The 121,896-nt window shown below is 40.2% G+C and overlaps 3 protein-coding genes across 8 annotated transcripts; 2 read left to right on the top strand and 1 right to left on the bottom strand.

Annotated features, from left to right (window-relative positions):
* LOC110390755 (putative N-acetylated-alpha-linked acidic dipeptidase) lies at nucleotides 5,807–29,931 on the top strand. Of its 3 annotated transcripts, XM_021382225.1 has the most exons (19): nucleotides 5,807–6,001; nucleotides 7,700–7,808; nucleotides 10,147–10,333; nucleotides 11,127–11,228; nucleotides 13,841–13,966; nucleotides 14,947–15,133; nucleotides 15,960–16,053; nucleotides 16,714–16,812; nucleotides 17,546–17,631; nucleotides 19,093–19,212; nucleotides 20,576–20,658; nucleotides 20,930–20,993; nucleotides 21,540–21,607; nucleotides 22,864–22,955; nucleotides 23,748–23,838; nucleotides 24,622–24,886; nucleotides 25,001–25,082; nucleotides 27,062–27,154; nucleotides 28,167–29,931. In XM_021382225.1, exons 1-19 carry the CDS (start codon nucleotides 5,884–5,886, stop codon nucleotides 28,354–28,356), a joined length of 2,256 nt encoding a protein of 751 aa, XP_021237900.1. In that variant the 5' UTR covers nucleotides 5,807–5,883; the 3' UTR covers nucleotides 28,357–29,931. The 3 variants fall into 3 exon arrangements, 2 of the variants coding, with proteins under 2 accessions (XP_021237900.1, XP_021237912.1); XR_002433836.1 differs by lacking the exon at nucleotides 28,167–29,931 and having other exon boundaries at nucleotides 24,792–24,886; nucleotides 27,062–27,120; XM_021382237.1 differs by lacking the exons at nucleotides 5,807–6,001; nucleotides 7,700–7,808; nucleotides 10,147–10,333; nucleotides 11,127–11,228 and adding an exon at nucleotides 11,240–12,167.
* LOC110390764 (N-acetylated-alpha-linked acidic dipeptidase 2-like) lies at nucleotides 28,400–73,694 on the top strand. Of its 4 annotated transcripts, XM_021382261.1 has the most exons (20): nucleotides 28,400–28,524; nucleotides 33,676–33,845; nucleotides 35,478–35,589; nucleotides 38,009–38,195; nucleotides 39,601–39,702; nucleotides 40,458–40,583; nucleotides 42,215–42,401; nucleotides 43,741–43,834; nucleotides 44,114–44,209; nucleotides 46,279–46,364; nucleotides 47,877–47,996; nucleotides 48,433–48,515; nucleotides 52,010–52,073; nucleotides 54,787–54,854; nucleotides 58,420–58,511; nucleotides 59,935–60,025; nucleotides 60,689–60,953; nucleotides 63,554–63,635; nucleotides 64,683–64,775; nucleotides 65,925–69,538. In XM_021382261.1, exons 2-20 carry the CDS (start codon nucleotides 33,776–33,778, stop codon nucleotides 66,112–66,114), a joined length of 2,208 nt encoding a protein of 735 aa, XP_021237936.1. In that variant the 5' UTR covers nucleotides 28,400–28,524; nucleotides 33,676–33,775; the 3' UTR covers nucleotides 66,115–69,538. The 4 variants fall into 4 exon arrangements, with proteins under 4 accessions (XP_021237936.1, XP_021237942.1, XP_021237929.1 ...); XM_021382267.1 differs by lacking the exons at nucleotides 28,400–28,524; nucleotides 33,676–33,845; nucleotides 65,925–69,538 and adding exons at nucleotides 33,865–34,570; nucleotides 73,521–73,694; XM_021382254.1 differs by lacking the exons at nucleotides 28,400–28,524; nucleotides 33,676–33,845 and adding an exon at nucleotides 33,867–34,570.
* On the bottom strand, nucleotides 77,071–90,151 carry CHORDC1 (cysteine and histidine rich domain containing 1). The gene is made up of 11 exons (XM_021382283.1): nucleotides 89,937–90,151; nucleotides 85,313–85,362; nucleotides 83,497–83,553; nucleotides 82,832–82,992; nucleotides 82,196–82,296; nucleotides 81,294–81,352; nucleotides 80,324–80,394; nucleotides 79,998–80,103; nucleotides 78,923–79,042; nucleotides 78,328–78,390; nucleotides 77,071–77,804 (listed from the first exon to the last, which is right to left on the bottom strand). The coding sequence occupies exons 1-11, from the start codon at nucleotides 89,998–90,000 to the stop codon at nucleotides 77,661–77,663; spliced, it is 996 nt and encodes a 331-aa protein (XP_021237958.1). The 5' UTR covers nucleotides 90,001–90,151; the 3' UTR covers nucleotides 77,071–77,660.

Raw genomic sequence — 121,896 nt, 5'->3', positions numbered from 1 at the left:
ATTATTAGCTCCTTATTTCTGAGATGAAATTCAGAACAGGAAACTATTAAAAAAATAAGCTTCATACTTTGCATTACGATGCAATTACACTTCAAACAAAAATGTCCGTAACAGTGGTGCCTATTTTTAACTTGTTTTTAAAATTTTAAGTTACTGTGTCTTGTCCACCAACAGAATTGAAACGGTTTCCTGCTTCTGACTACAAACACCAAATCTCTTCCAGCTGCAATAGGAGATCAGAAAGAGTAAACAGCTAGGAGCAGACAAAATTGCCAAAGCACATGTAACAGTGATAATCAAAGCAACACCACTATTCGTAACATTCAAAGAGAATGTTTTGGCTAACTATAAGTCACAATGAAAGGGAAATTTAAAAGGCAGAACAATGTCAGTCTGTTTAGGAAATCACAGAAAAAAAAAAATACATCCTCACTCCTCTAGCATGCAAAAGCTAGGGTATCAGCAGGCTCTGGAGCACTCCTGTACAGCTATAAGGAAAGCATAAACTGTCAGGATACTCATCCTGAAGCAGTTGTAACACAACTAAATTAGAATTTATTGATTTCTCTGTCCAGAAGGGCACGTATTTTGATATCAGCTATACCCTAGAAACAGAGAAATTTTCCATGGGTACCTCATTAACTCACTCCATTGTCTGTGTTTTCCACACTGGCCTCTTATTCTTTGTCAGTGAGGTCAGAAGAGCCACCAGAAGAACCCATGCTTTCTGTATGTGAAAGACTAATGCCCCAAGAAGTAAAATAGCTGAAAATATCCACAGAAGAAACTGTCTTCCTATTAAAAAACATTCTCAATCAATAACAAGATTCCACTTCAGACATGGTAGAGTTAATTCTGCATTACTTACAAGACATTTCTGTTCTCATGGCAACATCAACATTGGAAAGCTAGAGATGATTTAACATTTTGCTGCCCAGCTTCTTCATGGGCCAATCCCTTTGCATGTCGAGGGAGGTGATTCTCCCTATCTACTCTGATCTCATGAGACGAAGCTCCAGCAAGACATGGACCTGTTGGAGTGAGTTCACAGGAGGACCATGAAGATGATGAAAGGGATGGAGCACCTCTCCTATGGAGATGGGCTGAGAGAGCTTGAGTTGATCATCCTGAAGAAGAAAAGCTCCAGAGAGACTTCATTGCAGACTTCCAGTACCTAAGGTGGGCCTGCAGGAAAGCTGGAGAGGGTTTATTTAGCAGGATATGTAGTAACAGCACAAGGGGTAATGGCTTTAAATTAAAAGAGAATAGATTAAGATTAGATATAGGAAGAAATTCCTCACTGTGCGGCTGGTGAGGCACTGGGACAAGTTGCCTAGAGAACCTGTGGATGCTGCATCCATTCAGCTAGGTTGGATGGCAACCTTGTGTACTGAGCGTTACTCCTGCCCACAGAAGTGGGGCTGGAAGTAGATGGTTTTTAAGGTCCCTTCCAACTCAAACCATTGTATCAGAAATCAGGGAAGTAATCGTCCCAATGCATTCTGCACTGGTAAGGCCACACCTCGAGTACTGTGTCCAGTTTTGGGCCCCTCACTGCAAGAAAGACACTGAGGCCCTGAATCGTGTCCAGAGAAGGGCAGCGAAGCTGTGAGGGGTCTGGAGCACAGGCCTTATGAGGAGCAGCTGAGGGAGCTGGGATTGTTCAGTCTGGACGTTAGGAAATACTACTTTTCTGAAAGAGTGGTCAGGCTCTGGAATGGACTGCCCTGGGAGCTGGTAGAGTCACCGTCCCTGGAGGTGCTCAAGAAATGTTTAGATGTTATACTAAGGGACATGGTTTAGTGGGGAGATATTGGTGGTAGGTGGATGGTTGGACTAGATGATCTTGGAATGTTTTCCAACCTTGGTGATTCTGTGACTCTAATCCAGCAGCAAACTGAATGCTGATGAAACCTAATTACATATACGCACCACCCTGAGTACCGCAACTGGGAGAAAACTGACCTGTGAAGCCAAGAGCAAGAGTGAGCAACAAAAGCTCCTTCATTTGGTATGGCAAACTTCCTTTCTGTACATTGCAACACTAGAACAAGGACAGTCTGGTACAATTCAGAATTACCTCACGTCTTTACGTGCATGGCACTGATCCTCAGAGGCCTTTGCACTAGTTCACAGTATCTTTCTTCTTTCACAAGGTACTACCCCAAAATGCTTTACTATTTGAATAACTGGACTGAAGATAGATGGATATTCATTCCTGTGAGGTCTGCAGAAGCTAAAGCGTTCCAGCACTTCGTTAGCAAGCCTCAGAAGGTGGGAACATAGTTATCTCTGACAGTTATAAATGTCATAATTCAGGACTGAGGGGGGCTAAAGAACACACCTGAGAATGTAGTTACCATAGCCAATTCATTTCCATTTTCACTAGGGCAGAAGAACTGATCCCCCTAGAGTTTTAATAGATGTGAGAGGAAATCCCTAAGAGGGAAAGGAGTAGCAAAAGGAACTCAGATGTGAGTAGGAATAAAAAATGATTGAGCACTTACCACAGGAAAGCAAAATCCCAGCCTTGTCACTGCTTCTTTTTTTAAACAATCACGAGAGCCTCAGCAGAAGGAATGTTATCACAGCAGTGCAAATACTACAGAAATCTCTAAGCACATAGTGTAGGGACAAAGCACAAACTCAACAAAGAAAGTTAAAAAACTTGACTACCAAAAATTAAAATCGGGGAGATGCTGTTTACATTTCTATCATTGCTTAGTGCCTTATCTAGGCACAGACACAGCACTCTTCTTTATACAGAGATCTATAGGGATAAAAATACTAAAAAAGCACAAGTTTTATTTTAATACAGAGGCAGATGTGCCATCGTGTAGAATGGGATATTTGAGAAGCCCTGTAGTACCTTGTGAAAATCAAAAGCAGCATGGTTCCTAGACACCTGTGAAAGATTATATCCATACAAATGTCCATACAAACCAGAAGAGTATACAGAAGGTGAAAAGAAAGCATAAGTTATAAATCTACTTATTATTTCTATGCCGTATATGAGTAAAAAGTGGGAAGCTGGTATTTTGTACAGTTTGAAAATAAGAAAGTAGAATAAATTGTAATAAAAGTTTTCTAGGTGAAAGAATCTAGGTTTCACTTCCTTCTATTCTACTGACACTTTACAACAATACACCTCATTCAGTTCTCTCATGAAACATTCAACAATAACTTCTATCAGAAACACTTCAGATTTAATTAGTGAGTGGTTCCATTGCATAATAGAGACTTGGAACTTATGAATTTCTTCACTTTTTCAAAATAAATGATTTAATCCTACAGAACCCTTGAGAGCTAGGCAATACTTTCTATTTCACTATCTGTATGGCAAATATGTAACAGAGAAGCGGGGATATTTAATATTTACAAAGCAGACAGCATACTAATCCACAAGTAACTCTCCATTAAAATCACAGAAAAAAAAATGTTAAAAGGGATCCCAGGAGGTTAATCTGCACCAAACTCCTGCTCAAAGCTGAGCTAACTTCAAAGTTTGATCAGGTTGTGCAGGGCTTTGTGCAGCGTTTTGAAATACTCCAAGAATTTATATACTCCATCTTTGGGAAGCCTGTTCCACTGCTTACCCATTCCCATGATGAAGGTGCTGCAGTGATGAGATTTCTTCCAGTTGTTTACAAAAGGTTTCTTCCCCTTTCTTGTCTTGAGATAGCAGTCAGTTGCAGACAGACAACACAAAGGCCCCCTTGCTGGCCTCCTTCCTAATCCTGACACATAACTCTGTCATCATTTCCAAAGCAGAATGCCATGTACTTGAGCGTCTGCTTTGCATCCTCTGTCTGACAATTAAAACTGTAAAAAGACCAGCAACCTTTTTCTCTAGATAACTCATCTTTGTTTGAAAACCTACAAAAGTTGATCTCAGACGTTACAGAATAACTTGAATCTCCACTCTAGAATAGCTGTTCCTCCAGTGGGTTGTAAGTGGAATAACTGGTTTCACCTTCTTAGCCTAATGCTCTAATCAAAACATTGGAAATTGTCTTAATCACCTATCAAACTAGCTATGTGACTCATAGGAATGAAAATATATGGTAAAAACTGCCACTGAGACACCTTCTTCCCACCTTCTCCCAAATCACAAAACCTGAGTAAATTCACAGCATGCTCACTCCTATTAGTAGGAACATTACTGGCCCTGCCCACAAGTATGCATAAATTGTATTTGTTGTAAATGAATGTGACTGCATTTTAACATGCTGAAGGGTTTACCAAGAATAAGCAAGTAATCCTGCAGGTATGTTAAAAAAAAAAAAAAAAAAAAAAAAAAAAGCAGTAAAGCTATCTTACTGTATTTGTATTTGAACATACAGTGAGTTTCTTCATCACCTTGCAGGTACAGATCCTACATAAAATACTCATATGAAAATGGTTTTAGTTGGACCTAAGGAAAGTTGCATTATACTAAGTGATTTATAAAAGGGGCAGTCCTATCCAAAACATCATCTGATATGCATCTCAAAAAAGGGTGAGTTTGTTTCCTCAGTAGGACGAATTGAAAAAAATATTTAAACAGATTCCTCAGAGAGAAGAAAAATAACTTTTATCTTTAGCAACAGATTTTACAGTAGGGCATAGGGAAAGGAGAAGTATTAACTTTTCCTACTTTCTGATTTATTTAATATTTTCGTTTTAGTGAAATGTTTTGGCCACAAATGATCTACACAATTCTGCAGAGGAAAAAACATAGCACTTCATGTATTTATCACAGCTATAATTTGCTCTTGCGCAAAGCTTGTCTATGCTCCTTGGAGTTGTAATGTCCTGTCCAAGCTGAAGTACGCTGAAGGCTATATATAAAATAGCTGAATTCAGAGATTCTAAGGGGTGCAGGCTGGCCAATTAGCTAAAGAGTACTGAATAGCACCAAACTTTTGACAGCATTCCCACCACAGTTTTCTCACTGTTACTTTTCATCTTGAATTGTACTTGAGTAAGTGTGGCCATAACCCACTGGGATTAAATCCCCCCAGAATATTAGTCTAGAAATAAAACATGTTTTTGTTCACTGCCTAGTCCCACAGCGCTTCATTAACTCAAGTTCCAAATGCCTCCAGCAGAAATTAACTGATCAAGGATTCCAAATTTCTAGGCCTAAAGGTACCCGAGCCATGTTAGTCTTCTTAGGAACGCTAGATGTGTCTATTCTTCACTCCACTTAAACACAGCATTGACTTCACTTTACGCTAATGAGTAATGGGAGAATAGTGAACAGGGGCACATAATGGTAGACGGCTTGATGGTTGGACTAGATGATCTCAGTGGTCTTTTCCAACCTTAATGACTCTGTGATTATGACACTCCAGGTACAGCATGCGACACAAATTGCTGGGTAGGGATACAAACTTCCACTGTGGTCACTTCCAGACTGATGTTCTACACAGGACAGCTAAACATTCCAGAATGCTATCTACAGCAACCGAGGGTAATTTGGCAGACACCTGGGATTGACGTACTTGACAGAGAGCCAGAGCACTCTACTTAGACTGTTAGCTCAATCATTAAAATCATAGAATAATAGAATCGTAGAATTGTTTGAGTTGGAAGGGACCTTTAAAGGTCATCTCATCCAGCTCCCTTGCAAGGAACACGGTCACGTACAGGTTGCTCGGGGTGTTCATTTGCACTTTTTTCGTGTTTTACAACATTTCATTTCCAATCAAGGTACTGCTATGCCCCTGGCACTGGGCCCTGCGGGTGAGATCAGCCGAAGTCCGATCCCTGCGTGAAGCGCCCTGACGGGCGGCCCCGGCTGAGGCGGGAACCAACAGCCACGCCCTCCCGCCCGCCCCCACGGCGGCGGCACTTCGGCCAGCGGGCCGGGAGCGGTGCTGCTCGGAGCGGCCGGCGGCGATGTGGACGTCGCTCGGCGCCGTTACGGAGCCCACCGGCTCTAGGGCAGCGAGCGGCCGCTTCTGGGCCGTCAGCCTGGGGGCAGCGGTTGGGCTCTTCCTCCTCGGGTTCCTCATCGGTACAGTGCGGACTTCACCCCTCCACGGAGCGGAGCCGGGCTGAGCGGCGGCCGGGTGTGGGGGAGGGGAGCGGGCAGGAGTTGGGGGGAAATGCTCTGTAACTGAATGCCCCATCGCTCACTCTGCCCAATCAGGTGGGCCTGCAGGTTGCTGGCAGAAAGCTTTTCCCCTCCCTTACTGCCTTTTCGTCCGCCGATGGATCAGGATCGGGGATAGGGGGAGGAGGGGGAAGAAAACGAAAGAAAACAAAAGAGCGACTTGTACTTTGAAATGGCTTTTGGTATATACTCGAGGATCCTGAATGGGCATCGACTGAGTTACCCTGATGTAGAAAAAGCCTTGTGCAGTGCAGCCTGTGGCCCGCTCTCTGCTCCCCACCCTTCCTCTGATTTGCCTCTATCTGTGTAACTGCTGCTGCACTGCACTCTGCATGTGGAGTCCTCAGTGCAGGAAGGACATGGACCATCAGTGCCTCCAGGGAAGGGCCACAAAAATCATCCGAGGGATGGAACACCTCCCCTGTGAGGACAGGCTGAGAGAGCTGGGGCTGTTCGGCTTGGAGTCCAAGAGGAAGCTGCGTGGTGACCTGAGAGCGGCCTTTCAGTATCTAAAGGGGAGCTGTGAGAAAGAAGGAGACAGACTCTGCAGCAAAGTCTGTGCTGATAGGACAAGGGGAAATGGTTTCAAACTAAAAGCTATGAGATATAAATTGGAAATAAGAAAGGTTTTTTACCGTAGGGGTAGTGAAGCCCTGGGACAGGTTGCCCAGAGAGATGGTGGATGCTCCATCCCTGGAAACACTCAAGGTCAGGCTGGACGGGGCTCTGAGCACCTGATCTAGCTGTGGGTGTCCCTGTTTACTGCAGGGGAGTTGGGCTAGATTGCGTTTAAAAGTCCCTTCCAACTCAGATTCTATGATTCTATGTTCTGTCTCTGACTTAAAAATAAAAACAGATGTCAGAAACTCTAGCCAGGTGTTCCTCTCATCACTTATTCTGATAATGCCTGTATTGTAAGGGAAGGTTTCCAGAATAAGAACCAGAGAGAGAGAAAATAGTTACATCTGTTCCTTACAAAGGGTCTGTTTCTTTAGCTGCTATCTTTCTGAAATGACTGATGTTCTGATGCTCAGAGAAGATTGGAGTCCTCAACATCTCTTCATTTGGAGAAGGTTCAGGGGAGACCTTGTCGCTCTCTACAACTCTCTGAATGGAGGTTGTAGCGAAGTGGGGGTCAGCCTCTTCTCCCAGGTGACAATGGTAGGATGAGAGGGAATGGCCTTAAGTTGTGGCAAGGGAGGTTCACGTTGGATATCAGGAATAGTTTCTTCTCAGAAAGACTGGTGAGCTGTTAGAACAGGCTGTCCTGGGAAGTGATGGAGTCATCATCCCTGGAGGTGTTCAAGAACCGTGGAGATGTGACACTGAGGGTCATGGTCAGTGGCCATGGTGGGGATAGGTCGATGGTTAGACTAAATGACCTTAGTGGTCTTTTCCAACCTTGATGATTCTGTGATGTAATGATCTAGAGTAAAATGACTGCAATTAATATAGTATTGTATTCCCCTCAATATCTGCCAAGCTAACATGTTCTCATGTGGCTGTTTGACTGTGCTATGATAAAAAATAGTGATAAAATAACATAGTGAAAATCTTGTGGTGATACTGAAGAAAAACATGTTTTGGTGTGTTATATAGGCTGGTTTGCAAAACCTGTAGAAGAGAAGACACCTTTGAGACCTCATGTGGAGATGAAGGCAGCATTTATGGCTGAAATGAAAGCGGAAAACATCAAGCATTTTCTTTTGTAAGCAATGTATAGGGTTATATGTCAAACAAAAAAAAAAAAAATGAGGAATCAGCCCAAGGATGCCACTAAGCAGGTCATAGTGTGTAGGTTCTTGGCCATAGGTTTTAACTAATGTTTCCCAGTAAGCTGAGAGAGATAGAACAGTCCGTCTTGACTCCTCTCATTCTTGTTTGTGTTGAAAACACTCGGAGTCATTGTCAGTAAACTCAATACTTAAAAGTAATTAAGAGCTGGCCAAATTCTTGCTCAGCAGTTGGTGAATACTTGTACAATCACAGAAGTTCACTCCTTCTCTTATAAGGCCTATTTAGTCAACAGCAATGTTGACCTTATACTGGTTTTTTTAATGGAAAAAGCGTTTATTTGAAATTAGGTTGTATGAATGGACCAGGTCAGGACAGATTCAGTAGAAAATAGTGGAGTACTTAAACATAAAAGAGAAAAAAATCATACCAGTATTTGAGCTTGCATTTCTTCCCATAGCTTAGACCTTTATATTTTTTTTGCTTTTCTCCCAAGTTTATGACCACATTTGTGTTATTTGGCAGCATTCTGTCATGTTCTCACTTTCTTGAAGAAAGACAGATTCCCAAGCTCTCCCTCTCCGCACAGTGAACAGCTAGAACAGTTATCTTTAAAGCTATAAAGACATTTTTTAGCCCATGTTTTTTTCCCACAAGAATTTATACATCTCATCTACTTTCTAGTAATTAAATTATGTGGTTTCAGCATTATTCTGGTTCTTTTCTACTCCTACAAGCAAAGCTGCTAACTTTTGTACCTGAAAATTCCAATGATAAAAGATGGCACTACAGATCTTTAACATCTATTGTAGTTGAATTACTGTGGTTAATTTCTTAATTTCTTAAAGCTTAGAAGCTTTGCTACTAGGAAGCTGATGCATTATTAATCATGTGTTTTAGGGACCTTGTAAACAGATTGTATACTAGGAAGGTGTGATATTTGTTAAAATAATATATGTATTCAAGCCAGGAGTCATAGTTTATTGCTAGAAATTGACTTTCTATGTAAAGAAAATATTAACATACCAGTGCTTTTAGAAGGAGACAGTAGTTTTGGATTTGCCTTTAACTCCCAGCCTGATTAAATAGCAGGAAGTTATACCTTAGTACAAAACCTAATTACTAAAAAAAAAAAACAACATTGTACCACGTTTACTGACATGCCCCCAGTTCTGTGGTGGAATACAAGTACTTAATCACTACTCAGAACTACCAGTACAGACAGTCAACAGGTTAGAACAGGAAACAAAGGAAAACAAAGTACTGTTAAATAGGAATCTAATACAGGAGAATGTTATTGCATAACTTAAAATGTAATCAAATCCAAAAAATGGTGCCTTGGGTGTACGAGGAACGTCTAGTGCAGTGTTGATAGAAGCTGCTGACGTTATCAGAAGAACATGGCTCTCTACAAAAATCAGAAGTATATAGCTCGTTCAAAGTACTTTGCTGTTTTTGGTAATACTCACTGGAACTTAAGAAGTAAAATTTTCACCAACCTTGTACCTCATTCTTATCCAAGGTCTCATTTCCTTCACTAACACCACTTGGTGTGACATCTGTTCATGTGGCATGCTGATGGCATGGTCATATGACAGAATGAGGACATAATGATGGTAATCTCATTCAGTGGAAACTTCTTTAGATCGTTTCACCACTGGGTTTTCTGAATGAGCTGGCCAAATTTAATTTTCAGCCAGTGAGTTACTCACCATTCCTGCAGTCATATGCTGTTTGTTGTTCAGTGTTCATGTCTCTTAAGTCACAAGCTGCTGAGTTTTACTGTTTGTAAGCTGCTGTGAACTCACGCTCTTATTTGCCAGCAAAACATGCTCAGAGTCAACTTTTAGATAAATCAGTATTTGTGCTAAAATTGATTAAAACAGTGGGATCTGAGAAGACTACCCAGCTAATTAAATGTAGGAATCACAGTAATTATGCACATTTCTAAACTGAATACGTAGAAGTAATTATACTCAATTATTTTACTGCTTTACAAGGAAGGCCAGTCTCATTATGCAGAGAAATGCCTGGCCCTAGGTTGCCCAGAAGACAAGGAATAAAGCAAGAACAAGACCGCACGGCTGATTTTGTGCCATTCTTGCTAGGCCACACTGCTAACAAGATGTTAACACCTATGACAAACTGAAACCCTTTGCCTCAAGTTATATGTAAGGCAGACAAAAGTATAAACGCAGAAGAATCTTGGCCTTGATTGTACATCTAGTCATATCTAAGGGATTTATGTTCAGCTAGGTTAAGATTATGTGCTGCGATGCCTGATCCTGACCAATTGCTTCTGTTTCTTCTAGCAATTTTACACAGCGTCCTCACCTAGCAGGAACAAAGGAGAATCTCCGTCTGGCACAGCAGGTTCAAGCTGAGTGGAAGGAGTTTGGTTTGGATTCTGTTCAGTTGGTTCATTATGATGTCTTGCTCTCTTACCCTGATGAAAATAAACCCAACTACATCTCAATTATTGATGAGCATGGAAATGAGGTACTGAAAACACCTGTTTTTGCAAACAGGGCAAAAAACCAGCATTAAACACTGGGAGGGAAAGCTATCTTCTGATCTGTTCACAATGTGGCACCTGATCCAAAGCTTGTGGAAATCACTGGTTCCCATTTGCTTTATTTCTTTCTTAATTTAGATATTTGTTTCTTCATTTTTATGCTAGGAGTACTAATAACTACCCTGTTTCGCTCAGTGTACTTACAGACATGGATGAAAGGAAAATTATGTAGTAGAGATGCTTTATGTAATTCAGTTGCTTTAAAATGGTTTTGTTACTTAGGAAGAGGAAATCAACCGTGGTCAGCATCATTACTGGTATTGAGACATTTTACGGCATTGGTGATTGTGCTAAATTCAGTTCCTTGAAGATTACAGAGATTTTGCCTCAAGATATACTGACATAAATAAAATCAGTTCATTACAGAGTAGTTCTACTGCTCATAGAAGATCCAGGGATGGGCAGAATGCAAACATTTTTTTTTTATTATTGTGATCTAGCCTTCTCTTACTTGCTGTATTGAGAGCTCTTTAAAGGCGCCTATGTTCACATAAACAGGATTCTGTGCAAAGAGTGTCAGTGAGACTTCCAAGATCACACACTGAACTTGCATACAAGAAGTGATGCCCACTGCTTATTGAGGTGTTGATCACATCTCATTTTGAGTTATAAAACTAGAGTTCTTTAAATGTAAACGTGTGTGAAATGTGCTTGCACAAACAGTATTTATTTTTTGTATTTCCTGGTTTACCTGTTTTGTTTCTTCTTTCCCACTAGATATTCAACACTTCGTTGTCAGAGCCGCCTCCTCCAGGCTATGAGGCAGTGAGAGATGTGGTGCCACCCTACAGTGCATTTTCAGCCCAAGGAATGCCTGAGGTAAAATAGTAGAATAGTAAAAGAGACAGAGACAGAGATAGAAACAGAAATAAAGGAAGATAAGGACACTGTAGCATAGTGTAGCATAAAGTAGAATGGAATAGTATGGAATTGAGTAATGTGAAATTCCTGGGTCTTAGGCTGTTTGTTCAGAACCTAACATGCTACCAGTAGGAAAGATGAGCTAGCCCTGATGTTTTTGGGAGTTTTACAATGGAGCAATGTTGAAACTGAACTGTCATACATACCTGTTGATTTTTTTTCTCTAGTTTGACTTAAAATTGAATTGTTCTGCATTTTCCTAAACATGTGAAAATCTTAAATTTTATCCACTTCTTTAACTTCTCCAGGTATTCTGTGAATATTCACCATTCTTTTCCATCTTGGTGAACAAATAAGACTTATATAAGTAGTGAAATAAACAGCCTAATTTTCAAAACACTGTTTTCCATAGACTCTCACACAGGTGTAGCTGTGCCATGTACCATAGCTATTGCACATGGCTAGTACTAGCATGTATCTTTTCTCTCTCACACAGATGCCACCAGCTGACAAACTGTCTGCTATAAAGCTGGCATGTGTAACATTCTATGATCATTAATTGTTTCGATAAATAATTTGTAAGAACAGGAAATACTTTTTTGCTTGCAGTATCTTTCCTGTCTGTACATAGAATAACGTAGGTGGGGAGGGCCCTCTGGAGGTCATCTCATCCAAGCCACGCTGTAAAGTTGGAGCTGACTTTGGAATCTGCTAGCAGTATTAAATTCATATACTTTGTGAAGTTTGTTAATAAGCTGTGCAAGTCCAGGAAGCAGAAGATATCCTGTATTCATACTCAGAGGAAGCTGGAGAGCCAGGCAGATAGCCTGTCTCCTAGGATATGAGAGCTACGAGTGTTTCAAGAATTGCAGTGGGAAGTTTGGAACGTAATGTAAGGTAAAATTCATAGATTCTGACTTCCTATTTTAATATCCCCAAAGAAAGACAGATTCTAACTTCACTGTTTTATTTGCTTTCGAGGGAGCTACAGTAAGTGATAGGATATAGGAAATAACAATAAAAACAACTTTTAAAAGATGTAGCTGCCTTCTTTAGAAAATGATTTTATTTGAATTAAATAGGAGAACATTGTTTCTGAAAGAAACAATACCTAAAGGACAGATTGTCTTTTCAAAATACATTGCTTATGTTTCCCTTAATGCATAATACTTTGACAAAAGCTCCAGATACCTAGCTGGTGCCGTTAGCCGCAGGATTCTTCAGTGAGCAGTTGTCTGCAGCTCTGCTGCAAATAGCATAGGAGGGAGCATGTATGTAGCTCAGCAGTGGGAATGTTCCCTGGGTTCTCGGCTCATCTGAGTTTTCCCAGATCTTTATACATTCCTTATGTTAAAAGCCATTTTATTAAAAACAGAACTAAGCTGTGGAAAGAGAGGTTTGGAACCTGCCAGGTGGATTCGTCAGTCTTAGGCTCATGAATTTGGCAAACAATTCCTGCATAAAGCTCTAAGTTCAGTGAAGGGAGAAGGCTGTCAAGAACCTGCATGCCAGGGTAACTGTAGTCTCAAGAGTAGGATGCCTTCCTGGGAAGTGGGAGAAATGGATCAAAGTTCTTCGTGTTGAGAGAGGCCAGGAACTCAGCTTTCATATTTTAGGGGTGAGAGCTCTAATCAGGGAGTTGTGGAGGTACAGTTATGCACTGCTAGCACCATTACTGTTTCCTGCTGCTGCTCCTTAAAAATTAGTGGTAGTGACTGTATTTTGAAGGTTATATACTGCCAGAGTGGGATGATAGCTTCTTGTCTGTTAGAGTGAAACCTTGCAGAGATTTAGAAATAGCTGCCACTCATTTCTGGTTCTCAGTAGATCTATAGACCTTGGCCTGAGATACAATATATTTTTCTTCTTTGTGGTGTATTTAAACTAGATCCCAATAAACAGAAGGAAGAAGTTAAGTTTTGAGCAGAAGCTTCTTTTCATAGAAATATTTAGTAGAAAACCTACGCAGTGGTGATGTGAAGTCACATTCTTGCATACAGTAATGTTGGTTTGGAACATTAGCATCATAAATAGCAGGAAAAGCTTATTCATTTTTGAAGTTAAATTGAAGATCTATCTGGAAGTGTGTGGTCATACAGAGACATGCACTTTGAGAGGAGTTATCTGTCACTTAAGCTTAGCTGTCTGAAATGGCAAGTATCTACCTTAAACTTGTCTTTGAGTCTCATTATATGCATTTATTCTAAAGAGGCATCTCCAGAGGGCAACATGTTTCTTCCTAAGATTGGTTTGAGATACTTCCACCTGTCCAAGACTGGCTGTCTACAGCTTAAGCAGACTATGAAGAGGAGAAAAGGCAGTGCTCTGACCGTTTACTCTCAGTTTCTAAATCATCTTACGTTCTCTACAGAGGCTGAGGTCAGGCAGCTTTTTATGATATCAGTTGAAATTCATGAGAAATCACTTACAAACCTAATTGTCTCATTATCAGAGAAGAATTCATACAAGAGCCAGTCCTGAAGCTTATTGTCCTCAGCCTATTGTCTTGCTAGATCCCATCCTCCTTCCGTTATGCTCTTTGACATTCAAATTCTACTTCCTTCTATCAGGGTGAGTTAGTGTATGTCAATTATGGCCGTACCGAGGACTTCTTTAAGCTAGAACGTGAAATGGGAATTAACTGTACAGGAAAGATTGTTATTGCCAGATATGGGAAGATCTTCAGAGGAAATAAGGTAATGACTTTGGATAAAAATGTTATTTATGCCATCCTTTAATTGATTTAAAGAGACTGAAACTCTTATCTAAAGTCTCCTCAAGCTTGTAGTTAATTGAGTTTTTTATAGAGGTGCGTTCAAAGAAGATTATTTAATAGATCTAAAATATGTACTTGATATGTATATAATACATCTAAAGCATAGAAGTAAGTTGAAAAATGTTACATATTTTAAAATGTATCTGCTTCCTATAAATTGTTCCAAAATGTAACTAACAAGCTCCAGTAATATACTCCAACTGTGAAGTAGTCTCTTCTTCCCGAATTGTTCAGCTGTGCCTTAACATAATTTGAGAAGGGCTGTTTTTTGAATTTCTCAGTTACCTCAGAGTGTCAAATGCTGAATATCCTCATTGGAATGCCAGGACTTATTATACAGCCTTGAGTAATCTTCTGCAAGCTTTAAGTGGATAACTCACTGGTTTACATGTATGCTCTTTTCACCAGTGAGAAGTGACATGTGGCTCTTAACTCTAGGTCAGATAATACTGTCACTGAATTTTCATAGGCTACCACTCTTAAAGATACTATCTGAGTGGAAAAGACTTAAATATTAAAGAAGGTTTTGCTCTCTGTAAATCATTTATTAAAATGAAATACACATCGATATTAGACATAACCAGAGGGAGGGGCAATTGCCCTTTAGTTTGGAAGTGACATGCCCTCATTGACACAAAGGGATGATATGTTCACTCTTAAGGTAGTGTTTCTAACTACTGTTTATATTGGTGTGCTAGTCTCCTATTTAATACAAAACCCACTATCTGTGTATCTATATGATCTTTATGATACGAGACAAGTATGGGACCTTTATTTAGCTAAAGCAGTGTGAAAGGTTCCAAGTTATAATCACTGTAATTTATAATACTTACTTTTGCCCCTTGAATGCTTATGTCAAACTATAAAGGTCTGGATAGGAACCAGAGATGTGCTTTTCAGGTGAAGAATGCTGAACTGGCAGGTGCCATGGGAATTATTCTCTACTCAGACCCTGCTGACTACTGTGCTCCAGGAGTAGATCCTTATCCAAATGGCTGGAACCTTCCAGGTGGGGGAGCTCAGCGTGGAAATGTATTAAACCTGAATGGTGCGGGAGACCCTCTGACACCGGGCTACCCTGCAAAAGGTGAGGTGTCTGTTCAGTGGACCATCACACGCTTCCTAAAATAATGCTGAAAGTTACCATGGAACTAGACCTTTGTATGTTTTCAGTACAGTTACAAAAAAGAAAGCTAGAGTCAGTGATCTTACACATTTTGTCAGACTGTCCCTCTGCTGCCATCTGTCACTGGGTAACAAAATGTAATAGGTTATTGGTGGGAAGGTTCAGCCTCTACTGCCATCCCACCAACATCTGCTTCTGACATCATGGGCCAACGTAAGAAAGTAGGAGGCATTGCTTTCGGAGCAGCCATTGTAGATGACTCCCTGTCTGCCTCCCTCAATAAGGGTCACTGTGAATGCTGCATTAAGGACAAAATTCCATTCTATTCCATACCTACTGAAAAAAATGGCTTCCAAATGTTTATGTTTGTCCACACTGTGAAAATTTAGATTCTGGTTTGTAGAAAAAACTGTAATTTGTATTTGAATTGTGTCTTGTCTTGAGCAAAACCTAGACCTCACTTTTTTTGTGAAAACAGCAAAACAGAATATTCATTAGTCTAGTGTGTAAGACTGTATCTGAATCTCTGGCAAATGCCCAGCTCAGTGTTCCAAACATTAGGCTATGGGCTCACACATAACTGTAGATGCTGTGGGAGAATACTTTTTAGTGTTGTTTTGAAAATGTGCTGATGGAGCATAAATAGAGAAGTCACCAAGGAAGTGTCAGCCCAACTTATAGAGAAGTGAAGTGATTTTCTTTGAGTCCTATGTTAAGACTGTGCTGTGAAATGTACAGGTTCCTTCTGAGACGTGTAAATACAGAAATACTTGTCTTTTCCTTTCAGAATACACCTACCGACTAGACAAAGCCAGTGGTGTAGGTCTCCCAAAAATCCCAGTTCATCCCATTGGCTATCATGATGCTGAGTCATTACTGCGGTAAGTATTTAGGAGACATGAGGAATGTGACAGGCTCCAAGCTGTCTAGGTGATGGTATTAAAATTCATAATTATGTTAACAAAACATACACATTGAAAAAACTAAGATGCAATAGAGTTGGCAGATGCAGCATTGCCCTTGCATATTCAACTTGGAACAAGAAAAGATGACTTGGACGTATCATATTTGTTCAGTTTTAGACATCTTAAAAGCAGTATGTCTATGCCACCATATTAAATGGTGCCCAGAGACAGGCACTGAAAGACAATTGCCTGCACTGTTAAACTGTTAGAATGGTCCAAATAACACTCTCCTGAATGAACTGCAAATGGAGTTCAAGACAGTAGAAAGTTCCAAGGACCATTTACAAGAAACAGTTTACATGCAAAACTCTTGGAAGCAAAGACTTTTCCATCCCGAACTGTCACCAATGCTAGGGAACAATTCTTCGTGTTAATATACCAGTATTAATGTAGCAAAAAATGTAGTTAGTCACCTGTGAAACCTGATGGTACAAAATGTTTAAGATAGTGACCATCTCTGCGGTCTCTGTTTATATGATACAGAGCACAATGTGGTTTCTGGTTCCTTGTTTGTGTTCGGTGCTATTGCAATATGATTCTAATAATGATGATACTACATATTTCTTTTCATAATAGTAACATGGGAGGATCTGCACCACCGCATAGTAGCTGGAAGGGAAATTTGAATGTGTCTTACAATGTTGGTCCTGGTTTCACAACAAGTTATTCTACAAGGTAAGTTCTGTTTCATAAGGAAAATGTATTTGAGATTGGGGAAAAAAGAGGTAGAGCAATAAAATTTGAGTAAAGGTACAGTAGTTGGGGTTATATGCATTGTTCCTTTGATTCTGACCATTTCCTGGGCTGAATGGCTCTCTGTGCAAAGCTTCAGTAGACTGACATCTATTGGCTGGATATGACTGAATTGTTTTAGTTTCAAGCTGATCTTGAACCAAGTTCATTTGACAATCATCTAGGCACCTTTGAGAATGAGCTGTTGCACCTCCATCTGTGTTGTGGATAAGTAGAGTCTCTGTGACACAGCTCAGTTCATCGAGCTTTTTGATGTCTGAGGTGGCACATCAGTGCAAACACACTGACTGTGCTGAAGTCTGCTCTAAATTACACCGACTTCTACATGATTAGAACTATTTACTTTTTTAATATTAGATGGTTTCCATTTTTTTTTTCACTCTCCCAAACTTAAAAATTAGCTGTTGGAGAAAAAAAAAACTTTGTTTTTGGAGCTCTGAGACTATCCATATAAATCCTACTGAAATCATTAACACAAGTGTAAGTAAAAAAAACCCCTACCTTGAAGTATTTTAAGATTTACTTTGATTTATTGGGGTAAATTCAGCCCTGACCCTTTCATTACAGTTTATTCTGTATACTTGTTAAAAGTGTTGATGCTTTGTTATCTAATCTGGCTGATTTTTTTCTTTGGATTTTCTTCCCAATACACCAGAAAGGTAAAAATGCACATTCATAGCAACAACAAAGTAACAAGAATTTACAATGTGATTGGTACCATCAGAGGCACAGTGGAACCAGGTAAAGTCATTTGTCTTCAGTGGACTAGTTAGAAAGGGGAAATGAGGAAGATAGTTCTCTCTGGAATACTGCCCTATGTGACACTTGGTGCTGAAATATTTACTGCATCAGATTTCATACAGTTAAGAGTATAAGTGCTGAGTTCCGAAGGGGAAGTCATACACTGGACAGAAATATTTGTATCAAGCAAGTAGTTTTGCAATGGAAGGAATACTCTTAAGTGGATATTTTTCCCTACTGATGAGGGAACAGTATTGTCAGTTGTATGAGTTCAAAACCAAATGGACATGGTTCAAAAAAAAAATGGAATGGATTTTCTATTCCATCTGAAGACATCGTTTCCTCCACTGTTACCTTATTGTCTGTTTTATAGTTTCCTGTAGCCGGTGTGATCTTTACACTATGAAAAAGCAGATGTAGAGACATTCCTAGAATGATACAATCATTTAATCTGTAACTGCAGCACTTCCCTGTTGTCTGAAACACAACTGCTAACCATATTATAGTATCACAGGTATCTAGTCTGACTTTGATCGTATTAATCACATTTGTATCACTTTGAACACCTTTTTATGATTGCCTATATATATATATACTCACAGAGATACATACTTCAATGCTGGGAGTCAGCACGCTGTACGAAAATAAACACGCTGTTGTAAAATGTGGAAAGATGCATCTATTTACAGAGGCAAACCACAGTATTTCTAGTAGTAGAAGTAATGCTATGAAATTTAGGAGATTTTATGTCTTATGGGATTGAATTGTTTGACAAAATTTTTAGTGCTGGCTGAAAATGCAGAAAAATGCCTAGATATTAAAAATATCTTTTACCCTTACATTAAGTATGATATAAACTAGTAAGCTTTGTTGCCTGACATATACTTGCGAAACTAGAAATAAGTTCCACTTATGCTGTGTCCAATTCCAGGTTCCTCAGCTCAAAAATGACAGGGATCTTCTAGAAAGGGTCCAGTGGAGGGCCACAAAGATGATTAGGGATCTGGAACATCTCCCTGCGACTGTTCAGTCTGGAGAAGAGAAGGCTGAGGGTGGATCTCATCACTGTTCATAAATATCTAAAGCATTGGAGTCAAGTTGATGGGGGCAGGCTCTTTTTGTTGGCATGCAGCAATAGAAGAAGGGGCAATGGGCAGAAACTGAAACACAGGAAGTTCCGTATAAACACAAGGAAGAACTTTATTGCGAGAATGATGGAGCACTGGAACAGGCTACTCAGAAAAGTTGTGAAGTCTCCTTCTATGGAGATATTCAATACCTATCTGGATGCAACTTGTGCAACCTGTACTGTAGGAAACCTGCTTTAGCAGGGGAGTTGTACTCTATGATCTCTAAAGGTCCCTTCCAACCACTACAACTCCGTGATTCTGTGTGTAATTAACAAAAATGTGGCAGGAAAAAAAAAAGTTTTTTTCTAAGTAAACCTCCATATTTCTCTAGATAGATACGTCATCCTGGGAGGCCACCGTGACTCATGGGTATTTGGTGGCATTGATCCTCAGAGTGGTGCAGCTGTGGTTCATGAGATTGTGAGGAGCTTTGGAAAACTGAAAAAGGAAGGTAATTGTCATGAAAAAATAAAGCACACTAAAACCGCTGTTTTCAGCAGTGTCCATTGATATCTCTGGGATTTAAGCATGTGCTTAAACTTAGATATCTATCTCTCTGATCTCTCAAAGAAGGACATTGCTCTGCAGCTGTTAGTTAATCACACTTTCAATCTTGATATCTCTGTATTGCATCTATTCAAGAGAAAACATACCTGAAGAAAAAAGTCAAAGCAGAAGTTATGAGAAGGGTAATAAAATAAATAAGACATTCAGATAAAGTTGATTGCTGTTTATTTGATGTTGATCATATTGGATGTTTGAGTGATCCTATAAAATTCACACTGTGGTGAACTGACCAATACTTCAGCAGGGCAACATTGAAAGTCTTCTGATCGCTTGACTGGCTTGGAGTCAGACCCAAATATGACTAAAATCTGTGTAATGCAAAGAATGGGCTGTGCAAACATAGTAGAAGGTAATTATTTTAAAAATACCTCTTGCCTAGTTACATTATAATAGGAGAACAATATTAAATGTACCAAATTTCCGTTGTTGTCAGAGGAAGTGCTGTCACCCTCCTTGATATCCCATGGAAAGAAGCTCTCATAACTCAAGTAGTGTGCTATAGGATCTTTCTTTGCCTAGCCACAGCATTATAAACCTATTAGCATTCCATTTTCTCCTCATTCCCTTGCAGTTATTGAATATGAGGGGACACTCTCTTTGCCATGCAAGTTTAAAATTAAAAAAAAGACTAGTTGTAAGGGAGCAAAAGATTGAAAGATTCCAGCATCCTCAAACTTTGTGCAAAGATACAAAGGCAAGGCAATAGAGCCTGCTGCATTCAGCCTGGGTTTGAGTGAACTGCAGAACTTCAAGTGAAATGTCTTTGTTTTGAAGATTATCTAGGTATTGAAATCTGATGAGTCAAAGAAATTCAGTAATAGATATGATAGCTTTCCATTCTAGGTATTGAAATCTGATCAGTCAAAGAAATTCAGTAATAGATATGATAGCTTTCCAAGCACAACTTTCTGTTAAAGTAGAATCGATTTATAATGGGCACTAAGTTGAAATTAACAGAAAAAAAAGCTGTCTTTCAAGAATTTTTGCACAGACACATTCTTTCTTCTTGTTCAGTTTTAAATTTCAGAAAATTTTGTTGAGAGGAGAAAAAGTATACATTTTTGGCATGATATTAAAGTGGAAATGAGATTGCTAAAAATTAATAAAACATTATTAGATTAGATTAGTAAGGAAGTTGTGTTGAAAGTTCCTCTTTATCCACAAATCAGGATAAAAGATGAACACTTCAAAAATGACATGAGCAGTTTTTATTTTGGTAATACACTTGTTATGGTCTTTTATTGCAGGATGGAGGCCACGGAGAACAGTGATATTTGCAAGCTGGGATGCAGAGGAATTTGGCTTGTTAGGATCGACGGAGTGGGCTGAGGTAAACTGATCTTGCTACGAGACAAATTTTCACAATGGCAGATCTTCAAGAAATCCATATAAGAAAGCAACACTTCCTCTCTCCATTGCTCTCTCTCTGTGTTGCATACACACACAAACGTGAACGCTCAGTTTTCCTCACAGAGAACCCAAGAATACGTGACTCAGTGCAGCAGATTATATGACTTACCTGAAACAGCTGTTACTTCTGCCGTCGAAAGAATTTGTTCTGAGGAAAAAAGTTTATCAACCTTTTCTTTCTCTTCTCTTAGGAAAATGCCAAACTATTGCAAGCACGAGGAGTGGCTTATATCAATGCAGACTCCTCCATTGAAGGTATATTGTTTTGACTTGCATTTTATAGGAATAGTGATGGTATATATGGGTAACTGGGAGGCAGTTTGACTTGGAGATCTATGAAAACCTCAAAATGATAATGTTGAGTTAATTCTAACAGTGGGTGTGGAAGGAAATACTGACCCAGAATTGTCAAATATCCTTGAGATATTCCATTCCTGTTGCTTCAGGGAAGAAGTGCCTTACACCAGCTACATTATTTGGGGAGTCATGGTGAGCAACGAGTGCTGAGCTTCTGTCAGCAGTTCTATAGCAACTCAGTGGGGTCAACATCTCCTCTCATAATGTTTGTAGTCAACATAAGGGTATAAGAAAAGCTCTTATGGTTATTCAAAAGTTAGTCTATAATTCATCCTAACAAATGCATTGACTAGGTCAGTGGAGGAGAACCCTTCTACAGGAAGAATCAGCTTGTTCCTTGTAGAGTGTGTAATTTTCTAGTCTTTCTTATTAACTAATAGTGGCACCAGGCTTCAGTTGAGTAGAACTTGCTTCTTCATGCAAATATTTTTTTCTGTTTTTCAGGAAACTACACGCTAAGAGTGGATTGCACACCACTGATGTACAGACTGGTGTACAATGTGACCAAAGAGGTAACATTGCTTTAAATTTTTAGCCACAGCATTCACTGCTCATTTATTGGATGCAGCTTAGTGTATAAAATATGGTGTCATGTTGCTTTCTTTTGTACCAAAGTAAAGGAAGTATAGCAACTCACTGTAGTTGTTTTCTGGCAATTGAAATAGAAAATTTAACTCTGTTAAAATTAGGTGCCCAGTTAAAGATATTTCTGTCTGGAAGTGTGGAAGAGCTGACCACCTGCAGTTCCCATGGTAACTTGTGCTGAATGTGAGTGTTCAGAACTGCCAGAAAATCAGGTCATTAGAACCTCACTTTGGACATTAGAGCCATCATTAAAATGTTGACCTAAATACCAGTAAGCATAGTTGCATAACCCATCCTTGATCTGGAAAGCAGCAACAAAGGCTGATTAATGCACATTACTACACCCTGTTGGTAGCTGGTGTCTGAAAAGAACAGTGATCAGGAAAGAGGTTCTGTAACCCTATCCAAAATTAATCTGTGGCAAAAAATGTTAACGCATTTCTTTAGTTAGCTCCATGGCCATATAGCCAAGCATATTTTATTTTGATTGCTATCATTGAATAATTCTTAGAAATATAGTAAAACAAGAATAGATAGTAAAAATATTTAATAGAGTAAAAGCAGTGAAACCTCAGCTGCCCATCAATAAAAAGAAAGATGAAAAACATTCAGTGTTTGTTGCGCTCAGTAGTCTGGGAAGTAGTCTGAAAATAGTAATAGGAGCGAACCAATAATGACTTGTATTCCTCTGTAACAGTAATGATGGAAGCACTCAGTGCTGTGCTCTTTGTCCTTCTAAGGTCACAACTGCTTCCATGGAAATCCTTTTTTTGAACTAAAACAAGGAAAAAACAATTTTAAATTAAACCAAGACAGAATTGTTTGAAATTTCCTGCCAAACTGAAACAAGTTTTTTTCCAATATTTCTTTTGTGTTTAATATTTAAATTATATGACTGAACATCTCATTAAAAATATCAGAAAGTAAATATTGACATGAAATGTTTTGCTTTCCTTGTATTTTCTTCCATCTAACGTCACTTATTTTTAGCAAATAAAATATTCCTTTGAAATATGTGCATTTAAAAGGTTGAACTGGAAATGCAGAAAGGGTGATGGATTAATACTTCTGTTTATTCATTGTCCTAAGCCATAGGCTTTAAGTGATGGCAAGTTTTAATTTTGTTGATTGGTAATATTTAAAACTGTACCTTTTGTCTTTTTTTACAATATATATTTTCTAGATACCAAGTCCTGATGAAGGGTTTGAAGGAAAATCTCTTTATGAGAGCTGGTATAAAAAAAATCCATCAACAGAATACAAAGAGGTCCCCAGGTTAGTGACAAAAGAAAATGAAGACTATGCCAGAACTTACTGCAGCTTGTTGATGTGGGTTTTAAAGAAATACCCACTTGAAAAACTGAGCACTTGAATGAAACAATGTGATTTTCAGCAGATACAGATTTCAGAGTTTGATTGCAGCTGATATTGTACAACACTTATATGAACTTGGCCTTGTAGCATCAGCAGAAGGTTCTGTGTGTTAGAAGTAAAGTGTTGGTGTAGTTGATAGAGATGCAGACATATAAAGTTAGTATGGAAAAGCCAGTGGCAGGAGTGCTAAAGGGTAGCACAATGGCATTCCCTTGCGCTTGCTTCCAGTCTCCTGGCAGGCCTCTGAATTTCAGTGGCTATGGAGCACACCAAGCAGGAATTTGCAACGCTGTCCTTCAAAATTTACTGAATTAAGAAACTGATTCTCTTATGTGAAGCCATGCTAGTACTGTGTTTTCTCTCAGTTGAGAGAATGGAAATAATGAAAGTTCAGCAGGAAGAGCATATTTGGGTCTTCTCAGTTATTAAAGACAGTGAGTTAAATTTTCGCCTTGAATGTTTGATTTCTCTGCAGTGGCTCTGTCCTCCTGAGAATACAGTTATTGGAAAGAGGTGAATACAGTGCAGGGCTTTCAGGGAATTCGTGGTGTATTGACAGAAAGAGCATGCTAGGGAAAGACTGTGTAGTAACTGTAGCTGGAGAATAAATAGCTATCTCAGTACTTGGAAACAAGCTAGAAAATGTATTTTGAGTATTGTCACTCAAGGCATTTTCTTCTTTCTTGTTAAAAGAATAAATAAACTGGGTTCTGGCAATGACTTCGAGGTCTTTTTTCAACGTCTTGGCATCGCTTCAGGCAGAGCACGTTACAGTAAAAACTGGGTAAGTCTGCATCTTAGTAATTATATCTCCCTTGAAACTGCCTGAATGATAACTATAAGTGAGCCATTCACAGTGGCAGCTTTTTGGAGTAGTTCAGTTTAGTGAGTCAGAGTGGAGTCCCGGTTCATAACTAGAACTCTATATGCTACTCCACTACAAATATTTAATGAACAGGAATTGTCAACTTGGTGTCAATCAGACAAGAGAAGAGGACTTTTATTCAGAGTAAGTGGATGTACTCAAAATTACCTATGGATCAGGAAGGGTTCTGTGTTTATGATGTCTTTTAAATGAATTGTGATGGCTTACGAAGCTTTGATTTAAAAAAATGATTCATATTTTGTGAAGAATATAGGTTTGAGTCTGGCACATGGTATGAGACCAACTGAGAAGTGTTCAAGAAACAATCAATTAAATTTAGTCTTTTCCTGTGAAAAAGTACGGCCAAAGACGTAAGCAGAAATAACTATTGAGATTCAAAGAAAGTAAGGGCAACTTAACATTAATTTAGACAACTAGAAGTTGTGTCTGCTCTTGGCTGTCTTCTTTAGGCCTGATACCAGGTCAGTGGAGAGAGCATCTCCAAGTAACCATTTTGTCACAGGCTGATGTCTAAGAGCTCCACCACTGAGCAAGTCTTCCCATTTGACTGTCCATAGTGGCCACAGAGTAGTAGTGTGACGTGAACACTTGACTATGCCTTAAATCCCGCAGCCGAGGTTTTCTAACAAAGTATCCGTAGCTGACTTGAATAATTAATTTGTTTGATTTTGTTTGTTTCAGAATGTAGAAAAATATAGCAGCTATCCAGTTTACCACAGTGTGTATGAAACCTATGAAATTGTGGAAAGATTTTATGATCCCACTTTCAAGAATCATCTGACAGTAGCTCAGGTACGGGGAGGGCTGGTGTTTGAATTGGCCAACTCTGTTCTGCTTCCTTTTGACTGTAGAGATTATGCATCAGCAGTGAGCAACTATGCTCACATCATCTACAATATGTCAAGGAATCATGAGGAAGAACTGGCAACATACAATGTATCCTTTGGTAGGTACAATCCTTCATTTCTCTGTTGATACTAGTGTTGCCTTATTTTAATTTTTAAGCCTTCTGATTCCTTCAGAATTTGAAGTTAAAATGCTTCCTTTCTGCTCCCTCCAGATGCTCTCTTTTCAGCTGTGAAGAATTTTACAGAAGTTGCTGATAGCTTTCACAACAGACTGCAACAAATAGATATCAATGAGTAAGTTTAACTGTTTTTTCTTCCAGCCAAATCTTTGTCGTCCTCTGGGCTCAGAGGGCGTTGTCTTCGCTTGCATTTAGTCCCCTGAATAACCATGGTGACAAATGGCTGACAGTCATTTGAAGTCCTTATGGGCTCTTGTCTTTAAGGATCTGATTATTCTAAGAATCAAAATATAGAAGTGTTGAACTAGTGGACTTCAGAGACACTCACAGAGCCTGGGAGTCGAGCCATTTTAGCTTTGAAACATGTCCAAGCTAATGAGTGTCGGTTCTGCTCAGGGGCAATAGTTGGATGGTGCATGGTTGTAACTAGACTGTTGGGTAGGATGAGCAGAGCCAGCACAGGTGTGTCACTTCTTCTGAGTACAAATATCCTAGGATTTTGTTACTGGGTTATCGGTAAAGAACAAATGTTGTTTTTGCCAGCCACTATAGTTTTCAAGACACCAGTACCACTTAATGAAAAAAAAAAACTGTATCATGATTGTAGTTATGGCAAGCTCTTTGACAAGCTTTCCAAAAATGGTGTGGCACCTATGCCATTATTTACACTTGACGTGATTTTTAATTTTTTTTTGTAGGTCATTCTAACAAGAAACTATACTTTCTTTTATGTATATGTGGACTATGTTACATTTCATGGGAAGAATCTAGTTTAGCCAGAGGCTTGCCCTTAAGGAGTACTAAGAATAAAAGCCATATTTTTAATTGTGGCAACTTTCAAGAGAAATAAAGTTACAATTATTTATGATGTAAAATATTAGCTTTATGACATATATATGATATTTTTATGGGCTTCCTATCTCTAGAGTGTTTACATTGCATCATGTTATTGGAAAAAGGCTAATTTGCATAAGCAGAAAAATTGACTTTTAAGCTGGAATATAATTCGTTTTGTTTTATGCTCCATTTACAAATCATAACTTCCCTCCCTACTCTGTCAGATCTCTTCTGCCTTAGTTATTTTGATTTTGTAACTCCAGTCAGTGATCAAGATTACGTATTTGATCTAACATGTAAATTTCAATGTATTTGTTTTCCCGAATCACTAAAATGTGTTAGTAAATATAGTTGAAGTTTCAAAATAAATATAGAAGAAAACACTTTACCATTAATCTTTGTGACTCAATCACGTCTTGATGAATTCTTCAGCAGAGTTGCAAATGAGAAAGTTCAGTCCAAAATGATTTTACTGATGATTGACCTAAATCTAAACATTAATTTAGCCAACCAGATTCAGTTTACATCTATATCAGTGTAAACTTGAAACAATTTCATTGACAGTTGTAGAATTACTGCACGCTTGTAGTGATATAAATTTTACCACTTTTTCGTGGTGAGTGGTTTTGAAGCTTTACAGCAAGTTACTTTGGATGTGAACTATCAAACCCACATGTAGTCAGCATATTCTTCTTCACAGTTCTTCTATTTGTTAAGCATCAGTAGTACGCCCAGAGCTATTCAAAGTACACAGAAACAGATGGTCTCTGCTCCAGGGAATTTGCAGTCTGCTATCAGAAAAACAAAATTCTTGGATGACTCAAAAGACAGTTCTAATGTTCCTGTTTCTCAGATGTGATTTTACTGTAGCAATTTGGTGCTGGCTGGCTTTGTGGAAAATAGGGTCTTCCATAAAAGAAGATAATGGTCTATCTAAGCATCCTAAGGAAGAGGAAATATGGGAATAAAATACAACATGAAAGAAAATACCTGAAAGTCTGTCTTCTTTGACAGTATTCCTTGGCCTGTAGAACTGAAAAGACTTTCAGGTTATAAACCAGACTGTCTCACGGTGTAGAACAGCATAGTTTGCTTGTGCAGGTTAGTTGTTATGGTCTGTCTTCTGTGGGCTACGCTTGAAGTTCAACATCCTGGATCTACTGTCCTTCATATATCCAGAGCTGTATACATCATGGCATGGAATGAGAATAGGCAAAACACTGTAGCTGATATATTTTTTTGTTGATTTCTCTTTAGCCTGCTTGCTGTCAGATCATTAAATGATCAACTCATGCTTCTAGAAAGGGCTTTCATCGATCCGCTTGGATTACCTGGAAGGCCATTCTATAGGTAAGAAAGGGTTATTTTTCACTTTCTACCTGGAATACTATATGGTAATTTCTTCGTGATTTATGGATCTCTAAATGAAATTGTAATGACTTCACTGAACAAAGTAAAAGTAGATTAAATAGAACAAATAAGATTGAAAGGGAAAACTGTGCTAGGAAAAACTTCACTAAGAGACTGTACAGAGTGAGACTCTTGCTGTAAGCGTATTCAAATCAGTAAATCCGATTCCATTGATCTCATTGTGCTTCTAACCAGATCAAAAAGTTTGGCTCTGGTCCCAATACAAATTCTCTGATACAGGATCTTGAGGAAGCTGTGATTTGGATGTGACATAGGGTATACTTGAAACATCTAAATTTTGACCCATGGTAGCAGAAGAGGCATGCTAGCAAATACATTATAGAGGGCAGCACTCCAACCGCAGTGAATTCAGTAGTTCTCTCTTCCAGTTCAAGAAATAAATTTTATTTGAGAGGCAGAATAGTCAAATCAAGCTTAGTTTTTTTGTCCTTCTACTACTCTGTATTCCGAATAGTAATCTTTCCAATAAAAAGTAACTGTAGAAGCAGAATGAAAGATCTACAATCCTATCTCTCATGACTTCTGATTAAAAATGTCTCGAGAACAGCCTGTTGTTAGAACATCAACTTTCCTGCCTCAAAGCATGCCTGTATCTGTCAAAGATTGTGAGATTGTGTATATCTGTGAGAAAAGATGCTGGCTCTTTTTTTTTTTTAAATCTTTCCCTTTCTTCTGAAATCAGAGAAAGGTAAATGCTTCCGTCAATTTTATCTCAAGACTTCGTAGTTACAAAGTTGTTGAATTTGCATGGAATAATGTAGCTCATTTAATTTTCTTTCTTCATAGTCTGTAGGCATTGTTGCTGCAATGACAATATTTATTTACACCTTCAGTGTCAAGAATTTGACAAAGAATGTAGAAACATCAGATTTATTCAGAAGAAAAAGAAATATTTTCCTAATGCAAAATATTTTTTTTCCCTTAACTACAGACATGTTATCTTTGCTCCAAGCAGCCATAACAAGTATGCAGGAGAATCATTCCCAGGGATCTATGATGCCATGTTTGACATTAAAAACAAAGCTGATCAAGATGAAGCCTGGGAAGAAGTTAAGAGGCAGATTTCCATTGCAGCCTTCACTGTACAGGCAGCAGCAGGAACACTGAAAGAAGTAGCATAAATAACAACATTATCATCAACGAAGACTATGTATGACAGTGTGCAGAAGCCTCAAAACCAGAACATTTGAAAACACTAAGACAATTATTAGAAATGCCACAAAACGCAAACAACCTTGTTCTTTGCAATTAATATAACCAAGTGGAATGCATTTAGCAGTGATAACAAGGTAATAATGTATTTCATTTCACAAGCTCAGGCTTTAGATGGATTCTGAAGTGAGAGTCTACGTAAAAAAAAATATTTTCTCTGCTTCATGTTTTAAGAGTCTCTAACTTCTGGATTTATATTCAGAGCTCAGAATTCTGCTTTCTTGATTAATTTTTTAACTTTATATTTTTTATCTTTGAGTTGCATATTTGTACTCCATGATAGTCTTTTCACTTTCCTTTTGCATGAAGATTCACATATGAAGATGGGAAAACTGTCACATACAGTGTGAGGAATGTATTATGATCATAACAGATTTTGGGCTGCCATCCCAAAATACTCATCCATGATGTCCTTTTCTTCACATGCTAAGTCTGTCAGCTGTTTGCAAATAGATTTAATCAAGACGCTTTCTAGTCACAGGAGTGAAAATTAGGTGATATATCTTGTCAGAAAGAGAACGATCTGATTTTGGCATGCAGCTTACTCTTACACCAAACTGCTAGAAGGGACAACTGAAATCAGTTGGAGAAGACTCAGAAAACCCGGTCAATTCATCTGACAGTCTGCCACTCCAGAAATTAATAAGCTCTTTGATGGCAAATACTTCTGTGAAATTTGATTTGCCATTTCGTCTGAGATCTCCACCATTTCTTAGAAGATTCATCTGTCATCTAGTGGATTTCAGTGTCATGAAAGATTTTTTATTTTCCATAACAATTAATTTATTCATAAGAAATTCTACTTTTCACATTAAAACCCTTTAGGTAAGTTACTATTGTTAAGTCATTTTACTTGGCAGTTAGTCTCTCTCAAAATAATTCAGTTTATCAGGTAATGGGAAGTGCTCTTGCAAACACAGTTATTACCCAGTTATTTACACATTTTTGTGGAATTGATTAAAGCTGGAATAAGAGCATGGAGACATATGTTCTCCCAAATCTAGTTGTGTGGATGGGAGGCATTGCTGTCTTTGTTTTCTCACTGCTGTCTGCTCCACTGCTCCTTTTGTCAGTGAAGCAATGAATTGTGATGTTCTATGGTCCACTTCTGGCAAAATTAGTGAGGTTAGTTTAGATCATCAGTTAAGTTAACCTCTAGGATTTTGTATTTGAAGATCTCTTCCAACTGAACTTTTCGCTTCACTTCGCTTCTGTTTTATTCCATTCTATTCTGGATTATGTGTTACAACGAATGAGCAAAAAATGAAAGAACAGTTTTGTGTGCACTGAGAAATCGTGTTTTGCATTACTCATTTACTAGGAGGACACAAAGAAGCAAGGGTCACATGTGACATTTATGAATGAAGTCAAGACAACTGGCATGTGCCAGCAAATGAAAGCATTCAGTTCCTATCAGCCAAGTGGCAGAAGAGTGGTTAAATAAATAATAAATAAGCCTTCTAAGCCCTGTCTGTTAATATGTTCTTGCGGACTTCGTAACTTTACTGACAAACATTTCCAGTCCATTGATTCTTACAGCTCAAAAAACAGCCCAAACCAGCCACATGCACAAGGAGATGTGTGCTATGAACTGGTCTATTAAGACACACCATGCGACGCCAGATAGAGGAGCAGATACTTTTTAAGCATCTGTACTCTGTTTGATCTGTTGGTGTAGCTCAGGTGTACAGCTCTTAGCCAAGTCAAGCCCTAAGTGTGGAATCCATTCCTATACAAGAAGTCAGGGAGTGGTTGATGTGAAAATTCCCCTTCACTGATGGAGAACTTCAGGCTACGTTGAATCATAGAATGCTTTGGGTTGAAGTGGAACCCCAAAGGTCATCTAGTCCAACCCCACTGTTGTGGGCAGTGACACCTTCCACTAGATCGGGCTGCCCACGGCTCCCTTCCAGCTTGGCCTTCCAAGGATGGGGCATCCGTAGCCTCTCTGGGCAACCTGTTCTGGTGCCTCACCACCCTCATAGTAAAGGATTCCTTTCTTATATCTAATCTAAAAAGCATAAGTCTTTTTTGTTGGACTTCTACGGTGAGTTGAACTTTAAATGCTACCAACTGCTGTTGACCAGATTAACCATTTTGACTCAAGCTTTGATATTAATCCACAGTAACTGGCCAAGAAGGACTATTGAGTTAATTTTTAAAAGTTGGTTGTAAATAGGAATAAAAAAGAAAATTGACTGAACATGTTAAATTTACAGTTAGTATACTGATTGTGTAACATGGGCAAGTTGTTCATGTAAGTGCAGATGTTTTCAGCTAGAGATGACCAACAGAGGAATTGTTTACTATAACCAACCTTCAGAGCTTTTGTTCTCTTAATATGCTGTAATGACTACTTGGAAGAACTAACATTCTACTTCCAGGCAGCTCCTTGCCAACATTCAATTGGTTTTGATGGTTGCAGCGGACAAACTCATTACGTCATTGATTTATATACAGCAGCAGATGACTTAAATAGAAGACAAGAGTTTTTAAAGTGTTTAGTAAGCAGAGGGAGGAACCTAGCTGGCACTATTAAGAGAAACAAAAAAAAAATGGTATTTTTTTAAAGAAAGTGCATCTTATCACATGTCATAAAACTGAATGCTGCCAAGGTTTTCCAAAAAGCTCCATATGATCATACTGTGCTCTGTACATCAAATGAAATGAATGTTGGAAAAGTAGAACCTATACTTGTACTAAAATTAATCCTTGATGCCAATGTTGTTTTGGCTGCTAAGTCTGTTGACCTGGCAACATCATTTCTGAATTGGGGTGCTATCACCACAGATCTTACTTCAAGCGTTAGCTGGGCTGAGACAGAGCAGTCACTGGTAGTCAAGATCTTTGAGATGGGAGCTGTACTCATCTCTCTGTATGTAAGCTGCTTGAAGTTTGCAGCTGGACCGCAGACAATAGTGTGGTAAAGCAGAGTAGCCAACTGTAACAGCTGCAGTCAGAGTGTCTGTAATTCTTTCACGTGAATCACAGCGTGTCCTGAGGGAGGGGATTGCAATGCACAGAGGAATATCATTCAGTCAGAGGATCATAGGGTAATTCAGGCTGGAAGATAAATCAGAGTTCTGCAACCTGAAGTGCTATCCTAAGCAGAGTCTGCTCTGAGGGCAGATCAGGTTCCACAGGGCTTCGCTTAGTCTGGTCTTGAAGAACTCCAAGGATGGAGGCTGCATAACCAGTCTGTGCATCGTGTACCAGTGCTTCATTCTCTCATGAAGGAAAAGCTTTTTATTCAGTTGATGCCTACTGTTTCTCATGCTCTTTCTTGAGAGACTTTTTGTAGACACCACTAGGTATCTTTTGATTTATGCTTAATATGCAGTCCTTAACTCACTCTACCTCACAGGGTACATTCCCCCTGTAGAAGAAAGGGTCAAAGTCTGCAAGCTGAACATAGCTGCCAGTAATGTGAGCTTTATTTTATCTGGAATCTGATAAGGGACTTCTGAAGTTCAAGATAGCAGTCTCCAACTCAAGGCATCAAAATCTGCTGCCCTTTCAATCTAGCAGTCAGACAGATTGCAGAGGCCATGAGAGAGCTCTGGGGAGACTGTGAAACTGGCAGAGTCAGAAGGGAACTGCTGACTTGAAATTGCAGTTGAGCATTCCTTGACTGCTAAGTAAGATGCTCAGTGACATCTATGCATTTCTGTTTGGAGCAGCTTCTTCTACCTCCTCGCAGATGTGATTTTCCATTCCAGGCATGCTGCACTTCAGCTCTCACCATGTCAGGCTCATTTTTTCTCTGGCTTCAGTTATTCTTAGATGTTTTAGCATAGTTAAGACCTGCCCGTACAACTCTGGCTTTGTGATTTAGTAATATCTCTTGTGGGTTGCGCAGGGCAAAACGGGAAGCAGCAAACATGCTGGACACACACTACATTTCTTGTGCTGCATACTTTAGAATTGGTGGTATAAGCAAGGAAGAGAAAGTAAGGAATTGAAGAAACAGAAGATGATGGGGATGGGGGGGATAGGAAAATAAGCAGCAAAAAATACTGAAGAGAACCCCCTCTTCCAGCTTAGGCACTGAGGAATATGGAAATGGGTATAAGAGGCATCATTCCCTTTCTCTTCTCTTGGAAAACAGTCCTAGCTGCTCTCTCCTCTCCTGCTGTGTAAGAATCATCTGTGTTGCTGCACCCCATTCCTCCTTCCAAAAGAGAAGACAGCAGCAACTATAAATTCTGTTATCAAGCCCAAACTCCTGTTTCTCTTAGATGAATTTATTTAGCCTTTAAATGTTGTTTCTCTCATCTTCCTAATAAGTGTGCAGATGAGATAGCTCATGTACACTCTTGCAACATAGCAGCAAATGATTTCAATTCTGTATATAATAGATATGATCCAGGAGAGTCAGCAAAAAATGTTGGATAGTAATGCCACTCCTTGAACTGGCCTCTGCAGCATACCAAGATTATTTGAGGCATAGATTCATAACTATGTTATGCTTGCATTTAAATGAAACATAATGTACTCTGCCTGTGGCCAAACCATGGAGTCTAAGAACATGCCACAGGTGACAACTAATAGTATTAGAACTCTGTCTTAAGCAGTAGAAGCCACTTGGTTGCTGCTGTATTAAACATGAGATGCCTGGTTCAATCTCTGTGTTGCTGATACTGCTCTCACTTTAAAAAGGTGAAGATATAGAAATGCACCTCATACTGTCTCACTGTTACTATTCTTACCTTCTTCCTCCACTGATGTTACCATCATGTGAGGTCTAATTTAGGCATTGATCTCCAAAAGCCCTTGTCACTTCACTGTCTATTATGTGCCAATCCTACACCTGTGGTGCTATATAAATGCTAATAATACATCAATATGCTCATTTGTTATATTTTCTGTAGGTGGAATTCCATCTGGTTTGTGTATGTCAAGTGAGATGGTGTGAAAAGGCCTTGATGTTCAGGATTTGTGATGATTTATGAGCAGTTGGAAAATAAGAGAGAAAAAAATCAGAAAATTGGACTTGCTTATTGTTCTTGCTTATCATTTGAACAAAGACATCCAGCCATGTGGCCATGTGCCCAAGTTCATGGCTTTGACTGGAATAGAATCCTTAAGCCTTGTAACTCTTATCTCTGGCCTTCCCGAAAGGCCCTTCCTGCAGTGACTGGGACTCTAAGCAGCCTTTCCAGCTACTTCTGAATATTTTCCTCTCAGTATAGTCTGAGACACTTGAAACACTGCCATTTCTTTCACAGGATCTATCTCCTTTGGACTTTGGGGAGCGAGCAGTAAGAACAACGTGTGTGTCTGTGTTCCCAGAAAAGCTTTCCTGCCTTCATCCTGAGGAGCGGTCTCATGGGCAGGCCCTCAGTTCCAGAAAGATCCGCCTTGGCTTCAGTGGCGGGGAGAGGGATGCAGAGCCAGGGTAAGTTTCCACAAAAAGCCTTGGCTTTTCCCTGGGCTGAGGCTGCATCTTTTCCCATGAAATACTGATGGATTTGGTGGAATTAGACTGGCAAAACTAGATCCTAAGAACCTTGCAATCCAAAATGTAAAAAGCTGGAGGATGTAGGAAAGCCTTTGGCAACATTTCAAAGCCGGAAAGTGACATCTGGAAGTGTCCCCATTGGCTAATCTAAATCGTAGCCTGAGCTACTCGTAAGTATTTATCTCTTGCCAATGTAACCACAGATTACAAAGAGGAGCAATTCAGTGCTTCCTCGGTAAAGAGAAAGCAGTTTTCCCTTCCTCTGTTTCATCTTGTGGTCACTTCCACTGATTGTAGTTAAGCTTGAAACAGGAACTTTCAAAAGAAGAAGGTCCTGATAATTAGTAGAAAATAGTTCTTAAAATAATACTTAAGCACTTCTTGCTGCACAGCCTTTGTTCTGATATGCAGGCTGTCTCGTGGGGTGCTTTACTGCACTCAGAAAATCCTCAGGATGCGAGTTGAGAGTCACAGAAGCTTGGGGCAGCCCTGGTGCTGAAGGGGGGAGGAGGAGGAGGAGAAAAAGAAGGAGGAGGACAGCAGTGTGCCTGCCCTCTTCGTCTCCCACAGAGCTGCCCGTATGGCCAGGAGCAGGGCCACCCTCTGCACATGGCTGGGCTGTCCTGTGCTGCTGGGCTGCTTCGTGCTGGGTTTTCTCACAGGTGAGTACAGAGCCCTGGGACAGCCTGCAGCCCTTGCCCTCCACAGATGCTTCTGTGCCACCCGTGTCGTGATTAACTTCCCATCAGAGAGCTTGGGCTGCTGCATAGGGACTTCAGAGAACACTCACTTGCACCAAGAGCGCTGATCATCTCTGGTTTGGGTCTTTGGGGTGGGAGAGGAATACAGCAGTCACGCTTCAGCAAAAGAGGAGCCACAGTGAACTGACAGCTTCCCGTAACAGGCAGTCCAGAGAGGAGAGGTTAACAGAAGAGTTTGAGATTTACGTGAGTGCAAAACTTCCAGGACTTTTCTTTAATTTTCATTTTGTGATTTTTACTGAAGGTCTACTGAATGCTCCTATTCTGTTGAAGGAATGCAGACAAGGAGTTCTGACTAACAGCCAAGAGCAGTTGCTGAATTTTCCATCATGTACAATGCACTCCACTAGAACTTCAGATTCTTTTCTGCAGTCACTTGCAGATTTTGTCTAAAATTGCATGTCTGCTTCTGTCCTTTTTAAACTTGCGTTGCAGCAAAAGCATAAGGCTAAAGCATGAAAGAAGGCTATGACATATAAAAAACATTACTTTTATTTAGGAGATCCCTGAACAGCAAATTTCTGGTGGTTGTGCTATTCTGAACATTACCTTTTGTCTATGGTGCTATTTAACGATGTCACTTATTTGCAATTCAGTCAGTGAAATATTTTTTGCTTCTCGATTTCACTCCTCTACTTGAGTCAGCAGAAACTGGCAGAGGGCACTCTAAGCCCCAATCCACTTTGATGAGACTGCTCAGCTCTTTATGTTCCACGTGGGCTCAAATATGTGAGAACTGGGGCCCTTGTTAAGTAGGATCTTTTCAACAATGATATTTTCACAAATAACTTTCTAAAATGTGTTTCAGGATGGTTTACAAAGCCGACCGAAAAAAACCCCAACTCTTCAGATGTCTATCAAAACGTGAGACAGAAACTTGTGGATGAAATGAAAGCCGAAAGCATCAAGCGATTCCTTCGGTAAGCCCTGCTCATCTTGCTTTGTGAATAATTTCATCAGCCACAATAGCCAGGAAGTGATAACAGCAGCTCCAAGAGACAGTCCCTGAAAGCAGAGCTGTTAAGATGCATTGAAAATGCCTGGTTTGTGCAGGCTGTCTGGGGATTGGGGAAGGGAGAGACTCATAGCCCTTCTGCTTCTTTCCTCCCCATTTTTGAAGCTGCATCTTGAGCACGGTTGTATTTCCCTCAAGTTGTATTGCTTCCAGTGCTCATCATAAGTGCTATGAAGATTTTCTATAGTCTTCATGTAAAGTAGTATAACTGCTTTTTTCTTCATGACTCTCTAAAGCTCTAGCATCAGGGAAGAGAAGAATTTTGTTCTTTGTTCTTGGACAGAGATTATTTTACTTTATTTGGTAAAGACTGATCGCTATTAATTACTTTTGATTCATAATCTGTCCAATGTCTCTTTAAATGTTCAGTATAAACAACTAACCCAGTTAATCCAAGTAGAAAATCCATACATTCAGAATGTTACAAAGCTTGCATGCCGCTGAGTTACATATATAGTTACAACTTAGAACAAAAGATGATGAAGAGAGGAGGTTCAGGTTTGATATTAGGAAAAATTTTTCCTCAGAAAGAGTGGTGAGGCATTGGCACAGGCTGCCCAGGGAGGTGGTGGAGTCTTTGATTCAATGAACTGATAACTACTTCAGTTTGGAAAGACTGTAAAATGTCTTGTTAGCTGAGTGCTTGAGACTCTATCATACCTTCTTGTCTTTCTCAGGAGGTAAAGGTCCCTGTCTGAGCACAGTGCATGCTTGGTTAAGTCTTGCATGTTGCAAATTATTATTAAATATACTTATTTTCATCGTAGTGCATCAATGCACTCTTTCAAAACATCTAAAAATGCTAAGGAAATAGAAATAACCTCTTGCATTTCTATGTATTTCACTGGAAATTAAAAATAAAATTAAAAAAAAAAATTCCCGTGCATGTTTATATCTGCTACAGAGGAAGAAATAAATTCACACAAAAAGTCAACAAGTAGAACCTCAGGTTAGTAATGTGTTGGTGTTCAGCATGTAAATCTGCACCTGCATTATAAGCATCAAAAGATTATTGACACATTTGATTTCTGTACATTTATTCTAAAACCAAGAGGTTTAATTCTAATATCAATAAGCTTTTTAAGCCCGTAGGCCTTATTTATTTTGTATTTGTTGCTCTCCATAGATAGGAGAGTTCCTGAAGTTTATATCCCAGTGATAGTCTAGGCAACATGCAGACTAATGACAGCATGAAATAACTCTGCAATTATGTTGAAGTTTCTTGGCCATAGGGTATGGATGGTATCTGGTTTGTCTGCTTTCTTTGGTGATGGGCCAAATGCTTCATAGTTTGAGGAAATAATTTCCTCAAACCAAATAAAAGACAGGAACTGCAGAAAAAATTAACCCACTTTCCAAAAAGTTTGTTAGAAGCATAAAAGACTGCGAATGAGAGAATTTTGGCCCATGTTCTTAGTTTTTCAGGCTAGTAAATCAAGTGGCAAAACCAAACTGTGGCACTGAAAAATGCAGGCACCTTGTCTTTAGTACTGAATCATAGCTCTAGAAAGTATGAAACTGGAAGTGAAACACTGAAAAAAAAGTGATGCGTTGTTCAGTATATTTTTCCTGCTGTCATACAGAGTATTTAAACTACAGTACTTAAGGAATTGAAAGTACTTAAAATCTTCAATTAATTTAAGTTTGAGAAGATGATAGTTTTGGTAAATTTTTTTTCCAGATTTCTGTTTCAAGGATATGAAGATAGGAACAGTCAGCATTTACTTACTGTTTGTTTAAACGATCATCCCGATCAGCATGATTGCATTCTGTAAGGAAATGACTAACTGGTTATGTGGCTGATGGAGATGTTGCAGTGGATGTGACATCTTTGACTTTAAGAAAGCACTGGGCATCTTTTCCTGCAGTGTTCTCATGTGAAAGCTGAGGAGGAGCATACTGCAGAACAAGCTGTTGGGTGGGTGGAAAATTGTCTGAACTGACATGCTCAAGTGGTACTTATCAAAGGTATTTGGTACCATTTATAAATGGTGATTAATTGTATCTGACATCCATGGGTTAGCCATTAACATGTGGCTTGTTGGAAATCCATAGTGCTTGGCACCCCACTGGTGAATCTGTCTGCATTCCTCATAACTGATTTATCTTAAGGTCTCAGGAAAGATCCTGCATTCTGACTCCACGTTGTGCTTATCCTGATGCAGACTCTGATAAGCCATCACGCTATTCAGCCTACATTTTTACCATGAGAACTTGCTTTCTGTGCATGTGGATTGAAGATGAGATTTAGACACACTGGTCTGAGTTGGCTGTTGTGTTCTCCTGCTGTTAGTGTTCACTAGTGACTTTTTGTTTTATTCTAGCTCCTTTACCAAGTTGCCTCATCTTGCAGGAACTGAGCAGAATTTTGTTCTTGCCAAACAAATTCAAGGCCAGTGGAAGGAATTTGGATTGGATTCAGCAGAACTTGTTCATTATGATGTGCTACTTTCCTACCCTAATGAAACGCAGCCAAACTACATCTCAGTAATTGATGATCAAGGGAATGAGGTGATATTTTTAACGATTAAGCTATATTTATGTAAGATCTCTTTAAAGAAACAGTGTCTTCCTCTGTCTTCCCTCTCCGTCATCCCAGTATTGGGCTTGATAATCTGATACAAAATCGAGTGGAAAGAGAACTCAAATGTAGAAGTGATTTTCCAAACTGTGCAGCAGATCAGAGCAGAGTGGCTTAAATGCCAGTGCCTCATACAGAGAAGAGAAAGGATGCGAGGATAGGCAGGGACTCAACACGTGTAAGCTGTAATGTGTAAGAATGACCATGCTGGTTCATATTAGGGATGCATCTAGACCAATATCCTCCTTCTGCAAACAACTTTATGTGGACACTCCAGCAAGTTTTGGAAAAAGAAACGTGTCCAGCGTGCATAATTCTTCCAGTGTCCAGGTGTTTTCAGCTCGATGCAATCACATTCAGAGAACATCTTTAAGCATCTTCATTAGACCTCTCTTCCAAGTATTTAACTGGTTAGTAACCTCATTAGCTGTCTGTTTCAAGTGACTATTCAGAGTCTGCTTGAATGTCTGTACAACTGTTGTTTCCACACATTGCTGAGGTATGCCACACAGGTGCTGCCCACTGTATGAAGTACTGCCTCTTTTCAGTTGCTCTGAATGTGATCTTACTGGCTTCCTGGGGTGTTGGAATAACAAATAACTCATATGTAGTCACCTTCTCCATTTTTTACACCCAGGAAAATTAATAAGTAGAAGTAAAATCTGCCAAGGAGTGTAAGTGAAGAGGAAAGATGGAGCTGCTAGGGAAGCATGATAGCACATGGGCAGGAATGGAGACCCTTGGTAGGAACTGAGGAATATGTGCTCAGGAAAGAATGAGCTTAGAGGTAAAAGAATGGAGAGAGCCTTCCAGAAACTCCTTAACACAGTCTCTGAGAGAGACTCTCACAAGGTGACAAAGAGTAGAAGTAAACCTTGAGACAACGTGAGTGTCACAGATAGTGCTGAAAGGCCACGCGTTTAATGGTGAAAGGCCGCGTGTTTAATGGTGAAAGGCTGCGTGTTTAACTGGAGCATAACTGCTTCAGAAAGGTGAAGACGTGAGTAAAACATGGGTGGGAGTTATCACAAGAAATGCCTGTGGTGGCGTGGATGAACTAAATGCCTTTGTATTGTCACCACCTCTTAGCATTTTTCAGCTCCTTCTTTCCTTAAGAGACTGATGAGCATCTTCTGACAAGTAATCTGTATTCATAGCAGTGTTATGTTATAAAAATTCAGCTATGTATCCACAGCTGATTTTTCTTTGAAGTTACGCATGATGGTTAGCGTTTTAGTTTTTTGCTGACGGTTTATGGAAACTAGCATATCATTTGCATTAACTGGACTTATACCTTGAGGTACATTGTTTGACCAAAGACTTATTTATTGATAGGTTTTCGATACATCATCATTCGAACCTCCTCCTCAGGGATATGAAAATGTTACTGATATATTGCCGCCATATAATGCTTTTTCAGCACAGGGAACACCAGAGGTAAGAAAGAAAAGTAAGAGAATTGTTATCTGAATTCATGTTTTGAGAAACGCTTGGTAGAATAGATTGCTTCAACATTTCAAAATATTTCTTGTAGAAATTTTAATTAACCATTACTACAAGGGAAGAAAGAGACAGCTAGGCCACATATTGTGTGAAGGTTAGAAGTCTATTAAAGAGAAACCTTTCTGAAAGTGCTAGAAATCTGGTTCACGAAACAAATGAAGAGCTTTTATTTTTATGGAAAATGTTGGATACATCTCAGATTGCTTCACATTACTCAGTCACGTGGAAAGGATTTCCATGAGTCTTAAATGGAGATAACTATATAAATCAGTTTGAAAGACATTTTGGATTGAGACTCAGACTAATAATGCTTCATGACTGGGTCAGTCAGGGACAGCACTGTTTTATATATGTGTGAATAAAATTATGTATTAGCAAGTGTCTGTGTGTACAAGGAATAGCATCTATTCATGGCCACAGAACTTTGTCAGTTTAGCAGACTGTTGTTTTCGTTTGCAACCTTGGTTTGTATGGCTGCAGGGCTGCTGTTAAGTGCAGGGTAGTATAGGAAGGTCAGCTGTCTGAGACAAGGGTTCCTGTAGATACTATGGAAATATTTAGCTATTACTTCTATGGGGACTGGAACTCATTTATAGAAATGAAAAAATATATCAAGTGAAGAAATCTGAAGAGATATTTTGTTTGTTCAGTGACCAGTTGCCAACAAACTGATTTTCTTTACCGTGCAGGCAGATCTGGTATACGTGAATTATGGCCGCACTGAAGATTTTTTTAAGCTGGAGCGTGAAATGGGAATTAACTGTACAGGAAAGATTGTCATAGCCAGATATGGGAAGATCTTCAGAGGAAACAAAGTAAGTGCTGTGTTTTATTTTTATTTTTGTAGGTAGCTGTGTCTAATGCTGCTCATGGTAAAGCCAGCAGGAGTTAATGACAGATGTAAGTTGCAATGTATGAGCAGAATCATAGAATCATAGAATGGTTTGGGTTGGAAGGGACCCCAGAGATCATCAAGTTCCAACCTCACCAGCCACAGGCAGGGTTGCCAGCCTCTAGATCAAGATCTAGATCAGGTTACCAAGGTCCCCATCCAACCTGGCCTTGAACACCTCTAGGGATGGGGTATCCACAACCTCTCTGGGCAGCCTGTGCCAGCACCTCACTGGCATCTCAGTGAAAAACTTCCCCCCAGACATCTAATCTGAATCTTCCCTCCTTTACCTTAAAACCATTCCCTCCTGTGCTATCCCTACCTACCCATGTAAAAAATTTATTTCCCTTCTGTTTATGATCTCCCTTTCAATACTGGAAGATTGTAATGAGGTCTCCCAAAAGCCTTCTCTTCTCTGGACTGAACAAGCCCTACTCCTTCAGCCTGTCTTCAAAGGAGAGGTGCTCCTGCCCTATGATTGTTTTCGTGGCCCTCCTCTGAACCCCCTCCAAAAGCTCCACATCTTTCCTCTGTTGGAGGCCTCAGACATGGATGCAGTACTCCAGGTGGGGCCTGACAAGAGCACAGTAGAGGGGAACAATCACCTCCCTTGCACTGCTGGCCACCTGTCTTCTGATGCAGACGAGGATACTGTTGCCCTTCCAGGCTGTAAGAGCACACTGCTGGCTTGTGTTAAGTTTTCCATCTACCAGGACTCCTAAGTCCTTATCAGTAAGGCTATTCTCAAGTTCTTCTCCCAGTCTGTATACATACCTGGGATTACCCTGACCCAAGTGCTAAATCCTGCAATTTGCTTTGTTGAACCTCATTAGGTTCACATGGGCCCACCTTTTGAGTTTATCAAGGTCCCTCTGGATGGCATCCCTTCCTTCTGCTGCATCAACTGCATTGCTCAGCTTGGTATCATCAGCAAATTTGCTGAGGGTGCACTCAATCCAGTCATGTACGTCACCAATAAAGGTGTTGAAGAATAAAGAGTCTTGGTAATGCATCCAGCGTATCTGCCTTCTTTACAACAACTTGTAAAACAAGAAAAATAGATAAGTATACTAATCTCCTGAGAGTGATATGACTACAAACTCTTCAGGCAGTTCTTGCAAGAGATTAGTTTGGGGAGCAGAGTAGTTTGTAGAGCCAAGGTATTTACTAATTCTCATCAAGGGAGCTGCAGTATTTTGGAGGACTCAACAAGGATTCTGATGCACAGACATTGAGTAACTACTCCTCTGGCTTTGGACATCAACTCCAATAAAATTGAGGATAGTGGGAAATGGAGAATACTGGTTAGTTCTTTTCCCTCAGTGTTATGCCTAGTGCTTTATCTCATAGCTTTGAGATACGATTTAAAGGTGTGACACAAATAATGAACTTACTGTCTTTTGCTGTGGTTTGTTCTGCTGAGTCTGTGATCATTTTCACTTTTCCACATAAATATCTTCTAAAACTATGTCCCCATGGAAGTAAATCACAGCATTCAAAGTTATTGTTGCTCTTAAGAAACCATAAATTTCTTAATGCCAAATCATTTTACAGGTTAAAAACGCCATTTTAGCAGGAGCCCAAGGGATCATACTTTATTCAGACCCTGCTGACTACTGTGCTCCAGGAGTAGATCCTTACCCAGATGGCTGGAACCTGCCAGGCAGAGGAGTCCAGCGTGGGAATGTGCTCAACCTGAATGGAGCTGGGGACCCTCTAACACCTGGTTATCCTGCAAAAGGTGAGTGGCAGATTTGTTCCCTGGACCATCAAGTACTTTCTAAAATGATACTGAAAGTTACTGTAGCTCTAGAAATTCATCTGGTTTTGGTACAGATGCGAAGAGAAAAGCTACTTAGAATGACTTTAGTAGTTGCTCATTTTCTTGGTGTCCATTAGATTCTGCCTGTATGTCATTTCGACTGGTTGCTTTTGAGTTAGGTGGGGAAAGTAAGTTTTTCAGAAAATCTCTTTGCATTATCTCAGCCTTATAACTTTCAGATGAATTATTTCAGGTTTACAGACTGCAAAGCAGTAGAAAATGAGTGACAATTTACAGCTGTTTTTAAATCTCTGCGTTTTGCAAGAGGACAAGTTTAAACTACATTACAGTCTATCATCAAAGAGGAGTAATAGCTTTGCTTGGAGGTATATTTTCTTCCTCATCCTAAATTCCAAGTAGAAAAACAGTTTAAAATTCTCTATACAGGGTGTAAATTTCTGTAATAAAAATAACAGTAGCCTAGAGCCTTTTGAAGCTTGGCACCATATGCATGCCTTGTCCTTATAGGCATCTTGAATTAAGGTGCCTACCAGTCCAGCCTGCCAATGGGATGGCTACTCAAGGGTGCTTCTGGAAAGCTCACTGGTCTGTGTGGTCACTACTGGGGGCATAACACATCACCATATAGAAAAAAACCAAACCTAACAGGGCAGACTGTGTGCACCTGGCTCACCAGATTCAAAGAGACAGTAACTGTCTGCAATTTAGGTAATTGCATCCAGGGATGTCTTTTGAAGCCTGCAGAAGGCAAACACCAGATTGGTTATCCCACACTCAGCTTTGCAGAGGCACAGTAATGTAGGTAGACAGCAAATCTAGCCTTCAGTCAAATGTGCATTCAGACTAGGGATACATCTAGACCAATAATCTCTTTCTACAAACAACTTTATTCAAACAAGTGGATGCCCAGGCCAGTTTAGAAACAAAGAAATGTGGCTGATATGCATAATTCTTCCAGTGTCTAGATGTTTTCATCTCAAATGTTCTCTGAATGGGATGCAATCAGTCTCTTTAAGAATCCTCATTAGACCTCTTGTGGCGACTTAGACAGCTGTGCAGATGCACAATTGGATTTGTGACTCTTTTATTACATTTTGGTTTCCTAGAAGCAATATCTAAGAAATGATGTAAGAAATGATTAAGGAATTGATGTATGCTTGTGACTGCTGTGTGGCTGATAAAAATAATAATAAATAAAATAAAAATAAATAAATAATGAACTAAATCCCAATTTAGTTTGGTGGAAGCTGATAAGAATGCTATAAAATGGATATTTTGTTCTGGTTTTTTTTTTTAGAGTACACTTTCCGATATAAAGTTAATGAAGGTGTAGGGATTCCAAAAATCCCAGTTCATCCCATTGGATATCATGATGCAAAAGTGTTATTACAGTGAGTATATGTCAGTCCTCTTCACCAGAATTTAGTATTCACAAATGTACAGTGAGATTTTTTATTCTAAGATGGTAACATCTGTAGAGTTACTTGTATTTATTGCTATTTTGTAGTAGCATGTGCTTCAGAAATTTGAAAGATTCAGAGCAATCTATTTCTTGCATGATGCTTTTAAGAATTTTGTGAACCCACTTTGGTTTAGGTGCAGCACTATTAAAGGAATTTCTGGTTTTAGTACACAGCTCAACTATGTTTTTCTTGGTTTTCACTTAACAGTGCAATGGGAGGACCTGCAGCTCCAGACAGCAGCTGGAAAGGTGGTCTCAATGTGTCTTATAACGTAGGGCCAGGATTTGCAGACAACTCAACAAGGTCTGTTTTAACACTTACCTGTTTATAAAAACTGCAAAAATGTCCGCAAGAAAAAGACTGTGAAGCAGTACATCTAGAGATGTTCTAATGGAATCGTACGATCCTAGAATGGTTTTGGTTGAAAGGGACCTTAAAGTTAAATCTAGTTCCAACCATTCTGCCCTGGAAAAATTAACTTCATTTTTAGTAGACAACACTCAGTGATAACTATTAGAATTTGAAGGTAAATGGTCAAAACTACAGTTTTGCTTGGTGTTCTCCAATGTAAATGGATAGACAGATGCAAAGAGTGTATCTCCAGCCCATCCATCTATTACTTTTTCTTTCATGTTTCTAATGACCAATTTGTAGAGGTCCAAAAGGGAAGCACTGCCAATTCAGTAGTTCTCTTCTAGTTAGCTTTCCATTGTCCACTGGAAGCCTCCCAGTGTTTCCTTGAACTTAGAGCTGTGGAATGTGGAAATGGTTTGTGAGTCTATCAACTGTTTCCCAAAGCTGGTGGATCCCGTGGTTATAAGAACCTGAAGCACATATGTCTTGCTAATTTGTTTAGGTTGAATCAGACTTGGAATTGTTGGTTTAGCAATAGTATTTTGCTCTTTACATTTTTTCATTTCTAATGGAGAAATAAAACCAGTCAGCTTTCCAGCACTACGAATCACTTTCAAGCACACCGAGCCCTGTAACAGCTGTGGTTGGATGTCAGTGATTTGACTGGCTATCAGGGACTGTCATAGCATTCCTGATATCTGATATAACTTACAAGCTGCATTAAAAAAGCTAAAGATCATTTTCATATAGGAATACTTCACATAAATATAGTTCCAGCTTACATGAAATTTTATTCTATGAGGACTGGTCGGTAGCAATGAACAGTGTGTAAAAATGATGTATCATTATCACTGTTCCAATTCCTGCAGAACAAGATACTATTTTGACTCTATATAATTTTGTACAGGCTTCATTCACAGAACTTTATTCTGTTCTGGTCTGTTTTAATACCATCTGAAAATGAATAAAGTTGGAAAATAATAAGGAAGCGTAATCAAGGTGCTGTTCTGAACGTCTTCAAGAGTAAGAAAATCAACTGTTAGGAAAGAACTAACATGATTCATCGTGAAGATGTATACAAAAGAAATATTTTTGAATGCACTTTTTAACATCTTCCCACTAGATATGGGCACAGTTTTTGTAGATAGAGACTAATCCTGCATATACTTTTCTATCAGAGTAGTTCTATATCAAAACAAGACTTTTGACTCTAGGTAGACAGACACTTGCACATGGGAAATGTGCAAGTATATGCATGTTCAAGTCACGGGTGTCAGTTATTTGCTGGGCAAAGATCCAGTAGCTGTCTTGAGAAGTGGGTCTGGATTTTGACAGCTATGCAGATTTGCTGCTGAAAAGATAGCTTCAAATGCAAAGCTCTTGGGGTTTTGCCAGACCCAAACTTAGTGTTGTTTCATTCTTTGTTTCTTCTACAGGTTAGAAGGGGCTGAATACTACATTATTTTTAGTTCCTCTAATACCTGAATTTCCTTTCATTTTATAAAATTTCATAAGAGGTTTTTTTTTAATATTTTTTTTTTGTTTGACAAACCTTGATCACTTTGATCTGCTGTCCTAAACAGAGATTTCAAAGTAGTTGTGCATAACTGTTTATAATGATGATCTCTCCAACTTCTACCGCAATTCACATAGTTTTGCTACAAAGTCACAGTCTATTCTTTATAAAAATATTTACATCTGCAGTTAACATTTTGGTCAAAATTCAGATATATTTTTAGTTGCTGCGTAGACTTTTCAGTTTCCTCCTCTAATATACGTTTGACCAATTGTCACCCCAAAATAACAATTTGATATATTCTGTAAATGTTTGAAACTTTAGAGACTAACCTGTATAGGCCTCTTTCTGTCAACAGTTTAACCTGAAATAAGAAATGGGACACTGACACAGCGTGATGGATTAGATAAGTGCTGAATACACAAAGCAAAACAGAAACAAACTTTCTTTCTTACAAGCTTCTCAGTCAGAGATGGTTACGCCACACTGCTTTTCATTTCAGGAAAGTCAGAATGCACGTTCATACAAACAATAAAGTAGCACGAATTTACAACGTCATTGGTGTCATCAGAGGAGCTGTGGAACCAGGTGAGCATAAGGTGCCTGAGGATTTTAATTCCTTCTTTATTTGGTGTTTGGTGAAATTGTCCTCAGGTTGCAAGAAAGATAAGATTCTAAGATAGCCAGATAATAATGGAATCTGAGAAATCCTTAATAGCTTGTCCCATCCCTCCATTACACTGTTTTTAATAGGCATTCTCTAGAATATACTTTAATTACCATGCTACAATTATAATCCCGGTCCTTTTACCATGGGATTCCTCTTATATAATTAATATGTTTTGCCTTGCAAATCTTGACACACTGAGAAGTACAGAAAACTGGTGATGATTTGGGATCTTAACATCCTATTGTTGGTACTCAGTAACAGGACATGCATAACAGAATGTTAATTGAAAAAGTGTGTTTTAAATATTTCCTATCTTCATTTATACACTTCATTAGAGTAAGTGAATGATTGCAGATTAGCTTAAAAATAAATCTCTACTGCTGATATTAAACTTAAAATTTTATTTTACAGAAATGGGGATGCAATCATAGAATCATAGAATAGCTTGTGTTGGAAGGGATGATAAAACCCATCCAATTCCAACCCCCTGCCATGGGCTGGTTTCCCATCACCAGCTCAGGCTGCCCAGGGCCCCATCCAGCCTGGCCTTGAACACCTCCAGAGATGGGGCACCACAGCTTCTCTGTGCCTGTGCCAGGGCCTCACCACCCTCACAGTAAAAATGTTCTTCCTTATATCTAATCTAAGTCTCCCCACTTTTAGTTGAAAACCTTAACCTGTTGTCCTATCACTGCATGCTCTTGTAAAAAGTCTTTCTTCATCTTTCATGTAAGTCCCCTTTAAGTACTGAAAGGCTGCAGTAAGTTCTCCTTGGAGCCTTCACTTCTCCAGGCTGAACAATCCCAGCTCCCTTAGTCTTTCTTCATAGGAGACATGTTCCATACTTCTGATCATCTTCATGGTCCTCTAGACCCACTCTAAGAGACCCATGTGTTGCTTGTATTGGAGACCCCAGACCCAGATGTAGTACTCCAGGTAGGATCTCACGAGGTCATAGTAGAGGGGGACAGTACCCTTCCTTGCCCTGCTGGCCGCTTCTCTTTTGATGCAGCACGGGATACCATTCACCTTCCGGGCTGTAAGAGCACACTGTTGGCTCATACCAAGCTTCTCCACCAGCATCCTCAACACTTGCTGCACTCAATCTACTTATCCCCCAGCATATATCTGTGTTTGGAATTGCTCCAAACCAGGTGCAAGACCTTGCACTTGGTCTTATTGAGCGTCATGAGTTTTGCATGGGTCCACCTCTCCAGCCTGTCCTGATCCTTCTGGATGGCATCCCTCCCCTCCAGTGTTTCAGACGCACCATGCAGCTTGGTGTCATGGACAAAGTTGGTGAGGGTGCACTAAATCCCACTGTCTATGTTACCGACAAATACATTGAATAATACTGGTGGAATCAATGGAAATGCAGATAACCTAAATGCTTTTTTAAGTCAGGATTGATATTGTGTGCTTGTTTGCAGATAGATACATTATTTTAGGAGGTCATAGAGACTCCTGGGTATTCGGTGGTATTGATCCAAGTACGGGTGCAGCTGTTCTTCAGGAGATTGTTCGAAGTTTTGGTAAAATGAAGATGGAAGGTAACTTACTTATTATGGATTTAAAGTAATGGATATAGAAAAGAACAGCTTTGAGGGACCGTGATGAATATTCCCAGTAGCAGTTGTTTTGATTTAAGCTTCACCTTAACGGAAAGTTGGTTGTATATTTCATTACAAAACATACAAATTCATTGAAGAGATGCATATGCAGCATTGCATCTTAGTTGGCTGAATTTATTCCCTCGTCTCTCTCATCAGTGTAATATTACCATTTTAGTGATATGGAATGAAAATTTTGCATTAAGAAGAAATGTCTTTGCAGTAGTATGTTTCTCTAAAGAACTTAGAATTTTCTTTTTTCTTACTGCTATATCAATTAAGTCTATCTTTTTTTAAATGATTCAGTTAACTGTGGTGATCTTTACTAGACTTTCTAAGATGAGCTGAATTTTCAACTTTAATTGTATGACTGCAGGTTGGAGACCTAAGCGAACAATCATTTTTGCTAGTTGGGATGCAGAAGAGTTTGGTTTGCTGGGTTCCACGGAATGGGCTGAGGTAAATAATGCATAGTGTGAAAAAAACATAACTTGGAAAGGGAAGTACAGAACCCAGTGGATGTCTATTCCTTGAATGTAATTAGTAACTTTGAAGTGAAATTGAAGTGCAACAGATTTCTCTTCAGGTGCTTCAAGCTTCCCATATATTTATACAAATTACCTATCTAACTTCTCACAGCAACATAAGTGCACTAACCCTTCTAATATTTAAATTTAAAATTTACCTGAATTTTTTTCTTCCTCACCTTTACACTATTGGGCATGTTCATTTCCTAATCCTACAAATGGATTAGTTCAGCCCTGCTATCTCTTACCAAAGTTGTGGTTGCTTTGCTGGTTAAATCCAAGTAAGAAACAGATCAAACAAAAAATTGATGAAACGCATTTAAGCTGAACCGTGCTGGTTTATTAGCACTGAATCGTTTAACAGATTTTTTTGCTGTTAAAATTTTATTTGCAAGGCTGTATTTATAGAACTTGGATTGTGCTTTCAAAATCTATCAAAGGAAATATTTAAATATCTTTCTGTAGTGTATTTATCAGCAGAACATAAAAGTTTGTAACAAAACCAGAAATGTGCTCCCAACACCAAAGAGCATCATCCTTCTGTTAACAAAGCTGCGATTTCTCTTTTCTTAGACTCTCACGAACCTTTTCTCCCATGAAAGAATGCTTTGCTTCCAGCTGCAATAGACACTCTGCACCTTGTTGTTGTTTTCTGGGATATTAGACGAAGAAAATATAAATTATCTTTAAAATTATTTATTGAGTGATTGGACGGAGTTAGTACTAAAACTTCACCTCTCCTGAATTCCACCAGTAACAAAAGTGTTATATTAATCTGTAACAAAAGTGTTATATTAATCTGTTATTTACAGTTTCTTTCTCTCTGCATCTGGGCACATTTAGATGCTATCAAGAGAAAAAAAGAACAGTTGTTTTAAGTATGAGGTATATGGAAGCATGATATTCAAACCATCTATTTCTCTTGAGCAAGTCATGAATAGATTAGTTCTTTCTATGCTTGTTCTCATATTATTACCGCTGTTCTGTAATGTTTTTTGCTTAATAATTTAATAGCTAGTAATCAATCATCCACTATTCCATGCCATTGCAGCTGTACTAGATTAGAAGCCTCTAAGCACCACTCATGTCTGAACCTTTATGTTTTTCTATTATTGTTTTCCTGCTTTGTCTCAGTGGTGTGCATTCCTCCTCTTTGACACCAAAATTAGATTTCAGTTTCTCTGGAGACATTCCTCACAGCTTACATTCATTTTCCTGCAGCTGCCAGATCTGTCATCTACTAAATCTTAGGGAAAATTAACCCATTATATTTACTGTCTTCTCTGTAACAAAAAGACTCTGCAACTGTGGCAACTTCTTTTTTTTACATAAACAAATCTTGAAGGAATTTATGCTGCAAATACAGTTTTTCACATATGCATGGCCCCATGCACATACATGATTGCTTTCTTCCTTCATATTCTCCTGCAGAATCTTCCCTAGTGTTTGTTTTAAAGATACCATGTGCATTATGGAGTTATCAATTATCAAGCTAATTTGTATTTCACATGATTTAAAAATAATTAGTTGGTTATAAATTGAATAAATCAAGTATCAATTACTAACCTAATTAGAATATCTATTACAAAGCCAAGATTTAGTAACATACCACTTCATGATTAGAATATCAATTCCAAAAATAATTACTGGTTTCCAAAAAATTAAGCATGTGTGTATAAATATTTAGCATGAAAACAATGCTTAGCTGACTCAAAACAGCTTTGAGTCATTGTTTTTAGAAATGAGTGAGTGTAGAAATGACAGCAATACCCACTTTATCATTGTTAAAATTCAGTTCAATACTGGAACGTGATACCAATAGCCAAACTGGTGAGGCCAAATTTAGAATACTGTGTCCAGTCCTGGGCTCCCCAGTTCAAAAAAGACAGAAATCTCCTAGAAGGAGTCCAGCAGAGGGCCACAGAGATGATGCAAGGCCTGGAGCATCTCCAGCATGAAGAAAGGCTGAGTAACCTGGCTCTGTTCAGCCTGGGGAAAAGAAGACTGAGGGGAGATCTGATTAATGTTTATAAATATCTAAAGGGAGGTTGGAGGCAAATGGATGAGGCCAGGCTCTTCTCATTGGTTTGTAGTGATAAGAGAAGGAGCAATGGCCTAAAACTTGAACATAAGAAGTTCCATACAAACGTGTGGAAGAATTTCCTTATGGTCAGGGTGATGGAGCACTGGAACAGGTTGCCCAGAGAGGTTGTGGAGTCTCCTTCTACGGAGATATTTAAGACCCATCTGGACACCTGCCTGTGCGACCTATTTTAAGGAACCTGCTTTAGCAGGGGGTTGAACTCAGTGATTTCTTGAGGTCCCTTCCAAGCCCTGTAATTCTGCGATTCTGTGAATTCTGGATCACCTCACAGTCTCATTTTATACATTCAGAAAGCAGTTGATGTTTGATTTGTCAGTGTGCTGTAGTTTTTAAGCACTGTGAGTGCAGAGTTAAAATACGTATATGACCTTAATTTGCCCTCTTACAATGCTGTTCAGTAATCACAGAATCACAGAATGGTTGAGGTTTGGAGGGAGGACCTCTGGAGGCTATCGTGTCCAACCTCTTTTGACATCCTCCTGTCAAGTATTTATGGACATTAATGAGATCCCCCTGAGCCTCCTCTTCTCCAGCTGAGCAGTCGCAGATCTCTCTGCCTCTCTTCACAGGAGTGGTGCTCCAGGCCCTTCATCATCTTGGTGGCCCTTCACTGAACTCTCTCCAGTATGTCCATTTCCCTCTTGTACTGGGGGACCAAGAACTGGACAGAGAACTCCAGGTGTGGACTCACCAGCACTAAATAGAGAAAGGATCACCTCTCTTGACCTGCTGGCGATACTTTGCCTAATGCAGACAGAAACACCATAAGACCTCTTAGCAAGAAGTGCACACTGCGGTCTCATGTTCAGTGGGCCCTCAGGCCCATTTCTGCAGAGCTGCTTTCCAGCTGGGTGCTCCCAGCATGTGCCGATGCCTGGGGCTGCCCCTCCCAAGGCTCAGGACTCTACACTTCTCATTGAACTCCACGAGGTTCCTGTCAGTCCCTCTCCAGCCCGTCCAGGTCCCTCTGGATGGCTGCACAGCCCTCTGGTGTGTCAGCCGCTCCCTGCAGTTTCATATCTTCTGCATTAACTTTCCTGTCCCATCTTGCTCCTGTGTGACGCAGCAGGCAGCACCTACGTTTTGTGGGTGGCTTCCAGAACAAATTGAGTCCCAGAAGCAAGAGTGAATTTCGTATGCCCAGATCACTCACCCATCCTCAAACATCACTATAATTAGTAAAGTACATCGTGCTACTTATCCTGACTTGTTTTTCAAAGGTAATGTAGTAAAAAAAAAAAAAGAAAGAAAATAGTATACTTAATATGCTCTTGAGTAAATGTCACTAAATGAAAATAATAATTACACTTTTACAATCCAAGGAAAATGCCAGAGTCCTCCAGGAACGGGCAGTCGCTTACATCAACACAGATTCTTCTATAGAAGGTGTGTCTTATTTTTAAATTCACTTTACCTTACAGTCATCAATTTTAGTAGTTCACTGTGTATTATTAATTGCAACCAGAGCTAGCAAACATAGGTAATGTAATATTCAGTGTAATTGTAGCAAATACAGAATGAAGTGGAGAGAGAGGACAGTTTAATTTCTCATGTTGCTTTCTTGTTACAAATAGTGCCATCCATGAGCTGCAGTCCACATACCTGGATGCCAGAAGGCCTCCTCTGTATTCAGTGTTCTGTGCAAATGAACAGAGCAGACCGAATTTTAAAATCTCTCCTAACTGCTTTAGCAGTTATTATACAATTACAGTTTTGATGTGCAGCAGACTGTACGTGCAGCTCCAGCTCCGTTTATTGTAGAAGTATATCTTGGGCCACTATGATTTTTTACAGTCTCAAGACAATTAGTGTCATAACCTCGGGCTTACATTTTGTAGAGGTGGGAAATCGTTTTGTTGCTTTGGGATGGTGTGCACAACTTTGTTCAGTGCTGTGAGTAGAGAGGCTGTGGAAGGAATTCCTTGCATATCATGCCAGGACTGTCATAGAAAAATAAGCTCTCCGGAGTGATTCACAAAAAAATTGATCCACTATTATTTAATTTACTATGTCCTTCAGATTCTCAGAAGAATCTGGCACACAGGAATGCTGCTTAGAAACTAGATGTGGGAAGTTGGAGCAAGCACAATGACCTAAATCAGAATAGCAAGAACAATATCCTTAAATTATTCTGAGCTTTATTACAGGTCTTCATTTGCTGTTTTCTGTGCTGAAATCATCACAGAATCCTAGAACTGTTTCAGTTGGAAAGGACTCTTAAAGGCCATCCAGTCTAACTCCCCTGCAGTGGACAGGGACACCTACAGCTCCATCAGGTGCTCAGAGCCCTGTTCAGCCTGACCTTGAGTGTCTCCAGGGATGGAGCATCCACCACCTCTCTCTACAGCCTGTGCCAGTGCCTCACCACTCTCATTGTAAAAAACTTCTTCCTCATATCCAATTTAAATCTCCCTTCTTTTTGTTTGAAACCGTTTCCCCTTGTCCTGTCACCACGGACCCTGCTAAAGAGTCTGTCTCCTTCGTTCTTACAGCCCCACTTCAGTTACTGAACAGCCACTCTCAGATCTCCCTGCAGCCTTCTCTTCTCCAGGCTGAACAGCCCCAGCTCTCTCAGCCTGTCCTCAAAGGGGAGGGGTTCCATCAGTAGAGTCCTGTGAAGCTGTTCAGCATCGTAATCTCAGTTCTTTAGGGCCTTTCTTTTCCCATGTTAAACCCAACCATTTTGAGCTTACTCTGTGTGAATAAAATGGATATCAATAGGCACGTTTAAAAGCTCATTTTAGGCCAGTCAGCTGAAAATTCTGTCTGTCACAAAAGGTCTGGAAGGAAAGAAAAGCCAAACTCAGTTTCTAAATGCCCTGTTGGAGATTGGGTGTAAGGACAGTAGAGCTGTTCCTTCAATTATACAGCTTACATGCTGTGGAAAAAGTGGAGCAGAATTTCATACAGATCTCATGGATGAAATAATAGCTTTACAACTGCTTCATATTCTCAGCATGGATTGTAACACGTTTATTTTTTTTCAGTTGATTTGCAGCCAACATGCTGCTGCATTAACTGATTTCTTCCAAATCCTCATTACTCAAATGCGTCTCTTGCGTTATGGATTAAAGAAAGTGTGAAAGTAAAACCGGTGGGAAAGATATGTAATAAGGCAAAAAAGCACCATCATCAGTGGACTGTTTTAAGTACCCTGGGCATCTTTCACTTTCCTTTGAGCATCCCTTGTAGAGCCAAGATATCCATATACTCTGGGAATTAATTTTGAATTAATTTTTTTTATCATCATCTGTTCTCTGCAGTGCTTCTTGTGCCATGTTTTGAACAGCAAATTCTTTCTATTCATTGTCCTTGAGAATCCAAAAGAGGAATAGCACGTCATCCTTTCGAGTATTTTAGTGTCTAATTTCCAGTTCTCAAATATAGACTCTTGCTGGAAAGAATGTTATCGAGTAATTTAAACATTATCTAGAAATGTTTACATGGTGGTGGGGTTTTCTGTAATTGTTAGTCCAACACTTGCGAGTGTGCAAAGGATGACCCAGGTCTAAAGCAGTGACAAAACCTAATAACAGTGTTTTCTGACATTTCATTATGTCGAAACCTTCTCACCCTTCTGGTTGTCCACATCTGAGGGGAGAGGTGTTTGTCCAGCTGCTGCTGGGTGGCTGCAGAAAAGATTGCTTTGCACTCTGGCCCTCCTCAGGAGTGGCAATAGTTTCTTTGCAGTGGGGCTCTTGCTGCTATAACTGACAGCTTCCTTGTGAGATACTTACCCACTTACCACTGCCTTCTGTTTAATACAAGCTTTGGGGAGCACGGGAGTGACAAGGGGTAATGAGTGACAAGTAGCTAATGAAGGATATTTGGGGATATTCTAGAACTATGGGAAAGTTTCATTACATTACTTTGCATATTCTATAACCAACGCATTATTGTTGTGTTTGAGCAGGAGCTTAGAAAATGTGACCAAGTAAACAGTCTGTTTTATGTATATATTCTGAGGCAAGATCTAAATTCTTTGCCTTGGAGTCAAGAAGGAGTTTGTCTAAGAAAAGACTGCATGGTTTAATCCATTAGGAAGATAATGCCAATGGTGTGTGGAGGGAAGATTTCCATGTCTGTGCTTCATTTTCAGGCAACTACACCTTAAGAGTTGACTGCACTCCTCTCCTCTACAAACTGATATATAATCTAACAAAAGAGGTACTGAATCAGAGTGTTTATTGTTCTTGATTTTCTGAGAATGTGCAAGTTTATTGGATAAAATGGGACTATTGAGTAATATTGCTTTTGTCTTATAGCAATGCTGAAAGAATCTTGATCCTACTAAAATCAGTGGCAAAACATTCCCTCAGTGGTACCCAGTCCTGGCTCACAGTTCCTTAGTATTCTTAGCAAGGCTGGAATGTATCATTGACATAAGTGAGATATTGTTTGCAATATATAGTAAAAATAATTGTACATAGAGGTAACTGTATGTACATATATATAAAATTCGGAATATAGATAATTGTATAAATAAATTAATAAATTCAAGATAATGAAACACGTGAGCAAGATCAATTCTCATAAGCATGCAAGGAAATAAACTGTGTTTTACATTCAAGTGCAATCAATTAAAATCTAAAATCGATTTCTTTTCACATTGGCTAGATACCAGATTTTCACAGATCCCCTTGACTCACCTCCATATCTCACTGAACCTCTGAAATACTGTAATAAATATCAGAGGACTGAGTGGGCTTTGTAGTGGGCCAGATGTTTGGATTTGCTTTACTACAAGTGGTCGGATCATGTCTCCTTTGCTTTTTTTTAACTGTCAGCACGAGTTATCACAAGGGTGAAAGAATGTGATCCACTAAGGCATGACATTTCAGTGGCCGTATAAGTTATTGACCTGCTGAGGCACCAGCATGTGCCATTGTCATTATCCTCAGCTCTGGTTTCATCTCAGATAATTGAAGGCATCTCTGTCTGACTTAAGGAGCACAGGCCACATATGGTTGCCCACTCTTGCGTGTACAGAACCCTCTGAAAATCTTTGTCCCATGATATTAAGGGAACCGAGGTGATGTGGTTCAATGTAGAAATGTGCACTGAAACTTCACTTGGTGGGATGACTCCAGCTATGAGTATCCTTTCCCATAGGATGAACTCATTCTGAGTTATTTTCAAATGCAGTACATTTTCTCTTGGCACTGGAAATGGCATCATGTGAATCTGAGGTGGTTTATCTACACTTTTCCCTTGTTTTTCTTTTATTTTCTATATTTAACTTCCTTACCAACTCTTTTTATCTTATTCTTTCTTCAAACATGAGCTGTCACACTTCACACGGGGGCAATCTGTTTCACCTATATTCACCTATAAGAAGTTCTGTGTCCCTGCTGTTGCAGGGACCTGGTCAGAATGATTTACTTTCTGTTTGCAACAACCAATTTACCCACGGGTCTGCTCATTGTGATTTTTAAACAAACTAAAAATATGCTTTAGGCTGAAAATGGTATCTAAGGTCAACTATTCAACTCTTGCTGGCTTATGGTAGGTAACGTCCATTCAAGTGCCATATGAAGTGCTCAAGATGAGCTTTTTTGAGTTTTCCTGTTCAGTGTTATTTCGAATTTAACCGTAGAAGCATAATATAAACAGCAGAATACCTGACAACAATTCCATGCTGTTTCCTCGCTCAACAGCTCCTAGAAGAACATTATATTTGTTCATGTTCTTCATAGCATCATTTGTTAGGGATTGAGTTTATTGTAGAGAGTTGCCGGTGCAACTCTGAAGTCTTGACTATTGCTTGAGCTCCTTGAAGGCACTGCTGGAACATCTTAGATATTTTTTCTTATTACTTTATTATAGACAAAAAAAGACAACTATTTTTTTCTATTGTTTCACAATGCCGAGCTCAGCAACAACATTCTTATTTTCTGCTGTCCTCTGCTTTCTGTACAGTCAAACATCACTTTCTGCTGGTTTCTTTTATCCTATTTTCTCTCTCCAAAGGATTTCATCTACAGTCCATTTTCTCTATATACCCATTTTTTTTCTCTGTTTCAGCAAATAAATTTAAGACATTCTATGCCATAGTCTTCTAGATAATTATTTTTGCTGTCTTTTCTTACTGCTCCACCTGTGACTGCCTCCCATCAGTTTGGAAAATAAAATCGTGGTTCAGTTTTTAAAGTGCCTCAATTTTGTAGTTTTCATTTCCAAACCATCTCTAATTCACCAATGTGGACGTGTCCCAAGTGGCCTCCAGTGACCATATATCCCCGGTTGTGAAACCTTTCTTTCACATTCCTTCACACACCTTCCCTGTAAGATCATTAATAGAAGTTTTTGGGATTTCCCCAAGGAAAAAGATGTTTTGGGGGACTGCAGAAGAGAAGTCAGAGATACCAAGGGCAATTTGTTGAAAGATCACTTCTGCCTAAGCCACCATTTCTGGTGGTGTAGAAACATACATACAGGTACAGTAGAACAGACACAGTAGAACAGTGAGATATCTTTTCCTTTCCTCACCAATTCTAGCATCACAGAATAAAATTTATATAAGGATTCAAACATCTTTATTCTCCTGGGATCTGATTCCAGATTTAAATCTATGTTAGAGTGAATAGTACGTTTGACAAGGTTCTTAGTATTGTATGAAAACGCTGGTCAATGGTTTTGATACAACTAGAGCTGTTAGAGTAACATGTCTGCCAGAGCATGAAGCACTTTTACTTGCCTATGTCAAGAGTTCACTTTGCTCCTATTATGCCATTTCCAGTTTAGCCTTAGAACTTCGCTGAAATGCCCTGAAAATGACAGCAGTCAAATGACTGCTTCACAAAGTTGTTATTTTTTCTGCTAACTGCTGCCATAATTTTAGAGGTCAGAGCTCCTAGGATTTTCAATTTGGAGTCTGTATATTTTTCAATGCCGAATTAAGACTCAACAATGCTGTGCATCTAACCACGCATATTTATGCTTTGCATTTAAAAAAAGAAAAAGGAAAAGAAAAATCCTAATCATAACCAATTTTACATTTGAAGGACAATGATAAATTCAGCCATAGTTATCACAGACAGGTAAGCATAGCTGGAGACCAGGACCGGAGTTTTGATTTATATGTAACTCTGCCATCTTCTTCTAGCAGCTTTGAACAACCAGTTTCCTAGCTTCATAATTTTCCATCATAGATACATAACTCTCTTTTTTTTTTTTTTTTTTAAGGTAAGTATGTCTTGCACAATAGGGCTGCAGTCTTTGTTGTGTTCCACTGACAATACTTCAGACCTTTTTTCTAGCACAATTCCTTTATAAGCTTCCTGTAAGAAACACCAGGCAAATTTCAGGCTCAGCCTGTTGAGAGAACATCTTTGTTTTGTGGAGCAAACTTGTGATGGCTTAGGGCTGTCTTCTCCCCTTGCTCGCTGAGAGGAGAACAGCTGGAGCAGCTCCACAGTACTATCATGTGCACTTGCATACGTGCATACACAGTGCTATAAGAAGTTGGTAAGAAGTCCTAGAATCCTCAAGTATGCTTCTTATTTCTTCCAAAACCAGATAGGTTTAATTTCGTGTCTTTCAGCTTTTATCTTGCTCTATCCTCTGCCTGTGGTTGGCTCCAGGTGCCTGTGAGATGCTATTTAGTTGTATATAACAGTAAGTAGGGTATGTGTGCCTCCTTGCATACAGCAGTGCTGTTGGTGAAGGTCTCTTTTGATACCAATTTGCATTAGAGGTACTTCCAATGAGATTATAATCTATTCCTCTCCAGATTTCAAGCCCTGACGAGGGTTATGAAAATAAATCTCTTTATGACAGTTGGCTTGAGAAAGACCCTGCACCTGACAATAACGGTTATCCCAGGTAAGTAATTTCTCTGTTTTCACTTTCCCAATATTTTCATTGTATCATAGCATGGCTCCCCTTCGGAATTCTTCAAGATGTGCTACTGATGACAGCACTGCAAAAATTGTTTAGTACTGGAAGTCTCTAACAATATCTAAAATAAAATAAAATTTCATGGCCTTTTTTTTGAATGATTGTGACATCGATGTCCAGTCCAAGATAAAACCTCACGCTGTTTGAAGGCATTTTTTTAAACAGAAAAGCATTGGGAAAGCAATGGTGGAAGTGCAGGGTGGGGAAAAAAATCAAAGTATGGTTTAGTTACTCTTCTAGATGAGATAATATAAAAAAAAAATAATATAAAAAAAAGATAATATCAAGATTATTAGGCTAAGCAGGTGCTTTGCTGAAAGAAACTGCCTTAGGGCAGTAATTAAAAAGCTCTCGTGATACTTATTTGTTGTTTATACAATGGATGTAGATGTTATACATTAAAAATCTGTATTTGAAGATATTAAAACCTCAGCACGTTGATGAAGCCTATGACTGGTAAGGCTAAATCTTACATTCTCATAAGGTAAATAGAACTGCCCCCTTGTCTGATTTGACCCAAATGTTTTGCGTGGATGACCCTATCATCTCTCAAGCCTTGGTAACACGTTTTTCTAGATTCATTAAACTCACTTAAGATTTCTTCCTTTTGAAAATCCCTTTTAGCTGATAGAAATGTTCTCTTGCGGAAATACATACAAACGTAAGAAGCTGGGTTATTTTCCTTTTTTTTTTTTTAGCCAAGAAATGCCAGCTGCTCTCCTGTTCTCCTGGCTAGACATTTAACCTTAAAACTTAATATAAAATCTAATAAATATTCAAAAATACTTAGAATACAACGTCTTTACTACTATTATTTTGCTTTTCCTCTGTCTTGCCACACCTACCCAGCAGATGGCAATATTTACTTGTAAGTAACAACTGCTAATCTGTCTTCTGCTGTGGAAGTTATTTGCTAGTCTTTGTACTGTGGAATATGCTAAGTATGTAAGCACATCTGTCTTTACATATATTGCTTCCCAATTCCTTTTAGTTTGGGAATAGACGTTTAATATTTTAAGATTGCAGAGGCTTATCTGATGCAAATCTACAGTTCTTGTGCATGCCACATTCCTTTTTTTCCTAATGGGGTCATACCCAGGGTTGCTACCTTTAAAAGATCCTCGTAGTAATACTGGATACTGGATTAGTGTGCTGGAATAAAATCAGTTAGGGTAATTAACTTGCTGCTCATCCACTCTCTGATCCGACTAGCGTCCCTGGTGTGCCCTTCAGAAGCCTTGACCTCCATTTCTACGAAAATCTGCATTTTGCATATATTACCACCATTTTATAAAATAAGTACTGAATAAGTACTGCCTCTCTGATGTGTTTTGTCTTCTATGTGTAGAATAAACAAACTGGGATCAGGCAGTGATTTTGAAGCTTACTTCCAGCGACTGGGAATTGCATCTGGCAGAGTCCGCTACACCAAGCATAGGGTGAGCCAACAGATTGCTCTGAGGGGCTTGAGAGTGCTGAACAGTCGTCTTTTAAAAGCGCTTATTCACAGTTAATAAAAAAAAGCTTCAATGAACTTTTGGCTCATTTTTGACTCATCAGTACCATTTTAAAATTTAACAAGAAACCTAATGGTGTGGAGAATAAAACGATACTGTAATGTGTACATTTTATAGGCTATCAAGTTCTCAAGAGTGTATTTATAGAATCTGATTGGGAGGGTGGATTTCATTCCACCATACTGTTAGTAGTCCCCTTAATATATACATCCCCCTTGAGTCTGTTCAGGAAGCTATGCAATAATTTATAATATTAAATAATATTCAGAGGGGCCACGGCTGAGTATTTCTGGGATCCCAAACTTCAGACTGATTTCTGAATCAGTGAAGGCCGTGTCTTTACAAGGGAGCTGAAGGCAGGTCTGTGTAGATGGGAAGAAGGAAACCTGCTCCCTTATTCTTGTGTGGCAGTCTGTGGATTTGGGTTGTTTTATTTTCTGAAGATAAACACACACAAAAAAAGGGGAGGATACTAAACTGTATTTTGTAAGAATTAGCTTTTTTGATTTGGAAGCTGTGCAGAATATCATGACAGCAATACAACCTTAACTGCAGTCACTGACAAATGTACTTGCTCTTTTCCAGAAAACAGACAAATTCAGCAATTATCCTGTTTATCACACTGTGTATGAGACCTTTGAGTTAGTGGAAAAATTTTATGACCCCACCTTCGAGAAACAGCTAGCAATTGCCAAGCTGCGAGGCAAACTGGTTTATGAACTTGCCGACTGCCAGGTCATCCCATTCGACTGTAGAGACTATGGAGAGGCCTTAAAAGGATACAGCGACAGAATTTATAAATTGGCCAAGAAACATGAAGAACAGCTGAAAACATACAAAGTGTCATTTGGTGAGTAATAGCCACAGCAGAATTTGCTGAGTGGGTCAGTTAGAGTTATGCAGAGACATGATGTATCTGTCCTCTCTCTGAAACTGAATTCCCTTTCTATTTCCAATCTGCCATCATATTAAGACACTCTGAGATGATCTTTCTGGACCTAACTGGGATTAACGTGTTATTGTTTAGAGATGAGAGAGCTGCAGTAATATTGATTCGTATTATGAGGTGCATTATGACAGTACTGATGAGCAGCCATGAACCACAGTCAAAAGCAGAACAAAGAGACAGTATCGACCTGGTTCTCACCCGTGACCAGATTATTTTCTCTTCTTTAAAAAAAGAAGACAGATTAAATATTTCTGGCAGCTGCCTAAAATTTGAGAGACACGGGTCAAAGGCTTAATGTGACCTTGGGAAACGTGCTTCCCATCTATATCAGTGCCTGGCTGCCACTTTTAGGCAACAGAACCCTTTAATTTCTGCGTAAATGCATTTACTGAGCACGTGAGCACATTGTAATGAGGCACGTAAAATAGAATGGGAGAGGCAGAGTGCTGTGGATCGCAAGCTTGGATAGTTTCCACAGTCATTCTCCTTTCTCTCCCTCTCTCTTCTTTCTTTCTCCTTGCCTTGTTCACCCCTTGTGTTTCTGTACCAAAGAGGATTTTTGGTCATTCCCAACCCACTTGGTATCTGATGGACCTGTGGGTTAGAAGAGAGGAATTAGCTTTAGTGCAGTACTCTTTTGGGTTGTCTGAAACATGTGAACAAGTTCAAATCAAATCCCCACTTAGGGGAAACCTAAGAAAGACATTTACAACTTCCTGTGATGGCCTAGGTGGAAAACTCTTGACCATTTTGAAGTGACGTTGTTTTTTGCCAGGAGGGTACAAAGGAGGCCCTTTGTGATGGCTTGTCCTGGCTGTGAGTTTACATAACAGAAAGATTTATTTCTCAAATTAACTTCCAAATGATGCATATACTTTTGTTTCTATGTCGACTAGGTTCTAGAAGCAATTTTTGGGGCTTTTATTCCCTATCACTTAACTGTCTCCTTAAGAAGTTCACAGACGGGGCACTTTGACCATTTACAAGGCATGTTTTCCAACCTTTTCATTATTTTTCATGTCCCTCCTCTGATGCCTGATCAGTTTTAAAATATTTCTCAAAGAAAACTGTGATTCTTATTTTATGTTTACTCAGTTGCACCAGAGTGCATTACAGTAAAGATGTAGTTTTTACAATACTGTGAAAATCGAAATTCATTTCACCCAACGTTTCTGCAGAGCTGCTTATTGACATCCCTGAATGTCAGAACGCTGTTAATTAAAGCTGAATAAATCACATAATTGTCCTTCAAAACAGTTGATGAAGTTGTTTTTAATTTGCCTTTGTATTACCATTTACACTGTTCCTCTGCAACAATGAATGCTGGAGGCCTTTTCTTCATGAAATATTTACTTGTAATAATAAGCTATCGGGAAATAAGGTCTGCAGGGAAAAAAAAGAAAGTGATAACATTTCTTAAAATAACCAGAATTGGCAGCACGGAGTAGCTCATGAACACGAGCACCAATTCTCTTATATATTTTCAGATGACCTTTCCTTTTTCTCTTAAATCCCCTCCTACTGCTTCTGAAATACAATCTGCTGCCTCGATACAGCCGTGATGTCAGCGGGACAGAGCTCTGTCCTCTGGCAAGCTGATAACTGTTGCCCCGGGGAAGCGCAGTTGTGGACAAGTGCAAATCCTCCCCAGCAAGGTGACTCCACGCCGCAGTCCATAAACAGGTTGCAGGGGCAAAATCTGTGCTTCTAAGTATGTAAGCAAAAGAGAAATATTAATGCAAGAAGAACAAGTAAGTGTGGGCTGGTGATGAATAATTAAGTTTGCTGGAAATAGAAACTGCAGAACAGGTTTCAGTAGGAGTCCTGGGAAAAGAAGGCCTATGCACTTTCTAAAGTAGTGTGATGAATTTATGAGCATAGAAGGGCTGGAGTTGCCCACGGGAGCCTGGATTTAGGTGCTGACCTCATCCATGTTGCTGTACAAAGAGAGGATATTCTGGATTATCTAGAGATTTCTGAAACTTGTAGGCAAAATATGCAAGCTGTGAAACTTCCTTCTGTGTAATGAGTTCTGGTGAGGCCATTTCTGCCCTCAGCACCCGCCTTGTTCTACAAATTTGGCTGCAGAAATTGATTCTTTTCCCCAGGTCTGTATCAGATAGCCCCTTCCATGGGGAAGTCATTGCAGCAGATATTGTCATTAGCAGGAGGTCTGCTGCTTCTGTGGCTCAGCTATGGCACGGGATTGGATGGGCTGCCAGGGGCAAAGCTGGAGAAAGCAACCAAACCTACAGTGTGATGTGTGCAGTCAGGTGTAGCAGCACTGTGGGTGGCACATGGGGCCATGGCCAAGGTCTTTGTGGTGCTGGTAGTGCAGCTCTTCCAAGCCTGCACTGGGGGAAGTCATAAATTCTGGGAGAGACAAGAAAACTAATGCAAGCAGAGCAACCAAACAAATGTAGTTGAGAAACTTGGGCAACTGAAAGGTGCATTGGGCTCTGCAGATCCTCTGAAGTTGTTTAAAATCCTTTCTGTTCCAGATCCTCTTTTTTCCGCTGTGGGGAACTTCTCAGAGGCTGCTGCTGAATTTCACAGGAGGCTTGAGCAAGTGGACAGGAAGGAGTAAGTCTGAAAACATAAGGACATATGTATCTCCATTTTAGTAAAATCCCACCTGTGGTTTTTCCCTTCTTTCTCCCAGGGTGTTCCTGAAGCCTTCCATCAGACTTTGGTTGGGGAAAGTTACAGATGAAGTTTTGTCAGTTTGGGCTTTGCTCCTAGTGCAGCCTGCATTTCTTTCTCTCCTTGGGGTGATATTTATCTTGCTCAGTTTTTAGCTGCCTTAAAGATATAATTACTTGTCCTGATTCCCTTTATATTTCATGGAGTAGAATTAGTATTTTGAAGGGGCAGTTAATCACATCTGCTTTGGGTAGCGAGGGCACTGACTGCACAGGGAGTCTGTCTGATTAGTATGGAGCAGAGCCCTTGAACTCTGAGACAGGCAATATCTGCCAAGATTAATTCTGCTTTCAGTGATGAATATTATCAGCTGTAGAGCTTATAAATATCAGCTTGTCGTTACAATTATTGTAATAAATGGAAAAGCAGATAGCAAAAGAAGTTAAAGTTGGACTGAGCTCTGTATTTAGACACCTATGCTTGAATGCTGTAGGTGACACAAATATTTGTACTTTTAGTACATCTCAACGAGATAGAATGATGCTTGAGATTATATAAGACATCCACATGGTGCCTGGAAACCTAGGGGCCAGCCCTATGGCCTTAAGTTGCACCAGAGGAAGTTTGGGTTGGATATTAGGAAAAATTTCTTCTCAGAAAGAGTGGTGAGGCAGTGGCACAGGCTGCCCAGGGAGGTGGTGGAGTCATCATCCATGGAGAGCTGTTCAAGAACCGTGGAGATGTGGCACTGAGGGATGTGGTTATTGGGCAAGGTGGGGATGGGTTGACGGTTGGACTAGATGGTCTTAGAGGTCTTTTCCAACCTCAGTGGTCTGTGGTACTCCCATGCCCTTTGAGTGCAGTGGCTGGAGGCCACTATTTGCAAAACTTCATCTTCTACCCAAAAAAGAGGAGCAGTATTTGAATGAAAATGAGCAGTCACGTTTCCTTACTGTGTGAAATGTGTCTCGTTTCCATTCTCTGCAGCCCAGTTGCAGTGCGAATCATGAATGATCAGCTGATGTTTATAGAAAGAGCTTTCATTGATCCTCTTGGCTTACCAGGAAGGAAGTTTTACAGGTGAGGCAACAAGTTTCTTAACTTGTCCGAGTTCCTTAAGTCTAAGTTAAGTCCCCTAACTCTTAAGTTTCTTTGCTGTCTAAGCTGATTTTGGAGGTGAATCCCACCCTAAAAAGCCAGGCAGTTTAACTCCTGCACATGCTGTATGTAGGCATTATAGCTCAACAGACAATGTTTTAGGCATAATTCAGCGAGTAGCAGACTTTGTTGATAACCTGCAAGGAGAGCGCCTTGTCTGCATCACCCTAATTCATCTTCCCAGTTCTGGCACTCTATTCCTACTAGCCAGGATACTCTGCGAAGTTTTTAGATAGATAGATAAAGGCCCATGAGCTATATTCTCCAGAGCCCTGTCCATCCCACCTTTGGTTGCTTGCCATTGTCTTTAATCCTTAAGTGGCTTAACTTTATCCTCCTAGGATAAAGCGTTGTTCACACTTTTGAAACACTGAAATGGTTGTTTTCTGCAGCTCAAGTGAATGTAGCTTTCGTGTTTATTTCAGATTGGGAGACATCTTTCACATACTTCAAAAGCACTTTATTACCTTTTATGGACAAAATAAATTTAAAAGTAGTTCTACAACTATTATGTAAAAAAAAAAAATTGTAAGTTAGGATTTTGTCCACTTCGGTTCCCATATAATCACTGCTTCTCTAAAGAATCCATGCCATTCTTAACAATTCTCCCATGGTTTTTCGCATTCCTTTCCCAGATCTCGCAATTATCAATCATTTGCTCATTATTTTTGATAATTCTGTACTTTTTCTCCTCAGCTGTACACCCATTTTTTATTTTATTCCATGTTCTGTACTGTCACGTTAGTTCAACAGAGTTGCTGAGCTCTCATTTTCCGAAGTTCCTTGCGTGGCTTCATTTCTAATCAGGCAAATGCATTGTGTTTTCCCAAGGAGGAGGCTCCCTGTGCTAAATCTGTTCCCTTTCCTATAGAGTTTGTCCTATGGGCTGGTCTGTTCTGCCCTTCTAAAGACAGTTCCAACTAGATTGCCTGTATATTTAGTAAATCCTAGTCTTCTTGTAATTCTTAGTTACTTGTTGTAGTACACATTTTTACAGTTTCCCCAGTGAATGCGCATACCACTCATGACTTTTTTACTTCGTATACCTACACTTTTTTTCTTCCCCCACAGACACGTCATCTTCGCTCCAAGCAGCCACAACAAGTATGCTGGAGAGTCCTTCCCAGGCATCTATGACGCCATGTTTGATATTGAAAGCCAAACCGATCATCACAGAGCCTGGGAAGAAGTTAAGAGGCAGATTTCCATTGCGGCCTTCACTGTGCAGGCAGCAGCGGAGACACTGAAAGAAGTAGCATAGGATGATGGCTTCGAAAAACTCAGTCACGGAGCAAAACGTGAAACTCACTGTAGTCAGGCTACTGCAGTGACCCAGCCTCAGCTAAAAGCCTGCTGTGTCTGAGCTCCCAACCTGACCACATACAGCTGCAGGGCTAGGGTGAGCAGGAGCTCTGTGTGTCAAAGGACTCCTCAGCGAGGAATTACCGCTTCTCTGATAGTGCCAAAAGTGTAACTTAAAGAACAACCCTGTCTGGAAGCAGATCTGGAGGCGGGCAGGTGGGGAGGTGGAAGGGTCAGTTCCCAATCAGAGGCCTCCATCTTCTGGACGCACAATCCGGTTATTGGCACATTGCAGATCTTGTGCATAGCAGTGATCAACAGCACGTTTCGGCCAAAAACAAGTGAAACGGTCCTCAGCTCATACATTTTTTTTTCTAATAATGATGAATATTGTATAATCCAGCCAGGGCATCTCTGTATTTTAGCACCCATTCTTCAGGACTGGTGAGTGCTCCTCATAGAATTATATATCATAGGATGGCTTGGGTTGGAAGGGACCTCAAAGATCATCTAGTTCCAACCCCCTGCCACGGGGGGTTACTGACTTGCTTTCTATTCCTGAAAAAAGAATAAATACTGGTCTTCCAGCTGATCGCCAAAAGGGCCACGAGTCTTTCAAGATAATCAAAGAGCCGCTTTTATGCAGAAATTCAAAAGTGTTTTCTTGGAGGCTTACACAGAGACCCGTGAACAGTGAGGGTCCATCACTCTGACAGTGACTGTGTACCTCCATCCTGCAGTTGCACTTTGGAAAATAGAGGTTGTGTGATAACTGAGAACTGACCTCCCTGCTCCTGTTGATGCCACCAGTCCCGAACCATCGGCTGCTTTTGCTCTTTTTTTTTTTTTCCTAGAAGAGCTCTTTCATACAGAGATGTCTCCTTCCAGTTAAAGGGGGCGGAGGACAGCATTGCCACTGTTGGTGTAGGGCTTGAGTGTACGGGGTAATTCTATCTTCTGATAAGACCTGAGATAGTTTCCCATCAGGAGCTGCATATAGAATAAAAGAACCATAGACTCCTTAGAGTTGGAAGGGACCTTTAAAGGCCATCTTCTCCAACTCCCCTGCAATGAACAGGGACACCACAGCTAGATCAGGTTGCCCAGGGCCTGGTCCACGCTCGCCTTAAAGGTCTCCGGGGACAGGGCATCCACTGCATCTCTGGGCAACCTGTTCCAGTGCCTCACCACCCTCCCTATAAAAGACTTTTTCCTTACATCTGACCTAAATCTACCCTCTCTAAGCCTGAAGCCATTTCCCCTTGTTCTGTCATCACAGACCCTGCTAAAGAGTCTGTCCCCTTCTTTCCTGTAGCTCCCTTATAGATATTGAAAGGCCGAATTGGACAAAACTGTTGAACGAATGAATTGTACAAAACTGTTTAATTTGTTTTAAAAAAAAAAAGATTCTTTGCTTCTAAATGTACTTCTCATCCACTTTCCAACTAATACAATTGCTAGAATTTTATTAAATCGCATTCACGTTTGTGAGAGAGCTGAAAATAACCAGTTTTTTTCTCTTGTATAAGTATGATACAGCTTTTCTCACAACCATAAATTGCTGCAGGTTGTGGGAATGAAATGCTTTCTGTTTTATGGGGAGTAGAACAGATGTGGTGCTAAAATAGAACTGGAAACAGGCAGCGGACATAACAGTTACCATGCTCCAGCAAGAGCTGTTCCCAACCCGAATTCCTTGAATTCAGACAAGGGATCCAGAAATTACAGTAATTCAGTCCCTCAGGAAGCTGGTTTCAGGGGAATACACTACCAAGAAGAATGGTGTCTGGTCCATAACCACTCTGGTCATTGCTCCCTTTTCCTGGGTCTCTCTTCCTCCCTCATAGCTTTACGTTACCCACAGTGGACAGTAACTGAGTGTTCCCCAAGGAGAGGTTCGGATGCTTGGATGATGGAAGAAAAGCCACTGGCGCCTCCTCCTCGTGAACAGCTGTCAGTGATTGCTGCCTAGGACCTATCAGAGGATGTGGCAAAGAGCATCCATAAAAGAACTATCTGATGTAGCATGATTTCTTCATAATTGGCAGAAATCTTTGTAATAAAATAAGCCACCTCTCATTTAGGTGAACAAATGTTTCACCAGTAAACATACACTTTCAGTGCAAGGTTTGGATGCTCTGTGCCATTACCTTGCCGCTGCAAGATAACCTATTACCTCCTGTGGTTTCCATGCACTATCTGAAGCAGTACAAAGAGTGCCCAGCTGGCATCTATTGCTTCCTTCCCTTTCTTGACTTCACTGATAACTACGTATGAATGAGTCATTATGACCTGCTACGTCATGAAAACCGTGAAGCTTAGGTCTCTTCCCCTTCCCCACTGTTATGTTCTAGAGGGACAGCGATAGCCAAACCCTTACTTGTAGATGGCTTGTGCTCACAGATTTCCAGTAATTTAAAACTGGCAGTATTTTAAAATAGCTCTTCGGCCCTGCTTTTCAGCAAATAAGTAAATAAATAGATAAAATAAATACAAATTGAATGACCTCCAAAATCGCCTTGCAGATCTTAAGATTAATAAAAACTGGAGTTGATACAATACCTTTGCGGATGAAGCATTTGGGGGTAAGTGAGACCAGTGCTTCTCTCAACACCTGCGATGCTTTGGTTTAGCAACGCTTCCCAACACAGTCATGCATCAAGAGACTGTTTTTGTGGAGCAGTGAGACTGAGATTTCCCTTTCCGACTATCCTGACAACTGAAATACACTGCCAGTTTGTAATTTCTGGTTCTGTAAGTCTTCTCATTAACAACACTGTTCATCTGTTAGAACAGAGCCTTGAGTTGTCCGTGGTCTGGATCCAGCCAAAGCAATTTGTCAGGTTGCTTCAGCTGATCTCAAACTGCCTTCTCTTACAACGGTGATAAAAGTGAAGCATGCAGTGTAACTCAGTGTGCCTACTCAGGAAAAGGCATTGCAAGAGGAAGATCCTACAGCTGTGAATCAGCCCTTTAAGGAGATGATCACAGTCAGTACTGGTGCTGTATGCGCTGACTTTTGCACCAACCCAATTTGTATAATTCAGTTCTTCTATAGACAACCTGTAACATCTCTGCATGTTTGTAAGTGCCAAGGGAATGTGAACCCTATGGACTGCCCATGATTTTGCTGCAGCAGAGGAGGACCAAGCCCCCCTGGCCAGCAGATTAACATACCTGCTTTGTGCCTTTGCCTTGCTTTAGGAATTTGTGATTGTGAGGTTACTGGGCAAACGCAGTACTCTGCTTTCTCCGCGCAGTGATTGCCATTAACACGCTGCCCTTCAGGGACTGCTGGTGGACTTCTATTCACGTGCACTTCATTGAAACCCCTGGAAACTGATATATCTGTAATTAAAACATTGCTTGTTTTCCTGTTTAAATGAAGATAATGCTTAAAAATGACAGTCGTGGAACTTTTGGAAGTAGTGGTATTGCAGTGATGCCACTGAGAGGGGAAGAGACGCTGCGCAGCATCTGCAAAGAGAAGCATCGCTGTGACCCCACGTTTGGCAAAGGAAGGCAGCAGCAGGATGAGATCCTGGGAGATGCAGGCAGGGTCTGAAAGTCACCGAGGACTTTTCTGCACCTCCTAGGAGACAGGAAACCCCTCCAGGAGGCAGAGCTGGAATCTCCAGGCATCAAAAGCAACTGGAGAGCTGCCCTGAGTGGGGAGGAACAGGGTGTACTCACCATGACCCATTAGCTCCCTCTCTTACTCTAAATTCCTCTGTTTTCAGCCATCAGATTTTAATGCCATACAGTTAAGTGTGCCATTACCAGACCTGAATGAAGGTGGACAGCACGGACCGCACTACAGCACTGAATGCAAAAGTAGAGTACAGAAACCTTGTATCTGCTGCGCTGTTCTGACCCAAACCAAAGTAATGTGCTCCCTGCTGAGAAACACCTGCCATGCAGCTAATATCCCTAGAGAAACCAGTAGGAGCTGAATTTAGCTGCAGTGAGACCAGAGCATTGCCATTACACTCCTGAGACCTAAAGTAACTCCAGTAAAGTGCGCGTGGCTCCTGCTTAACCCTGTAACCCAGCTGTAAGCATACAGTGTGCCAGACCTGAGCTCTGAGTGAAGTGCAGCAGGGACATCACTTACTGGTGGCAATCATTAGGAGAAACATAGAAAGGCTTAGGACCATCCATGCAATGGATTGTTTCTATACTTGCTTGTGCCAGTTATAATCCATGAAGCCAAGGCGGCTCACGTCAGGGTCAAATAGTTTTCCTGATGGATCCGACCTGGGGAGCTTCCTGAACGGAGGAGGACTGGATCTGAGGAACCTCATGCAGGAGGGGCTGGACCTGGTTCAAGTAAACATGGGTTACAGTCTTCCATAAGGGGAAAGAACGGGAGAGGCGATAATGGGGAAAGCATTTCACAGGAGGGCAGGAGATAAGAATAGACTTGCTGTGTTGACATGGCAGCTTCCCCAGATGTGCTTTGCTAGGCTGCTCGCTGACAGAAAGCTGCTGACGCACTCCCGACTCTGCCATCCACATTACCTCCAAACTTGGCAGTATTTTTAGAAGGAGACAAGCCACGGTTGCTGGACGCAGCGACTGTTGTGACAACACGTCCTTAGGTAATCCACATGCAGCAGGACGTCAGCCTGGGAAACACGGTCAGCAGCAAACAGAGCACGGAAAGCTTTCGCTCCCTCTGAGATCACTTTTCCCTTCTGATATTCCTGGAACCGACACCTCCCTGCTGAACAAAGCAGCGCTGCTGCTGTTTCCCCAGCTCTCTGCTTCCCCAGCTGAGCTTCAGTCCTCTGGCACTACCTGCCTGCCCTCAAACACCGCCTGCAGCCCATGGTTCAAAGCTGTCGTGGCACCTGGCCCTGCACAAGTGCAGCCACTGCTGTCACCCATTGCCACAGCTGAGGAATAAAGCTCAAGCATCCTTCCCGTCTTGTTATGGGCAGAAAGAAGCACGCTTTACAATTAAAGCTAAGTTTATTGTTAGTGAAACTGAAATCTTGAATGCCCAATCGAACTATTTTTCATCTCAGTGTATTTATTATAGAAAAAAAAATACCATTAGACACAGATGTTTCAATACCAAACCAGTTAACGTAGTTAAATACACACTTCCTGATCTCTGCCCTTTCCTTGGGGACCTCCAGAAGCCACCTGGACACGGCGCTGGGCACCCTGCTCTGGGTGTCCCTGCTGGAGCAGGGGCGGACCAGGTGGACACAGAGGAGCCTTCCCCTCTCAACCAGTCTGTCATTTCTAGCCACCCGCAGTCTGATAAACGGTTTCCTGTCAGAGGGCTGGATGTTTATATGGGATTCAGAGTGTAACTGCAGAACTGAGCACTTGCTTCTCAGTCAGTACTGCACCCAGCTTTGCACCAAAGAGCAATTATCAGATGATAGAGCAGCCCTGACAAGCCCTCACTCAGTGACAAAATACCAGCTCGCTCATAGCTAGCACTTGCTCTGTAGACAACCACATGTAAAATTTCTCAAATATCTAGAATGTAGGGAGAACAGAAACGACACAGAATCACAGCATTGTTTGAGCTGGAAGGGACCCCTAAAGGTCACCGAGTCCAACTCCCCTGCAGTGAACAGGGACACCTACAGCTCCATCAGGTGCTCAGAGCCCTGTCCAGCCTGACCTTGAGTGTCTCCAGGATGGGGCATCCACCACCTCTCTGGGCAACCTGTGCCAGTGCCTCACTGCCCTCATTGTAAAAAACTTCTTCCCTACATACAGTCTAAATCTCCCTGCAGAAGAATGAGGGCATACAACACTGCCACCATACAAACATTTCCATTTTAGCTAATAACACAACTCCAAAATGAAAAAACTCACGCAAATGGCATGTGCTTTAGCTTAATAACTATATACTCAGTGCCTTGGTACTGACACTCAACCACACTGAAGTGTCTTCCAGTTTTCGTTGGGCAAACCCCAACCACACTGCAGTTTTCAAGCAGTGGATCAATATAATGGTGCAATAAGTATAACTGCGTGTTTTAAAGGAAAATAGCACTGGGAAGAAGTAAAAAGAAATGCTTCTGTGCCTCTGTGCTCACAGAGCAACAAGGTGAACGTTTATGAAGAGAAATTACGAAGCACTGTGATTTCAACGTTCAGTCCTTCAGCTCATTCACAGCGAGAGCTGTTGCTAGACGTTGATCCTCAGTCTTGGTGCATTTTCTACAGAATTTTGTCTCCTCCTACAGACATCTGAAAACCTTGCTCTTAAAAATTACTTTTCAACCATGTTGAATATGCTCCACTTACTTTTTCCACCTTTATCTTCTTTCAGTTGTTAAGTCACAGCTCTTGGCAAGCATAATCATTTCATTTAATTTATAAATTCACTGAAGTAAAAATTCTGTAACAGAAGTGCTGACAGGCTCTGATTTTCAGAGCTAATATCAAAGAGTAATTCTCAACAGAACACTTCTGTTTAGGTTACATTCACGAGTAATCAATCCAAATGTTAACAGCATCCACAAGTGAAGGTAGAAGTCCTGAAGTTTGGGCTCATGTTTATGTATACAGTATTACTTGATTACAAGGAGCTCCCTCAAAAATTAGAAAGTCCCTCAGGGTCTGGAAGTGCAAAGTAGCAAGTGCCTCCAACACACAGACCTGATTTTCAATAAAGGAAGAACAAATTAGGTGAAGCATATTAAGTCAGAAGCGCAGTCAGTTTTACCCTAAGCACTGAATTCTGTAATAGTACTGCAGTATCAATATTTATGTCAAATTTTAAATAAACATTTCAGAGAACAAGGCTTTGGGACCACAGATATTCCTTAGATGGCTGTAAGGTACAGCTCTGCCTCCAGCAAACTTTGAAGGACTTTTGGTTGCAATGCAGCTTTTATTAATATTTAACCAAGAGTGAATTTTTCAAATACTTGCTTTCAGCAAGTTACAAAAATGAAATATTCAAGAGGATGCTTCCTCTCTCCCACAGGAGCACTGGATACAAAAGACCTGCACGCGTTCAGGATAGCCAGAATTGGTCATCATACAGTTGATGGCATTTAATTCATCATTCAAGCTCAAGGAGGAAAGGTTTAGATTGGACGTCAGGGGAAGTTCTTCACATAGAGAGTGGTGAGGTGCTGGCACAGGCTGCCCAGAGAGGCTGTGGATGCTCCATCTTTGGAGGTGTTCAAGGCCAGGTTGGATGGGGCCCTGGGCAACCTGGTCTAGAACCAGATCTGCAGGTTGGTGGCCCTGCCCGTGGCGTGGGGGTTGGAACTTGATGGTCCTTGGGGTCCCTTCCAACCCAAGCCATTCTATGATTCATCAACTGTACGATGACTTGTTGAGTTAAAAACACACTCAAGCATTTCACATACCTCTGCATTACAGGTACCTGCTTCTACAACCCCCTTCCTCTTGGGCTCAAAAGACTGCCTACAAATGCACACTTGACAGCACTCATGGACAACAGTGTCTTCATTTCTGTTCATGCTACTATGAAAATAAAATGGCCAGCAGTCCAACTGAAAAAAGTTGATTTTATGAACATCACTGGACATTTGTGCCCCTTGGCCACTGCACCCCTCACAGCCAGACCAACCTGTGCATAATGCCCACTGCATGTTAACTGCGTTACAAATCCAAAAAGAAGTGCACTCCTACAACAAAGTAAGTAAAAAAATCCAAGTTTAACCAGCATGTAATAAGAATTTTATTGAATAAATTTAGGAAAAAAAAATAAAATGAAGACATGAGATTAATTTCTGCATGAAAATTTTATGAAGGTGCAGAATCAAATAACCATGCAAAAGGACACGTTTTCCACCCTCCCCCAACCGTAATTCAAGACTCTTATTGATGACAAAATTATCAGCGCCTTCAGTGTTCCAGACACGTAACTCATTACTTTAAATAGAATCTCTCTTTCCTGAACAGAGACAAAAAAAAAATAGCAATAGGGAAAAACCATCGATCAACGGGTACAGTATTTAACCAATAATCATGCCATTTTTAAAGAATGCAAGCAAAAAATGCATCGTGACATAGAGTAAGTAGCTGTTTTTTTTCAAGGCAAAATTCTATTCAAAATAGAACTAGTCCCTAATCTACAGAAATGGTGACTTGATAGTGCAAGTGTTCAGATCATCAGATGGAAGATTTTTTTTGTGAAGTTACATCAGTGCCATGTAAAATGTCAGAGCAGCTGAACAGCCCAGTGCTTAACAGTGCTAGCATTAAAGTAAAATACTCCCAAGGAATGTTCTGTTCTAGATACGCAGTGTAGCAGTAGTTAAGAAAATGGGCCTAAACATGAAGGAAAAGATTAGGATTTGTCACAAATTCGTACATACACATGCTGTTTTTCTTATTAAGAATGCATTATGAAGAAAAAGCTCTACATGCGCCTGGACAGTTATATCTGAGACATATAACACTCTGTGTTATAAAAGATATAGTGTGCTGTGGTATGGGTTTAAAGTCTTAGGGATTATAGAATTACAGCCAGACCATTAACCAACTTGTTAAATACAGCACAACTTCCAAGAACATGGAAAAGAGGGAAAATTAAACTGCAAATAACCCAGTATCTATTTGTTTGCACTACTGAATTTCACCATTATTAAACAGGGTAAAGCCTATGTAAGCAAAAAACGCTTAGCTTAGCTTTCCAATCTTGCTTTTGAGAAGTATTATGATTAGTTTAGTATAACACACCTTTTTTTTCCCCCCCCTCATTGGCTAATAAAAATCAGTCAAACCCACGTACTACTGAAGTATCAGCTCTCAGTAGCCACGTAAAGATGTCAGACATCAGTGCGCTGAAGGCTGCTCTGAACAACCTCAATAATCTGCTCAAAGCACTCAAATTCAGCAAGTGAATTCAGCAAGTGTTTGTATCTTGATGATGGTTAAACACAAATGGATGTAAAAAGCTGCAAAAAATGCAGTTAAACAGGAATCTTAGCACAATCCATACTGTCGCTCTATTGTGAACGTCATAGGCCGTGGAGAATTAGGCTGCTATTTGTAAAACCAGGACAGGTGCAATTTAAAAGCATTTATGTCATCAGTGAAGGGAAAAAAATCATTATGCAATTCCTGAAGCATCTGTAGTTCCCTGCTGAGAGGGAAGGAGTGGAAGGAATGAATGAAAATAACTGAAGACCATGTCTGTAGCTTTCTTCCACTCACTACCAAGCTGAGCCAGCTCCCAGCAGAATCTAGCTTCAAAGACACAAGCAAGTTACAGGGTCTCAAAACCTGCAGTGTTAACAGGAGAAAGTCCATTCATTCAGATTTTCATGAATTAAAGGTTAAGTGTACTCAGGTCACGTGAATTACTTAAAAACAGATATTTTTTTTTTCCCCAAGAAACTCATTTTCCCTTGCAGTCCCTTTAAAAAAGATTTTTACAACATAACTTACAGCATATGATGCTGCAATTACATTGAAAAACTAAAATAAAATGCAGAAAAGATTATACATTTACAGCATTTATATATCCACATGTGTAGACAGACATTTTAACCTGCTTACTAAATTAGAATTTTATCCCAGTGTTTAAATATTGTCCAAGTTCAGACTTCTGCATGCAAGAACACAGATGGCATGCTGATAGCTACAGCTGTCAAGAATTCTTCATCCACTTAAGTAATTTTCTTAGAACTGCACTAGAAGAGCTCCAATTGTTGGCTCAGAACACACTGGGGAACACTCGAACAACTTTTAGAGGACTACTTGCAGGCCTATGTTTCCACAAGCTTGGACCCTTCACATCATCTGACCCTTTCCAAATTATTTTTGTTTAAAAGGCATTATTAGAATTCAGTCGAATCTTTCATGTAAAATTTAGAGCTGGAACTTTTAATTTGGGCCAAGCAACCACACTTCCTCCAGGTCAATGAGGAAACGGGTAAAGAAGCACCAAAACGGATTTTAACATTGGTGTGAGGGGCACAGTTTATTTGGTAATGTACTTGCAATTACTTCTGGGATTTACATACTGCTAGGGGCAGAACTCTGGACTCACCTCACATTATACCTGCTGGAAAACAGCAGGAGTCTTAGAAATCCCGACTTAATTTCAGAATGCTTTTGCTGCATTCTCTATTTCCCTTGGATTTCAGGTCTAAAAGGTAGGCAGATGAACATCAGCACATTTTGTGGTCAACAGAGCTGCTTAAGTTTTAGCACAATAAATAATGTTGTATATTTTGCTTAACTTATACATGAAAACTTTCTTTTTCCTCCTTCAGCTGCAACCCAAAATTGCTTTTGCAAGCAGAAAGAGAAAGCAACATTAGTGCATGAGTTGTTGCTTAGGTAAAAGCCTGATATCTAAAACTATCCTGTTTTCAGCCACAAATCCTAAGTGCTGCAGAACTGAAAACAAATGTAAGGTCTACACTTCTGATTATAGTTTTGCTTATGCTGCTTCAAAAGAAAACGTAATTTTAAAATATTTTATTTCAGTGGTACATTTATGATTTGAGACAGACATTTTAAGGCTTGCTGTCTGTTTCTCCTAAGACTTCCCCTGTAAATTTAGTTCTCAGATCACTATCCTCAGGAACAAGAGAACGCGTATCTATATCAAAATAATTTTCCTGAGACACCTACATTGTGTGCTGCCTTCTCCTACTACAGACATCTGCTTTGACAATATCCACGATGTTGAACGTTGTGGGATAGGACAGAGCACACATTCTAAAGATTCTGTCAAACACATTCAGTAGATTGGTGGTTTTACAATATTTTGCAGTTTGTATGTTCTCCAAAGTTGAGGTAGTGTTATGCACTTCACCACCCCTTGACTTTCGCATTTAACAAATCGAACAGCAAAGGTACAAGAGTCAGAAATATCCCCTCTTGCCACCTTTGTTTTTATTTTAATTTGATCTCCTGCGTTTATGCCTGAAAGACAGCAAGAGTCAGGAAGTACTGAAACTCTTATCAAAATACCTTTTATTCCATCCCTTTACAGCCAACAGGTATTGAAAAAAAACATTAGTTCCAGCAGACAAAAACAGATGTCTACAAGTGCTCTTTAACATTTATTTTCATGTGTCTTTTTAATTTAGATGTGGAATTGCACATTCATCACTTCAAAAACTCGTTTTTTTCCCTTTAATATTGTATGCTTCTTAACAAAGAGTGCTGATTCTAATGTGTACTACCAAAGAGGCCCAGTCTAAACACAACACTTGAAAAATTAACACACACTGCGGACTGACAGCACACCTGTTTGGATGGTCAGTGCATAGTAGGTAAGGTTGTCAGCAGAGGGCAATAGCTCTTTTATTTTAAATCCTCATGGAGTCACTCCAACTAGAATAAATATACTCATGGGAGCAAGAGCAGAAGAAATAGCTATTACTCTTAGAGTTGACACTTTCATTTGCTGTGCGTTAGAACTTCGTTGTAGAATGGAACAAGATCTAACATTAAAAATATCTATATAAAAATTAAATACTCGATTACAGTAGCAAGTCACCACTTCACAATAGGAAATCTCATCTCTTGGAATTATTATTGATCTGAATTCTCATTTTGTTGTTGGGTGTTGGATACCGGTAATTCAAGACTTGCCCATAATAGAGGCTCTGCTTTTCGCATAGTAACCTCAATCTTTGTAGCCGTCATGTTCACGTAACTCCTCTTTACATCAATTACCTGGAACAGAAAACATATTTCACACTGCACCTGAAGAAATAGACATTCAGATGTGTTGGAATCAAGTTAGGAAAAGTATCTCATCACTAAACATCAGGAAATATTTAGGTAAATGGAATTCCCTCTTATCTGGAAAAAAACAGCTCTCTCCCATTCTCAACCTACAAACATGTGTCTGGGCACACAATACACACATGTGACTAATGCACACAACCTGCCTAGATATATCATGTCCAGAGTTTTCTGTAACACAACTATCATATTTAGGATAAGATCTTAGGATAAATTGACTCAGAAGGCATTTCTAGAGGACACCTCATCTAACCTGCTGCTCTACGAAGATTTGAATAGTCACTCAGGGCAATAGTTTTAGATTTAAATTTCATTACTGAATGATACGCAATTGAATTTCGTTCAATAAGCAAAGTAAGCAGGAAAAACATGCTGCTTTTAAAGAGAAGCATCTGAGGGTTTGTGTGTTTTGTTGTGTTTTTTTTAATAGAAAAACGATTCTTATACTTACTCCCCATAATTTCACATTGCGATGAAATTCCTTTTCTCCTTCAAATACAATATGGATATTTAACTTAAGAGGAAAAACAGCAGAAAATTTAGTCAGACTAAGAATATGAGGCACCTCCACTATGTTTAAGTCTGCTTAAGTAAAATATATTACATTAGGACTCAGATCCTATAAGATAAGTGACCAAATTGTCACTCACACACAGAAGTGAAAATACATTCTACCAGACTGTGATACAGTACCATAGAGTGTATGTACTGGAAATTGTTGCATTTTCTCCAAAAGAGTGACTAAGAAATCACAGAAGCATCATTTTAGCACTCTTTAAATATTACTGCCTGGGAAACTGCATACCATCAAGAACAATATTCAATTATTTTAAGTCAAATACAATGAAATTACAAATCCGTAAATCTTCACACATATGCTAATGGAAGTTCATCACACTGAGGATTTAATTGCAGAAGTCTAATTAAAGATATTTGCAGCCTTTAAAAAAAAACTTTAAAGTATGGATATCTCAACAGGAAAGAAAAGAACCCAAACTCCATATAATTAAACAGGTCAAGAATGACATCTTGAGGTAGACACTCACCATTGTGCTATTTGCTTCTACGTAGCTCAGATCAGGAACAGAGTTCTTTGCGTATATAGAAACAGTCACTTCTCCTCCAGTCTGATGCCAATCATGCCTGCATGGAACTACTTTCTTTCCCTATATAAAGAAAAGGTCATGGAAAAAAATGCATTCAGGAGTATTTGAAAAAAAGAGGGGCACTGATGAAATGAAATAAAAACGTTCTCTGTTGGATCAACCCCCTTTCCAAGACTAGAGTTATCCAGCAGGTAGTAGTACGGGACATAACAGAAAGAGAAAGCCAGGACTCCAAGAAATTTTCATATCACTGCAAAAAAATTCAGTATTCCTCTCTGTTCTCTAATGCATGAAAAAATGAAATAGCGATAAAACAAACCAACAAAAAGATACATTTAAAAACAAAAAACCCTCAATCAAACAACAGTCAGCTAGAGGCCCATTATCTGAATACACACACTTCATGAATTTCTTAACATTTGAGTAAATACTTCACAAGGACACTTTCTTGCTTTAGGTTTATCACTTCAAATTTTCTGTTTCTTACTTATGTGAAGCCTCTGCTTAAGTACAAATGAATCTTAAAAGCAAGCAGCAATTTTGTGACTGAGGAAGCAAAGCACTTGGAAAGCAGTCGCTATAAGATGAGGTAACAGAATCACATCTTCTGTAATAAACCTTTGACTTTCTTTTGTTAAATGACACTTACGTTTGGTGCATCAAACTGAATTTACCTCAGCAACTCAGAATATATTAGTAACAAGAAGTGTGTGTCCCTACTGCATCCAACAGTATGTCTTCTTATTAAAGCTGAATTTGCCAAGAACACTTTTACATTTATGTATGCATTAAGGCAAAGAAAGATAGAAGTATACTTGTGATGAAGTACTACCACAGATTATTTCAAACTCCTTTTCTGTCCTACCATGCTGTGCATAATATCCTACGTATTATGTCATAGGTACTGACCTAAAGCAGCTCAACTACGGTAAAAGCTCAACCAACCTATGAAATGCATTTCAGTATTCAAAGTTTAGAATGACTAGCTGCATAAAGCAATGCTAACGGTACTCACCGCATCCTTTTTAGTCCATACATGTGTTCCTGTTGTGCATCCTTCTTGAGCTAAAAACGTATTGAAGTCAGATGTTTTCCTTTTACAGCAGCTCCAATACTTCATCCTTTAAAGTTCACAAAGAAAGTAATTAAAAAACAGTATTTAGGACACTACTGTGAATACTTGTGATCGTTCCTTTAAGCAGAATTACCATTAATGTAGTAGACCTTTTCCAATCATTACCATTTTTGATTGTAAGAAATACAGAATGAATACAAGACAACATCTATGACAACGGCAGTAGCAGATAAAAGGCTAATTAAAAAATTAAACTGAGTACTAACCCTTCATGAAATATAGGCACGCCAGAATGGTACCGACATAATTCTTCAGTGCTGTGTGGTCCCTGGTATGTCTAGTGAAACAAAGCATTTCAAGTGTTTTATTATTGTAGGAAGGTGGACCAAAGTAAAAACAACAACAACAACAAAACAGAACAACAAAAACGACAAACAAAACACAATCCACAATAGGAACACTGAACAAAATAAGATAAAGCTTTCAAGCAGTTTATCTAAGTCCAGTGGCTTGTTGTAGAATGACTATTTTGAAAAGCTCTCTCCATTCACAAAAGCTGCCCTGTCACACTATTCTTACAAGCTGTACTTTGTATCGCTTCAATGGAATACAGTATTGGTGTCATCACTTATGTTCACACAGGCCACTTTAAAAAATACACGTTTGTCAGATGTACAGTGAATTACCTATTTCAACTCTACTTTTCTGTACATAGCAAGGGTGGCAGCCAAAAAACTCCCTGTCTGTTTAAATGACCTGCAATAAAAAGGCCAATTTCAGTGTTAAAAGTGTTAAAACATTTTCTTTGGGGATTCTTCTGGCAGGAAGCATTAAGTGGCAATCTCTGAAGATGCTTCTGAAGCATATACTGGTACTTAAGTATGTAAGAGCAATTCAAGTGTTAACAATAAGCCACCCCTTACCAATATTTTATTTAACATTTTAAGTTAAACGTTTCAGTACTGTATGTTTTGTAGGCTTACTAATTAGAAGTTCAGGATGGATCTCAAAAGAAAGAAATCTTAGACCCACTGCATGCACAACACAAAACAGCCCATGTTTGTCAATACTAACGTATGTTAACTACTGTATTTGTTAAGCCCAGTGGACTTTATCCTATTTGCAATCAATTTGTAGCAGAAAAAAAAAAACAAAAAAAATCCAACAAAAAGCAGAAAAGAACTCTGCATGGAATAGTTCAGGAAGAGGGCAGAAAGGTGGAACTGAAGGACTTACTTTTGAACAGCCTGCATTTTTACATGGCGTCCCAATCTTGATCTCATCACTGTCCTCCTCTGTAAACAGAATCGTATTACAGAAAAAAGCAGCTGAAGTTTACAATGCACAAAACATGCTGCTGTTGTTCAGAATTTAAAGGAATTAAGGAGTAGATTACAAAAAAAAAAAAAAAAAAAACCCCCAACAACTTCTGCTTGTTATTGAAGTCTTCCGCAAAGGTACAAAGAAACAGAAATTATGCTAATATTCCAATAACTTCATTATTTCTGCATCACATTTTAGGTTCCATACATTTACACTGTTTTAAGGGGAAGAAAAAAAAATAAGGATGAAAAGGATTACTACAATCATACACAAAGAGAAACAATCACAGGACAACAATCACTCATTATGTTTGGTTTTGTAAGACAAAGACTACGAAGGGTTCCAATTGCTGCCTATAAATAGACACAGGCAAAGAATCTGAATGCCAAGTACAACAAAAAGCTAAATGACAGTTTTTGCTAAAATACAAAAGGGTATAAGATTGCCATAAATGCACACAGATTGAAATTAGCAATTCTAGTGTCTATAAAGGAATTAAATTGGAAGTGATCTGTGGGAGAAAAAGAGGAAAAGCAGACAAGGGAGAATCAACCAGTTTTCTGGGGAATGTCACCCGTTACAAAAAAGCAGCTCCAATAATTGAGGTGGGAACATATTGCACCTACTGCCCAAATCCCCACACTGTTCACATTTTACTTGGATTATAATTCTACAGATGGAAGGTTATTTCCCAGATTATTAAGAACATGAATAATCTTGTCAAGTAATTGCCTCAGAAAGAAACAACAAATAAATAGACTTTATTTGTCTGACAGTAAGTGTTACATACCTGCTTAACCTCCCTATAGCCTTACCTTTTTTCTCTTCATTTTCTGATGAGAGTTTCAGTTTATCTAGTGCTTGCTTCAAGGAAGCTGACACTTTCAGCTGCAAATTTGTCATTGGCTCATCTGGGCTAAAAAAAATGTCCATGTATTCATGTCAACTTCATGGAAAATAATTTACAAAAGACGACAGTAGTAACTTTTAATCTTATGATAAAGCTCTTCCTTTCTAATCTCCCTTACAATAACAAACTAGATTCCCAAGTGTCCATTCTTACAGATTAGAAATTTCAAATGCCTTTCAACAAGAAATCCCAAGTACTCTACACTAAGAACAAATCAGAGAGATTAAGGAATCTACAAACACCTTAATATGTGTTATGAATATTTGAAACCATGAACACTAATACATGCTTTCTATGCTACAAAGCTTTACACTGCAATTTTTGTTTGCCATGAAGCTAAATGCTCAGTGATCCAGTGCTACCTTGTCCTGAACAGAATTCATTTTCAAGTTACAGGTAACATCATCACTGCTACCAAAACCAAACTCTTTGGTAATTTTTACACTGTATGAGATGAGTAACACTTAATAATCAAACAAGCTTTAATTTGGCAATCAATCATACATTTGGGAAAAAAAAAAAAGAGTTTTGTATACAATACCTTGGTCTTTTAATTGTTTCCAGTGGTTTTGGTGCTTGAATGATGTGTTCCTGAAATTTGGGTTTCAGTTCAGCTAGCTCCTTTCGCTCAGTGGTACTTTTGACATCTGGTTTAACAGGCTCAGGGGGTTTCTCACTATTATGGAGGCCCTTTGTACAGCCCTATTAGGGAAAACATATGTTTTTATGCTTATATGTATATATGTATTATATATATATATACACATAAGCATATATATATATATATGCAATTTATTTTTTGTGCACAATTATCAAAAATTGCAGCAAGTTCTTGTTTATCTTCAGATTCACCTTCCACTTTAGGTCACACATAACACTGGCCATAAAGGTAATCCTACAGCTATTACAGAAAATATCTTCACGTGGATGTACTTTAAAGAAAAATACATATTTTTCAGTTAAGAAAAGGAAAAAATATATTGTTTTGTCCTTATTAACCAGCATAAGTAAGTTTTGAGCATGTTTACTAAAGCTTGAAAAATGAGACTCAGCTACAACCTTAGAGCAATAAAAGTAGTGTATCCAAGATTTAAGATAGCTGTAAAACAAGTAAGCAAACTTTAAACATGTAAGCAGATGTACCACATAATATTTATCACTGTGATTTGACAAGTGTAAAAACTGTAAATTAACATGAATACATACCACAATGCTTAAGAAGTCAGAGAAGTCTGTTGTTCTCCTCTTACAGCATGACCAACCCTATGAACAGTTTGGAACAAAAACAGAGCAAGTGTGATTACCCTATTTAGCTGAAGCTTATGAAAGACCAATTCTTTTATGAGATGGGACAGTATTATCAATCCCCTTCATTTTCAGAAGCCAAAGATAGCTGTTACATCTGCCATTTCTAGATCACTCATGCTGCCTTAATCAGAGAATTCACTGAACATGAAGCAACACTTCCATGACAAGTTAAGTGCCAGCTCTATATAAGAGAAAGCAGAAATGTTACTGAAACCCTTAAGTTAACATTTGAGAAGAACAAACAAATATTACATTTGAGACTACACTCACCTGTGGCAAAATGTACAGACCCCCTTTATAAAATGAAGAGGACTTTTTCTTTCCTTGAGCATTGGTCAGATCTCTCGAGTGCTTATGTCCCTCCACAGTTCTGGAGATCTGCACTGCAGATACACCCTCCCACCACACTGAGAGCTGAAGCAGTGAGACACTGGCTTTTAAGTAGATGGTTTGAAAATATCCCTAAAATATTCACTATTTACACAGTCCAAGAGGTAAAAGGTTAGCCCCTGCTCACTGGGATTACCTACAATCCACATTAGAAAGAAAACCACCTATAGAAAATTATGATAAATTTAATTAGGCCTAGAATTAGGAAAGCAGGGTTGAGGGGGAAGTAGTTGAACCATGTTCATGTAAGAGAACGTAAATGCAGCCTTTTGAGGTATCTTTATAATTTCTGTATTAATTAATTTGTAATTAGGTAGAAGTCTTAAGCAGTATGTTACGAGTACAGTTATAACCTTATTTAGACTATGGCAATTTATTTTCTATAACTGTACTGTACTGCACCGCAACATCACCATTAGCTCACAGTAAACATGCTACCCAGCACACAAGTGCCACCATGTACCACGAACCACCACATGGCTGGACACAGATGAGATGTACTGCCAGCACAAGCAGCTTCTAAACACCATAAAAAAACTGCTTGTCCCACAGTTAAACAGCTGTTCCAAATCCTAAGAAAGGCGCTCATGCTGCATCTGCATTAGTACACTGAACAGAGATGGGTCCTGGACACCAGATTCCTGACCTGCTGAATGGTTAACAAATATTTTCAGTACTGTTTTGGCCTACCTAAGCAGTTCTCTGTCAAATAATTCCCAATAGGCATTCTGGATATACCGAGTAGATCCTGAAGCAGGAAAACAGTTCAATAGAATGAATGCGGGCTATGCAGTTGGCCAAAGCACACACACCAGTCACAGATCTATTTAATTCATTACTGAAGATTCATCCTGAGAACTCTGGACAGTTACACCAGAGGCATGGGTGAGCAGTCCCAACTTAACCAACATATCAGGTTATCAGATTAACATAATACAATTATTTTCTACAGTAGACAAATGTCATAATCATATTAGTGCTCTAGTGATATAAGAGTGCATGCAGCTGGTCTAAATTCCAAGCAGGTTAATTAACTGAGAGAGTAAGACACCTCTCAATACCTCCAGACATGTATTCAAGGGACCTAATTAAATAGTTGAGACATCGAAGAAACACAAGGCACGGGGACTTGCATGACATTTAAACCATACAAACACAGTTTGAAGCTTCTTCTGCAGTTTTGTGTAATTTCATGGGGTTGCTCAAAAGTGATAGACTGGACAGACAGACCGACAGCCTTCAGAAAAGAGAAAGAGGAAAAGACGTGCGCTGTTTTACATATATGGAAAAAAGGTAAGGCTTAAAAAGACATTTGCATACTCACTTTGAGAGCATCGTGAAAGACTGGCACACCTGGATGATACGTGCATGAATCTAGAAGAAAATGGCTATTATTAAAATTCAGGCATACCAAGAATTCTTACCCGTTTGATCACAAATGTATAAGCACTATGAGTTCACTAAAATCCATGATAATTATCATGTTCTTACACTGTTGCTTGTGGTCTCCTAGGTTGTTTAAGGTCATGAAGTCAAAGGCCAATCTTCAACATGCACAATTTAGTCTTGTCAATACTGTTATTGTTATTAAGTTCTGTACAAACACTATGCTAAAATCTCTCTTTCATTAACTGAACTGTGGATATTCATAGATATTTATCAACATTACAGCTGTTTTATGTAGCAACTGTTCCTTTTAACTTCATATATGTATTTTCCAAGTGTAACATAATTGCTTTGATTACGTATATACACATATATTATGTATATTATTACAATGTGTATATTTCTGACACATGCTGTATAGATCATTTAATGATATGAATCAAAAACAAGATGGGAAACACTAGCTACCTTCTAGCCTTTAAAGCAATTTTTTTTATTTTTATTTTTTGTAGAAACAGCTAAAAATAAAAATGACACAAATGGTAACATTTTTTACAAGCCTCCATAAAACACAGGTGTGAGTAATACCACATTTCAAATAATAAGACAAGCAATACATAACTACTAATATTCCGCCTACAGATATTAAATGGGCTATAAACAAATCACTATGTTATATATATATAAATACGTAGATTTTGAAGGACTTTTTTATCTTGCTTAGTATCTTCTTTCATCATTTACTCAGAGCCTAAGTCTCAGGCACTAATGTGGTCAGACAGACACGTTGCCTTAAGATGACATTTCTTACCTGATGTCAAAAGGAACACGTTTTAGGATATTATTCCTGCAGAACTTACATATCCTCAAACTACCACCAACACTTTCAGCTTCAAGATGAAAAGCTAATGCTAATAAAACTCCTAAGAATATAAATAACCAGATTGATTTTGTACAAAGAGCCCAGGGCTTCGCTGTTTAGTTTTCTTTTACTTATAAAAAGAGGGTGTTCTTCTCCAAATGTATGAAAGCATGCTGCCACAAGTGGCTGTCTGCATCTCACATCATTTCTGAATGAGAAGACCTAAGACTACCCCTGAAAAGTATGTGGGTTGAAAAGAGAGGTGCTGTTAATTAGTGCTATATTTCTCAAGACCAAAACCATCTTTGAAACAATTCAGTGGCAGCTATCCCTCACATGTCAGATGCAGACAAGCACCTGTCTGTCCATCTGGCCAAGCTCCACTCTTTTTTCTTGCTTCAAGCCCTCTAGGCAGGTGGTATATTATGGAGCAAACAACAACCCACTCTCTGCTGCTACTTCATGAGGGCCACGTGTGATCCACAACAGAAGCTGTTGAGGCAAGCAGCTCTACAGTGCTTCAAGAAGAGGCAGTGGGACTTAATCACTAAGCAGTCTGACCATCCTGTGCATCAGAGAACAGCAGAACATCCCTCACTACCATTCGTACCGAGCCCAGCAACATTTGTCTAAGTGAAGCTTACATGCATAAAAAATATCCCATACCACATTAACTGGGAGAAGAAGGGAATGTGGCACACAACAGTAGTCACTTGAACAGGTAATAGCATGATCTATATCTGATTTGTGTGAGTTCAGCTTCCAACCCTTGGTTGCTATTCAGCATTTTTTTTAGCTCACCTCTCTACTGCTGTTAATACCTCTCCTTAAGAAAAAAAAGTTTTTCAAAGCAATCGATATTGCACTCTTGCTCAAATCGTTTCTGAAGATGCAAGTACCACAAATTTTCTTTTTTTTCAATGAAAATTTGATACTCAAACCAATTCCAGTCTCACAGTGCAGACACTGTTGTCTGCTATTACCTCACTGCTACATCCCTGCTTATTCACTGAAGGACTTTATGATACTTCTTGTCACGTGGCAAAGTAGGAAACAGTAAAGTCATCCAAACCTAAATGTATTTATGATGGAATCCTGCTGAATTCTTCATGACACAGTGAGGCATGACTACATATAACTTACAAACTGACCTGCCCTCCTGTTGAGGCACTCCAATATTCTGCAAGCTATGCTTTACAGCCCAGAAGCAATGGAAGTTCACTTAACTTGATGAACTTCATCCAGCTCTCTGGGAAAGTCAGTGTGTTCAGGAGCTGCTGACGCCACTTAATTTCTCAGTATTGGAATAAAACATAGAAAACAGGAAAACCATTGTATGGGAAGAGCTTATAAACAGTTCACAACGAAAGATTCAGGCTGAGAAACGGAACGCTGTGAGGAAGATAAGGGATCAGAGGGCGCACTTTAAAGGAACAGAGTTCGAATTGTGAAGACCAAAGTTAAACAAAGTTGAAAGTCAGTCAAACTCCAAAAATCTAGGCTACCATTGCTTTCAACTCTACCTCACTCCACCTTAGAAATACGCAAAGTATGTTTTCATCACCTCTATGATCATGTTGATCCTGCGCAGGCAACATCAATAAACTTGATAAAAGAAAAAGTGTAGAAACAAACACAAATGATTAAGTCCTTTTGTTCTGGCAAAAAACCCAAGTAAAACTGCATTAACAAATGCAGCCCAAACCAAAAAGCGTTGCAGCGAAGTGAAGAAACTGAGACAAACACATGCATACATCTTCAACCTGTTTCGAAGCACCGCCTTTTCAACTGCAGCTAAACAGGACTGATTTCAAACCTATACAAATGTATTACACCATTGTGTTAGTGGCAAAATTGGACCTGGCCTTGAAATGGATTAGAAATGTTCACACGGTCATTAATTTCTAGAGAAATTAACTACAACTCTACTGCCCCTTTTAAAGCGAAGTTCTACATCCAACACCGCACAACTGTCTAATAGTACGATCTAGCCAGAAGTTACTGTATCTAAAATGCATGTCAAATTTGTAACTTGCTAGGCATGCCACAAATGATTTCATAACTGTGTTCAGTCACACCTGTGTAGTCATACCTTCAATGCTTTCCCTCAGGCTGTTTTCTCTGCCTCTCTTTAAGAGGCACTGAGTCCTTCGTGTCAGCCAGCTGCCACCTGATCATTTTTTGGAAACAATGACAGTTTCTACAGAAAATATATGCACAAGTTATTTCAGCCATCTGAGCCTAAAGAGAAGATTAATGGCCTCTTACATCAATCATCACCATGGGAATATCTATTCTGTAGGCTGAAATTGTGGTATATCCATAACAGCTTTGAGGCCTGTGGGCCTCATTTTCTATTTTTGTTGAAGAAAAAGAAATTATAAAAATCTCCTAGTAACTACTGATCCTATGCTTAAATGATAGATTATGTCAATATCAAGTGTATCAAAGATACATAATTTTGTTTAATATACATTTCACTTAATCCCTACAGTACGTTAGACTTAAATGTTCTCCCCAGCTCTGAAACACTCGAACCTGACAGCTAAGCACTGCTAAATAGGGTCTTAGATGCCGGAGTACCCATCATCCTCTTGATCTTAGTGAAGTTTAGTGATGCTGAAAGCTGTAATTATTCTCCTTCAGCAAAAAAAAGCTAGACTTGGTCTTCCCAAGTGCTCTTGAAAAACTGCATTTACCATCAGAACAGCTTAGGCTAGGACACAGGAATGCCAAGCTCCAGTCACTTACTGAATAAACTTCACTGTAGGAAGCAGTCATTCACAAACAAAGCATCACATAGTTAGCACAGGGCCATGTCCATAGGTCTGGTCTACTCCAATTTACATCATATGCATCAGAAAACACAGTGAAGAATTGTTGTTATAATAGCAAAAATAAGTCATAAAGGCCTAATGAAAATTTTTAATGTAAGGAACCCTATCTAAACCCTATCTACCCTGTCTTTTGGGCCAAGCTGGGGCGGGATAGGATTTCTGAATGGCAGCATTCCAAAACTGTATGCACTTCTGTTGTTACTATCATTAGCAAGCATTACACAAAGCGCTGCCCCTCTGCAAATACTTATCTCAGAAAAATAACATTTTATGCAGTGATTTCTTAGACACAGAGTATGCACGTGCTAGATCACATCCCCTTCCAAATTTGTAATTACAGAATTAGAACAATAGAAATTATGCTAACGCAAAAGGCCCATTGTAGAAATTAATCTTTACAAATCAGACGAGGGCAAAGCTTGCTGAGAACTCAGATCCCCCAACTGCAGCCTCTGTGGAACCACGAGGATGGGCAGGCTGGAAGGGTCCTTGGGCAGCCCGCCCGCAGCAGGAACTGGAACTGGATGGGCTTTAAGGTCCCTTCCAACACAGGCCCGTCAGGACAGGCGGTCGCTGGCCAGCACGCAGGCGGGCAGCCAGGCTCTGGGCTCAGCACTGAAGGCCCGCTGTCCAGCTGCCGCAGGCCCGCAGCGCCGGTAAACCCTTTGGGCTGCAGTACATACAAACTAGAGCTCCCGGCGCCCAGCAGGCAGCAGCCTGCGGCAGACGGCAGCCGGGGCCTGCCCCGTCGCATCCCGCTGCCGGCACCCCGGGTCCCTCAGGTCCCCGCGCTGCTCCCCCCGCGCCGGAAGCTGAGGCAAAGGGAGCGCCGCGACGGAGCCCCCACCCCGCCCCGTCCTCACCCTCCGTGTTGGTCTCGGGGTCGAAGCGCTGGCCGCAGCCCCGGTTGTAGCACAGCAAGGACATTGCGGCGCTCCGCGGAGAACAGCGGGAGGCCGGAGAGACGGGATGCGGCAGCCGGAAGCCGGGGGGATGGGGGCGGCGCGGCGGAAGGAGCCGGCCGCAGCCTTCCGGAAGCTTCACGAAGCTTCGGAGGAAGGGGAGAGCGACCGGCGGCCACTGCGCATGTGCCGCCGCGCGGCGCGGGAGCCGTGAGTGGAGGAGGGAAACTAAAGAGCGCGGCGGGAGGACGGGCTGGGAGTGGGGCGTGTAGCGAGCAGGAGCGCATGCGCAGCGCTAGGGCGGGAAGGTTGTGTGGAGAGGAGGCTGCTCTCTCTTCGCAGCGCCTTGGGGCCGGAGATGATGCGGAGCGTAGGGATGCTGTTAAACGGCTGTGCTCCTCTGTGGTCAGGAGACACCCAGGAGCCGGTCTGAGGCTTGCTCTGTCGTGGGGCTCGGCCTCTGATGGTTTAATTGTGTTTGAGGGTTGTGTAGTCGCCTTAGAAATGTATGGCTATGTGAAAACATTGCAATTAGAGGCTTGCTTGTTAGGTGTCTGGTATATCATAGAATCATAGAATCATAGAATGGCTTGGGTTGAAAGGGACCTCAAAGATCATCGAGTCTCAACCCCCCTGCCAAGTGCAGGGTCGCCAACCACTAGACGAGGCTACCCAGAGCCACGTCCAGCCTGGCGTTGAATGCCTCCAGGGACGGGGCATCCACAACCTCCCTGGGCAACCTGTTGCAGTGCGTCACCACCCTCTGTGTGAAAAACTTCCTCCTAATATCTAACCTAAATCTCCCCTGTCTCAGCTTAAAACCATTCCCCCTTGTCCTATCACTATCCACCCTCACAAACAATCGATCCCCCTCCTGTTTAATAGAATCATAGAATGGCTTGGGTTGAAAAGGACCAATGGATCACAATGGATCACAGCTCCCTCAACTTGAGGCTACAATTAAAGAAGCACGACTTCCACCAGCTGACTAGGTGGTAGCCTATTACACACAGCAGAAGTGCCTCACCTGCAGTTGCAGAACAGCTGTATATGGCTCTGGTTTACAAATCCCAGCTGAAGAAAGATTTTCCTCTGCTATTCTAAGTGCACCGGGCCTGGGGTTGGTGAGAGGCAGGCCTGTGTGTCCCCCACACTTTGTGCTGGCAAGCTGCACTGGTTCTCATTCTGATGTGATATCTTCCTTTCCCTTTTGCTGCCCTCAGAACCTAGTGTGCTCCCAGCCATCGGCCCCGCTTATATAGGCCACCTGAGCAACAAACGCCTCGCTCATTAACCCTACCTCCTTGCACTGCTTCACTGCAGCTTCTTATGAAAACGGGGAGAGCAATTCACACCTCACGAAAGCGCCGAGGTGACTGGAGACTCCACACCAAAATCCTTTCTCCTGCCCTCTGACAAATCCCCACCTTCAAGGCTTAAACGAATGAGGAGGCTGAATGCTCGTGGAGGGCGGTCATCACGTGGGCGGGAGCTCTAGGCATGGCGTCCTGCCGGCAGGAGCGCGCGTCCTCTGCATCCGCGAGGATTTCTGCGTCTGAGGCTGCGACGGTGCACCGCTGGGAGGTGCGCCCAGGGAGAGCCGCTCAGCCTGGGCATGGAGCTTCGGGGCAGGGTGGGCAGGCTGCGGGGCACCAGAAATTCGGTGGAGGTCGACTGGTGGGATCGTGTGCTGCCAGCTCTGAGATAGATGTATCAGCCGGGTGCTGCACAAGGAACGAAGGGTCCCCAGCTCTGCGTAGCACTGGTGCAGCCTCACCTTGAGCACTGTGTGCAGGTTTGGGTGCCACAGTACAAAAAGAACTTTATGTTCTACTATTAGCGTCCAAAGGAAGGCTACAAAGATGGTGAAATATCCATGAGGAGCGGCTGAGGTCCCTGGTTTGCTGAGCGCAGAGCAGAGGAGCTGAGGGGAGGCCTCATGGCGGCTGCAGCTCCTCACAGGGAGCGGAGGGGCAGCGCTGAGCTCTGCTCTCTGTGACAGCGGCAGGGCCCGAGGGAACGGCATGGAGCTGTGTCAGGGGAGAGTCAGCGGGCACAAACACAGCAAGTTCCGACTGAACATTAGGAAAAATGTNACACTCGATTCCATCGTCTATGTCATTGATAAAGACATTGAAGAGCACCGGTCCCAGGACTGAGCCTTGGGGGACACCACTCGTGACCGGCCTCCACCCTGACATATATATGAGATGTTAATTTAAAAAACAAACAAACAAACATGTTTTAAGGGATCATCTGCTTTGTGCCTAAATGAAGACAACTGCATCTGAAATTTAAAGTTCTTATTACTGAAAGGATTGTTCTGTGTGTTCTGTCAGTTCCTGGAAGTTCCCAGTGAGTGCTGCACTCACCTATATGGCTTCTTTAATGCGTTACAGCAATAATAATTGCTTGTGTTTCTGTGGGCAAATATAAATAGGTTTTTTTCTATCTTAATATCTGCTCTACAGTTTTCACAGTAGAAAAGCCGAGATGTTCATGAGGCATATGATTTCATAAAACAAATGAGCAGACCAAGCAGAAGAGTTTTTGCTAAAAACGTTTCCTTAAAGGATGTGAAAAAGGCCATCAGGAGATTTCTTCCAGTGTAACTACCAACTGGAAGTTAATGTCGGGTGTGCTCTACTCACTTCATTATGTATCATACCTAAAGGTATGTGTATTCTGGGTTAAACAGCAGATATTTAGTAGAGCCATCAAGACCAAGAGGTTGCTTCAGTTCTTACTTAGTCAAAATAAAGCTCCCATGGAGGCTTGTCATAAGATAAACTGCTTTGAACCAAGCAGAAAAAAGAATTCCTTTGCTATTTAGCAGGAGCATTTTAATGTAAGGTGTGGTAATAACAATTTGCAAAGGAAGGAGTGAGAATATAATTAAGTAAGTCTTATGTTTTCTTATTCGTATTGAAAGCATTTCAATTGTTTCTGTTTGTTGGATAGCTTAGTTTATAAGGAGAAGATTGATGGGAACATATTGCAGAATTAAATCAGGGGTATTTGCATTGTCGTCTTAGGGCCAAGAATTGTTCTTAAAACTTGAAATTCACTTTACGCACTGTCAACAAAAGTACCACATGAGAATAAAAATCTAATTTACATCTGCAAAAGAAGTGTTGTGCTCTTCCTGTGTCTGTGGTTGTATTTTAACCCTTTGGTGCTACATGCTTCTGTTTGAGAAAGAACTGTTCTGTGAAGGTTACCGAGCTTTATCTGTCTTCTCTGTATGTAGTGTTAAACAGACTCTGTTTCCCAGAACAGCGTACAAGTGAATACTGCTTTGTAATTAAGTGGGTCTTGTGAAATTGCATATCTCCTGCCTACATGAAGCACTGCAGTTCACAGCACACGCTGATCATCTCACAGAACTGGGTATCGCTTCAAAAGGCAGTTTCAGTGCTTAGAGGAAGGCATAAGAGATTTTCAATCCGCTTTTGAAAATTCAGAGTAAACTTTTCAAATAAGATTTATTCAATCATCTTATGTGTATAATAATGCATTTGAAAGCTTTGTTTGTGATTGTAGAATATTTATTGTGTAGAAACCTCTGTTTTTAGCAGATTTGAAGTGATATGTGATATCTTTTCAATGTTTTTGTATCCCCCAGCATTTAAAACATTGCAAGTCTATATATAATTTTTGATGAGTTTTATCCTTTGATTTACAAAGTCTTCTGGGTTAAAGAAACTTTTACGAGGTCTTTAATGACAGAGACTTTTATTTGTTTTTCTGAGAAGCCTTACTAGAGAAGCAGTGAATGATTCAAGTGTTAATATAATGTCTTTTTTTCAGTTATACGCATGCTTTATATTTCCCACCTCAGAAATTCTGCACTAAAAATTGGAAGCAGTGTTCTGTAGTGAACAGATACACATATGAGAAAGTACTGCTGCTCTGGTATTGTGATTATGCATTTGGATAGACTTCTAAAGTGGGTGGGAAATAATCTGGCAGTGCCAGTCCATACTGACAGTAAGAACACAGCTTCTTTTTCTGATCAGAGATGATGGCAAAATATGAGGATTGTTCTGATAATGGGGATTTCTGAAATAATTCTAGAGACGGGTCAGACTTGATTGTTCTATAATTCCATGGAAAACTGCTGTTCTTGATACAGAGTCACTGAGACTAATGAGAAGGAGTATGAAAAATCAGTGGCTGGGAAGGGAAGCTACACATCATCTGCAGTCCAGGTGCACATTCTTAAGAGTAGTGATGACTGATCTTTGCAATAAGTTTCCAAGGATTATTATTTTTCCATCACTGGAAATTTTAAAATGATGCTTGGCTTTGTATGATATGTACTTGTTTTATATGGACTGTGTGTATGTGTGTGTGAGACAGTGTCTTTCAAGCACAGATTATGTATCCTGAGTTGGGAGGGACCCACAAAGATACTGAGTAATCGTTTGCTCCAGGAAATACCTGTGTCTTGTTATTGTGAGGGTCAAACTAGATGATGACACAGCAAAAATCAGTTTGTCTTGTGGTGGAGGAAATCAATCTCTTCTTCCCAGAGAAAACACTTTTCCATTTGGGAAAGACTAACGTGTCAGCAACGCATCCATTGTGACTGTATTTTCTTCTCTTTCTTGTTCTTAACATTTACATTCCTAAAACCTGTGCTTCGATATTTTAATGACTTGTTAGCTAAGTTTTCAGGTCAAGGCACTCTGTACCAAGTAGGAAGCCTCTAGCAAATCTGTTTTTGCTGCTTCAGAACAAACAGGTAGGTGAAGTGAACAGAACACATGAGCAGAACACGCTGTTGAATTGTCAGAGGATACGTTGCAGAGCAGTTCTTTGTCAAAGACAGCTTTAGGCAGACAGAAATGTCCATTTATTGTGCTTGATGCTTGAAAATGCATCATTAGGTCTATCATGTTTTAGTAAAGTTATGCTCTGTCAGCTGTCACTGCAAGGTAGCATGTCAGTATTTCCCACACTGATCCCTTGGACACTGAATGCTTTCCATGTAGCCTGACATGCTGTACACGTTTTCTGGCTGATAGCAGAGGCATTTCTGTCTCTCTTTGAGCTAGACTTTGTGCAAAGATTTCCTCTGCCAAAATTCACCCTGGGTATCTATCAGCTAAAAGTCATCCCATCACACACATGCTTAATGGAACTCATACAAGCATTGCATTTGAAACAACAGGGTTTCACTGTAAACGCGAATCTGTAAGGAAAAAGGAATATTTCATTTAATTTCAAAATGCGGAGCCTGCTGGGGTATTTTATCAGTTGTTTTTTTTTTTTTTCTGGAAGAGCATTTAGTCCCGCTATCTGCAAGCCTGGACATCGTTCATGCAGAATTGCTGATCCCAGGATTTCCCCAAACCCCAGAGTAAGCCAGTCCTGAATAAGACTGGTGGAGGATGGGGGAGTGATTGTCGAGCCTCTTGCTCCAGATGGAGCTGCTGTTGTGGGTGACACCGGAGTATTCTAGCTTCTCATTAGTGGCAATGGGCGATTTGGCCTCCCTCGGCTTCCTTGAAACAGACAAGGAGACCTGGAAATTTAAAGGGAATCTGAGGACTCCATGACAGTCAGGGCAGGGAGCTCTGTTTCAGATCTAGAAGTATCAAAGTGTGGAACAATTCAAAAAAATCCTTTCTTCAGGTAACTTAGCAGAAGTTTAAAATACAATGTAAATCCCTGAAAAACTAAGGGAGTCAAAATCCTGCAGAGCTTGCAATACGCTGTCCAGTTCAACTGAACATAGATATGATGGGCAGAACATCTGGAAATGTCACATCTCACAGAGAAACACAACAACTGGCTTTTTTGGGCTTTTTCATCCCTTTTGTGATTGCTGTTGCTAACATTTTTTAAATGCCAATTTTTCCCAGGAGGTAAGAGAGATTAAAGAGCACCCACTTCTTGTAATCCACCCGAACGCTTGCTGCTAAAAGATGGCCTGAATTTGAGTAGATGCTTCATTAAAGCTTGCCACCTGCCTTTTATATCTGGCTTTGCTGTCTTGCCTTTTGATTTTAAGAATTCATTTAAGGTGGAATTTTCAAAGGCGTCATCTAAGCAACCTAGGTGCCTGCATCTCATTTTGAGAGACGCTTAGAAACTTATGGCTGGATTCTCAAGGGGTCTTTGAAATCTAAAAAACATAATTTTTTAATCAGTTTTCAGTGGTCTGCTTTCAGGAGACTGGAAATTTCTTTACTGAGTTCAGTAGGATGTGGGTTAAGTACAAATAATGCAGTGATGCCTCCTCATTTGTTTTTTTCTAAGCCTTAGCTGCAGAGTGAAACCTCTTTGATGCAATCTCTACCTTTCTTTACAGCCGTTATGTAGAGTAGCACCTTGTAGTAACTTGCACTGGTACATATATCATAATAATCTTTTTCATCCTTCCTGCAGCTTAAACAAGGATGAAATACAACAGGACCTATGAATATTTTAAAAAGTACAACTCCCTAGATGGGAGAAAATACTCAGATAAGTCATGTATTTGTAAGTACACATAGTGCGCCAATGCTGTAACCCAAAGGAATTTGAAAATAAAGGTGTTGGATTAGATGAATATTTGTGGGAGAGAAAACAAAACAAACCACCACCACAACAATTGCGATAGTAAGATCCTTGGGCAGTTCCCCGGGTCAGACATTGTTTTAAAATAAGGTCATTTAAAGTATTGAAATGCAGAGTTCTTTTTGTTTAGCATCATGTTTCTGAACCTTTAGTCTAATCTTACGCCTTCAGCTGAAGTCTGGGTAGGTACTTAAAGAAGAATAAAAGTTACAAAGTGCTGATTTTAATACTTAGCTGTAAGTACAAATTTTAGTAATAGTAGAAAAAGTCATAAAACAGCTGAGCAAGTCCATGATCTGGATTATGCCCTGGTTTTCACACAAGTTCAGTGAGAAATTGTATTCAAGTAAAAACCAACGTGCCTCTCATCTTTCTTCTTTGTACTGTAAGGTTAGTGAGCCTAAATCACATGCGCAGTGGGGGAAGTGTGAAAAAGACTTTACAAGACCACGCATTTCATAAACTGTCCTTATAGCAATGAAAACAAATGGATTTGTCTGTTCGTTGCTAAGTTGGTGACATAAATTTGATTGAACCATAGCACTTTTTTGAGAAGGATGAGAAGTGGAAAAAAACAATTTTATGTGAAGAAGTTTAATTTCAATTATGATCAATTTAAAAATTCTCTATTAAAATATTTTTCAAGTATCTAAAGCTTTCAAGTTAAATATTGAGGCTTCTTTGCAATTTGTTTGCAATTTCTACCAGAAATTATTGCTACAGGTTTTACATTTTTGGTCTAGATCTTATTTCGATATTAAAGAAAATGGGGCAGTATTGTGTGAAGAGTGCAGACTGAAGAAACGTTACACACATTATGAACTCAGTGTGTGCTGGTTAAATAAGTGATATGTATCCCTGTCAGCCAGAAGGTGGTAGCAGAATTCTCTCTAACAGCTCCGAATTGTGTTCCAGTAGGCATTCTCAATACAAAATGATTTTGAAATGTAGTTCAGAAAACATATTTTTTTTCTAGTGGCAAGAACAAATAGCACTGACACTTTTTTCATTTGGCAGCATTGTTGAGTAGAAAAGTGTCTGCTCTTATCCCTGAGATGTCATGCATTGGGAATGTATGTGGGATCTGTTACTTGTTTTTTTTCTTTTTTTTTTTTTTTTTTTGCAATTGTAATTATGGTTTCTGCAGACTTTTTAATGCCAAAAGGAGTCATTTACAGGCTGACGTGACAAGGGACGTGTTGCATGTTGTAGTACTGCAAGACTGGAAGATGTCAGTACCATGAGAAGACCAGATAGTGCGTTATTTCCACCCAGAGGAATTCTCTCATTGTTTCCAGCTTTCCATTCTTCCAGATACCAGCACAAATGCAGAGAGCATCCCCCATGGGCTGGGGCTGATGCCACACTACGCTCTTAGCGTGCTTAACAAGTATTACACTTTGAAGATGTGAGGTATAGCTCTCATTATTTTATTGTTTTGTGATGGACTTGTGATACTCTTGTGACCCGCTGATAAGTCAGTCACTGTGCAAACAGTTATTTGTGTTTCACCAGAAACATTCTGCATCACTGAGAGAAATGAGTGAGGAATTCAGGCTCAGGAACACGGTCTCCTCTTCATTTCCTTCTGAAGCACTGTATCACTGCTCTGGTGATGCTCAGTCCTCCTGTGCAGACTTCTTTAAGAATTGTTCTGTATCTTAGAGATAGTTTCTATGGTAACTATGTGTGTTTTTTTAACTTAGTGGACAGTTTGGAGATGGAGGGAACAGCGTTTTAATGTGACATTGGGAATGCAGTGATGAAATAAGCTGGAAAAACAAAGTATTCTGTATTTGATCTACTTATCAGTAAACTGAAATAGCTGTTCAAGAGAGCATCAGCCTCCCTGCCTGGGTCATAAGGCAAGCAGTCCAGAGCTGCCAGAACTGTAGAGGAAAGCAAAGAAGAAGAAGCCCAAAGCAAGTCCTGCCACTGCTAAAATTTTGCAGCTAGCAGCCTTTTAGAATTGGCCGCTTTTTATGGTGCCCGCATGCTTTCATTGTTTCCTCCTGCCAAAGTTCTGACAGAGAAAAACATTCAGCAAAGGTTACAACAACAGTATTATTTCACTGTGCTCCTCTCCTCATTTCCTGTTCTTCACAGTCTAAATACAAAATTGTTTGTGGTAGTGTCTATAGGGCGGTACGTACAGAAGTGGTATTGAAGCCTCAACAATTACAGTGATGAAGAGTCCAGATGAGCTGGAAAGGCAGCAAACAATTGCAGAAGATAAAATAATGGATAGATATAGCTATCGATATTGATACAGAGATACAAAGCATGGTTAAAAAGAACCTGCATCTATATGTAACATGGAAAACACAAAGATATTTAGATCATCTGTTTTGCACATACACAGGTTAAGCATGTCCACAGGGCAGGGGGTGCTTCAGGCAAAAACTTAGGTGTTACCTAAGGTAGAATTGGCTGTGGATTGCCAGGTAACACTTGAGCAATTGAAAAGCCTAATGGCAGTTTTGCCAACAGCCCTGATTTTTTCTGTTGAGGCAGAAGCTCGTACAGGGATAAACCACAACAAAACTTAGTGAAAATAAATGCTTTTATAATTAAAAAGGAACTTAATATAATCCTATTTAGAGATCTGATCTCTGTCTGTCATTTAACTGTTTCACCTCCAAAGATGGGGACAAAATGTTCATTTTGGGAAACCAAAACAATGGTATGAAATCAAAGACAGCTGATAAAGGATGATGTAAAGGAAAAGACGCTGTTGGTGCAGTGCTCAGTTGTTTGTTCTTTTAAAGTTTTATTTTTTTAATCAGTACTGATAAAAGAAATACATTATCCTTGTGTTTCTTTACAGTGAGGGGAAAAGAGACCACATTAATCAAAAGTATTTTGCAAATTTGTTCAGCATAATACTGCAGTGCGCAGTGACTGAACTTTCTCTCAAATGTGAAGAATACAAAAATAGAATTTCTAGATAGGTGCAAATTAATATTTTAGAAATAATATATATTTTCTTTATCTCCAAGTCTTTGAGAAGTGCTAGTGAAACCCAAAGATGTTCCCATTTGCTTTAAACTGATACTTGGCATCTCCTTTGAGATTTTTGAAGGTTATTTTCTCTTCATGCAGTGCTGAATGACTACTTGCTGAAAAATTGAGGTTCTTTTAAGATGTTTTGTGTTGGACACCAAATTAATTGGGGTACCTGAACTCTATTAGTCATCTGAAACATCTTGGTCTGTATTTCCTGCTCTTACTGACTTATTAATGTGGTTGTGTCAAGAGAGTAAGAGGGCAGAGAAGAAAATGTCAGTGCAGTTATTTGCAGCTAATGCTTCCATCTGGAGAGTAAGGAGCACTGCTAGTCTTGCAAAGAGGCTAGAGTGCACAAACCTTCTGTAGAGAGAGATTCCTAGAAACGAACTGAAAACCCTATTAAAAAAAAAAAAAAGAAAATGTAAAATTCACTACACCTATCTTAAGTAACGAAAAGGTTAGGCGTGTAATATCAGCCAGCCCTTAAACTATCCTTGTAGTCTGTGGAAGGAGGAAGCAGCACTTTTATAATGATTTCTCCTATCTGGTTTTGACACTTGCTCTGGAAGGCAAAGCCTGTACCGAACCCTTTGAAATTTTGCTCTGCTGTTGATGGTGAGAGACCAAGTGAAGCATGAGGAGGCCCAACTGCTACTTTTACTCTGCACCGGTCTTCTTTCTCTTTATCCTATAGCACTGATGAAAATGAAATCTGTAGCCTGTGTCTATTTAACTGTAAATAAATGGATATGTCAGTCAGTGAGAAATTTTAAGAAGAAGTAGGAAAGCTGTGCAATTGATCATATGTAACAAGTATGGGAAAGTAAGCTCTGAAACTGCTGACGCCGATCATGTTGTCAGGCATGAATAATTAGAAGGACTGGCAAAACCAGGGTGTGTGTAATTTAAGCTGCCTGGCTGGACTCGCAGTTCTCCCAAGCAAGATGCAAATACTCCTGTGTCTATCTGGTTAAGCCTAAATCCATAATAAAAATAAAGAGTTATTGCATAAAGTATATGAGCAGGCAATCGAGTACTAAATGTCTAGAACAAAGTATTGAAAGTACCATTTGCGGATGATACCACATTAAGTGGGAATGTCGATCTGCTTGAGGGTAGGAAGACTTTGTACAGAGATGTGGAGAGGCTGCATCCACGGGTTGAACACATAAAGACACAACAGACTCGAGTGGTGCCAGGGAGAATTTCTTCACAGAGGAGATGGCAAGGCTTTGGAACAGGCTGGGAGATGTGTAGATGTGACCTAATGCACATGGTGTAGTCATGGGACTTCGTAGGTTGTGTTGATGATCTTGAAGGTATTTTTCAAACTAAATTATTATGTGATTTTGTGATGAATATTTTTCATATAAGATGAGCTGGAGGTCCTTGTCTTCAGACTCTTGTTGCTGGAAAACAGACCCCAGCAGATGTAAGTGCATTGAATGCTGACTTATTGCTGACAGTAGAAGACCACAGAAGCAGTGGAGCAGCTCCTCTGGATGAATGCTCAGGTGGAAAAAAATTTGATATGATGGCCACATCTGCTTCAGGATCATCTGGGCACCATAGGTTGAGCTGTAAATGAGAGCAGTGCCTTGCAGTATATGCACAAATATATGCGTGAACTACACTGTGTAGTCTAAGCACAGTAGCGCCTGCCTGAGGATGGATTCCTGATCTAGAAAGCCTGACACATTCGATGTAAAAGACAGTGACGTTATGTAGGATTAAATTGACACTATATTTCCTTAATTTGATGTTTGTCAGGTTGTTTTCTTGTTTTGTTTCGTTTTGTTTTTTTCCCCTAGATTGTTGCTCAAATCTCTGCAGTTGATGACAGTTTCCTTTCCATGTCATTTGCCTCTGTTATGGTATACCACAATCACTGCTTACAGTCTCCTCTATGGCAGCAATCAAAATATTTATCTACACACTACAGCCTGTTTCTGAGATTAAGGTGATGAGGTGTGTATTTTCCTTACGATCTCCTAGTAATTTCAGTTACTATTCCACCCTGGAAAAATGATCTCATCAGTAGGAGCTGTGAGATTTCCCTGCATTCACAGTTATGTGAATGCCACCCTTCCTGAAGTAATAATCACTCGTTAACCTTACATTTGCTGCTCTTTTGGATTTCACAGCCAGAACTGACACTGCTGACAGCGTGATAAACTGTTTGCCACTCATGATGGCTTTGCCTCTTCCAGGAACACTCTTTTCTGTGTGTACTCACTTTGAGGAACTACCCTTATTTTAGTCCAAAGCTTTTGTGCAAATTAGGCAACCTTTGCTGCTGCAAAATTACTAAGGGTAACATCTGAGGTTCTGGTTCAAGAAAATGTGGCTCCCAGTAAATGAATGGTTTATGTGAAATAGTAGCTCTGTGGCACTGGCAATATGGCTACCCCTTGATGTGGGACCTTGTTGCACATGTGGGTCTGGGCAGTGAGATGGTACACTTGAGGATATGCTCTGCAGGTTGTATCACAGAATTTCATTTTATGGTCTGCACTGACAATTTTCTATTTGCTTTTAGATAACTTTCTAACAGATCTGCTGAGAGGTGGTGCTACTGCACTATATCCAGTGTATTCTGACTTGTGTTGGGAAAGGAATGCTGACACTTTTTTTTTTTTTCAATATCACAGTGATTTCTGAGGCTCTAAAGAAAAACAATATGAAATATTACTCATGTAATCTTTTCCATGTATTCCTTGGAAGAAAATTAGAATAATGAATCAGGATTTTTTATTATTATTATTATTATAGCAGTGTTATTGTATATAGCATCTCTCAAAACAATTAGACTGTTCCCACATGGGAAATTCTTGCATTGTCTGGCTGCTCTTTCCATGGACTCTTGGAATACACAATGTACATTTTCTTAATACTTTCTGAAGTAAGTAAATACTTCCATGCATCATGCATGGGAACAGACGTACAGAAACATGGCTTGTCTGAATCAGACAGAAAGTCTTTGTCAAGGCAAGGAATTAAATCCAGGTAACCTGCGTCATACCTAATTTGCTTGCTGTTGGTCAGATGCTCCCTCCTTAGGAAATAATTTGGGAATGGATGTTTATCCTGTCTGGCAGTGACAGAAACATATGTGTAACAGCAGATTGAGCAGGAATGTGGTTATACTACCTATGTCCTCTTTTCCAGAAGCAATGAGGCGTAGCTATTTTATTACATTTGTTGTTAGATATTTGTTAGGGCTAGTATTTGTTTGTCCGAGGCTACCGGTAAACACAGCGTGATTCATGCAGAACTGCTCGAGGAATGGCTCGACTCCAAAAGCACAGTTTAGCCTTTATTTGACAGTTGTTTGCTTAATGCAGAAAATGTCTATGAAAGCTATGAAAAATGAATCTGTGCTGTAACACACAGCTTGTATAATCCACTTGATGTATCCTGCAGAAGATATTACGGTATAAAGGAATAATAAAGACAATGCCAACCTTGATTTTCTTTTATTTTTTATTTTTTGGTTATGCTGTCACCTTCCATATTATAGCAATAGATTCTGGCCTAGATGGAGATATCGTAACTAATAAAATGTCTTTATAATCAAAGTTAGCTTCTGAGCTGAGATGCTGAGCTTTGAGAAGGACCTTTTTTATTTTCATCTAATTGTAACATGCATGGAATTTTCTTTCCCTTGTATGATTATTCTGATTTAATCTTGAACCATATGGGAGAGATGCAATGGAACGGAATAATAAAGCATTTGATGAAGCACAGCTACCTCTCCAGAAGTAGGGCATAGTCAATATGTGCTGGGATGCTGTCACTATTGACGCTTTCCTTTTTCTGTGGGTGATCTAAAAGAATGAGCAGAAATTAGGTCTCTGAGCGTCTGAGGGTCTTTGTACCTTTTCCTTGGGTCTTGGAGAAGGTTTTAGAGTATGGCAAGTGTATTGTTTCTATGTGATACAAAGGGGCTGCCATTTGCATTGAAAAACAGAAAATAAATTAGTATTCTGCAAAACACGAACATTTGAAAACCTTTGTTCTAAATGGTGCTCCCTTCAGAAAATGAAAGTGTAATGGTGAGCAATGCAAATGCAAAAATACAGAAACAGAACATCTCCATGCTGTTTTGCAGAAAGGAAGCCAAATTTTTTTGAAGAAGACTAAGGGGAAAATTGTCTGAAATAAAGTGCCAATTCTGACAACTGGATTCATCTCCATTAGCATTTTAATTTGGATCAAGGGTGCACTTTGGTCGTGAATCTCCAAAGCCTTGCCATGCTTTGATTCACAACACAGGGTGGGAGTCTGGCAGCATGTCTAACACATTTTGGTTGGTGATGAGAATACATGAGATGGGGCTGGACTAGAAAGAGCCTGAAGAAAGCCCCTGAAATGCATGGGATGTGGGGTGCATTAAAATGAGCGTGGCCAACAGGTCGAGGGAGCTGATCCTCCCCCTCTACTCTGCCCTGGTGAGGACACATTTACACTACTGTGTCCAGTTCTGGGCTCCTCAGTTCAAAAAAGACAGGGATCTCCTAGAAGGAGTCCAGTGGAAGGCCTCAAAGATGATAAAGAGCCTGGAGCATCTCTCATGTGAGAAAAGGCTGAGTAACCTAGGTCTGTTCAGCCTGGGAAAAAGAAGACTGAGGGGGGTTTAGATTAGTGTTTATGGATATCTGAAGAGAGGTGGGAGGCAAATGGATGAGGCCAGGCTCTTCCTATTGGTTTGTAGTGATAAGAGAAGGAGCAACGGCCTAAAACTTGAACATATGAAGTTCCATACAAACATGTGGAAGAACTTCTTTATGGTCAGGGTTATGGGGCACTGGAACAGGTTGCCCAGAGAAGTTGTGGAGTCTGCTTCTATGGAGATATTCAAGACCCGTCAGGACACCTGCCTGTGTGACCTATTGTAGGGAACATGCTTTAGCAGGGGGATTGGACTTGATGATCTCTTGAAGTCCCTTCCAATCTCTACGATTCTGTGATTCTGTGATTACATCCTCAAGGCCTGGCACATGCTATTTGGTCTACTGATCCTTTTGTGATTGAGTGTGCTTTCAGACCACCACACAACAAGATTCAAACACTGACTATGGGCCAGAGCCTTCATATGGAGATGCAGGGCAGCATTCATGCTTTTAAATTAGCTACTTATAGTCGTAGATGAGACCTGGGTGGGCCCTAGTTAACGCCCTCATTGCCAGTGAGAGAACAACTCTGCTGAACCGAGCTCCAGCCAACCAAGGTGATGAAGGTGGTGGCAGGTGGGCCTTGCCATCGAGAAAAGGGGCAACGGAAGGGAGAGGGACAGGGCCCTACTGGCTGTGCTCAGGGGACTAGCAGGATTGCAGAGCTCTCAAAAAACTTGAGGAATATTGTGTTCTCCCTGCTGGAGACCCTGTCATGCATAATTGTTCCCCTAAAATGTTTATATTGTCTTGTTCTAATATCTTCTTGTTTTAAACTTCCAGGCCCTGGTAAACACAAGTTGGTTTAGCTCTCTTACACAGTGTAAATAATTCTCTTCATTCCTTGATATTGCTTCCTTCTAGGTATTTAAACTATTTTTATCATCTCCCTTCAGGCTCCTTTTATCTGACAGTATATATTAGACTCCTGTTTTCTCTATATTTATGTCACAGTCTCCAATCTTGCATTCTTTTTTTTTTTGCCTATCTCTGTCTTTAAATGTGTGGGCTAAGCTAGCATACTGATATGGCATTTTGCTGAGGTAATATAACATTTCCTATAATTCCAGGTAGATAATTACTCTATCATATAAAGCCCCACAAGATTCAGTTTAAACTGTATTAAAGACACCTGCTGTTACAGTTTCTCTTACTTATCCAGCTTTGTTAAATTATACATCTAATAGAGGTGTTTGGTTGTGTTTTTTGTGTGTATAATGTCAGGGAAACCTGCAGCATTATGGCCTTCTAATATTTAAGGGGAGTTTATAACTGGAGGGAAATAAACTTTTTACATGGATAGGTAGTGATAGGACAAGGGGAAATGGATTTAAAGCAAGGGGGGAAAATTTAGGTCAGATGTCAGGGAAGTATTTCACCAAGATGGCGCTGAGGTGCTGGTGCAGGTTGCCCAGAGAGGCTGTCGTTTCCCCATCCCTGGAGGTGGTTAAGACCAGATTGGATGGGGCCCTGGGCAACCTGATCTTGTACTTGATTTAGTGGTTAGCAACCCTGCTAGTGGCAGGGGGGTTGGAACTTGATGATCCTTGAGGTCCCTTCCAACCCAAGCCATTCTATGACTGTATGATATTAGATTTGTGCAACCTTGTGAAAGAAAAGGGAATAGATTTTTATTTGGTTCCGTTCAATTAGTGGCTTCCATAATATGTAGTATGGAATTTTCTGGTCGTGTTCAAGACAGCAGAACCATGTTTACAGATGTCTATCCATGTTTATGATTGAAAATAGAGCCTGATTTTGGAAGCATAGCATTTTTTTAAGCAGCTTACTGAAGCAAATATGCTTTGATATTACCATTTGAATCAGTCAGTTTATCAGTGTGAGGGGCCAGGACCATAAAGTGTAATGGGGTAGAGATTCTCTGGCAATTAATCTTACAGTCTAGCTTTAAAATTATATGGCACTTTTTAATCCTATAGCAAATTCTATAGCACTTTTCTGTAGAGTTGAGATTATCTACTCACAGAGAATAAGCTTATTTTCTGAACTATCAGAACTACTGGCCTTTTTGTATAGATGTATTTTTCAGATCTTCCGTCTATGCATAAATTTTGCCCAAGGCTGATTAGCATATGAAGTCTGAAAAGATCATAATGTTAGGAGGCACAAAAATAAGTTGTGAGATAATTCTAAATATTCTTTAAATTGAGGCAGGGGGGTCATGTATATTGCTCCATGTAGAATGAGATGAAGGATGTTGATGTTTTCCAGATGAAGCCACTGATGGAAACATGTTAAACAAACAAAAATAAGGCAGAGATTTATCAGAGAGAAATGCCTTAGGTGTAAATAAGCCTGTTATCCACAAGGGCTTTCATAGGGAAGAACTGACTGAAGAAACTACCTCTTAACTTGTGCTTTGGTCTACAATTCACTCAGCACCTTTTCTTAGTGAAAGCTGCTGTGGTGGTGATTCCCCTAGCCACAGGGTAGCTGTCCATTTTCTGTTCTCCTCCTTATTCCTCAGTTTTCTCTTCCTTCCTCCCTACCTTTCTTCCTCCCTCCCTTCCTCCCTTCCTCCCTCCATTCCTCCCTCCCTTCCTCCCTTCTTCCCTCCCTTTCTCCCTTCTTCCCTTCCTCCCTCCATTCCTCCCTCCCTTCCTCCCTTCCTCCCTACCTTTCTTCCTCCCTACCTTCCTTTCTTCCTCCCTCCCTTCCTTCCTCCCTCCCTCCTCCCTCCTTTCCTCCCTCCCTTCCTCCCTTCTCAGTTCCCTACCTTCCTTCCTCTCACCTGCCCTTTTCCTTTCCTTCCTTTTCCCATCCCTCCAAAAAATCTGATATATTACTGCAGCAGTAATACAGACAGAAAGGGAATGAACCATAAAGTCACTGATGGATCAAGAAAAAAAAAGAAAAACAAAAAACCTAGCATGTGTCACAGGGGAGCACAGTACCCAGAATAAGTTATTGGATTTTTTTTAATGATTATTTCGAAGTTAGAATTGCAATGATAAAATCAGAAGTAATTGAAGAATGAAAGTCCATACTGCTGCATGAATAATGCTTCTGTAGTTCCGAACAATGGTTTCAAGAGCTTTTCAGTTGGCTTGTACAGCCATCTCTATACATGTCTTACTGGAAACCGTATTCTGTTCTGTCCAGATGCTTAAAGTATCCACTTGGAGTTTTCTGTTAAGGAAATGTGCCTGACAATCCAAGAAACTGATAAAAGGAACCTCAGAAAACTGAACAAAGATAGCTTGGCTGAGTCAACCTGCAGGGATCTAGGAGATTTTCACCTTTCATGGACAAGTCCACTGTTAACTTCAAGTATAATGTTCTTTAAAATTCATCCAATCATAGAATTGTTTGACTTGAAGGAGACCTTTAAAGACCATCTAGTCCAACTCCCTTGCAATTAACAGGGACACCTACAGCTCCATCAGGTGCTCAGAGACCTGTCCAGCCTGACCTTGAGTGTCTCCAGGGATGGGGCATCCGTCATCTCTCTACACAACCTGTTCCAGTGCTACACCACCCTAACTGTAAAAAACTTCCTTGTAGCCAATCTAAATCTCCCCTTTTCTAGTCTGAAACCGTTTCCCCTTGTCCTACCACCACAGACCCTGCTAAAGAGTCTGTCTTCTTCTTTGTCATACCCCCCTGGTGATACTGAAAGTCTGCTCTTGGGTCTCCTGGACCCAGCTCTCTCGACCTATACATATATCCTATATGTAGGAGACGTGTCCCATCCCTTGGATCATTTTTGTGGCCCTTCTCTGGATGTGCTCCAACAGCTCCATGTCTCTCCTGTACTGAGGACTCCACATCTGGATGCAGTACGCCAGGTGAGGCCTCACCAGCGCAGAGCAGAGGGGCAGGATCACCTCCCTCGCCTTGCTGGCTGCGCTTCTTTTGATGCAGGCCAGGATGCGGTTGGCTTTCTGGGCTGTGAGGGCACACTGCTGGCTCTTGTTCAGCTTCCCATCCACCAGTACTCCCAAACCTTTCTGTCAGGGCTGTGCCCTATTCTTTCATCCACCAGCTTGTACTGACAGCAGGGGCTGCTGCCACCCAGGTGCGAGAACTTGCACTTGGGTTTATGGAACTGCATGAGGTTCTTCTAGGCCCACTGCTTGAGCCTGTCTATGTCTTTCTGGATGGCATCTCATCCCTTGGGCGTGTTTACCACACCACACAGCTTGGAGAAAGTACTATTAATTCTCCTGTGGTAGAGAGTATGGTATGTTCAGCAGCAAGGCTTTATTTTTTCTTTTTATGTATGGTACTAAAATAATTGAGCAGTGAAAAATCCTGCTCAGGACTGTATAAACAATTAATCAAATTTGGGCATGTTATAAAATATGGCTTGGATGTTCATCCGATGCAAATCAGCTCTTGTTTGAAATCAATAGAGCTGTGGCAATTTATGCCAGCAAAGGGCTTGGCTCTTTTTCATTTGAATGAATAATATACCCAAACTATTCATTTTTCTTATTATAAGTGCCAGATTTCAACCTGATCATTCACAAAGCGGTGGAATACAACCGGTTTTAAACTTCCCTGTCTCACATAAGCCAGTGCCTTCTAGAATAGGGCTTGTCACTGTCCATTTTTCTCTTGTGTCATCCAGATTAAATAATACAATTGTGAATTTAATCATGCTGCTTGTCTGAATTTAAAAGTTAAGTAGAACTGGAGTCATCTGTATGCCTCCAAAAGTCTGGTGTAATGCTTACGAAGTCATGAGTGTTACAGTAGCTTGAGATAACTCCTGCCTTTGGGTATTTAATGACATGAAAGAAACAACAGCAGATTTAGACTGATGAGGAGCTGATTGGTGGTTTTTTTTAGTTTGATTTTGACAGAAACATAGAAGTACTCATAGGAAATAATGTTGCAGCATTGCACTAACAATGTAGAGCTCAGTGGGAGATATTATAGCAGAAAGGTGATTATATTTCAAATCCAAACTGGTTTCATTCATTCATTCATATATTTCCATGAGAACATACAAGCACCAAGATTCATGTCAGGTAGCCTATCTGCCATCGGAGCACCAAGATGCTAGAATGCAGACAGGCTGACCAAGATTCCTTGTGGTGACACAGTGGGCAAAAGAAACAGGCTGTTTCTTCTTCACGTCTTCTGAGTACAACTTAAATTGGTGATTTTTGATACAGTTTTTGTTCCCCATTGCAAATTGGCAGGGATTGTTCTTTACCTCCTGCCCCACCTAGGAGTCATTAGGTTTTGCTTACTATCTTTTGTTTCCCAGGTTGGGTATCCTGGGAAGAAACACAAAGATGTGCTACAGTCTGGATGAGTGTAATCTATAATCTATAATCTAAGTGACATCAACATGTTATTCTAGCCCTTCTCTTGCCATTTGCTCCTTCTGGTACTCCTCACACCCATATATCTTTATTCCTATCAATCTAAACATCTCCACTGCTATACAATATGAGACAGATGCTGTTCCCCTGATATTTAATGTAGACATTTCTGATGAACTGTGATACTGAAAGATACGTTAATAGAGGCATTACAGAATTGATATTCAATTCTTGTCATAAATCATCATATTAAATATTAGTATATCATTACTGCTATATTACTTCCCCCTAGAAGAAATATTTCAAAAGCAAGACTATTATGGACTTGAAGAGAAGCTACATTAAGCTTGTTTCTTAATCCACAATTGAGTGTACCTCATAACGTGGGCAATTGCTGCTAAGAAGTATTAACATAATCTGCATATCTCCTTGTTCTTGGGACATAACTAATCTTGTCTAAGTATGGACATCTGCAGTGCTGACATTTACTTTTGAGCTGCCCACCTGAAATGTTATGTTATTAGCAAAGAGAAATTTCTAGGGCGCTGTTGTTTTGACCTGTTTTAGATACCTACTTTAAAATACAAAAATCAAGAACTAAAAATGTTTATTTTTTTCCTACTGATTATAAAAGAAACCTAGAGAGAGTCGTTCAAATACAGAAGTTTATTTTTAAGCAGTAACTATTACTACAGATGTCTGCTTTTATAATAATGGCCCCATGACTACCACTGTGGCCAGGTGTGGATAAAATAAAATTTGCCAGCTGCCCCCAGCAGAGTCGTATCAATGGAGGAAACATTTCTGAAATATAAAGAATTTGATCTAGAGTGCGTTTTCCATATATGTAGGATGGAAGGATTGACTTCCTTTTGGGTATAATTAAATATACTACCATTTAGCGGAGAGGAACAAAATCCATTTATGCAAGGAGAGGATTTTATACAGAATCTCATTTTTTTGCCTAGTACATGATAACTGTCAATCAAATGTTGCCTGCTCATGAGAGAACTTCGTATTCAATTTTCATCTTAACAGTAGCTAATCAATAACCTCTTTAGCTCCTCTAGCAAATCGAGATCAGCACTCATCACAGTTATCAATGGCAATTGCTTTGTAGCTTCTGTATTTCTAGTTTTTCAGTTTTCACTCATGGCTGCCATAGTTTTGAACTGCTGCTATCCTTACTAGTCTTAAGACTCAGATTTTGCCTTTTTTTTCCAGATGACTGATTCATATCTTCCTTATATACCATGTCGTCACTGCTTTTAAGATGTAATGACTGTGCAAGTCCTGTTTTAGCATTATGGCCAAGAATTGCGAATGTGACTACTAATTTTCAATGCTTACTCTGAAATATTTGAATGAGACTTTATATTCAGTGTTTTCTGAAAACGAGGTACATTAACTCAGAGTATGTATTTTGGTGTTCATGAATGGAGACCTTTATCATGAAATTCAGATTCAGCCACATACTTTCAGGTGTCTCCTGAGATGTTGTATGTTTCCAGAGATGAGCTACTTCAGTTTAACTCCTACTTCTGTTTATGAGGTGATAGAGCTTAACTCAGTTGCCTCAATATATGCATCTGCTGGGACTCAAATACCAGATGTAAGTGTCTGGCATTTAGGGTATTCTTCTACATAGCACCATAGAACGGCACAGGTCTTACCACTGATATGGCTGGCAGATCCATAAAGACATTACAATACCTTAGTGAGCCCAAAATGGTGCAAATGCCTAAATTTAGGTAACTGAATCCTACTCCAGATACTTTTGAAATTCTTGGACAAAAATAACAGGCAGGGTGGGGTTTTTTTGAGCCTTGTTTCACTATGGTAAAAGAGAAAGTAAATTGTCCTGAATGGAATTCTCTTTGAATGACTCAAGGCGCATTCCCCTACCAAAAGCCACCTTTCCACCCTCTCAGGACCCAAAACCCCAAGCTCTAACAGGTGTAATTACTGTTAGATCTGATCCAGATGTTAAGAAATAACAAACTATTATTAAAAGCTCAGTGGAAGCATTTCAGCAAAATGAAATGCAGTGATGATGGTCACAAATGTATGCTGTCCAATGCTGCCCTGCAAGTGCTGTATCATTATTCATTTTTTGACTGTAACGCGTGTTAATAAACCAAGTCTGATTCTTTTTTTTTTCTTTCTTCTGTTATTTTTTAACATTAATTTCTTCATACAGAAGACCCTAGCAAGTCATCCACTTGTGATGTTCAAAGAGCTTGCCTACAGGAAAAAAACTGAGTTCTTTGAAAAAGCGTGTAGGATCGGGAACAGTGGTTAATATTTGCTGGTTTACAACAGCAGATGATAAATAATAATCAGTTGCACAGCAACACGGCAGTCAGACTATTGCACAAAATCGCAATTAGTCCTTGAGACTTTCCTCTATTCCTATGAAATTCTGCTGAAGCTGATAAAGAAAAGAGGGATCAGAAATAATGGCTTCTTCAAAATAAGAGCTGACAGCAAAAGGAGTGATTGTACCATGTGGCGTTTGAAATGGAGAGAAAATTGAGTGAGAATCATAGAATCATAGAATCATAGAATCATAGAATTAGCTAGGTTGGAAAAGACCTACAAGATCACCCAGTCCAACCATCCACCTACTACCAACATAACCCCACTAAACCAGGTCTCTCAACGCTATATCTAAACGTTTCTTGAACACCTACAGGGACGGTGACTCAACCACCTCCCTGGGCAGCCTGTTCCAGCGTCTGACCACTCTTTCAGAAAAGTAGTATTTCCTAATGTCCAGCCTAAATTTCCCCTGGCGCAACTTGAAGCCATTCCCCCTCATCCTGTCACTAGTTACAAGAGAGAAGAGGCTGACCCCCAGCTCACTACAACCTCCCTTCAGGTAGTTATAGAGAGCGATGAGGTCTCCCCTGAGCCTCCTCTTCTCCAGACTGAACAATCCCAGCTCCCTCAGCCGCTCCTCATAAGGCCTGTGCTCCAGACCCCTCACCAGCTTCGTCGCCCTCCTCTGAACACGCTCCAGGGCCTCAATGTCCTTTTTACAGTGAGGGGCCCTTCTCACTTACAGTGAGAAGAGTTAAACCTATCCATAGGAAAAAGCTCCTGGAAACATGCTCAGTCCCAGAGCTCTGCTGCAGAGAGGACTCCTTCCCAAGTAACAGAAAATGGACAACAGCACAAGAATCCAAGAGCGAGCTGGTGGCAGTGTGAAGTGAATTTGAGAGACATGCCCAGCAAACACCATTCAACTTAGGAAGAATTGTAAGAGCTACTAATATCACTGCATGAAATTGTTTTCATAACTGCTTATACAGCTTTTCTGTAAAATCTGAGAAAATGCCATGGCTTTGCCCCTTGTATATGCCATCATCTCAAGACAGTATCATGCAAAGATGCTGTATGTAGATTAAAAAAATGTGGTTTAACTTCCTTGTCAAGATCTCTTGGATTTTTTCAGTTCTCTCTTTTTAGAGAAGAACTTGCAGCGTGCTGAGTAGGAGCCCTGACAAAAACTGAGAAACAAAAATTGTGAAGGGGAAAGTCCTTGAACTTCTTTTCTCAGTGATACTTTCCGTTGTGTTGGCTTCATTGTTTTAATTAGCCCCACCACTGACAACATATGTTTTGGTGCTTAGGTTCCTGTTCAGCACTGTTAAGTCAAACACTGTGGTTTTAGCTGTAATGCAGAATGCTGATTGCAGGTCCTTTTGCTACGCACCAGTATTCTTGTGGCAATATTACTACACATATATTGCTTGTAAATATCTTTACTGTATTCAGCACAGAAACTGCACATCTATGGTCAGGTCTTGCTTTCCTTATGTATAATGCAATCAGTATTTTATACACAAGGACTACTGTCCCAGCTTTGAATTATTTCATCATTCGGAGGCAGAGTGTGTAACTGGTGCTAAGGACAAAAATTGCTTCACTTCCACAAATCTCTTTTAGAAGCTGTATCACAGGCTCTCTTCTGACCTTAATCTGAGCTAGATTACAGTGAATAGTGATAGAGAACAGAGTAAGGATCCACACGGTGGTCCTATATCAGGACCTGTCTGGATTTCACAACATATTATGTTCTTATGGTCCAGCATGTGGAAAGAAAATGCCTAGATGTAGTTATGCTGTGTATTTCATTCCAGAAATGCTGGGAAGATATGCAGGGGTGGAGAGGGAATTCTTTCTGCAAATGGCCAATAAAAGCTACATGCATTGTGTAAACTACTCTGTGCCACCAGCATGACTTAAATAACTGGAGGTACTTTGTTGTCTGTCTTCATAGAATAACAAACTTTACCAGCATTGTTAAAATAAGATTTTAAAAGTACAGATGGGAACTTAAAACCTGGCAGTGGAGCTGAAATGTTTAACCCAACCCCAAACCTATGGAACTAGTGGAATGGCAGAGGGGAAAATGGGGTAATTCACCTGCCCTAACTGAAACAGACATAAATTTGAACACCAAGTCTGAACGAATCATTGCATTCTGCTTTTATATTCAGGATGGGATTCATCTCAAGCTAGCACAGAAACTTTTAAACTAGCTCCCAGGAATCCAAAGTTTCAGAAGTCACCTGTTCACAGCCTTTCACACTGCATACTTCCAGGACCCTCCAAGGACTTCTTTACAGAAAGGGTTGTTAAACACTGGAACAGGCTCCCCAGGGAGGTGGTTGAGTCACCATCCCTGAATGTGTTTAAAAACCATTTGGATGTGGTGCTCAGGGACATGGTTTAGCGGTGGGTTGTTAGAGCAGTATGGTTAGGTTGCGGTTGGACTTGATGATCTTGAAGCTCCTTTCCAACCTGAGCAATTCTATGATTCTATGATTCTATGACCCTTTTCTTATTAAGATTTCTTTCAAGTGCTCAAAGATAGTTATTCAATAATATTACTGAGTGCACTGCTGACATGATACGGTAATGATTCGGAGTTATTACCAAGGCTTCTGAATGCTCAAGAAGGTGGAGACTTGAAAGATAAAGTGTTTACATGTGTGTTTACATTGACACAAACGTAGAGTGATTTACGCAAAGGCATTAGATGATACAAGGAAGCAGCTTATGTCTAACGTTATTATAGGCATAGCTTATAATAGTCTTTGGATATTCTGTAGGAGTCCACAAGATAGGTACTCATCAAAAACATTGCTGATTCTGTAACACGGGCAAGAATGCTATTCTCATTCATTGAATCCATTCATTTTGTACTATAAATTACTGTTAAGAGCCAGTCACAGTGTTTACCACTTACCTCACCTTTCACAGGTCTGTTCACAGTAAAGATTACACAAATTTCTTATTGCCAAGCATCATGAAAGTGTCTTGAGTCTTTAATACTTGCATTGAATGCTTTGCCCAAAAGGCACTGGGAGCATTTCTCTGTTTCCACTGTATATGGATTCAACGTGCAGAGCTTGTGGATAATAAGGTGAATTAGCCACCTGCTAGGTTGCCAATATTGTTGCAAAGTTGCAAAACTTTTTGAGCTCTGGCAACATAGTACTTATGATGTCAAGTTCAACATCTTGATTAGGCCATCTGAACAGGACACTTGAAAATAACTGACAATAACAAAATCTCAGAATGGATTTCAAGAGGTCATGAAATCATGGAATCAGAAAATTGTTTCAGTTGGAGGGGACCCCTAAAGGCCATGTAGTCCAACTCCCCTGCAGTGAACAGTGGCACTACAGCTAAATCAGGTGCTCAGAGCCCTGTGCAGCCTGACCTTGAGTGTCTACAGGGAAGAGGCATCCACGACCTTTCTGGGCAACATCTAGCTCTTAATCTTCCTCTGAGTATTAAACTCTCTTACTTAAAAAAAAAACTCATTTCTGGGTTTAGACAGGAATCACTACTCTTTTTACCCACAGTATGCTTGATATCAACTTTTCATTTCACAGTACCAAAGTGAGCAAATGCTATTGTGCAACTAAGCCTTCCCATACAGTAACAGCATCACCAGCTGCCTTTTGGGGATCAAGTAACAAAGGCATGTTTACACAAGAAATGAACATGAGAGCTATATATTATTTCCTAGTAAACAGAGACTCAGCAACCCCACAGCACTATAAATTGGTTTCTTAATAGTAAATAAACCCATCTCTCACTTTGTCAGTCAGCAATGGAATCTGATATTCCCTGCACTCCAGCTCTGATAATATTGTTTATTTTATACCCCCAGAGGCTGTTTCCATGCTGATCTAACAGGCATTAACATCAACCAATCCACCTTGTAAATAGCTCTGAGATGCTTTATCGCCCAGCTCCGTGGTACTCTGCTTTGCTTCCATGCTAACAGCAGCCACTTTTAACCTCCTAGCGACAGAAGAAATAAGTTACGGAAAGTCTCTTTCCTGGAAATAGAGAGGTGCTGAAGAGCTGTTTACATTTCAGTTCTTCTGGAGAACTGTTTGGTGCCCAGAAACTGTGGTAACGTTGGAAGCTAAGGGCTAGTGCTTGAATAGGTCAAAACTGTCACAGCTCTAATAAATGTAAAGGAGCTACACTGACTTACTCCAGGCTGCGTTATAGCCCAGAGCTCAGGGCTGTAACACTGCAGCCTAACTCAGCAAGATCAGCTCAGTGCGGAGGTATCTGAAGGCATGTGGGGGAGCACAGCTCTTCAGCTCCCACATGATACCAGTGCTGGATGGAAAAATGCTCTACATGGTGGGAAGGAGGGGATATTGTGTCAAAGTGTCACGGTTGTAGAAGAGGAGAACAGAAACCTCATTTAAAGGCAAATGGAGTCTTGTGGATATAAGCAGGATAAAAAGCACCAGTTTCAGTATAGGACTTGATTACTGTACCAGCACATCCCTTTTATGAGTGAAGAAACGAAACAAAGTAAGACATTTAAAGGCATTATAAAATTAATCACAGAATTGCATGGGTTGGAAAGGACCTCAAGACATCTTTGAGTCCAACCCCTCTGCTAATACTCAGTATTCTTTTCTCCCAGGCTGAACAGACCCAAGTTACTCAGCCTTTCTTCACAAGAGATGCTCCAGGCCCTTTCTCACCTTTGAGGCCTTCCACTGGACTCCTTCTAGGAGATCCCTGTCTTTTTTGAACTGGGGAGCCCAGAACTGGACACAGTAGTGTAAATGGTCCTCACCAGGGCAGAGTAGAGTGGGAGAATCACCTCCCTCAACTGGCTGGCCACGATTTTTTTAATGTACACCAGGATACCACTGGCCTTCTTGGCCACAAGGGCACACTGCTGGCTCATGAACAACCTTTTGTCCACCAGAACACTCAGGTCCTTCTCGGCAGAGCTCATCTCCAGCAAGTCAGCCCCTAATCTGTACTGATGTACGTGGAATGGATGCAGAATATTTGGAGCAAGAAGAAAGAGGAACTGTGTCCTCACTAAAACCTGACACATTTCCCTGGGCCATGGACAGAGAGCCTTTGCCATTAATGCCAGAGCACAGGTCCTGCCCTGGATCCAGCTGTGATGGTGGAAGATATTAGCACCACCATCATTCCCATGATAGAAGAGATTGCCATCTCCATCATTCCCATAGCTGGTGAATGTGGTTTCTGCAGTTCTGCTCTTGTGAAGTAATTGTAGCTGGGAAATGTAGCTGAGTTAGAATAAGCAGTGTTATATTGATCATCAGTGTCAGCATGGAGGAAATGGAAAAACGCCACAGAAACTGCTCAGGTGGTGAATAGAGAGGGTAATATTCAAGCCAGTGTGTGGCAACTAGCAGTCAAGGCAGCATTGCCCAAAGGGGAGGCTTGTCTGTTCTTCACTTTGAAGATCAATGAAACTGAGAGGCTAGCTAAAAAATACATACTCGGTGGGGGAAAGGCCGATGAAGGGTACAGTTGCTACAAACACAGCATAGCCACGTTTACTCTCCTTACCTTTTCTCCCACATTCCCTTAGTCCTTCCTTCCCTGTCCCTCTAAGTTACAAAACCTTTCCTTTTCCCATGTACCAGGAAATGTCTCTGTGTCTTTAAATCTATGAATTCCTCTTCTTTCTCCACTCCACTCTCCAATATTTTCTGCAAAGAAGGCAGTCTCTTGTGTCATCCCAACATTTTTTTTTTGTAAAGCCATGATGCAGATTGAAAGGCCTCTATAAATCACCACTGATTACAGACACAATCTCTTAGACTTATTAATTACATTCAGAATCAACTTGGCTGGTGAATCCAGGTATACTGGTTGGGGGAAATATAAGGAGAAAAAGAAGGAAATCTGCCTTCGTCTTAACATGTCCTTTAGTTAAAATAGGCTGTAAGTATATCATAGCTTCAGAAGTGCTATGTATGAGAGTGTTATATCTCGATTATTGGAACACACGTCCTCGAGTTCAACGCGTCCAGGAAATTTTCACTGGTGGCATTTCTTGGTCGCACCAATAGATGGCAATCCGTCTTCACTTCCCTTTCCTTCTTTAGAAGTGAGCTAAAAGGTGAGGAGGAAAGGGGAAAAAAACAATTTTTCTCGAATGCTTTCTTCCTTTTATGTGTCAGAGTTTCAAAGCTAAATGTTCAAATACCCTGGAAATGAGAAATTATCTGAAAACTAGTACACTGCATGCTACCACAGCACAAATTACCCCATGCTGTCCTGTCAGATTTAATCTGCCTGACTCATTTTTGGAAGGGATGATATGGGATTTAGTTACTATGTGAGCTAGTAAACTGAGATTAGCAGTGTTCATGGCACTATTGTGTATTTTAATCTATGGATCAGTTTATTGTCTGAGTTCTACTTTGTGAAATCTTCACAAGATATTAAAAAGGTAAAAACAAATAACAAATAAAAAGCAGTCTTAAATCATATAAAAGGTCCCTGATTCCTAATCTGATTCTGCACTGTGCTACTGTAGTGTCAGAAGAGCAGAATGACACCCTGGCTGTTTCACTTGTCTGCTCTGCAGCAAATGCGGGACAGCATTTATGGAGTTTGGAGCTACTTTTTGTGTGTGTTTGATGGCCTCAGCTTTGCTTGGAGCATCTGATTGCTGAATTAACTCAACTTTTTTTTTTTTTAACTCCCTTTATTTACTCATGTACTACCACTGCATGCAATGGGTCAGTGGGCATATGCAATTTATTAAGGAGATAGTTCTTAAAAAACTTTTTTTCTCTGCTGATTTGGTTAAAAAGTGAAAAATAAAACCAAATGGATACCTTTGCCTTGAGCGTGCAGTTCTCTCCACCTTGGAATAAGCTGGGATCAGCAAGTTCATTTCATTTGGATAATGATCTCGTTCCAAGGTGCTCCCCTTTTCCCCATCTCCAAGGATTAAACTTCACACCTAGAGCCATGCAATGGAGAGAGCATTATTCCCTCTATCTGGCAGCTGTTACTGGGACAGAGCTGTGTGGGTGCTAGGAGGCAGGAGGCATGGCACTGAGAGCCACTCAGTTGCCACAGCTGGCCCCAAAGGCTTGGGGTTGTCCTGCATTCCCCCTACAGCATCTGCCCTGGGTTCTGCTTTCTGAAAATTGGTGGGGTCACTCTTTTGGTCCACCAGCCGCAAGCTATTTGGAAAGAAATTATGGTCTTGGATACTGCGTACCTTTTCTGTTAAATTCTCTGCATCTTGTAATTTACACTGTCTTTCCTTTCACCAGCAAGTGGAATACTCCAAGGCTCCAATCTACAGCCATCATTAACCAGAGAATCATAGAATCATGGAATGGCTTAGGTTAGAAGAGACCTTAAAGCCCATCCATTTCCAACCCCCTGCCATGGGCTGGTTGTCCTCCATCTGTTCAGGCTGCCCAGGGCCCCATCCAAACTGGCCTCGAGCACCTCCAGGGACGGGGGACCCACAGCCTCCCTGGGCATCCTGTGCCAGGACATCACCACCCTCTGAGTAAAGAATTTCTGCCTAACATCTAATCTAATTTTCTGCTCTTACAGTTTAAAGCCATTCCCCCTTGTCCTACCACCATCAGACCATGTAAAAAGTAAAAAGTTGGTCCTCCTCCTGTTTATAAGCTCCCCTCACATCCTGGAAGGCCACAATGAGGCCTCCCCAGAGCCTTTTCTTCTCCAAGCTGAACAAGCCCAACTCCTTCAGCCTTTCTTCATAGGAGAGGTGCTCTGACCATCTTTGTGGTCCTCTTCTGGACCCACTCCAACTGCTCTATGACTTTCTTGTGTTGAGGACCCCAGGGCAGGACGCAGTACTCCAGATGGAACTTCATGAGGGCAGAGCAGAGAGGGGACAGTCACCTCCTCTGTCCCACTGGCCACAAGGCAGCTAATGCTAAAAATCTACTAGCATGCAAGCAGAACTTTCTTATGCAGCCTTCCAGTATACTAAACCAGTGCCTCGTGCATAAGGAAGAGCTATCCTCTTTCAGCTACAAGTATTTGTTTTTGTAGGATGCTCACAGCTGGTGCTGGAGAGGGCACTGCGGATGCTAATGTCAGTCAGTGCTGGTGGAACAGAATGCTAAAGGAAAGTGAAGCTTCATTCAGCATTTGCTCATTCCAGGAGTAAACATTTTGTGCTTTCTGGGAATAAGACGGCTTCTGGCCTTCAAGTATGGAAAGCAGCTTCAAGCACTTTGCACTGCCCTTTACCTTTCCTGGGATTTGTGCTCCAAATGTACAATGCCATCTTATTCAGACACTTTGAGCATTGCCTGCGTGTCAGAGGTTAGGTGTTTCTTCTGTCATGATACGTGCCATTTACTTCCAGAAAGAATATGATTGTACTTCTTTGCATTTTATGAACCTTTTCCTTTAAAAATAAAAAAAAATAAACCACAGCCAAGGATTATGAAGTGCAGACAGAACACACAAAGCCCGGCTTTAAGCTTCAAGCTGAATCACCATAATCCAAAGCCAATCCCAGATGAGGTGCTGCAGGGCTGCTGGTTAAGTCTTGATACCATTCCCTCTCATCTCTGACCTGCAGGGATTGATTACCTGCTTCTGGAGTATTACTGCATTTGTTGAGTGGCTTGCAGCAAAACTGTGGGCATGAACTTTCTCTTGCCTGAAAGAATGGAGAACTCTGTGAGGCTGTTTTCAGGGCTCTGGTTTCATTGCTGATACAGGGGATCGTGTCACCTTTTCAATGACCAGTGGCACAATATCTTCCCTGAAGAAAGCAGGGGGACAGAATACAAAGAAGGGAAAACACACAAGCATGATTTTTCTGCTTTCAAATACAAATTTGGTAACACATTTAATAAATATTGACAAGGTACAAGTCCCCATGCCTCCCCCAGGCAGTTCCCCAGTAGATCCATAGCACTCTGATCTGAGTGAAAGGTTGTCAGCTTCATTAATGCCAGCATTCTCCAGACACACACTAATTAATCAACCATGTTACAACAAGTTAATGAATATAAAACTGGTAGGATATTTTTGCTGCCTTTCGTAGATATTTGTGAATAAACTGTGTGCTATTCGTGGAGCTATAGAGCAAAGTTCAAAGACCACTAAGTCAATAGTTGTTTTTTTCTTAGGTTTTTTTTTTTTCTAAATCAATTTCAGTGAACTTTGGAGTAGGATATTGTAGTAAAAGCACAGCAGAGAAAAGTGGCCTCATCCACAGAGGCCTAGACAGGCTGAGCAATGGGCCCTGGAGAACCTCATGAGGTTCAACAAATCCAAGAGCAGGGTCTTGCACCTGGGTGGTGGCAACCCCCAAGATCAGTACAAACTGGAGAATGTAAGGATAGAGCACAACCGTGCCAAAAAGGACTCGGGGCTACTAGTGGATGGCAAGCTGGGCATGAGCCATCAATGTGCCTGTTCGCTGCAGGGGAGCTGGACTAGGTGGCCTTTAAGGTTCCCTTCCAACTCTAACGATTCTTTGATTCTGTGATTCTACGAGCTTTAATGTCAGGCTGCTGATCTGCTGCACACCCATTACCAGTCATTCTTCCATTGTGCCTCAGTTTCCTCCCAAATTCCTATCACTTCAAAGGGGGGCTCTTCCCGGAGGGTATTTGCTCAGCTCCAGCTGTGATGGAGATGAGCACACTTGGGGAGACCACTGGCAATGGAACGCAGTGTATTGGGCTCAGATGGTAATCATAGGTAAGAAATCCTTGTGCAGCAATCACAGCGCAATGTGCATTGCAGCCACGCGCACACTCTGCTCTGTCTCACTGCAGACCTTTGGCTTCTGCGCTGTTTTGGTTCTGGATACTTTCTGTGCACAGCTTGTCAATCCCACCAAACAAGGGCAAAAGGACTAAACACAGGCAGTTTACAAAACAAATGCAGAAAACAGCAGTTCATGCAACATTAAGTTTACTGTATGAATGCTCAGCCGCACTGCTGTTTATTTCATAGCGTGCTCGCACATTGGATATATGAGTTTGGAAAGGAAAGAATAGCTTAAGGAATGTAACTTCACCTGTCATCTGG

Source organism: Numida meleagris, chromosome 1 (assembly GCF_002078875.1).
Source record: "Numida meleagris isolate 19003 breed g44 Domestic line chromosome 1, NumMel1.0, whole genome shotgun sequence".
Classification (NCBI taxonomy): domain Eukaryota; kingdom Metazoa; phylum Chordata; class Aves; order Galliformes; family Numididae; genus Numida; species Numida meleagris.
The sequence above is the reverse complement of the archived record's forward strand: the minus strand, read 5'-3'. Positions and strand labels throughout refer to the sequence as shown.

Excerpts from the sequence above, each read along its gene's own strand:
- LOC110390755 (XM_021382225.1), top strand. The coding sequence starts at position 5,884 with ATGTGGACGTCGCTCGGCGCCGTTACGGAGCCCACCGGCTCTAGGGCA. Across the intron at positions 15,134-15,959 it reads ACCGGGCTACCCTGCAAAAG|AATACACCTACCGACTAGAC; the intron begins GTGAGGTGTCTG and ends TTTTCCTTTCAG. Across the intron at positions 23,839-24,621 it reads CACGTTACAGTAAAAACTGG|AATGTAGAAAAATATAGCAG; the intron begins GTAAGTCTGCAT and ends TGTTTGTTTCAG.
- LOC110390764 (XM_021382254.1), top strand. The coding sequence starts at position 34,489 with ATGGCCAGGAGCAGGGCCACCCTCTGCACATGGCTGGGCTGTCCTGTG. Across the intron at positions 42,402-43,740 it reads ACCTGGTTATCCTGCAAAAG|AGTACACTTTCCGATATAAA; the intron begins GTGAGTGGCAGA and ends TTTTTTTTTTAG. Across the intron at positions 58,512-59,934 it reads GACAATAACGGTTATCCCAG|AATAAACAAACTGGGATCAG; the intron begins GTAAGTAATTTC and ends TTCTATGTGTAG.
- CHORDC1 (XM_021382283.1), bottom strand. The coding sequence starts at position 90,000 with ATGTCCTTGCTGTGCTACAACCGGGGCTGCGGCCAGCGCTTCGACCCC. Across the intron at positions 82,297-82,831 it reads GAAACAATTAAAAGACCAAG|CCCAGATGAGCCAATGACAA; the intron begins GTATTGTATACA and ends CATTTTTTTTAG. Across the intron at positions 79,043-79,997 it reads TATGGACTAAAAAGGATGCG|GGAAAGAAAGTAGTTCCATG; the intron begins GTGAGTACCGTT and ends TTCTTTATATAG.